Below are 144,179 nucleotides of genomic sequence, written 5' to 3'. Positions count from 1 at the left end.
ATTCTAAGTCAGAACCGTCCAGAGTAGTGATGTTGGACGGGCGGGCAGGTGCAGGCAACGATCGGTTGTAGAGCATGCATTTAGTTTTACTTGCATTTAAGAGCAATTGGAGTCCACGGAAGGAGAGTTGTATGGCATTGAAGCTCGTCTGGAGGGTTTTTAACACAGTGTCCAAAGAAGGGCCAGAAGTATACAAAATGGTGTCGTCTGCGTAGAGGTGGATCAGAGACTCACCAGCAGCAAGAGCGACATCATTGATGTATACAGAGGAGAGAGTCCGCCCAAGAATTGAACATTGTGGCACCCCCATAGAGACTGCCAGAGACCCAGACAACAGGCCCTCCGATTTGACACACTGAACTCTATCAGAGAGTTCAGAGAGTTGGTGAACCAGGCGAGGCAATCATTTGAGAAACTAAGGCTATCGAGTCTGCCGATGAGGATGTGGTGATTGACAGAGTCGAAAGACTTGGCCAGGTCAATGAATATGGCTGCACAGTGTTGTTTCTTATCGATGGTGGTTAAGATATCGTTTATGACCTTGAGCGTGGCTGAGGTGCACCCATGACCGTGGCTGAGGTGCACCCATGACCAGCTCTGAAACCAGATTGCATAGCGGAGATGGTGCGGTGGTAATCTGTTTGTTGACTTGGCTTTCGAAGACCTTAGAAAGGCAGGTTAGGATAGATATAGGTCTGTAGCAGTTTGGGTCAAGAGTGTCCCCCCCTTTGAAGAGGGGAATGACCGCAGCTGCTTTCCGATCTTTGGGAATCTCAGACGACACAAAATAGAGGTATATATATAACTATATAACTACTGCTGTACACCTTTGTCTATTCATACTGTCCATACTGTCTATACACACCATTATATACATATGTACAGTGGATTTAAATTGTTGACTCTGACGTTGCATGTTTTGATATTTCTTAATTTCTTTCTTTACATGTTTTGGATTATGTGTATATTGTGTTGTATTGCTAGGTAGCATTACACTGTTGGAGCTAGAAACACACGCATATCACTGCACCTGCAATAACATCTGCTGGTAATCTCCTGGGTATTTCATCTGAATCTCTACCCAGCATGCACCACACTGTAGCTGGTAGTCTCCTGGGTCTGAATCTCTACCCAGCATGCAACACACTGTAGCTGGTAGTCTCCTGGGTATTTCATCTGAATCTCTACCCAGCATGCACCACACTGTAGCTGGTAGTCTCCTGGGTCTGAATCTCTACCCAGCATGCAACACACTGTAGCTGGTAGTCTCCTGGGTATTTCATCTGAATCTCTACCCAGCATGCACCACACTGTAGCTGGTAGTCTCCTGGTTCTGAATCTCTACCCAGCATGCACCATACTGTAGCAGATAGTCTCCTGCGTATTTAATCTGAATCCATTCATTGTTACTGCATATTTTAAAAGACAGTACATACTGTTGAAACAACTGAGCAGGATTTCATTATGGATACATTTATTTTTATTTTTTTAATGGAAATGTTTTATATAATTTTATGCCAGAACCTATTAGCAAAGGTATTTTAGTTCTAGCCCAGTGATCTGTCCTGGACGATTTCTCCAACATCTGTTTCTAATTATTCTGGGTTCTGTTATCAGATATCCGTCTTTGGGAATTGCTTCACAGATTTGCATATAGTTGGTGATAGACTATCAATAGTTTTTTAAATTTTTCCTGAGGAAGCAAAGAGAAGTAATGACAGCTCAAGGCTAATTAAAGCTACAATCCTTAGTTCAAACAATATTTATTTTTTTACCCTACCTCTGTTTTGGTATAAAGATGAGGGATGGGCCTGAAATCTTTTTACCACTTTCAAATTCAAAACAAATCAATGTTTATTTGTCACGTGCGCCAAATACATCAGTGAAATGCTTACTTCCAGGCTCTAACCAATCGTGCAAAAAAGGTATTAGGTGAACAATAGGTAAGTAAAGAAATAAAAAACAATGGTAAAAAGACAGTGAAAAACAGTAGCGAGGCTATAAACAGTAGCGAGACTATATACAGTAGCGAGATTATATACAGTAGCGAGACTATCAACAGTAGCGAGGCTATAAACAGTAGCGAGGCTATAAACAGTAGCGAGACTATATACAGTAGCGAGACTATATACAGTAGCGAGACTATATACAGTAGCGAGACTATATACAGTAGCGAGGCTATAAACAGTAGTGAGGCTATATACAGTAGCGAGATTATATACAGTAGCGAGACTATAAACAGTAGCGAGGCTATAAACAGTAGCGAGGCTATAAACAGTAGCGAGACTATATACAGTAGCGAGACTATATACAGTAGCGAGACTATAAAAGTAGCGAGACTATATACAGTAGTGAGGCTATATACAGTAGTGAGACTGTAAAAGTAGCGAGATTATATACAGTAGCGAGACTATATACAGTAGCGAGACTACATACAATAGCGAGACTATAAAAGTAGCGAGACTATATACAGTAGCGAGACTATATACAGTAGCGAGACTATAAAAGTAGCGAGACTATATACAGTAGCGAGACTATATACAGTAGCGAGACTATAAAAGTAGGGAGACTGTAAAAGTAGCGAGACTATATACAGTAGCGAGACTGTAAAAGTAGCAAGACTATATACAGTAGCGAGACTACATACAGTAGCGAGACTATAAAAGTAGCGAGACTATATACAGTAGCGAGACTATATACAGTAGCGAGACTATAAAAGTAGCGAGACTATAAAAGTAGCGAGACTATATACAGTAGCGAGACTATAAAAGTAGCGAGACTATATACAGTAGCGAGGCTATATACAGTAGCGAGACTATATACAGTAGAGAGGCTATATACAGTAGCGAGACTATAAAAGTAGCGAGACTATATACAGTAGCGAGGCTATATACAGTAGCGAGGCTATATACAGTAGCGAGACTATAAAAGTAGCGAGACTATATACAGTAGCGAGACTATATACAGTAGCGAGGCTATATACAGTAGCGAGACTATAAAAGTAGCGAGACTATATACAGTAGCGAGGCTATATACAGTAGCGAGACTATAAAAGTAGCGAGACTATATACAGTAGCGAGGCTATATACAGTAGCGAGACTATAAAAGTAGCGAGACTATATACAGTAGCGAGACTATATACAGTAGCGAGACTATAAAAGTAGCGAGGCTACATACAGACACCGGTTAGTCGGGCTGATTGAGGTAGTATGTACATGTAGATATGGTTACAGTGACTATGCATATATGATGAACAGAGTAGCAGTAGCGTAAAGAGGGGTTGGCAGGTGGTGGGTGGCGGGACACAATGCAGATAGCCCGGTTAGCCAATGTGCGGGAGCACTGGTTGGTCGGGCCAATTGAGGTAATATGTACATATGTACATGAATGTTTTGAATGAATGCATCTGTTACCCCAGGAAATCTTAAGTCTTATTACATACAGCTGGGAGGAACTATTGGATATAGGAGTAATGTCAACTTACCAACATTATGACCAGGAATATGACTTTCCCGAAGCGGATCCTCTCTTTGGTCCACCACCCAGGACAATGGATCGGATCCCAGCAGGCGACCCAAAACAATGGCACCACAGATGGGGCAGATGGAGCAGTCTTCGGTCAGGCTCCGTAGACGGGCACATCCCTCACCGCTCCCGAGTATACTACTCACCAATGTCCAGTCTCTTGACAAGATTGTAACATTCTCTGTTTCACAGAAACATGGCTCACTCGGAATACGTTATCAGAGTTGGTACAGCCACCTGGTTTCTTCACGCATCGTGCCGACAGAAACAAACATATCTCTGGTAAGAAGAAGGGAGGGGGTGTGTATGCCTTATGATTAACAAGTCGTGGTGTGATCATAACAACATACAGGAACTCAAGTCCTTTTGTTCACCTGACCTAGAATTCCTTACAATCAAATGCCGTTCGCATTATCTACCAAGAGAATTCTCTTAGATTATAATCACAGTCGTGTATATCCGATATCCGTGTATATCTGATTTCACACTTCAAGATTGCGTCAATCATGTGGACTGGGATATGTTCCTGATAGCCTCAGACAACAACATTGATGTATACGCTGATTCGGTGAGAGAGTTTATTAGTAAGTGCATTGGTGATGTTGTACCCACGGTGACTAATTAAACCTTCCCCAACCAGAAACCGTGGATTGATGGCAGCATTCGCGCAAAACTGAAAGCGCGAACCACTGCTTTTAATCAGGGCAAGGTGACCGGAAACATGAACGAATACAAACAGTGTAGCTATTCCCTCCGCAAGGCAATCCAACAAGCTACGCGTCAGTATAGAGACAAAGTAGAGTTGCAATTCAACGGCTCAGACCCGAGAGGTAAGTGGCAGGGTCTACAGTCAATCACGGACTACAAAAAGAAAACAAGCCCCATCGCAGACCCCGGTGTCTTGCTCCCAGACAAACTAAACAACTTCTTTGCTCGCTTTGAGAACAATACAGTGCCACCTACACAGCCCGCTACCAAAACCTGTGGGCTCTCCTTCACCGCAGCCAACGTGATTAAAACATTTAAACGTGTTAACCATCGCAAGGCTGCCGGCCCAGACGGCACCCCTAGCCGCATCCTCAGAGCATGGGCAGACCATCTGGCTGGTGTGTTTACGGACATATTCAATCAATCCCTATCCCAGTCTGCTGTTCCCACATGCTTCAAGAGGGCCACCATTGTTCCTGTTCCCAAGAAGGCTAAGGTAACTGAGCTAAACGACTATCACCTCGTAGCACTCACTTCCGTCATCATGAAGTGCTTTGAGAGACTAGTCAAGGATCATACCACCTCCACCCTACCTGACACCCTAGACCCACTCCAATTTGCTTACCGCCCCAATAGGTCCACAGACGACGCAATCGCAATCACACTGCACACTGCCCTATCCCATCTGGACAAGAGGAATACCTATGTAAGAATGTTGTTCATCGACTACAGCTCAGCATTTAACACCATAGTACCCTCCAAACTCATCATTAAGCTCTAGACCCTGGGTCTCGACCCCGCCCTGTGCAACTGGGTCCTGGACTCCCCAGGTGGTAATGTTACGAAACAATATCTCCACCCCGATGATCCTCAACACTGGGGTCCCACAAGGGTGCGTGCTCAGCCCCCTCCTGTACTCCCTGTTCACCCATGACTGCGTGGCCATGCACGCCTCCAACTCAATCATCAAGTTTGCAGACGACACTACAGTGGTAGGCTTGATTACCAACAACGACGAGATGGCCTACAGAGAGGAGGTGAGGGACCTCAGAGTGTGATGTCAGGAAAATAACCTCACACTCAACGTCAACAAAACAAAGGAGATGATAGTGGACTTCAGGAAACAGCAGAGGGAGCACCCCCCTATCCACATCGACGGGACAGTAGTGGAGAAGGTGGAAAGTTTTAATTGCCTCTGCGTACACACCGCAGACAAACTGAAATGGTCCACCCACACAGACAGTGAAGAAGGTGCAACAGCTCCTCTTCAACCTCAGGAGGCTGAAGAAATTTGGCTTCTCACCAAAAACACTCACAAACTTTTACAGATGCACAATCGAGAGCATCCTGTCGGGCTGTATCACCGCCTGTTATGGCAATTGCTCCTCCCACAACCGTAAGGCTCTCCAGAGGGTAGTGAGGTCTGCACAACACATCACCGGGGACAAACTACCTGCCCTCCAGGACACCTACACTACCCGATGTCACAGCAAGGCCAAAAAGATCAACAAGGACAACAACCACCCTAGCCACTGCCTGTTCACCCCCCTATCATCCAGAAGGCGAAGTCAGTACAGGTCCATCAAAGCTGGGACCAAGAGACAGAAACTGTTTTTCAATCTCAAGGCCATCAGACTGTTAAACAGACATCACTAACATTGAGTGGCTGCTGTCAACATACTGACTCAAATCTCTAGCCACTTTAGAAATTAAAAATTGGATGTAATAAATGTATCACTAGTCACTGTAAACAATGCCACTTTATATAATGTTTGCATACCCTACATTACTCATCTCATATGTATATACTGTACTCTATACCATCTACTGCATCTTGCCTATGCCGTTCTGCCATCGCTCAGCAATATATTTATATGTACATATTCTTATTCATTCCTTTACACTTGTGTGTAAAAGGTAGTAGTTGTGAAATTGCTAGATTACTTGTTAGATATTACTGCATAGTCGGAACTAGAAGCACAAGCATTTCGCTACACTCGCTTTAACATCTGCTAACCATGTGTATGTGAACAATAACATTTGATTTGATTTGTATAGTTAACGTGACTATGCATATATGATCAACAGTCGGTTAGCCAATATGCGTGAGCACTGGTTGGTCGGGCCAATTGAGGTAGTATGTACATGAACATATAGTTAAAGTGACTATGCAAATAGTCCGGGTAGCCATTTGATTACCTGTTCAGGAGTCTTATGACTTGGGTGTATAAACTTTTGAGAAGCCTTTTTGTCCTAGACGTGGCACTCCGGTACCGCTTGCCATGCGGCAGTAGAGAGAACAGTCTATGACTGGGGTGGCTGGGGTCTTTGACAATTTTTAGGGCCTTCCTCTGACACCGCCTGGTTTAGATGTCCTGGATGGCAGGCAGCTTTGCCCCAGTGATGTACTGGGCCGTACGCACTACCCTCTGAAGTGCCTTGTGGTCTGAGGCCGAGCAATTGCCGTACCAGGCAGTGATGTAGAACATTTGGACCTGAGGACCCATGACAAATCTTTTTAGTTTCCTGAGGGGGAATAGGCTTTATCGTGCCCTCTTCACGACTGTCTTGGTGTGTTTGGACCATTCTAGTTTGTTGTTGATGTGAACACCAAGGACCTTGAAGCTCTCAACCTGCTCCACTACAGCCCCGTCAATTAGAATGGGGGCGTGCTTGGTCTTCCTTGTCCTGTAGTCCACAATCATCTCCTTAGTCTTGGTTACGTTGGTTACGCAGCTCTGCCCTTTAGCTCAGTGTGAATGTTGGCTGTAATCCATGGCTTCTGGTTGGGGTATGTACATACAGTCACTGTTGGGACAACGTCCTCGATGCACTTATTGATAAAGCCAGTGACTGATGTGGTGTGCTCCTCAATGCCATCGGAAGAATTCCGGAACATGTTCCAGTCTGTGATAGCAGAACATTCCTGTAGTTTAGCATCTGCTTCATCTGACCTATTTATTTATAGACCAAGTCACTGGTGCTTCCTGCTTTCATTTTTGCTTGTAAGCAGGAATCAGGGGGATAGACTTGTGGTCGGATTTACCAAATGGAGGGCGAGGGAGAGCTTTGTACGCATCTCTGTGTGTGGAGTACAGGTGATCTACACTTTTCTTCCCTCTGGTTGCACATTTAACATGTTGATAGAGATTTGGTAGAACTGATTTAAGTTTCCCTACATTGAAGTCTCCGGCCACTAGGAGCACCACCTCTGGGTGAATGGTTTCCTGTTTACTTATTTCCTTATACAGCTGACTGAGTGCTGTCTTTGTGCCAGCATCTGTCTGTGGTGGTAAATAGCCACGGAAAGTATAGCTGAAAACTCTCTAGGCAAGTAGTGTGGTCTGCAATTTATCACAATATACTTTACTTCAGGTGAGCAAAATTTAGAGACTTCCTTAGATTTCGTGCACCAGCTGTTGTTCATAGACAGAGCAATGGATGCAAAGACTGAACATCCATTATAGTTTTGAAGCTATGCCGTGTTTGTTTACTTTTAAGTTTTTAACAAACACGGGAGGAAAACAAGTTTGGGTTCTGATGAGGTACGACAGTTGAACTAAGCTCATGAGGCATAAGTTATATTCTTCAAAAATCAATGGGTAGTATTGATTATCATTAATTTATAAGTCCAAAATGTATGTAGCAACTGCAGATTCTAGCTTTAATTAAGGTGGAAAACAAACGGCTGAGAAGAAATTGTCACACATGGTACCGGTCTGTCACCACTGTTACTGCCAGCAGCATACCACCCAGCATACCACTGCTGGCTTACTTCTGAAGCTAAGCAGGGTTGGTCCTGGTCAGTCCCTGGATGGGAGAACAGATGCTGCTGGAAGTGGTGTTGGAGGGCCAGTAGGAAGCACTCTTGTCTAAAAAATATCCCAATGCCTGAGGGCAGTGATTGGGGACACTGCCCTGTGTAGGGTGCCGTCTTTCGGGTGGGACGTTAAACAGGTGTCCTGACCCTCTGCGGTCATTAAAGATCCCACTTATCGTAAAGGTAGGGGTGTTAACCCCGGTGTCCTGGCTAAATTCCCATTCTAGCCATCAAACCATCAAGGTCACCTAATAATCCCCAGTTTACAATTGGCTCATTCATCCCCCTCCTCTCCCCTGTAACTATTCCCCAGGTCGTTACTGTAAATGAGAATGTGTTTTCAGTCAACTTACCTGGTAAAATAACAGATAAATAAATAATAAATAAATACTGTCAAGCGCACATGCAATTGTGGGTATGCCACCTGTGTGCCAACTCATGCCCACCACTGTGATAGAGGTGCTGTTGGGAAAGACTATCTTCACTGAGCCCAAAGACCAACCATAGTGCAGAATGATCAGAGAAAAACTCACTATGGTTTTATCACAAAATGCTTCCTGATTCCTTGAAAACAAACAAATGCATGGAGGGAGAGAGAGAGTGGGGGAGTGTGAGGCATCTGAACAGATGCAGAGAGAGCCTGGAGAGGGAGCTGGAAGGCGGCGAGGGACTTTTAGAGAGGAAGCTCTGTCAGTGCAAACAGAAGGTTTGGGAGTGGGAGGGAGACAGAGAGTATAAGAGGAGGCTGAGGAGCAGAGGGAGGAGTGATGTTAATTGATTGTGCATCGGGACACGGGAACTTTCACACATTCCTTTTCATCTTCTTCCCTCTCTCTCCTCTCCTCTCTCTACTGCTCCCTAGCCATTCCCTGTGTATCCACGTGTCCTAGAGGAGACCTAACTATCACTGAAGGGTGGTGGAGGTGCCGAGGGATGCTCCATCAGTAATCTAAGATAGTTTGAGCTTTTTCTGTAATAATTTGAGAGAGAGAGAGACAGACAGAGAGATAGAGAGAGACAGAGAGAGAGACAGAGAGACAGGGGGAGAGAGAGGGAGAGACAGAGAGAGAGAGAAAGAGAGAGAGAGACATATGTTTCCCATGCCAATAAAGCCCTGGAATTGACTTGAATTGAGAAAGAAAGGTTTTGTTGGTATTTGAGACCAACAATACAGGTATTAAAGGTCTCTGAGACCAGGTAGACCAAGGCCGCCTGGTCTGTCTCAGGTAGCCTTGGTCTATCTCAGGTAGCCTTGGTCTGTCTCAGGTAGCCTTGGTCTGTCTCAGGTAGCCTTGGTCTGTCTCAGGTAGCCTTGGTCTATCTCAGGTAGCCTTGGTCTGTCTCAGGTAGCCTTGGTCTGTCTCAGGTAGCCTTGGTCTGTCTCAGGTAGCCTTGGTCTATCTCAGGTAGCCTTGGTCTATCTCAGGTAGCCTTGGTCTATCTCAGGTAGCCTTGGTCTGTCTCAGGTAGCCTTGGTCTGTCTCAGGTAGTCTTGGTCTGTCTCAGGTAGCCTGGTCTGTCTCAGGTAGCCTGATCTGTCTCAGGTAGCCTTGGTCTATCTCAGGTAGCCTTGGTCTGTCTCAGGTAGCCTTGGTCTATCTCAGGTAGCCTTGGTCTGTCTCAGGTAGCCTTGGTCTATCTCATGTTGCCTTGGTCTGTCTCATGTTGCCTTGGTCTGTCTCAGGTAGCCTTGGTCTATCTCAGGTAGCCTTGGTCTGTCTCAGGTAGCCTTGGTCTGTCTCAGGTAGCCTTGGTCTGTCTCAGGAAGCCTTGGTCTCTCTCAGGTAGCCTTGGTCTGTCTCAGGTAGCCTTGGTCATCCTCAGGAAGCCTTGGCCTCTCTCAGGTAGCCTTGGTCTGTGACAGGTAGCCTTGGTCTTCATTAGGTAGCCTTGGTCTGTGACAGGTAGCCTTGGTCTTCATTAGGTAGCCTTGGTCTGTGACAGGTAGCCTTGGTCTTCCTCAGGAAGCCTTGGTCTGTGACTGACCTGGTCTTCCTCAGGTAGCCTTTATCTGTCTCAGGTAGCCTTGTTCTTCCTCAGGTAGCCTTGGTCTTCATTAGGTAGCCTTGGTCTGTCTCAGGTAGACTTGTTCTTCCTCAGGTAGCCTTGGTCTGTGACTGACCTGGTTTTCCTCAGGTAGTCTGACCTTCTACTGACCTGGGATGGTATCCATAACGCATCAAAAAAGGTCTTAGGAATCTGGTTAAAACCTGTTTTAAGACGAAAAGAACTCCCAGTTCAGAGTAGGATTTAGGATGATGTGAAGGTACTGCCCAGACAAACTCTGAGACAGGAATAAAATCAACTCAGCTGGTGTTCTTGACAATTTGAGGTACCGCAAAGGAAAGATAGTGATGACACTTATTGACATTGTTGTAAATTGGGGAATAACCAATCCTGATGAGGCATGACCAGACTGTGAACTCTATAGCACTCTTCAGACAACCTCAGTGAATGTGACTGTACATCAAATGTGGAAATTTCCAAATGACATAATCAATTTGCCTACTCTTAATTATTGTCTAATACTGTATGTTGGCATGCATAATTTTTTTTTAACCAATTCTGATGGTTGTAAAAAGCGGAATTTTGAAAACAAATACCATTATATCAACACACTCGTCACTCCTGTTTAACAACCCTAAATCTCTTTGGCACAGTAGGCATTACAGTAGACATTACAGTAGACATTACAGTAGGCATTACAGTAGGCATTACAGTAGGCATTACAGTAGACATTACAGTAGGCATTACAGTAGACATTACAGTAGACATTACAGTAGGCATTACAGTAGGCATTACAGTAGACATTACAGTAGGCATTACAGTAGGCATTACAGTAGACATTACAGTAGGCATTACAGTAGACATTACAGTAGACATTACAGTAGACATTACAGTAGGCATTACAGTAGACATTACAGTAGACATTACAGTAGACATCACAGTAGACATTACAGTAGGCATTACAGTAGACATTACAGTAGACATTACAGTAGGCATTACAGTAGACATTACAGTAGACATTACAGTAGACATTACAGTAGACATTACAGTAGGCATTACAGTAGACATTACAGTAGACATCGAGTCACTTGCCGATAACGTTGCATACAGCGTATTAAAGGGCTCTGATTTTCATCGAACGCAACATAACATAAGCCCTGGATTCCTTCAGTTGCTCAACTTTTAAGGATGCCAAACTTAGACATTTCTTTACTAATGTGATTTTGTACTCCAAATGGATAACTTGAAATAACATGATGTAGGTAATTCAATAATACATTTTTAAAAAAGTTTATTTATTAGCCTCGTGGTTATAAGTATTTAGGAATATCATATTGAAATATGCCTCCTGTGAAATCATTGTCAAAGTGCGAGAGATACTGTTGCATGTAGATCTAGATTATTTACGGATGGATTATATTGACATATCAAAATATTATTTCAACAACTTCAACCACTGACTCCCTGCATTTTTCTAGTATCAAGATGCCTGTTGATAACTCTTAACTGGTTATGACAGCACATGAGGTCTCCTAATTATCTGTCGACTTGGTGTGTCTCTTATGACTAAAGCAAAACGTAAAACGTAAAGTAAAACGTCTCTATTGTTAATATTTACGATCCATTTTCTACTCTGAGACGATTGGTGGATACGGGCCTGGTCCGCCTCAGGTATCCTGACCTGAAAACACAACGTAGAAAAAGCAGTTGCTTTGCACCCACATTGTGTAAATACGTAACCTTAACCTTAACCGTAACTCTAACCTTAACGCTAACCCTAACGTTAATCCCAATCCTAACCTTAACCGTAACTCTAACCTTAACGCTAACCCTAACGTTAATCCCAATCCTAACCCCAACTTTAACCGTAACTCTAACCTTAACGCTAACCCTAACGTTAATCCCAATCCTAACCTTAACCGTAACTCTAACCTTAACGCTAACCTTAAACGTTAACCCCGATCCTAACCTTAACCGTAACTCTAACCTTAACGCTAACCCTAACGTTAATCCCGATCCTAACCTTAACCGTAACTCTAACCTTAACGCTAACCCTAACGTTAATCCCAATCCTAACCCTAACCTTAACCGTAACTCTAACCTTAACGCTAACCCTAACGTTAATCCCAATCCTAACCTTAACCTTAACCGTAACTCTAACCTTAACGCTAACCCTAACATTCATCCCAATCCTAACCTTAACCTTAACCGTAACTCTAACCTTAACGCTAACCCTAACGTTAATCCCAATCCTAACCCTAACCTTAACCGTAACTCTAACCTTAACGCTAACCCTAACATTAATCCCAATCCTAACCTTAACCTTAACCGTAACTCTAACCTTAACGCTAACCCTAACGTTCATCCCAATCCTAACCTTAACCTTAACCGTAACTCTAACCTTAACGCTAACCCTAACGTTAATCCCAATCCTAACCTTAACCGTAACTCTAACCTTAACGCTAACCCTAACGTTAATCCTAATCCTAACCCCAACCTTAACCGTAACTCTAACCCTAACATTAATCCCAATCCTAACCCTAACCTTAACCGTAACTCTAACCTTAACGCTAACCCTAACGTTAATCCCAATCCTAACCTTAACCGTAACTCTAACCTTAACGCTAACCCTAACGTTAATCCCAATCCTAACCCTAACCTTAATCGTAACTCTAACCTTAACGCTAACCCTAATGTTAATTCTAATCCTAACCTTAACCGTAACTCTAACCTTAACGCTAACCCTAACGTTAATCCCAATCCTAACCCTAACCTTAACCGTAACTCTAACCTTAACGCTAACCCTAACGTTAATCCCAATCCTAACCCTAACCTTAACCGTAACTCTAACCTTAACGCTAACCCTAACGTTAATCCCAATCCTAACCCTAACCTTAACCGTAACTCTAACCTTAACGCTAACCCTAACGTTAATCCCAATCCTAACCCTAACCTTAACCGTAACTCTAACCTTAACGCTAACCCTAACGTTAATCCCAATCCTAACCCTAATGTTAATTCTAACCCTAACCTTAACCATAACTCTAACCCTAACGTTAATCCCCTAAATCTGCCACAGGTTCATCAACCCTTGATTCCAGTAATTCTCATTGTTAACCTTTGGAACCCTCTACTTTACACACGCCTATGACAGATGTGTACATAATGTCAACATACTTGTTTGAATACTCCACTCATGCAGTCGCTGTGAGTTCCTCCCTTTGTGACTCTCTACCAGTTGTGTGCTGCCACAGAATCATTTGAGATAGCCCAGACACGAAGAACAAAGCACAAGCATTAACCACCATTTTGGAGAGTTAAAACCCTAAATGTGAGCCCCTTCTAATGAACTTTAAACTGATTGAGAGAAAATACCACTTTAGGTATGTGTGAGGACTTTAATCATGAGGCAAGATTGGAAAACATGCCCTTCGGTGTTTCAGTCTTTTGAAGTCTGCTAGAGAAGATGATCTGAGCAAGCCACAAAGAAGTCTGAGTCAGAAATAGCACCCTTACCTTATCTAGTGGACTACTTTTGACCAGAGCCCTATGGCATTTGGGACACACATAACTCTAGCCTGTTCTCCCAAGTCTTCTGTCTGATATTTGGCACCATGGTAGTTCTTATAAATGTTTAAAAAATGTGTAATTAAATGAGGATCTCCTCATTTAAGCTGAGTGTGAAGCCTCTAAATCCTCTACAACGTTAGCGCTTGAAATAATGAGCGCTTGAAATAATTTACGGGTACAGTAATCACAACCAGTTAACAAACTAAAACATAAAGGGGGGAGTTCGACGATTTGCAAATTAAATTGCTAGTGTGTTAGACTTGATTTTGATCTACAGCGTTTATTAACCCCAAACTTGAGATTTATTTGGTTTGTTGTACCTTTAATGTAATTGACTTTCCCCCTATGTATTCTGTCCACAATGTAGACCCTGACATCGGTGTAAGCTACAGTATCATGTGTTTGAAATTGCGAAAGGAAGGGCATTTGTGTTAATTAAGCATTAAACACTCTGTATGCTCACGTCACGGTAATTACAACTCAGCTTCGAGGCCATCACCTGCTTTTAAATGATGATGTGAAATTAAAAACGCTGTACAACCAATGACAACAAACATATTTCACGTAAACGACATTAAGCTACCCCAGCGTACCCCAGGGGAATGGATGGACGACTTTAATTTCACGATTACGGATCTAGTGAGTAGTGCAGTCATATTTCCGAGAAAAGACAATGATGTGATTAGGATTCACCGGGTGCCCGGTGTTTGACGACAATGCCTTTTAATAATTATCAGGGCCCTTCTGATTGCCATGGCTCCAGGCAGGCTGCTCTCGCTCCATACGGAAAGACGTATCTCACTGCTTTTCCTCTCATCATGCGCCACCACTAAACCACTACCTGACTTCTACCCTTCAACTCCTGTTCCCTCTCTCTTTTTTTCTATGTTTCTACTAGTCTATTTATAGTTGTTTTTCTTGGAATCGCATCAATAAGGCGAGGACTTTGTGGTACCTGCTTGTTTTTTACACTTCCGTGCTCTCCTCTGAAAATGGTTTGGTAATCAATAGGAATCTCGACATTTCTTCCCTGCCCTTGCGCAGTAGATGTTTGACATTATAAGGGATAAGAACGACCATATAAACATTTTAAAGGACTTAAAGTGTTCATGAAAGGAGATGTTTTGTTACATCGCTTTGTTACATTTTTTAATGATGTCATGTGATGAAGTAGATCAACTTTCACGAGACACTTTCAAGGACATTTCTCATATGTGGAGGAAATTATACACTATAAATGTTTCCGAAGGATTCCGCCCCATTCTTGACTGAACCTTCCTATTTAGATCACCCATTATTATATCATTAGTTTAAAATGGGTTTTGGGTTATTGCAGATAATATCATCATCAACCGTGTATTCCATTATAATAGCCTTCTCTCAAAAACAAAGAAACACTCATCAAGTGTTGGGAAAAGAGGGCACAAGAGACAGGGAGGAGATAAGAGACATTTGAAGGGGTAAAAATGCCATAAAAGCATATTTGAACAAGGAGACACATCTTACTAGCTCACATCTGTCTTGCATGTGACAACCATAAAATAGAATACAGTACAAAATAAAATAATATAATTGCTTTTATTTTTCCCAGAGGGAAACGTCAGTACATGCAGAAAGATTTTGTGCCATTGTGTTTCTGTTGAATTTTGTTGAGTACATAAATCCAAAAATTGTTCATTCTGATCCCATAAAACTCCTTGCTGGCTATGATTGACTAGTAGCCTCAACAACCACTGTGTATGCTTGTGGTCAGATGTCATCTTAACTTCCAAGCCAGTAGAACTGATGGACCCAACATCATTTTCTTGGAAGCAAATCTGTAAGACCCTGTGATATAATGGGGTGACAGGTAGCCTAGTGGTTAAGAGTGTTGGACTTGTAACCGAAAGGTAAAAATCTGTCGTTTTGTCCCTGAAATGAAAATAAGAATTTGTTCTTAACTGACTTTCCAAGTTAAATAAAGGTAAAATAGTAAATAAAAAATAAAGGGAATCCAGGAGAAGGAATACACTGCTTACCAAATGGCCCCCTATTCCCTATACAGTGCACTCAAAAGTAGTGCCCTATCAAAGGTATAGGGTACCATTTGGGATGTACCCATAGGGTAGCTGTCTGATTTCCTCGTCTCAGGGTCTACTGTTTGAGCCAAATCACCAAATAAGAGTATTTCATGTTGAGAAATGGGCAATCACGTTGAACCCCGTCGAGACACAGACTGGTGTCAGGTGCCTGAAAATCTCATTACAGTTAATGATACGTCAGAGTCCAAATACAGTTCTGTCCCAATGGGCCCTGGTCAAAAGTAGTGCACTGTATAGGGAATAGGATGCCATTTGGGACACAGGCCATTTTAACCTAGACTTCCCCCCTTGAAACAGATGAAAGGGCTGACATAGTGTGTGATGAATATTAAGCTATAACATGCACTCGCTACAGCTTCAAATTAAAATAACATATTATATTCCAATTACAGGGTAACTTAATCATGTATGTCTTCTTTTAGATTTTATTGATTGATTTGTCAGGGACCATGTACAATTAAAACAAGAAAAAAAATCCTGACCTTGACTACTGTGGAAAATGCAAACACTGACCCAAGATCAGCGTCTAGGGGCAACACTTCACCCTACTCCACAGTGCATATGACACAATTAGTCACGGTTAATGTTCATGTTCAATCATGTAACCATCTCTCTACCCGAGTGTCAACATATAGTTTGTATAGTGTTATGTGTTTCTATATCTGTTTCTAATCATAGAAATAGAATTACAAGAAAGGGCGTAGCCCATCAGAACACAGCAGTTTGACCCTCATGAATACACTCAGTAGTTTTATGTCTGTGTTTTTACTTTTCTCTCAGGTGAAGTACGGGCGTTTTGCCTTTGTGTGGGATTCGGCAGTGCTGGAGTATATGGCCATCAACGATGAGGACTGCTCCTTCTACACTGTAGGGAGCAATGCACCAGATCGGGGCTACGGCTTCGCCATGCAGCACGGCAGTCCATACAGGGACATCTTCTCCCAGAGGTACAGAATTAAGCAGGGGCCCAACTTTGGTTTTAGAAGTGGGGGGGACATCATATACAGCTCTGGAAAAAATGAAGAGACCACTGCAAAATTATCAGTTTCTCTAGATTTACTATTTATAGGTATGTGTTTGGGTAAAATGAACATTTTTGTTTTATTCTATAAACTACTGACAACATTTCTCCCAAATTCCAAATAAAAATATTGTCATTTAGAGCATTTATTTGCAGAAAAGTGGTCAAAATAATAAAAAATATCCAGTGTTGTCAGACCTCGAATAATGCAAAGAATATAAGTTCATATTCATTTTTAAACAACACAATACTAATGTTCAGTATTTGGTGGAATAACTTTCATGCGTCTTTACATGCTCCCCACCAGTCTTTCACACTGATGTTGGGTGACTTTATACCACTCCTGGTGCAAAAATTCTTATATTCTTCTTGATCACATTCCAGAGGTTTTCAATGGGGTTCAGGTCTGGAGATTGGGCTGGCCATGACAGGGTCTTGATCTGGTGGTCCTCCATCCACACCTTGATTGACCTGGCTGTGTGGCATGGAGCATTGTCCTGCTGGAAAAAAACAATCCTCAGAGTTGGGGAACATTGTCAGAGCAGAAGGATTCAAGTTTTCTTCCAGGACAACCTTGTACGTGGCTTGATTCGTGCGTCCTTCACAAAGACAAATCTGCCCGATTCCTGCCTTGCTGAAGCACCCCCAGATCATCACCGATCCTCCACCAAATTTCACAGTCAGTAGTTTCTGGAATAAAACAGAAATGTAAATTTTACCAAAACACATACCAAATAAATAGTAAAACCAGAGACACTGATAATTTTGTAGTGGTCTCCAGAGCTGTATGTAATATATATATATATATATATATATATATATATATAGTGCCTTGCGAAAGTATTCGGCCCCCTTGAACTTTGCGACCTTTTGCCACATTTCAGGCTTCAAACATAAAGATATAAAACTGTATTTTTTTGTGAAGAATCAACAACAAGTGGGACACAATCATGAAGTGGAACGACATGTATTGGATATTTCAAACTTTTTTAACAAATCAAAAACTGAAAAATTGGGCTTGCAAAATTATTCAGCCCCCTTAAGTTAATACTTTGTAGCGCCACCTTTTGCTGCGATTACAGCTGTAAGTCGCTTGGGGTATGTCTCTATCAGTTTTGCACATCGAGAGACTGACATTTTTTCCCATTCCTCCTTGCAAAACAGCTCGAGCTCAGTGAGGTTGGATGGAGAGCATTTGTGAACAGCAGTTTTCAGTTCTTTCCACAGATTGTCGATTGGGTTCAGGTCTGGACTTTGACTTGGCCATTCTAACACCTGGATATGTTTATTTTTGAACCATTCCATTGTAGATTTTGCTTTATGTTTTGGATCATTGTCTTGTTGGAAGACAAATCTCCGTCCCAGTCTCAGGTCTTTTGCAGACTACATCAGGTTTTTCTTCCAGAATGGTCCTGTATTTGGCTCCATCCATCTTCCCATCAATTTTAACCATCTTCCCTGTCCCTGCTGAAGAAAAGCAGGCCCAAACCATGATGCTGCCACCACCATGTTTGACAGTGGGGATGGTGTGTTCAGCTGTGTTGCTTTTACGCCAAACATAACGTTTTGCATTGTTGCCAAAAAGTTCAATTTTGGTTTCATCTGACCAGAGCACCTTCTTCCACATGTTTGGTGTGTCTCCCAGGTGGCTTGTGGCAAACTTTAAACAACACTTTTTATGGATATCTTTAAGAAATTGCTTTCTTCTTGCCGCTCTTCCATAAAGGCCAGATTTGTGCAATATACGACTGATTGTTGTCCTATGGACAGAGTCTCCCACCTCAGCTGTAGATCTCTGCAGTTCATCCAGAGTGATCATGGGCCTCTTGGCTGCATCTCTGATCAGTCTTCTCCTTGTATGAGCTGAAAGTTTAGAGGGACGGCCAGGTCTTGGTAGATTTGCAGTGGTCCGATACTCCTTCCATTTCAATATTATCGCTTGCACAGTGCTCCTTGGGATGTTTAAAGCTTGGGAAATCTTTTTGTATCCAAATCCGGCTTTAAACTTCTTCACAACAGTATCTCGGACCTGCCTGGTGTGTTCTTTGTTCTTCATGATGCTCTCTGCGCTTTTAACGGACCTCTGAGACTATCACAGTGCAGGTGCATTTATACGGAGACTTGATTACACACAGGTGGATTGTATTTATCATCATTAGTCATTTAGGTCAACATTGGATCATTCAGAGATCCTCACTGAACTTCTGGAGAGAGTTTGCTGCACTGAAAGTAAAGGGGCTGAATAATTTTGCACGCCCAATTTTTCAGTTTTTGATTTGTTAAAAAAGTTTGAAATATCCAATAAATGTCGTTCCACTTCATGATTGTGTCCCACTTGTTGTTGATTCTTCACAAAAAAATACAGTTTTATATCTTTATGTTTGAAGCCTGAAATGTGGCAAAAGGTCGCAAAGTTCAAGGGGGCCGAATACTTTCGCAAGGCACTGTATATATATACATACATACATACAGTGGGGCAAAAAAGTATTTAGTCAGCCACCAATTGTGCAAGTTCTCCCACTTAAAAAGATGAGAGAGGCCTGTAATTCATCATAGATACACTTCAACTATGACAGACAAAATGAGAAGAAAAAAAATCCAGAAAATCACATTGTAGGATTTTTTATGAATTTATTTGCAATACATGCATAAATACATACATACACACACACACACATTATTCTATCCTTGTGGGGACCTAAAATACATTTTTAGTCAAAATCCTATTTTCCCTAACCCCTGACCCTAAACCTTAACCCTTACCATAACCCTAACATTAACCCTAACTCTAACCTTTACCCGTAACTTTAAACCCTAAACCTAAGCACTATCCCATTTCCCTAATTCTAACCCTAACCCTAATTGTATCCCTAACCCTAAACCAATTGCCATTTTAGCATAGAAATCTTGGTGGGGCAAAAAAAAATAATAATTGTGGGATGCATGCCAGCAAAGCCATTATACAAAACAATACATTAGTTGCACTTTCATGGTGACAAATGATACCCACAACTGTTTTGGCATATATAAAGCTGTTCCTGTAAGAACTGATGCTGGAGTAGAGAGGCAGGTACAGAGATTGAACATTTAATATTGCCACAGACATGGAACAAGACAGGAACAGCGTCAGAACCGGGTAGCACAATGACATACGACAATTCATGCAAAAAGTGGGGAACAGAGCTGGGGAACAGACAGTTATAGGGGAGGTAACATCACAAGTATTTGAGTCCAGATGAGTCCAATGAATTGTGGATGCGCATGATGAGGGAAGCAGGTGTGCGTAATGATGGTGGCAGTAGTGCGTAATGCTGGGCAGCCTGGCGCCCTCGAGCGGAGAGTGGGGGCAGGCGTGACAGTCCCGACAGCAGTCCCAACACCTTACCACTGCTACACCTGGCTATCAGTGGAGCCTTGTCTGGCAGCAAAAAAAAACCGTTCATTCAGCCTCATTTTCTGCCTTTTTAAAAAACATGGTTGAAATGGCTGACTTGCTTAAACAAATGTGGTTTCTAATGACAATTGAGGTGTACAAACTATGGCATAAGGGGACGATAAGCGGATGAGAGGCAATCCGTAATTTCGATTAAGACATTAATGAGCGAGCTAGGACATTTGTTTGTTTGTTCAGCACTTTTGAAATGTACAGTGACAGAATTTAGAACATGGGCCGTTCTGGCAGTGTTCTCCTTGTACACCAAGTCAGAACCGTAGGATAAATAAAAGGGGGCATATAAGCAGACAATGACAGCTCTTACAATATTCTATTATTATATTTCTCTAAAACAGTTTATAGGCTACAGAACAGTAGGCAAAATTAAGAGGGGAAAATAGACCAAATTACTAGGGTGAAGCACATGGGCTATGAACAGCTTACCACACAACATACACTGTACTACACAACAAGTCAAATTTCGCAGTTCCAAGTTTACAGTTGTTTTGAGTGCGGTACAAATCATGCTTCACTGACAGCATGGCCAATGTTGAATGTTTATCATTTTCAATTTAGAAAAGAGACCCTTAATCCCAGACTTGGGACTACACAGCCACTCCACTGAATAGCAGGCTAGTGATTTCTTTGCAATGCTTGCGGTTAGTCACTGATTCCTTCCAAACCACTCATTGTTGAATTTGTAGTGTAATGTTTCTGTCCAATGGCCGATGAGCACCGATACGTTTTATCTATAATTTATCTTCATATGACAAGGATTAAAAAGGATTTGCCAGTAGATTGTTGACTTAATTCAGGATGATGACTGCTAGCTAAGATTTTGAAATCAATCCAATCAAAGCAACTATATATATATATAACATTATTTGACATAATTCTATCTGTGGCCAATGACCTTGAGCGTTCTTGGATGGGTACTTCTAATGTAACTCTATGGCAGCATCCAAGAGGCTTGAATTTTGAGTTCAACCCTTAGACTTGGTTGTGACGTAGTGTCCCCATGAGTGACATAAGACTGAGCCAATCACAGCGCAATTAGAGAATATTACCAACCCCTACCGCTCCGTATTTTCCTGCCCCACCTGCCCTGAATGATGGGTTGCCACTGCATTAAACCTAACCAGTATGTTTAAAATAGCCGTTCTCCTAATGTTCCTTGTTTTTACACACACACACACACAATCTGATGGAATGAGGGAGATTCCTCAGCTATCAACATGCAGGAAGACACACACACACACACACACACACACACACACACACACACACACACACACACACACACACACAGTTTTGAGAAAGATTTAGGCAGATCGGATTTTGTCAACTGCTGTATGGCGTTTTAGTGAAATGTCACCTTCTGTCATTCATTCAGCGGACTGGAGTTTGTTCCAGTCCATTTGTGAAAGGACTTTTGTGGAAGGACATAAAATGTGGTGATGGGATTATAGGTGGTTGTTAGATTGACAAAGTACACTAAGACAAAATGCCAAATCCCTTCTCTATTAGACATTTCCTTTGAGATTACTGACAAAGGCATGTAGTAAAACTCAATCATTCTGACATGCTCAAGTGTCCCACTCACCTTTAATGCTGTGCAGCTGCACTGAGAATGACATTTGGCTGCATTTGTTTTAATTTCTAGACACACCTAAGAGAGGAACTTGCATGCCATCATGTGGCGGTTGCTAGCTTCATTTGTATTTAGAATGAAAACATGTGTGTGTTGTTTATATATGCGTGTGTGTGTGCGCATCTGCCTGTTTTTGTGTATGTGTGTGTTTGTTTGTGCATGCGTGCTTCTGCATGCTCCTGTGTGTGAGTGTGTGTGTGCGTGTGGTATATTTATTTGTGTGTGTGTGTGTGTGTGTGTGTGTGTGTGTGTGTGCGTGCGTGCGTGCCCTGTTGTATTCGTGTGTGCCAGCGTGTGAGTCAGTGTTCATTCCATTTAGACCACGTTATCTATCGATGCACAAAACTGCTGAATATTTGTGGTTATGAAAGTAAACAAGTTATTAATTGACTGTCCTATTTAATTCCCTGTCATTATTTCCAGGACAGCTCCTGGGGAGCACTTCCCAAACTCATTTTCATAAAACAGTGTTCCCTATGGTTCCTGCAACAATGCAAGGGAAATGACTGAGACAAAATTGTTGAGGAAAACATGTTTTTATCCAGACTTCAAGTCAATGAAGCACAAAGCTGAAATTATGGAGAAATTGTATTTGTCTCCCGGTAGTGGGCAATGCAATGTTTCACTCTTTATGGTGTTCCCCACTATCATCACAAATAAATGTATCTCCATGCGTTGCCTCATTCGAAGCACAAGGAGATTTATTTTGCTGTTCACTCTGTGGCAGAGGAGAAGTCCATTTGAAGTTTTGCTGTGTGTGGGGATCATGTGGGGCTTGAAAATGGCATCAGTATTCATTATCAAACTGTGTCAACATTTTCTCCCAACTATTGGTATTTCAAAGCGTGGAATGGGATAGCTTGGGGTAGACATTGCTTTTGAATAAAAACAAGGGCATCTCCAAGGCTTTCGTTGGCCTTCTCAATCAGAACCTCATGTCCTGGAAAGAAAACAGAGGCTCCGTAATCAAATATCTCCAAGCAATCGGTCGAAAGACAAATAGTCAGTGATTCATGTCTAATTGGAGAGGGAACCTGTGGATTTTAGAAGTCCACTGGTTTTTGGAGAGGGAACCTGTGGATTTTGAAGTGCACTGCGTACTGCTTCTGTCTCCTGTGTACTCACAGTGTTCCGAGTTTGCAATTCCCTGAGGATTATTAAGAGAAATGTGTGCGTGTGTGTGTGTCAAGGACAGTTTGCCTTTGATAGAGTATTGCCATTCCATATCTCATTCCAAATGACTTGTTGTTTTCCTTGGTAGATTCAAACAACCAAGGAAACAGATCCAAGGCAGCCTTCCTGTTATTTTTACTGGAGAGTGTGAGTCACCAGGCCACTGCACTGTGATGTGTATATATAATCTGCTGGACTGATAAGGATGTGTGGTACCCAGACTGGTAAGGATGTGTGGTACCCAGACTGGTAAGGATGTGTGGTACCCAGACTGGTAAGGATGTGTGGTACCCAGACTGGTAAGGGTGTGTGGTACCCAGACTGGTAAGGATGCTTATATATAATCTGCTGGACTGGTAAGGATGTGTGTTACCCAGACTGGTAAGGGTGTGTGGTACCCAGACTGGTAAGGGTGTGAGTTACCCAGACTGGTAAGGATGTGTGTTACCCAGACTGGTAAGGATGTGTGGTACCCAGACTGGTAAGGATGTGTGGTACCCAGACTGGTAAGGATGTGTGGTACCCAGACTGGTAAGGATGTGTGGTACCCAGACTGGTAATGACGTAGTGTAGACAGAGTAGTAATGATGTAGTGTAGACAGAGTGGTAATGACATAGTGTAGACAGAGTGGTAATGACATAGTGTAGACAGAGTGGTAATGACAGTGTAGACAGAGTGGTAATGACAGTGTATTCTTCAACATGAAGGCGTAAAACTACGTCACAATGCTGTAGACACCTTGGGGAATACGTAGAAAAAGTAATCTGGTTGATAGCCCATTCACTGCTCAATAGGGACGCATTGGAACGCAGAGCTTTCAAAACACGAGGCACTTCCGTATTGGATTGTTCTCAGGCTTTCGCCTGTAATAGCAGTTCTGTTATACTCACAGACAATATTTTTACAGTTTTGGAAACCTTAGAGTGTTTTCTATCCTAAGCTGTCAATTATATGCATATTCTAGCTTCTTGTCCTGACAAAATATCCCATTTACTTTGGGAACGTTATTTTTCCAAAAATGAAAATACTGCCCCCTAGTCACAAGAGGTTGGGGCGGCAGGGTAGCCTAGTGGTTAGAGCGTTGGACTAGCTCCTAACCTTAATCCTAACACTAATTCTAACCTTAACCCTAATTCTAACCTTAACCCTAGCTCCTAACCCGTACTCTAATTCTAACCGTAACCCTAAACCCCTAGAAACAGTTTTTGACTTTATGGCGACTAACAAAATAACGCCAGTTGGTCAAATGTTTGTTTGTTTACTAATATTGTGAATAGTTAAACACGTTCACACACACAGACACACAAACACAGACAGACACACAAACACGCACACACACACAGACACACAAACACACAGACACACAAACACACACAAACAGACGTTCACACACAGACGTGCACACACGCACACACACACACACTCAGGGGCTGTAGGAGACACATGACAGCTGTAGATTCATATGCCTTCGTCTCTAATGTCTTTAGTGCTTACGCAGTACTGTGGAACGGTGCAGCAAGCCATGGCTCATAATGGCCTTTCATTTTTCATTGTTGTTCTTGTTGTGGCGGCGACGACGGAGTCCTCCTTGGTGCTATCGTTTGGCTTGTTTGTCACAGGATGAATAAACTGTTTACTCCAACCAGACTGTACAGTTTTAAAGCACAGTCTGGCTCTATTAGTAAAGTGCTGTGTAGCAGGATACACTGAAGTAGAATCAGTGGTTAAGGAAAGCGTAAGGCCTCCACTCTAGTGGCACCTAGTACAATGCAGGCATCAACCACATTCATTACATTGCCTAGGGAATGCTTGGCCAGGAAACTCTTACTTTAATTGTCTAAGAATTCTAGAATCGGTGTGGGTGGAACACTCCCAAAGTGGATGTGTTATTGATGCCTAGTGATGGTATTCCGCCACCAGTGGCACAGTGACAGCTTTCTTCTTAGAACTTGAGGGCCCGTGTCCTGTGTTCCAACCATGGCCTCGGGGGTTGCTTTTCTGGTTTGTGGAAATGACTCCATTTTGAAGTGAGGCTCTACCGTGGCTACGGCTAAAAAGGGGTTGACACCTAGGCATCAAGTTCATTTCCCATCATCTGGAACAGTGACAGAGCTGTCACTTAAAGTCCAATGCATCAAGATGAGAAAATATCCCGCCCTGAAACTGTCATTAAAGCTCATAAGTGGGACTTAATGACTGAGTGGTTGACGCTTCTGCTATCAGAGATTTTCCTCAGTAGTTTTATTTTTTCCAGTACATGGCTCGCGCCACTGTCAAGACACATTTGCAAGTATAATTAAGATAACTTTTATGTTATGGGCTCCCAAATGGCACAGCGGTCTAAGGCACTGCATCTCAGTGCTAGAGGCTGTATCATAAATACAGTCAATAAGAGACAAGGAAGACAGTCAGTCAGAGACAATAAATATATTTGAGAGACAATAAAGACAGTCAACAAGACACAATTAAGAGACAATAAAAGGCAGTCATTGAGAGACAGTCAACAAGACACAGTAAAGACAGTCAACAAGACACAATAAAGACAGTCAATTAGAGAGAATAAAGACAGTGAATTATAGTAGGAAAAAGTCAGTCCATGTGTGGTCCATAATGATTCTGTTCACTATTGGCTACAGTATCAACTATACTGCCTGCTGGACCAACTAGTGATTGTCATTCAGAAGCCTTATTTCCACTGGGATAAAAGAGTGTTTGGGTCTATTATTTTCATGCCCGGTAACACTCTGGTGCCCGGTAACACCCTGGTGCACGGTAACACCCTGGTGCACGGTAACACCCTGGTGCACGGTAACACCCCGGTGCCCTGTAACACTCCGGTGCCCTGTAACACTCCGGTGCCCTGTAACACTCCGGTGCACGGTAACACCCTGGTGCACGGTAACACCCCGGTGCCCTGTAACACTCCGGTGCCCTGTAACACTCCGGTGCACGGTAACACCCTGGTGCACGGTAACACTCCGGTGCACGGTAACACCCTGGTGCACGGTAACACCCCGGTGCCCTGTAACACTCCGGTGCACGGTAACACCCTGGTGCACGGTAACACCCCGGTGCCCTGTAACACTCCGGTGCCCTGTAACACTCCGGTGCCCTGTGTGTGTGTGTGTGTGTGCGTGCGTGTGTGTGTGTGTGTGTGTGTGTGTGTGTGTGTGTGTGTGTGTGTGTGTGTGTGTGTGTGTGTGTGTGTGTGTGTGTGTGTGTGTGTGTGTGTGTGTGTGTGTGTGTGTTTTATGTGCTGTTGTGTTCAACTGAAATGTAGCATCTCTAAATTAGTCGTTTTGTCTGGCACTCAGACATTATTATTTGTTTGCATCAAACAGGATTTTTTTTAAAGATTTGATTCCTTTTTTTCCCCTTATTTTTTTCTTGTCCTCCCTTTAGTCTTATGAAGTAGGGTAGTTTGTCTGCCACTGTCAGAGCCATCTAATAACGTGTGATTATTTCTGCTGCGGTCGGTTGCCACGGCAACAGCTCCAGCAGTCCTCACTAATGGCCATGCAGAGCCCTGGAGGCAGATATGCTGGCTAGTAAAGACATACAGACTGAACTGGCTGACTGGGGGAGCAACAAACACATTTACATCCCACCATCCCCAACAATAGACTGCATACAGTACATGCTGTGACATTAGATTATTTTCCTGGAACAGGTGATGTATGAGAGCTTTTTCCCTAATAACACGGAACTCCTTGGCAAGGCCTTGATGTCATGAAGTGTGTGTGTGTGTGGGTGTGTGTGTGTGTGTGTGTGTGTGTGTGTGTGTGTTTGTGTTGTCACCAGAGGGCATGAGTGAGAATGATTAGGCCATTACAATGTGTTATGGACCAGAGCTAGGTGACTGTTCAGAGTTATATACTGTATGGGTTATGGACCAAAGCTAGGTGACTATTCAGAGTTATCTGTGGGTTATGGACCAGAGCTAGTTGACTATACAGAGTTATCTGTGGGTTATGGACCAGAGCTAGGTGACTATTCAGAGTTATATACTGTATGGGTTATGGACCAGAGCTAGTTGACTATACAGAGTTATCTGTGGGTTATGGACCAGAGCTAGTTGACTATACAGAGTTATCTGTGGGTTACGGACCAGAGCTAGGTGACTATTCAGAGTTATATACTGTATGGATTATGGACCAGAGCTAGGTGACTATTCAGAGTTATATACTGTATGGGTTATGGGCCAGAGCTAGGTGACTATTCAGAGTTATATACTGTATGGGTTATGGGCCAGAGCTAGGTGACTATTCAGAGTTATCTGTGGGTTATGGACAATAGCTAGTTGACTATACATAGTTATCTGTGGGTTATGGACCAGAGCTAGTTGACTATACAGAGTGATCTGTGAGTTATGGACCAGAGCTAGGTGACTATACAGAGTTATATACTGTATGGGTTATGGACCAGAGCTAGTTGACTATTCAGAGTTATCTGTGAGTTATGGACCAGAGCTAGGTGACTATACAGAGTTATCTGTGGGTTATGGACAATAGCTAGTTGACTATACAGAGTTATCTGTGGGTTATGGACCAGGGCTAGGTGACTATTCAGAGTTATATACTGTATGGGTTATGGACCAGAGCTAGGTGACTATTCAGAGTTATATACTGTATGGGTTATGGACCAGAGCTAGTTGACTATTCAGAGTTATCTGTGGGTTATGGACCAGAGCTAGGTGACTATACAGAGTTATCTGTGGGTTATGGACCAGAGCTAGGTGACTATTCACGGTTATCTGTGGGTTATGGACCAGAGCTAGGTGACTATTCACAGTTATCTGTGCCTTTAAAAAATGTATGTCCTTGAGCTGTTTTGTGTTGGACCCCAGGAAGATTAGCTGCTGCTTTTGCAACAGCTAATGGGGATCCTAATGAAATAACAACATATATATGGCTCAGGTCATGGAGAACCTGAAAGAGGAAAACACCAACCTACTGCACTCACACATGCACACACACAGTCCCTGACCCAGTCCCTGACCTGACCCAGTTCCTGGTCCAGACCCAGTTCCTGACCCAAAGCATTGAGAGTGGCAATGCTTTAACTATTACAGTATGTACCGGCTCAGACAAGCCATCCTATCCTTGGAGGTGACATTTCTATAGCCCCAGTTGGAGCTCATCTGTTGGGTGATAACACCTGTCATCACTGCACAGGGCCCGGGGGACTGTAGGCCCTTCATCCCTTCATCCCTCCATCCTTCCATTCCTCTGTCCCTCGATCCTTCAATCTCTCCATCCCTCCATCCTTCCTTCCATCCATCCTTCCTTCCATTCCTCTGTCCCTCGATCCTTCAATCTCTCCATCTCTCCATCCCTCCACCTCTCCATCCCTAGGTCCTTCAATTCCTCTGTCCCTCCATCCTCCATCTCTCCAAACTCCATCCCTCCACCTCTCCATTCCTCTGTCCCCCCACCTCTCCATCCCTCCACCCCTCCACCTCTCCATCCCTCCACCTCTCCACCCCTCCGCCTCTCCCTCGATCCTTCAATCTCTTCATCCTCCATCTCTCAATCCCTCCATCTCTCCATCCTTCAATCTCTCCATTCTCCATCTCTCCATTCCTCTGTCCCTCGATCCTTCAATCTCTCCATCTCTCCATCCCTCCACCTCTCCATCCCTAGGTCCTTCAATTCCTCTGTCCCTCCATCCTCCATCTCTCCATCCTCCATCCCTCCACCTCTCCATTCCTCTGTCCCTCCACCTCTCCATCCCTCCACCTCTCCATCCCTCCACCTCTCCACCTCTCCATCCCTCCATTCCTCTGTCCTTCCATTCCTCTGTCCTTCCATTCCTCTGTCCCTCCACCTCTCCATCCCTCCACCTCTCCATCCCTCCACCTCTCCACCTCTCCATCCCTCCATTCCTCTGTCCTTCCATTCCTCTGTCCTTCCATTCCTCTGTCCCTCCACCTCTCCATCCCTCCACCTCTCCACCCCTCCACCTCTCCACCCCTCCACCTCTCCACCTCTCCATCCCTCAGTCCTTCCATTCCTCTGTCCCTCAATCCTTCAATCTCTTCATCCTCCATCTCTCCATCCCTCCATCCTTCAATCTCTCCATTCTCCATCTCTCCATTCCTCTGTCCCTCGATCCTTCAATCTCTCCATCTCTCCATCCCTCCACCTCTCCATCCCTAGGTCCTTCAATTCCTCTGTCCCTCGATCCTTCAATCTATCCATCCTCCATCCCTCCACCTCTCCACCCCTCCATCCCTACACCTCTCCATCCCTCCACCTCTCCATCCCTCCATCCCTCAGTCATTCCATTCCTGTCCCTCCATCTTGCCATCCTTCCATCCCTCCACCCCTCCATCCCTCCACCTCTCCATCCCTCAGTCCTTCCATTCCTCTGTCCTTCCATTCCTCTGTCCCTCCACCTCTCCATCCCTCCACCCCTCCACCTCTCCATCCCTACACCTCTCCATCCCTCCACCTCTCCATCCCTCCATCCCTCAGTCATTCCATTCCTGTCCCTCCATCTTGCCATCCTTCCATCCCTCCACCCCTCCATCCCTCCACCTCTCCATCCCTCAGTCCTTCCATTCCTCTGTCCCTCCACCTCTCCATCCCTCCACCTCTCCACCCCTCCGCCTCTCCCTCGATCCTTCAATCTCTTCATCCTCCATCTCTCAATCCCTCCATCTCTCCATCCTTCAATCTCTCCATTCTCCATCTCTCCATTCCTCTGTCCCTCGATCATTCAATCTCTCCATCTCTCCATCCCTCCACCTCTCCATCCCTAGGTCCTTCAATTCCTCTGTCCCTCCATCATCCATCTCTCCATCCTCCATCCCTCCACCTCTCCATTCCTCTGTCCCGCCACCTCTCCATCCCTCCACCTCTCCATCCCTCCACCTCTCCACCTCTCCATCCCTCCATTCCTCTGTCCTTCCATTCCTCTGTCCTTCCATTCCTCTGTCCCTCCACCTCTCCATCCCTCCACCTCTCCACCTCTCCATCCCTCCATTCCTCTGTCCTTCCATTCCTCTGTCCTTCCATTCCTCTGTCTCTCCACCTCTCCATCACTCCACCTCTCCACCCCTCCACCTCTCCACCCCTCCACCTCTCCACCCCTCCACCTCTCCACCTCTCCATCCCTCAGTCCTTCCATTCCTCTGTCCCTCAATTCTTCAATCTATTCATCCTCCATCTCTCCATCCCTCCATCCTTCAATCTCTCCATTCTCCATCTCTCCATTCCTCTGTCCCTCGATCCTTCAATCTCTCCATCTCTCCATCCCTCCACCTCTCCATCCCTAGGTCCTTCAATTCCTCTGTCCCTCGATCCTTCAATCTCTCCATCCTCCATCCCTCCACCTCTCCATCCCTCAGTCCTTCCATTCCTCTGTCCCTCCACCTCTCCATTCCTCTGTCCCTCCACCTCTCCATCCCTCCACCCCTCCACCTCTCCATCCCTACACCTCTCCATCCCTCCACCTCTCCATCCCTCCATCCCTCAGTCCTTCCATTCCTGTCCCTCCATCTTGCCATCCTTCCATCCCTCCACCCCTCCATCCCTCCACCTCTCCATCCCTCAGTCCTTCCATTCCTCTGTCCCTCCACCTCTCCATCCCTCCACCCCTCCACCTCTCCACCTCTCCATCCCTCAGTCCTTCCATTCCTCTGTCCTTCCATTCCTCTGTCCTTCCATTCATCTGTCCTTCCATTCCTCTGTCCCTCCATCCTCCATCCCTCCACCTCTCCATTCCTCTGTCCTTCCATTCCTCTGTCCTTCCATTCCTCTGTCCTTCCATTCCTCTGTCCCTCCATCCTCCATCCCTCCACCTCTCCATCCCTCAGTCCTTCCATTCCTCTGTCCCTCCACCTCTCCATCCCTCCACCCCTCCACCCCTCCACCTCTCCACCTCTCCATCCCTCAGTCCTTCCATTCCTCTGTCCTTCCATTCCTCTGTTCTTCTATTCCTCTGTCCCTCCACCTCTCCATCCCTCCACCTCTCCATCCCTCCACCTCTCCACCTCTCCATCCCTCCACCTCTCCATCCCTCAGTCCTTCCATTCCTCTGTCCCTCCATCTTGCCATCCTTCCATCCCTCCATCATGGGTGGTTGTTAATAAATTCAAGGCTCATTGGTCTCAATGAGCAGAGACCCTTCAGAGTTATAATTCATTAAGAACACATGGTGTTCATTTGTTTGAGCAGCAGCTGTTCAGATTGTCAAGGTCATAAAGGTTGTCAGGCGCCCTTATATACCGTTCACCATCAATGATCTTCTGTCCCACGGCTCCTGTTGCTAGCCTCTCGACATAGACGGTGATCAATAGACACTATTGGCTATTAAAGTGAGAATACAAAATGGTGGATTTGTAAAGTCGGGCCTGTACCCAGGCTTCGTAATCTCTCTCCTTTTCCAAATGATTAGTTATCACAGGCCCAACAGCATCAAATGGATTTTTATTTCAGAAGAAGAACTGAGGGAAGGAAAAAGGCACATGGAGACAGTATAATTGGGGTGTGGAGGGGGAGGAGGAGGGGACTCCTCTTTTGTATTGCCTGTGTTGACTCATGGTAGCTCAAATGAAACACAAATTGTGTCAGAAGAAGAAAAAAGACAGACTGTTTGGACGTCACTGTGCTGTGAGTAGACTAGACTGGCTTTGAATGCATAGAAGACTGAGCTCAGTCGTAGCTGTGATTAGATAAATGATCTGTAATGTGAAAGGGACCATGTCTTACTCCGTGTTTGCTACATGAGTAACTTGATGTGATATCTGTTCTTGATCAAAATATTGCAATACAAGGAGCAACATTTCCACAGCAATAAAACATTCTGAATTTTTTGGGGACAAAATGATCATATTACTCACGACACTTGCAGCAGGATTAGTCTCCAAATCTCTCTTTCCAATATCCATGAATAGGCAGGAATAATATAAGCTTATCCTATTGCTGTAAAGTATTACTAGCTCTGGTCCAGGGCATTAGTGCACAACATATCCATTGGAGGAACGTGCACTAACGCCCTGGACCAGAGCTAGAAAACCACAATCATCATGCCACCTAGGAGGCTCAGCAGCATTATCCCCTGGCTGGTGAAAGCAGAGGGTTTTTCTAATGGGCATGTCAATGGTAAACATTTGATCTTACACATAAAGGGGTGAGACTAGGCAGAGCACTGAGATTACAATTAGAGCATGAGGGCAGTGATAAACGACTATGCTTTCAGGGCAGCTGTGTTAGTGATAAACGACTATGCTTTCAGGGCAGCTGTGTTAGTGATAAACGACTATGCTTTCAGGGCAGCTGTGTTAGTGATAAACGACTATGCTTTCAGGGCAGCTGTGTTAGTGATAAACGACTATGCTTTCAGGGCAGCTGTGTTAGTGATAAACAACTATGCTTTCAGGGCAGCTGTGTTACAGTGATAAACGACTATGCTTTCAGGGCAGCTGTGTTACAGTGATAAACGACTATGCTTTCAGGGCAGCTGTGTTACAGTGATAAACGACTATGCTTTCAGGGCAGCTGTGTTACAGTGATAAACGACTATGCTTTCAGGGCAGCTGTGTTACAGTGATAAACGACTATGCTTTCAGGGCAGCTGTGTTACAGTGATAAACGACTATGCTTTCAGGGCAGCTGTGTTACAGTGATAAACGACTATGCTTTCAGGGCAGCTGTGTTACAGTGATAAACGACTATGCTTTCAGGGCAGCTGTGTGACATTGATAAACAACTATTATTTTGGTGATGAGTTTTGGCCACAATCTCAAGTATTTTATTTACTCCAAAGTATAGTCACTTTTTTCAGTTATTTTTTTATTAGCTATAAAAATGTATTCCGTGTGTGTGTGTGTGTGTGTGTGTGTGTGTGTGTGTGTCTTCCTGCATGTTGATAGCTGAAGAATCTCCCTCATTCCATCAGATTGAGTGCAATAACTCCTATCGTTGTATCCTTTTCGGGCTTGTCTTTGTTGGAGGCACAACAACTACAGTATCAATCATCGAGCTCAAATCTCCATCGAGACTGACTCTGATGAGTCATGATCACATTTCTTCCAACGTTGTCTCTGTTTCTGATTGGTTGTTTCACACACATGATTTCCTATTTTTGATTCCATCTGAGCCAACTTTGAGTGATCTGTTATACGTGGTTTATCTGAATTAGATACCTTAGTCTCCCAACAGTGATCCCAGATCAGACCTTAGTCTCCCAACAGTGATCCCAGATCAGACCTTAGTCTCCCAACAGTGATCCCAGATCAGACCTTAGTCTCCCAACAGTGATCCCAGATCAGACATTAGTCTCCCAACAGTGATCCCAGATCAGACCTTAGTCTCCCAACAGTGATCCCAGATCAGACCTTAGTCTCCCAACAGTGATCCCAGATCAGACCTTACATTTCTTCTATACGCAACTCTCTCTCAAAGGCTTTATTCCGTCCTTGTAGCCCATCTGGCCAGCTGTCCATGTGTGCCATCTCTTCTAGTTCTAAGAGAGGATAAAATAATGTCTATAATAGAAAATACACTACCGTTCAAAAGTTTGGGGTCACTTCGAAATGTCCTTGTTTTTGAAGGAAAAGCACAAAATAACATCAAATTGATCAGGAATACAGTGTAGACATTGTTAATGTGGTAAATAACTAATTGTAGCTGGAAACTGATTTTTTTATGGAATATCTACATAGGCGTACAGAGGCCCATTATCAGCAACCATCACTCCTGTGTTCCAATGACACGTTGTGTTAGCTAATCCAAGTTTATAATTTTAAAAGGCAACTGATCATTAGAAAATGCTTTTGCAATTATGTTAGCACGAGTTTCAGAAGAAAGGTCCTTGTTTCTGGCCATTTTGAGCCTGTAATCGAACCTACAAATGCTGATGCTCCAGATACTCAGCTATTCTAAAGAAGGCCTGTTTTATTGCTTCTTTAATCAGAACAACAGTTTTCAGCTGTGCTAACATAATTGCAAAAGGGTTTTCTAATGATCAATTAGCTTTTTAAAATTATAAACTTGGATTAGCTAACACAACGTGTCATTGGAACACAGTAGTGATGGTTGCAGATAATGGGCTTCCACTACAATAGTAATTTACAACATTAACAATGTCTACACTGTATTTCTGATCCATTTTATGTTTTTACCTTTATTTAACTAGGCAAGTCAGTTAAGAACAAATTCTTATTTTCAATGGTGGCCTAACTGCCTTGTTCAGGAGCAGAACGATAGATTTTTACCTTGTCAGCTCAGGGATTTGATCTTGCAAACCTTCGGGTTACAAGTCCAACGCTCTAACAACTAGGCTACCTGCCGCCCCTATTATTTTAATTTACAAAAAATGTGCTTTTCTTTAAAAAACAGGGACATTTCTAAATGACCCCAAACTTTTGAACGGTAGTGTATATGTTATTGAAAAAAAATGTGCTCCTCTGTGACATTATTCATTTGCCAATTATGTAAACTACCGTTTCAATACATTTGCATTTTAGATAGGGAGCATTTTTTACATGCTGTACTTAGTAGGGACACAGTCAAAGATAAGCATTGTCATTCAAATCACTTGTGTGCCTGTGTGTGTGGGTACGTGTGTGTGCATGTGTGTTTGCAGTTAATTTTGTTTCCTGCAATACCTCAAATCAAACCTCTGAAATACAACACCGTAAATCAGGGTTGTCAAACCCATTCCACAGAGAGCCGAGTGTCTGCATGTTTTTGTTTTTGTGTTTTTTCCTTTCAATTAAGACCTGGACAACCAGATGAGTTCCTTACTAATGAGTGACCTTAATTCATCAATCAGGTACAATGAGTAAATGTACGATGAGTAAAAACCCGTGATAGATGAGTTTAACATGTGATGTAAGTGACAGAGGCCACCAGTTAACCTTTACTATTTAATAGCGGATGTGATAAATCATTTCCTTTATCTGGACAGCATAATATAATTACAGCAAAGTACTTACACTCTGCTACAAAACATGTTCATATTTCTTAGAATTACTTTGACAGGCTAATACAACTGTCACTCTGTGGCACCGTTATCTGGCCAATATCGCCCTCTAGTGTTGGAGGACCATTCACACAACTGCAGAGAATCAGGGTTGAGAATCAGGGTTGGATCTCAATTGTATTTTTTTTTATTCCTCATGTCCTCTCCTCGCATTGTTTTTTTCCCCCCTCGGACCTCTTCTAATGCGTTTAGAGAAGGATGCAAGGAATCAAGGAAACGTAATTAAGATTCAACCGTCAGATCATCATGGAATGTGAAGGACACGAATCATGCTCAGTGGATTCCTTTGAATAGAAACAACCGTCTTTTAGTTTAGCCGTATATATACAGTGCCTAGTGAAATGTCCATCAATGACTCCCAACTAAATTTACTGAGCTTGAGCAAATTTGACAAAAACATTGGATATACGTTGCTCTAAGAGTTGGTAGAAGCTTCTTCAAAATGACTCACAGATGTAATGGCTGCCAAATGTGCTTCCACCAAGATTGAACTCTAGGGTTTGAAGATATATGCAATCGAGACATCATCTTTTTAAATCTTTTTTATTCATGTTTTATTAACTTGGAACATTTTCTATAATTTATCTTTCCACTTTGAAAATGTTGAGTAAGTTGTGGAGATCAGTCATTTATTTCCTTTTGAGATTTAACACAGTGAAATCTGAAGACTGTGCAAGGGGTGTGCAGACTTTCACTAGCGGCTGTATATGGCTCTGAGTCTAAGCTACTTACTCCAACCTGAAGAAAATGTGATGCGGTCCACTCTGAATGTGATTTCCTGTTCCTGTATACACCTACAGACAAAACCAAAGATCTGTCCTCAATTAGTGTGTGTGCGCGTGTGTGCGTCCGTGTGTGGGTGTATGTCAGGATCCTGGAGCTGCAGCAGAACGGGGACATGGACATCCTGAAACTGAAGTGGTGGCCCCGGGACAGCCCATGTGACCTGTACTCAGCGGTGCACACCAAACACCGCGGCAGTGCCCTGGACATCCACAGCTTCGCCGGCGTGTTCTGCGTGCTAGCGGCCGGAGTGGTGCTCTCCTGTGTCATTGCCATGGTGGAGACCTGGTGGACTAGGAGGAAGGGCTCACGAGTCCCCTCCAAGGAGGTGAGGAGCTGGGGGAGGCCGGGTGGTTGTGTTGTGTGGGCTCGGTCTGGAGGTCTGGGTAACACTTGACTTGAACCCTCTGTTTTACGGCTGTGGCTGTATGTCGTGTCTACTGTACATGGTGTCAGCGTCATGATGTCACAGATGTTTGTACATAGTCAGGAGAGCTGTCGTTTACCTTTTTTAACTGTCAGTCAAGTGGTCTGTCCCTTGCTGTGGTGTCCAAGTTATCCACGGCCGGCTGAATGGACAGCTAATAAACAAATGTCTCATTTGGTGTTTGATTAAAATGTCATACAAAGTGAAACTCTGGCACACTCCAGTGTTTTTCCCTCTTTGCCACTGGAACTACATAAGGTGTGAGAACAAACCACTTCAATTTAACTGACATCTGTTGCTGGGACTGCACATGACATAGGACACATCCCAAATGACACCCTATACTCTATATAGTGCACTACTTATGACCAGGGCACATACTGGTCAAAATTAGTGCACTATATAGGGAATAGGGTGTCATTTGGGCCGCAAACAAACTGTAGTATATGATGTGAGTGGGTTTGGGTGAAGTGTCACCGGTTTCAAGTGTATTTGTAAAATGAATATGAGGAAATGGACCTCACACAAGCTATACTGAAATAGAAGGACTAGAATAGGTCAGGGCTAACAAACAGGCACGTTTTGTTTTTCCTCAAGGCCCTCAAATAATGATAATTCTGCTCAGAAATCCCGATTTCGACAGATCCACTAGGCTAAAGACGGACCAGCCCATATGACGTTGGCCTGAACTTCCTTTTGGGCAGTCTGATTCTGGACAGAGAAATCAATGCAGACTCTCAGAAAACATCTGATGTGTAAGCTACACCATAGAGTCAGATACGAAGGCCTATCAGCTTAAAACAGTACTTTACCCAATGTTAATGGCCTCTATTCAATTCAGATGTCCTTGAACATTTGACTGCTCACACAGGGTACAGCGATGCGTAGCACGTCCATCTCTCTCTCTCTCTGTCATATATCTTATTCCACTTGTGCCCCTAATGAGCAGGTAGGCATAGCCAAGGTGTTTTAATCACTTCTAGACCCGAGCAAAGTGGTTCTGGAAATGAATGGCCCAGCGTTTGGATGGCTGTGAAATCGTACACAGCAAAGCGGATATGAAATGTACTAACGAGCTAAGTGTAATGCAATTATGGAAAATAAATATTATCAATGCCCAGTTTAGTGTTAATTAGTCATGTATTAGTTACAATCACAAATGAAATCATGCCATGGAGTGGCACTGAATTAGGATAATGTTATAGCAAATGCATTTTGTAAATATAGCTGCAAGCGGCAATGAACAGGGTTCACAGATTGACAGAAAGAACACCAGATCAGTTGGATAACGAAGCAAGCCCTCTATAATGTAGGAACTATCTTTCTTTATGTGCAATCAGTGAAAGCATTACCATGTTGATTTAAATCTCACTTGGTGTCATCCACATTAGCATAACAAAATACTTCGATACACTCTCACAGCTGTAACACGCAGACTGTGAAAGCGGCAGAAAACCACTTTTCACTACGTTCAGACCACATCATAGGGAAACGATATGTGATTATACAGATATACTAATCACAATATTTCACATTGTTCGTCTGCATAATTTAAATCTAACATTAATTTGCATGAGAAAATGTCCACTTGGTCAATAGTTATTGCTCTAGTATCCTGGTGCCAATGACATCTATAGTGCCACCAACTGGTCTGGTGAAGTCATCTAAGGTTGAAGTGACTTTATATTCAAACAGCTTCTATACTTATGTATACATACTGTATACATAAGCTTCACATACCACGTGTAGTTTCGCTATGTCCGTCGGTTCAGTTCTGGTAGCCAGTTGTTGTTTGGTCCTGGTGGAATCCTCTAACCCACAGCAGTCTAGTTTTTCGCGTTAGCTAGCGTCGTCAATTAGCATTTCGCTAGCTAAGTTGAGTTGTTTTACAAGAAAAGCAGATGATTAAACCCTGCAGCATGCTAGTGTAACGGATGTGAAACGGCTAGCTTAGTTAGCGGTGCGCGCTAAATATCATTTCAATCAGTGACGTCACTTGCTCTGAGACCTTGAAGTAGTTGTTCCCCTTGCTCTGCAAGGGCCGCGGCTTTTGTGAAGCGATGGGTAACGATGCTTCGTGGGTGTCAGTTGTTGATATGTGCAGAAGGTCCCTGGTTCGCGCCCGGGTATGGGCGAGGGGACGGTCTAAAATTATACTGTTACACTAGCAAGCCCCTTAGTTTACTACTAAGATAATAGTTTTACTCCACTGAAATATCGATTTTTAATTTCCCATGTTGAGAGTAATTTATGAAATCCATTACGTTGCAGCAGTGGGCTACTGGTCAGAATTGACCCTAATAGGTTAGTTAATGTTATCTGATTAAAGCAATTTGACAAGTATGAAAAGGTATTAGTTGTGGGTTAGTCATGCAGAGATCCCTCTCAACCCCCCTATCAAGCCACAACCAACCATACACCACCCCCTTCCACCTCCTCTCCTCTCCTCTCCTCTCCCCTCTCCTCTCCCTTCTCCTCTCCTCTCCTCCCCCCTCCACACTCCTTCCCTCCCCCTCTCAGCTGGTGTCTGTGTGTTGTGTTCTGACTGGGTCCCGACATCAGAGCCTTGCCCCAGGAAGCAGCGTGCTCAACAAAATGCCCTTTTCATCTCTTCAGCTTGACAATAAGGAAGGCTTTTGATCAGGGCAGCTCTGTTCCCCATCATAGCACCCGTCCCAGCCCTCTACCCTCTACTTACGACCCCATGCACTCACAGCAGCTTTGTGTCAGATTGACCAGTGAGCCTATCTGCCCGTGGTCCTGGACAAAGAAGCCCAGCGTGCACCCTGCCATCTTTATTAACTTTCAATACAGCGACCCTGATTGACTGGTATGTCTGTGACTGGGGTTCAAGGTCTTTGCAATGGAGAACATTGAGAATTCAATGTGATTATCCAATCACTTCATTTAGCACTCAAATAGTCCTATCAGAATTGACACTGTAAAAAAAATATTTATATATATTTGCATGCCTTTGATTTTAAAGAATCAATTGAGTTTAAAGCTGGAAGTTCGTTGTGATCTATTGCGAGCCCTCTGATTTGGCATATAATTCACATAGAACTTTATATTGAGTGCTGCATTAAACGTCTTGAAAGATACCATCAATGGAATCCAAGGGTCCTAGCAGTGGCCTACTGCTGCCCTGGTCCACGTAGTAGTGACCTCTACACTTCACCCTGCCTGTGGCCCATGTTGATGCTGGTGACCGTTGTTACGGACCGTGGTTACAGTCGGCGGGGTGTTGGTGGTGAGGTCACATCCTGCTGGGCCCAGTGCAGTGTGTCAAAGTGACCCAGTGTGTCTGTAGGGAGGAGGATATGTCTGAGGAGCCATCGGTGTCCTCAATATACTGCACTACTACCTTTTCCTTATTAGGATTGGTTGTTCCCTCCCCTCCTTAATATAGTTTGTGTCCTAAATGGCACCCTATTTCATGTATAGTGCACTACTTTTGACCAGGACTTGAACCCATAGTGCTCTGGTCAAAAGTAGTGCACTATGTAAGGAATAGGGTGCCATTTTGGACGTGGACATAGTATACATGCTCCCTTGCTCTCTCTCATACAGACAAAAAAAACATATTATGTAGTATCATGATATCAATCACGTTCGGCTTGTCGCAATTAAGCTAGTGTTCATCTTCGAGGGAAAATACTCCAACCCTCTTCTCAAGATATATCCAATGCAATTCAAATTATCTTTGTCCCCTTTGTTGCCTATTATGCATAATGCCTCAATGATTTACAATTCATATTTTCCTTTATGTTTCACAATCATAGAAATTAGTCACTTAAATATCCAATAATAATGATAATCATAATAATGTATTATTACGCTCTATGGGAACAAAACACACACACACACACACACACACACACACACACACACACACACACACACACACACACACACACACCATCCTACATGTTTCATTTACACCTGTCCTCTTTCACACACACAGTCCACACAGCTCCCACTGAGCTTCAACCCAAAGCCACGTTAGCTGCCTGGGGGCGAGTTGTGTTTGTGCCTCTGTCCTCCTCCTGGTACATACTGCACATCCTGATATTCTAGAGGTCTGTCCCTGTTGAGGCCTCTGCTTCTATGTGATCACTGTCAGTGTTTCTGTGTTGCATATCTGTGTTGTGTTGTGTGTTGTGTTGTTTGATGTGATGTGTTGTGCTTTGTAATGATTAACACTGTGATGAGCTCTCCATGTGATGAATAGAGTTCAGTAGAGTTAGTCCTCTACTACTGGTCACGGATTTCAGTCTCACTCCAATGAGGATTAACTGAACTCTACCCAAGCAAAAATAGGATTTGGGTATTGGGGCGGGGTCTCTTAAATGAAAGCCTTTCAATGCTTCAATGTTGCATGATTAATTTCCAACCCAATCAGATTTACAGATGCATTTGGACATATCCAGCAGATATGTCCAAATGTTCGTGCGTTAGGAAAGTATTCAGACCCCTTGACTTTTTCCACATTTTGTAACATTACAGCCTTATTCTGAAACTGGTTCCATTTAAATTGAATACAAAATTATCCTCATCAATATGCACACAATACCCCATAATGACAAAATGAAAACAGGTTTTTAGACATTTTGAAAATAAAAACAGAAATATTTATTTACATAAGTATTCAGACCCTTTGCTATGACACTAGAATTTGAGCTCAGGTATATCCTGTTTCCATTGATCATCCTAGAGATGTTTCTACAACTGGATTGGAGTCCACCTGTGGTATATTCAATTGATTGGACATGATTTGGAAAGGCCCACACCTGTCTATATGAGGTCCCACAGTTGACAGTGCATGTCAGAGCAAAAATCAAGCCATGAGGTCAAAGGAATTGTCCATAGAGCTCCGAGACAGGATTGTGTCGAGGCACAGATCTGGGGAAGGGTACCCAAATATTTCTGCAGCATTGAAGGTCCCCAAGAACACAGTGGCCTGCGTCATTCTTAAATGGAAGAAGTTTGGAATCACCTAGACTCTTCCTAGAACTGGCCGCCCGGCCAAACTGAGAAGGGAGAAGGGCCTTGGTCAGGGAGGTGACCAAGAACCCGATGGTGACTCTGAAAGAGCTCCAGAGTTCCTCTGTGGAGATGGGAGAATCAGAAGGACAACCGTCTCTGCAGCACTCCACCAATCAGGCCTTTATGGTAGAGCGGCCAGATGGAAGCCACTCCTCAGTAAAAGGCACATGACAACCTGCTTAGAATTTGTCAAAAGGTACCTAAAGCCTCTCAGACCATGATAAACAATATTCTCTGGTCTAATGAAACCAAGATCGAATTATTTGGCCTGAATGCCAAGCTTCATGTCTGGAGGAAACCTGGCACCATCTCTACAGTGAAGCAAGGTGGTGGCAGCATCATGCTGTGGGGGTGTTTTTCAGCTGCAGGGACTGGGAGACTAGTCAGGTTTGAGGGAAAGATGAATGGAGCAAAGTACAGAGCGATCCTTAATGAAAACCTGCTCCTGAGCACTCAGGACCTCAGACTGGGGCAAAGGTTCACCTTCCAACAGGACAACAACCCTAATCACACAGCCAAGACAACGCAGGAGTGGTTTCGGGACAAGTCTTTGAATGTCCTTGAGTGGCCCAGCCAGAGCCCAGACTTGAACCCAATCAAACATCTCTGGAGAGACCTGAAAATAGCTGTGCTGCGATGCTCCCCATCCAACCTGACAGAGCTTGAGAGGATCTGCAGAGAAGAATGGGAGAAACTCCCCAAATACAAGCTTGTCGCGTCATACCAAAGAAGACTAGGGGCTGTAATGGCTGCTAAAGGTGCTTCAACAAAGTACTGAGTAAAGGGTCTGAATACTTATGTAAATGTGATATTATTATTTTTTTTTTTTTATTGTATAAATTTGCAATTTGTTTTTGCTTTGCCATTATTGGGTATTGTGTGTAGATTGATGAACAAAAATTCATACATTTTAGAATAACGTAAAAAATGTGGCAAAAATCAAGGGGTCTGAATACTTTACGAATGCACTGTACGATTGTTCACATCAATGTTGGGATAGGTTCCTTGCTCATAGACACAACAGTATTAATGTACCACAGATGTTGATGTCACTTGGGGACATTTGGGTGGTGGCTATGTCTGGCTTTTACGGGAGTGTGGGGCTATAGGGGGACACTACACATTATGGACACTACACACATTGGACGGCCACTTTGTTGACGATGCTGAGCACAAGATGTTTGATCATGTTTGATTTACTGTCCCTGATGGCTGAAAGCTTTCATTCCCTTGTTGTTTTGTTTTGTAGATAAGTACACTGTGTTGAGGGTAAAGCGGGCGAGGGAGAGCAATACAAAATGCCATTTTTACATCTCACCCTTCCAGGTATATCTTCGAAGGCTCCTCCTCGAACATACAATACCCCACTGAGTGTGTGTGTGTGCTGACTGTGCTGTTTTTTCTACTCATCCTGGCCTCCAAAAAAATCCCTCCTTCACCCTCCCATCTGCATCATCTTCTGTATGTCTGTCCGTCTGTCTGTCTGTCTTGTCTGTCCCTCTCTCTCTGACCTACGCACAAACACACACACACACATACACACACACACACACAGACACAGGCCGATGGCACTTCCGCCAGGCAACCTGAACCATGCCCCCACCAACATGACACCCCCAACGACATCCCCCTCACCACTCTCAGGACCGCCCCCTCTACCCATTACGCCCAGTCACCCGCATGCTGTGACATTCCACGTGCCTTGATCGTCCAACACACATTCGAACCCAATAATGACCCCTCCCAACTCACCCCCAAAATGAGAATGACCACGTTCACTGCCCCTCCTGCCACCTCCAGGTTATACCCATGACGGGGCCCTTAAGTACAATATGGAGAGTCTTGTTAGGGAAATCCCGAAACATTCAGTTGTCGAAAACAACTCAGATTGTCATATTTAATGCTTTATGATAACAACAACACTTTGGCATTGATGACATTTTCTAGTCACGGGCACCGCCTGTCGATAAATGAATTACGATGCCTTCCTTTCACTAGAGGGCTTTTACCATGCTCTTTCTTACCAGGGCAGAATCTGGTTTAGTGTGCAGTCATGTAAAGAGCTATGATGCCTTCCCTCCACTAGAGGGCGTGTAACAGGTTAACAGGTGTATGCCATGCGTGTTTGGCTAAAGAACACAGTATGGGATCTGTACAGTCCAATTCAAATGACTGAAGGTGTAGCCACTCAAACATGAACAAATTCTCCCCTAAATGAGACCTTCACATCGGTCTGATTGAAACAGAGGTTCATCTCTTAGACTACTTACATGTATTAACTCTGTTTTATATTTAGCTTTGTGTTGCTACACAGAACCCTCTTCAGTTGATCCAAAAGCAGGCTGTTTCTCTCGCCGTACGGAAGTTACCTGTAAGGTAACCTGACTCTCACAGTCAACAATGACTGTTCTCTCTCACCATCCCCTCCTCGTTCCTATACGTTCAAACCCTCCCTCCTTCCTCCACCCCCCCCCCCTCCCGGGTTTGTGGTGTGACTAGGTCCCCGCAAACAGCACTTCTTTCTGCCCCCTCCCTCTCTAAGACGAGGAGGGTAACTGTGGTCCCTTCTGCCCCCCGAATCGCAGCCGGGGCAAGACCCCCCTCCACGCCACATGGTCAGTAGTTGTCTTTGACTCTGTCTGTACCCCTCACCAAGGATGCCCTCTATCAAAATAGAGGAAGGATGTGTGTTCCCCACCTCCACCCCACAGTACCCCAATCCCTGTACCCCCACAATGGACACAATCATCTCACAAGCTGAGCCACTTTCCTCTCAGCACAAGCTGAGCCACCCATCTCTAAGTGTGACCACCCCAAAGATGTTGACCAATCATTTTATTTGGATGTAGTAGTGCTATTTATATGTCTGTATCAACAATCTTTTGACAAATACATTTTTTGTTCAATATAAATATCTGGGGAAAATGGGTAAACCCCTTTCCCCTCTAAAAAATGTCACTCGATTCACAAAACAGATCATTGAATAAATGTAGCTACCTTGCACTTGAACTATTAATCAGATACAACCATACCATCCTCATTATACAACCATACCATCCTCATTATACAACCTACCATCCTCATTATACAACCATACCATCCTCATTATACAACCTACCATCCTCATTAAACAACCATACCATCCTCATTATACAACCATACTGTTCTGATTATACAACCTACCATCCTCATTATACAACCATACCATCCTCATTATACAACCTACCATCCTCATTATACAACCTACCATCCTCATTATACAACCTACCATCCTCATTATACAACCTACCATCCTCATTATACAACCATACCATCCTCATTATACAACCATACCATCCTCATTATACAACCTACCATCCTCATTATACAACCTACCATCCTCATTATACAACCATACCATCCTCATTATACAACCATACCATCCTCATTATACAACCATACTGTTCTGATTATACAACCTACCATCCTCATTATACAACCATACCATCCTCATTACACAACCATACTGTTCTGATTATACAACCACACCATCCTCATTATACAACCATACCGTTCTGATTATACAACCATACCATCCTCATTACACAACCATACCGTTCTGATTCTACAACCATACCATCCTCATTACACAACCATACCGTTCTGATTATACAACCATACCGTTCTGATTATACAACCATACCATCCACCTTATAAAACTATACCATCCTCATTACACAACCATACTATCCTCATTATAAAACCATACCATCCTCATTACACAACCTTACTATCCTGATTATACAACCATACTATCCTCATTACACAACCATACTATCCTCATTATAAAACCATACCATCCTGATTATACAACCATACTATCCTCATTAAACAACCATACCGTTCTGATTATAAAACCATACCATCCTCATTACACAACCATACTATCCTCATTATAAAACCATACCATCCTCCTTATAAAACCATACCATCCTCATTACACAACCATACTATCCTCATTAAACAACCATACCATCCTCCTTATAAAACCATACCATCCTCATTACACAACCATACCATCCTCATTACACAACCATACCATCCTCATTACACAACCATACCATCCTCATTACACAACCATACTATCCTCATTACACAACCATACTATCCTCATTAAACAACCATACCATCCTCATTATTCAACCATACCATCCTCATTACACAACCATACTATCCTCGTTAAACATCCATACCATCGTCATTATTCAACCATACCATCCTCATTATACAACCATACCATCCTCATTATACAACCTACCATCCTCATTATACAACCATACCGTTCTGATTATACAACCATACCATCCTCATTACACAACCATACCGTTCTGATTATACAACCATACCGTTCTGATTATACAACCATACCATCCACCTTATAAAACTATACCATCCTCATTACACAACCATACTATCCTCATTATAAAACCATACCATCCTCATTACACAACCATACTATCCTGATTATACAACCACACCATCCTCATTATACAACCTACCATCCTCATTATACAACCATACCATCCTCATTACACAACCATACTGTTCTGATAATACAACCACACCATCCTCATTATACAACCATACCGTTCTGATTATACAACCATACCATCCTCATTACACAACCATACCGTTCTGATTCTACAACCATACCATCCTCATTACACAACCATACCGTTCTGATTATACAACCATACCGTTCTGATTATACAACCATACCATCCACCTTATAAAACTATACCATCCTCATTACACAACCATACTATCCTCATTATAAAACCATACCATCCTCATTACACAACCATACTATCCTGATTATACAACCATACCATCCTCATGACACAACCATACTATCCTCATTATAAAACCATACCATCCTGATTATACAACCATACTATCCTCATTAAACAACCATACCGTTCTGATTATAAAACCATACCATCCTCATTACACAACCATACTATCCTCATTATAAAACCATACCATCCTCCTTATAAAACCATACCATCCTCATTACACAACCATACTATCCTCATTAAACAACCATACCATCCTCCTTATAAAACCCTACCATCCTCATTACACAACCATACCATCCTCATTACACAACCATACCATCCTCATTACACAACCATACCATCCTCATTACACAACAATACTATCCTCATTACACAATCATACTATCCTCATTAAACAACCATACCATCCTCATTATTCAACCATACCATCCTCATTACACAACCATACTATCCTCGTTAAACAACCATACCATCGTCATTATTCAACCATACCATCCTCATTACACAACCATACTATCCTCATTACTCAACCATGCCATCCTCATTACACATCAATACTATCCTCATTAAACAACCATACCATCCTCATTATTCAACCATACCATCCTCATTACACAACCAAACCATCCTCATTACACAACCATACCATCCTCATTACACAACGATACCATCCTCATTACACAACCATACTATCCTCATTAAACAACCATACTATCCTCATTAAACAACCATACCATCCTCATTACACAACCATACCATCCTCATTATTCAACCATACCATCCTCATTATTCAACCATACCATCCTCATTACACAACCATACCATCGTCATTAAACAACCATACCATCCTCCTTATTCAACCATACCATCCTCATTATTCAACCATGCCATCCTCATTACACAACCATACCATCCTCATTATTCAACCATACCATCCTCATTACACAACCATACCATCCTCATTATTCAACCATACCATCCTCATTATTCAACCATACCATCCTCATTATTCAACCATACCATCCTCATTACACAACCATACCATCTTCATTATTCAACCATACCATCCTCATTACACAACCATACCATCCTCATTATTCAACCATACCATCCTCATTACACAACCATACCATCCTCATTATTCAACCACACCATCCTCATTATTCAACCATACCATCCTCATTATTCAACTATACCATCCTCATTACACAACCATACCATCCTCATTACACAACCATACCATCCTCATTAAACAACCATACCATCCTCATTACACAACCATACCATCCTCTTTGACACTCCTTTTTTCTTTGGCCATGCACTCTCCCCTCTTCTCTCACCTCACCGTTCGTTCACTCCACTGTGTCTTCCCCATCCTCCTCCTCTTCCCCCATCCTCCTACTCTTCCCCCTCCTCCACATTTATCCTCACTCTCCTTTGACCCTGTCCTCCGCCTCCTCTCTCTCTTTTTCTCTGACCCCCCACCCCCTTCCCCCTCGCCCCCACGCAGGACGATAAGGAGATTGACCTGGAGCACCTTCACCGCCGGGTTAACAGCCTGTGCGCGGAGGACGACAGCCCCCACAAGCAGTTCTCCACCTCCTCTATTGACCTGACGCCCCTGGACATGGACTCTATGCCGGCTGCCCGGCAGGCCCTGGAACAGATCAGCGACTTCCGCAACACGCACATCACCACCACCACCTTCATCCCCGAGCAGATCCAGACCCTCAGCCGCAGCCTGTCCACCAAGGCCCAACAGGGCTTCGCCTTCGGTCCCGTGCAGGACCACCGGACTGGGGGAACCTTCAGGCAGAGAGCCCCCAACGGTGGCTTCTTCCGCAGTCCCATCAAGACAATGTCCTCCATACCCTACCAGCCCACTCCCCAGCCCAACTTCAGCTACGGCAACGACCCCGATCGGGGTACATCCATATGAGGAGGAGGAGGAGGCCACATAGTGAGAGAGATGTAAACAAATACACTCACAAAGCTCTATGTACATAGGAATTTTTCAGTTCAGTTTTTTTTTTTTTTGGGGGGGGGGTGGCTTTGCTTTTGTTCAGTGGGGTGGGTGGGTGGGTGGGTGGGTGGGGTTGGTCTTCCTTCTGAAACCTGTTGGTGAGAGGAGGTGGGGACTTGAATGTTTTCTTTATAGTCATCGTTCTCGTGGTTTTCAGAAGATTTTTGGGTGTGTGACAGGGATCTGTTATCTCTTTTTCGTTCCATGTCATTTATGGACTGCTTTTCTGAAGAAGCATATGACTCCTATGGACACAACAAGGAGAGTATGTTTTTTTTAATAACAGAAAACACTTGTCTGTCTGTTCTTAAGATCCACAAATCGGCAATTACCCAATGCTCATTTGGTGGACATTCTTGTCTTTGCCTTTCACCTTATGGGATTTCATCCCATTCAGTTCTTTGGTGTTGCTCATCAATGCCTGTGCTCCAAATCTGAAATCTGCCCAAAAATGGGTGTCCATTGGCTCAGCTACCCTGCATACTGAGACCTCACCATCTGAGCTCTGGAAACACTCTGCCATTTTGGTGCATGTACAACTCTTATCAATTCCACTGCACTCACTGCACCAGTGCCCACAGACCTGTGTTTGATTGTATGTAGTTTGGAAATTCTTTCTCACCTGTACTGTGCTGTCTATTTCAAGGTGAGAGCCTCAACCTCTAAACGGACATTTCTTGAGAGACGCATAGAGGCACAAAAAGGACTGAAAATTACCGAGATAAAAGACAACAGAAAAATGACTTTAAAAGCAGCTAAAGCTATTATATGTATTTTATTGAATTTGTTTTGAAAATACATTTTAATGCGTGGAATGTGTTTGGTCAGAAAGTAAAACAACAAAAAAAACATTGTTCTCAGCGGTCTACTTGTTTTCTCAGCCAATTTTGAAAACCGCTAAATGAGTGCTATAGTCTTACTCTGGTTTGCGTCATAAATCATATTCAAGTTGTTTTTCACCTTACTTGTAGTTCTGCCAGGGCTCAGTCAGGAAAACAAAGTCACATTTCTGTGCGATCGTGTCATTCTCCAGTCCTCTAATTGACTGTTGTAAGGGCAAACAGTTGGGCTCAGATTGAGGAGAAGCCCTTTCCAATAACATCCTCAGCACAAGCCTTATCAGTACAGGCTGGCTTCTCCTCGCCAGTCTCCTGTTTCAATAGGATTTTTTTTTGCCATTGGAACTGTAGAGCTGATGGCAGCCATTTTGAAAGATCTTTCTATTTTATTTCTTAAATGTTAAGGGTACTGTTTATCTAACGTTTTTAAAGTGCCAATTGTTTAGACGAGACCATTAATTAAGGTGAGGTTTTTGGAGGGAGGGGGTCAAAAAAATAATAATGTGAAGGGAAAAGAGGAACCAAACCTTTTCACTAACACTGTATTAATATTTAATAATGTTAGTTGTTTAGAATGAGCTTTCAGTTTGTTATCTTAAGACTAAACCGCAAATGTTGTGCGTAGAGACCAGAAGCAGTGTTTGATGCAAGCCTTCTAGATGTTATTTTCTTAAGCTGCAGTACGGCTATCGAATGACAATAGGACACAGACAAGGTTTAAAGAAGTTTTATTTAGTATAAATGACAGAGACATTATGAAATGTGTATATTTTACATGTTGACGCTATTTTTGTTTAATAAAAAATAATATATCATATGAGCCTTGAGTTAGCAGTCACCCTACACATTTGGTTTCCTCCCAGTTCCAGAACACACACGAGCTTTCTCTTGTCATGTTGAGTTCATTTTGATTTGCTGGCTAATAACAGAGGAGGCAAGATCTTAAAAAGAAGCATGCACAACTTGCTATGCGCGTAACATTTTTTATTTCATACATAGGAGGTACAGGATTACTTGATCATGTTCAACTGATTATAGTGTACAGTATTTAATATAGGCCTATGTTGTTGTATGTGTTGCATATTATTCAAACGGAACAAACTGAGGCCTCTGTTACAAGTGGCAAAGCTTTCTGTGTATAATTTGTCTAATAAACTTGTTTTCTACAGTGGTATGGGTTTTGTAGTCTTTGCTGTGAATGTGTAAGCTTGCCAGGAAATAAGGTTTCACTTTTCCATTTAAAGACTTTATTTCCAGAGCGCTACATCCACCAATTTTTCACATTTGTGTTTTTTCATCAGAAATGATTGCTTATGGCTAACTTCATGTGTGTGTAAAATGTTACTGTTCTTACACTTTTAATTCATGTATTTTAGATGTTAATAATAAATGAAGTGTATATATATATATATATATAGCTATCTGGATAAAAGCATCTCCTAAATGGCTAAAATGTCAAATGTAAACCATTTACATACATATCTCATATTACTGTATTGAATGATTTATTTGTTTACCTTATTTTAAATATTGATGTCACAATTGTATCATTAGTACAGTTATTGATCACAAATGTAGTTATGCGTTACCTTTGACTGTGTTAAACCTACGAGTTCTCTGAGAGTGAGACTGATATATTGCATTTTGCAACAACAAAAAAAATGGATTATTTGGCTCTCTGAAATGAAACCATGAAGTGATAGATTTTAAACAAATACAGTGAGCTCTAAAAGTATTGGGACAGTGACACATTTTGTTGTTGTTGTGGCTCAGTACTCCAGCAGACTGTCAGCTTTAATTTGAGGGTATTTTCAAGCCATATCAGGTGAACCATTTAGACATTACAGCACTTGTTGTACATAGTCCCTCCCCATTTTAGGGGACCAAAGTATTGGGAATAATTCACTAATATGTGTATTAAAGTAGTCAATAGTTTAGTATTTGGTCTCATATTCCTAGTACTAATGATTACATCAAGTTTGTAACTCTACAAACTTGTTGGGTGCATTTGCTGTTTGTTTTGGCTGTACTTCAGAATAATGAAATAGTAAGTGAGAAAGTTACAGACGCACAAATATCAATCCCCCCTAACCTCTCACTATTACAATAACATTTTTATTCACGATGATTCAGGATTATCCGTAATCATGGTAGCATCCACATTAATGTAGAAGTGTTCTAGGTTATGTTCATCTTCATCCCAGTGAGTTATTTTTCAATGTCATATCAATAGAAGAATCCTGCCTATTGGAACAGCTGGAGCCGTTGCTGGGTTAGGAGAGCCCATCGGTACCACGCAAGTCAACGTCCTCTTTCTGGAGTTCAATAAGGGAACAGGACGTGGTCCTGTTATGGCTGGTTTATAGTGAATAATGAATTCATTATATTTCTATGTTGGTACCAGTCTGTTTGTGCCATCATGCCACTCCTTGTCACTCCATGTCATGTTTGGTAATGAGTATTAAGGACAGTAGACTCAAAGACTCAATCATAGACACGCTTACTGACAGTTGTGGCTGCTTCAATGTTGTGTTGCTACCATGTTGTTGTCATGTTGTGTTGCTGTCATACTGTGTTGCCATGTGCTGCTACCATGTTGTGTTGCTACCATGTTGTTGTCATGTTGTGTTGCTGTCATACTGTGTTGTCATGTGCTGCTACCATGTTGTGTTGCTACCATGTTGTTGTCATGTTGTGTTGCTGTCATACTGTATTGTCATGTGTTGCTACCATGTTGTTGTCATGTTGTGTTGCTGTCATACTGTGTTGTCATGTGTTGCTGCCATGCTGTGTTGTTTTCTTAGGTCTCTCTTTATGTAGTGTCCCTCATGTCGTGATGTGTGTTTTGTCCTATTTTTTTTTTAAATGATCCCAGCCTCCGTCCCCGCAGGAGGCCTTTTGATAGCCCATCATTGTAAATAAGAATGTGTTCTTAACTGACTTGCCTAGTTAAATAAAGGTTAAATAACTTTTTTTTAAACAGGCTAGCTGGTTTATGTGTAAAGGAAGTATTTTTCTTTACTCAGAATAAATTATTCTACACCTTTTATGAAACTCTGGGACAATTGACATAGTGTGAACCTATTCAAGGGGATGTCAGCGTTAGAAGCAAGCAGTGATATCTCAAACTAGTGGGTTGTTTAATTTTTCTCCACCAAGTGGCGCTGTTTCCCTGTCAAACATTTGTTAGATAACGTTGTGCTATTTGATCGAGAGAGAGACTGCAAAAATATCCTCAGTGTTCGACGTAGAACACAACATCCACCTAAAAGGAAGTGATTCCCAAACCTTCCATAACAAAGCCATCACCTTCAGAGAGATGAAACAGGAGAAGAGTCCCCGAATCAAGTTGGTCCTGCGGCCTGGTTCACAAACAGAGCCCCAGGACAGCAACAAAATTAGACACAACCAAATCATGAGAAAACAAAAAGATAATTACTTGACACATTGGAAAGAATTAACAAAAAAACAGTACGAACTAGAATGCTATTTAGCCCGAAACAGAGAATACACAGTGGCAGAATACCTGACCACTGTGACTGACCTAAACTTAAGGAAAGCTTTGACTATGTACAGACTCAGTGAGCATAGCCTTGCTAATGAGAGAGGCCCCGTTGGCAGACTTGGTTCTCATGAGAAGACAGGCTATGTGAAAACTGCCCACCAAATGAGGTGGAAACTGAGCTGCACTTCCTAACCTGTTAAATGTATGACCATATTAGAGAAGCATATTTCCCTTAGATTACACAGACCCAAATCCAATTTTGATAAACTCCCATATATATTGGGTGAAATACCACAGTGTGCCATCACAGCAACAAGATTTGTGACCTGTTGCCACAAGAAAAGGGCAACCAGTGAAGACCCATATTTACGTTTATTTATTTTCCCTTTTGTACATTAACTATTTGCACATTGTTACAACACAGTATATAACCATAATATTGACATTTTAAATGTCTCTATTTCTTTTGAACTTTAGTGGGTGTAATGTTTACTGTTTATGTTGTATTATCTATTTCACTTGATTTGGCAACATATGTTTCCCGTGCCAATAAAGCCCTTTGAATTTATTTGAATTGAGAGAGAGAGAGAGAGAGCGAGAGAGAGAGAGACAGAGAGAGAGAGAGAGAGAGAGAGAGACAGAGAGAGAGAGACAGAGAGAGAGAGAGAGACAGAGAGAGAGAGAGAGAGAGAGACAGAGAGCGAGAGAGAGCGAGAGAGAGAGAGAGAGAGACAGAGAGCGAGAGAGCGAGAGAGAGAGCGAGAGAGAGAGAGAGAGAGAGAGAGACAGAGAGGGAGAGAGAGAGAGACAGAGAGCGAGAGAGAGCGAGAGAGAGAGAGAGAGACAGAGAGCGAGAGAGAGCGAGAGAGAGAGAGAGAGAGAGAGAGAGACAGAGAGAGAGCGAGAGAGAGAGAGAGAGAGCGAGAGAGAGAGAGAGAGAGAGAGAGAGGGAGAGAGAGATGCCTGCACAGACTATGTATGATAAAGCCTTTATCAAACGTTGCCTGAAGTTGTAGACACGAATTCATTAGTGCCGAATCTGGCCTTTTCCACGAAGGCTTTAAAAATACCAAAGTAAATACCAATGGTCCACAGATACATTATTATTATTTATTAATATTACGTCAGCCTATTACTGCATCCGTCCAGTGCACCTCGTTTCCCCGGAGACAGAAATGGGGTGAGCAGCACGCAGACTCGATCACGCTGGAAGCCCCCACGGGGACACATTTTGTGCCCATTTTCCAAAGAGTCCCCCAAGCGTATCGAATGGAACATAGAGTCACCATTGTGCCTGCGACACTTTAATAATCGACAGCTACAATATCCAACCTGTTGTTTGCTTTGGGAGCCATTCCAGCCTCACTGGACGGCGGCTTGTAGGTGGGGAGACGGACCTAGGCGCCAGTCTCCTAGCCCCGACGCCTTAAGAATACATGAATAAAAAGTGAAAAGATGAATGTCATTTTATCTCAGAAATTGTGGGATTTGGTCGGCTTTCGTGCATGTGCGGGTTGATCTCGCATGTTTAAGATTGCTAAACTTTCAGTAGGCTATAGTCTTTCAATTTAATATGTTTAAATAGACCTGTATACAATTTTTTCAGCTTCAGAATACATATAGCATTTCGAATAATAATAATAATAACTAAAATCATATCTGAAGACATTACATGAATCTAATCCTGCTATTTATTTATTTGTTTGACTTCCTCTCCTCTATACTTTATTATTATTATTAGACTATTATTATTATTGTTATTGTTATTGTTATTATTCAGTAGCCTTATATATTTTCATTTTAACTGAGAGTTCAGAAAGTGACATTGTGAATGGTTTGCATATAGGCTAGCTGGTTGTCTATTATGATTCGTTTATTTAACAGTAGTTTGTAACCCATTTTTTCATATTCTTTATTTCGTTCAGATGTATGTCTTTTTCTCATCCTTCTAGGATTTTGACTGTCCAGAGGCAGTAAAGGGAGTGGGCCCGTCTAAAATGATATGCTGCGAGCACACTGTTCCACACACACATTCCCTCACACCCTCACTCGTTCACTCGCTCACACACACTCCATCACGCTCGCTTTCTCTCTCTCTCTCTCTCTCACACACACACACACACACACACACACACACACACACACACACACACACACACACACACACACACACACACACACACACACACCAACACAACCTCTCTGAGCTTGCCACTGCTCTTCTGACAGTAAAAGCGCTGTCGAGCCCCCTGCTCATGTTTCCGGTCCCTGTGAAGCTCTTTTACCAACAGGGCGTTCCGTAAATCGGATCAAAAGGTTTTGAACCTGTACAAAAGAAAATGAAATTCGAGATGGCCTTAACATTCATGGAATAGAGGAGCGGTGAATTGACAATGATCACGGACCCCAGGAGCCAAGTTCTTTGGTCAAACTTTTTTCAGTCCCTAGAACCAGTCCACACTCTTAAGAAAAAGGTTCCATATAGAGCCAAAAATTGTTCACTTAGTTCATATGTGGAACCATTTTATAGGGTTAGTTCTTCAGAACTCTACTTAACTGAATCAAAATGTGTTCTACAAAAAGAACCCCAAATAACCTTTTTTTTCTAAGATTGCAGGATGTTATATTCTTTGCCTAGTTGGCGCCCTTTTCGTAACCTCGTAGGACCAATCCTGATCTTGGGAGCATACACCCTGTTTCGCGACCGAAAGCTACCGAAACAGAACGTGAACTCACAAGAGCAGAATGGTTCGAACGAGGCTACCCTTTACTTTCTGAATTTAAATCTGGAAATGTTATAGCGTACCTTAACGCATAGCCATATTTGTTGTACATTGGATGGAGGTACAGTATATGTATGTAACATAAGAACTGTTTTTATTTTAATGTTGAGTAACTTATAAACTGGCCAAAATGTATAGGCCCTATAGAGCCACATGGTACATGATGATAATGATGATGATGGTGGTTATCTCTTTATGAATCTCCATTTTAATTTGACAAATGAAGTGCGTGATTCCTTTCGTGGCAGTATTCTGAACATTAGTTCCGAGCCTATGATGCATACATTGCCAATTTCGAAACGACTCTCTATCTGTAGAATTGAGGATATCTGGCATGAGCCAAAGAAACACACATGCCTGTTGGATTGGGCAGGTGCACGGACATCCTCAATCAGTCCACGAGTTGAAGCTCGTGCTGTCCACACTATTAACCATATTGCTCTATCCATGTGTGTGTTCTGAAGGACTTCCCTTTGTGCTAGCCACCCAGTTAAACAGTCTTTAAACCGATACGTTATTATAAACAGTCCAGACATAATAACCTCTCTCGGGTTTACGGAGACTTCTCATTGGTCGCCAACACGCGCCTGCCCCAACCGCTCTTATTGGTCAAAGCGCCACGCGACCAGCATGAGAAGGGGGGCTCCCAGGCGCGTGCCGCTTTTTAAAGCGACTCCGCGCCTTGAGACGCTAGAGGAGTCCTGCACGCGACACTGTGAAAGCACACGTTTCTAAAGAAACATTTTTGATAGCGTTTTATATTTGGTTAAGTTCTTTAGTCCTGCAAGCCACCTGATTTATACATTTTTAAATGGATGTTATCAGTGTTGAGGAATGGAGTAAAGACGCGAAGGAGAGTAGCAAGGTGCAGCAGTCGAGAATGGAGAGGGGGGAGCAGAGCGAGTACCCATCAAGTCTGGCACTCATGGACAGCAGTGACCCACGCGCCTGGCTGGCTCCCGTGCAGCCTGCTGGCACCTGCGCGGCACACGCCGAATACCTGCTGCACTCGCCCAGCTCTAGCATGTCCCCCGCATCCGGTCACAGCCCAAACTTTAGAAAAAGTTCCAAGAGCCCGCTCAAAGTGCGGGAGTTGTGTCGGCTCAAGGGTTCGGTGAGCACCGAGGATGGCAGACAGAGAGCCCCATCCAAACCTGGCAACGGAGTCCAGAAGCAGAGGCGCCAGGCTGCCAATGCGCGGGAGAGAAGACGGATGCATGGACTGAACCATGCCTTCGACGAGCTGCGCAGTGTCATCCCTGCTTTCGACGACGACAAGAAGCTTTCCAAATACGATACCCTGCAGATGGCCCAAATCTACATCAACGCGCTGGCGGATCTGCTGCAGGGTCCCGGTGTTGACTCGCCAAAGTGTGACCTGTTGTCCGCCAAGGAGAGTCCCCGGGGATCCTCCTCATCCACCTGCCGAAGGGGCTCAGGCACGGGGCTGCCAGTCCAGTTTAACGGAATCCCATTCCCCTTCGAAGACGGCTCGTTCTCTGCTTTGGTGGAGCAGGAGATACGCTCTCCCTCAGGGACACCTACTTCCGACTTGGAGAGCAGAAAAGACTCCCCCCGGTCCAACCGCAGCGACGGAGAGTTCTCCCCGCACTCTCATTTCAGCGACTCAGATGAGATGCAGATGGAGCTCCAGAGCGAAGACGAACTATCTGAACTCAAACTTCCCAGCCATCACTCATTTTGAAACTTCACCAGAGACTTTCTAATCGTGTCAATAATATCTGATGCTAGCATAGCCTACATTTTATAATATGATAGATTGGGCTTTCCAAAATCGGTTTGTTTCGTTTGAGAGTTCTATTTTATTAACTGTTAGATAAAGATGATTTTATGTCAGATAATTCGGTTCTGCCAATAGAATTGATCGTCTCATTGAGACATATAAGGAAAGACCCCTCTGCCATGTCGTCTGTCGCGCGCAGCATTGCCACGGGCTTTCCCAATATCACAGCATGGACAAAACGCTGTCTTCCAAGAAATTGCCTGATATTTTTAAATGTAAAGGTTGTTTGTAATTATATTTCCTTATACTGCTCATGATCATGATTTCATTGTTTGTAAATGAATCGTATGAATTTGTTTGCGACTTCAAAAGTTAACAATTCGCACTTTAAAACAAGAGCCAGAGGCTTGGAATAACATGACTTTGTTATTGAACCATTGTGTTTTTTTTAGTAGGCCTGCCAATTTGATATTTAATATATCAATGTTGTGTTCTTTTTTGTATTTTGGGCTATTCACTTCAAATTAACATGTGTGTCTGTGCTTTCATTGGATGATTGAAGTTTAATTATTCCTAATTGTTTTCATTTATTTTTTTCATTTAAATGTGTCATTTCAAATGTTTAAAAAAAAACTGGTTTGCCATTAACTGGTTTATGTTCTTTTCATTTTGAGAATAAAATAAGCAAGTTGAAAACCATCATTTTCTGTTGTTTCAGTGCTTCAAGATGTTGATAAGCAAAGAAAATACGAACACTAACGTTACAACCATCACACAACTATTCCATGAAAGACCATGATAACAATTACTTTTTCATTGCACGACATGCAGGAACACTTGCGGGACAGAGGAGAAATATGACGACGATGATGATGATGATGATTATTATTATTATTATTATTATTATTAGTAGTAGTAGTAGTAGTAGTAGTAAAAGTAGTAATAGTAGTAGTAGTAGTAGCAGCAGTAGCATTAGTAGTAGTAGTAGTAGTAGTAGTAGTAAAAGTAGTAATAGTAGTAGTAGTAATAGCAGCAGTAGCATTAGTAGTAGTAGTAGCAGTAGTAGTAGTAGTAGTAGTAGCAGTAGTGGTGGTGGTAGTAGTGGTGGTAGTAGTAGTAGTAGTAGTAGTAGTAGTAGTAATAGTAGTAGCAGTAGTAGCAGCAGTGGCATTAGTAGTAGTAGTAGCAGTAGTAGTAGTAGTAGTAGCAGTAGCAGTAGTGGTGGTGGTAATAGTGGTGGTAGTGGTAGTAGTAGTAGTAGTAGTAGCGGTAGTAGTAGCAGTAGCAGTAGCAGCAGTAGCAGTAGTAGTAGTAGTGGTGGTAGTAGTGGTAGTAGTAGTAGTAGTAGTAGTAGTGGTGGTAGTAGCAATAGTAGTAGTAGCAGTGGTAGTAGTAGCAGCAGTAGTAGTAGTAGTAATGGTGGTAGTAGCAGTAGTAGTAGTAGTAGCAGTAGTAGTAGTGGTGGTGGTAGTAGTAGTAGTAGTAGTAGTAGTAGTGGTGGTAGTAGTAGTAGTAGTAGTAGTATAATTATATGCCTACCTGTTAGACTTATAATAGGTGTTATTATTATTTATTTTATCAAATGCATTTATAAATAAACCCTAGTAGGGGTTTAGCTGTCACCAGAGAAGTCCTTTCATTTGGCTCGTCTTCAGCTTGACTTCATTATTGAAATGTGTAAAACAAAATCATCTTCTGTGACCTCGTGGATATTCGAGATAATTCGGTGTATCTCTTACGTGTAGACTATATAAAGCTAATAATGATAGACAACTTTTATTTTATTGTTGTTTCGATTAACTTTTTCCTGCATATATGCCTATCCATAGGCCCTAAAGTTATCCGTTCATCTTGGTTACCTGAAGTCTGTGCATCTTTAGTATGGATTGTTGGCTTGAAATAGTAATAATAATAATTTAACGTAGGCTGTGTCAAATAATTGCATCAATCACAATTCAAAATAGTTTGCAAATGCGTTATATAATTTAAGAGCTCAGAAAACAAACCACTAAATAGCCAATGCCTATAAGACGCTCACGTAAAAGTTAAACCATCACTAAAATATATTTACAGCGCACAAATTATATCTTGAATAAAAGTATTATCTTTATGTAAATATCTCAAATCAAATTTAAAAAATGACACTCAATTTTCTCTGTAACTTATTGTATAAGTGAATCATAGTTTTAAAAAATATATATAAAAAAACGTGTCAACAAATCGGTCTTTAGATGTTGGACCTTCTAGTCCAAAAATGATGCATTCTAACTTGAGTATTTAGAGCATATAATTAGGAATTACAATATAATTATTACTACTGTTCTGTGGTTTACTTTAGAGCAACAGTACATGGCACCTTCCACAAAAATAAGTAGGCTAACTTTAACTAGTTATACTTTGAGTAAAATCCTTTTCACTCTAGGCCTACCCATAACATTAGTTACATGTTGAGTTTTGGTGACATTTACTAAATTAATTGTAATCGGAGTGTGCATTAATTTCAGGCTATTGTTGGCAGGCCCGTGGTCTAAGGTGTTGGATAGCCTCATTGAAGCACGCGCTGTCAGCTGGTGAGCGCTCGGGTCCCCTCCACACACTGTGATCAGTGTCCCTCAGGACTCAGGATAGAACACACTTTCTTAGTAAACCCGCCACGCACACGTCTGCTTGCTCGCAAAGTACACGAGCGAGCATGCTCTCTCTCGCTCTCTCTCTCTCACACACACACTTACCAAAATGAGTTATACTTACACTCTTTTACCCTCATTTTATGCAGTCACCTTCGGTTTAGACTAAACTAGAGTGCAGACTGTCAATGAATTTTGAACATTTTCATTTGAGCCATGCCTAATAGGATCATCTGTACATTTTCAGATTAGCCCACTCCTCCGTAGAAAAGGCGTGTTAAAAATGTTTCGAAATTATTTATGAAAGTGTCTGTTTGTACCTGCCGCTTCTGTTCCCTCCCCCTGGTTTTAACCAGTCACACCGCGTGCCCCTTAATCTCGATCAATGTGGAGAATAATAGGCAATATAATGCGGTGTTAAATTATTTACCGTATTTATTCACACACCGTTATCTGATTATTAACAAAGCAGCCATCTGTACTTGCCTGACTCATGTGACCCGCTATAACTGGTAAACAGGTAAATTATCGGATTTGGCGTGGTGCTCAGGTCTATCATATAGCTAGCTAGCCAGTAGCCTACTGGGCTGCGTTCCGAACCTATATTGAGTTTTATCCTATTTGTCGCCGATGTGACCAAATGTGTTCTATTTCGTTGTTTTTATTTGTAAACACCACTCTTTAATGACATACCAATAAGTTGTCCAACTCTTATGTCTGGTTTTCACGAAATCACAGGAATAGCCGTGCTTATTTAATGGGGATGAACAACATTGATAACGTTGTTGGAAGTTAGTGTTTCCAACTCCAACATGGTCGATAAAGTTGCCTTTACCGTTACTCATTTTACAACATAATTGGGGCTATTTTAACTTACTTGGCACGATTATTTTTGTTAATGCTATACAAACTTTAATTGATTCGTAGTCCAGACTGGCAATACAATTTCTTGGAAATCCTCATGAAAACACTGAAATTCAACGTTTTGATAATAATTATTATTGGAAGGGATATCCGCTCCAAACATTTCTGTGATGGGCGAAACTCTGATGATATCGCTACTATCTCCACTATGTGCTGTCATATCTATAACCTATCTCCACTCATTAGAACGCTACTGGTGCTATCATGTCGATTCTAAATAAACAATGGTCTCAAAAACAGCTGAGCGACAATACGGGTTGAGGTTTCACTCTTATTAAAAATGTAGATGTGGGCGTTATGAAAAATAAAAACAACCCCGCCATCCTTCTGCCGCAATGGTGGGGGCTATGAGAGAACCCGAGACCCAACACGCGTGCAAGTATCCTATGGCTTCATGTGCACCATCATGTTTCTAAAACATCTTTTCACTTTTTGTATGCAGTCACACTCTGTCTGGAGGTACATTAATGGTAATCAAATTGGTGGATTAATAGTGGTAGGCAAGTCAGTTAAGAACAAATTCTTATTTTCAATGACGGCCTAGGAACAGTGGGCCGTCAACAGTGTTCAGGGGCAGAACGTCTAACCTTGTCAGTTCGGGGATTCAATCTTGCAACCTTTCGGTTACTAGTCCAACGCCCTAACCAATATAATTGTATCTGTCCATTATGAAAGAAAAAAAAGTTATACAAAGTGAATATGTTTATAGCGATGAAAGGGAAGGCAAACTATAGCCTATAGTCTAGTTCTAGGGAGTTTTTCTTAGCCACCGTGCTTCTACATCTGCATTTACTTGCTGTTTGTGGTTTTTGGCTGGGTTTCTGTACAGCACCTTGTGACATCGGCTAATGTAAAAAGGGCTTAAAAATAACATTTGATTGACTGATTGTTGCCACTGACACAGATTGGTCTGTGCAATGTCATAATTAAAAAGGTCCTCAATTTTTCTTATCCAAATTTTAACATAGTTTCTCTCTCTCCAGCTTAATATAGGCCTAATGTTCTTTGTGTTATTTTGTTGTTGTTGTAAGTTTCCAAAGAATACATATTGTATTTAGAATAAAAAGCACTTATATTGAATAATATTCTCTCTTGGACCATCAGCCGTGAGGGGTGATATCATGTACAACCATGCAAGCAATTATACTGTCCCATACCTTGTTGTATAATAAAACAAGAGGCCAAGCTAATGGCCAAAATATCATTCAAATGGATTCAGAAGCAAGTGCATTCCATGGTTTTCTAAAATGAAATGAGAGGTTGTTGAATTTTGTATGAGATATGGGGAGTTCAGCAGTCCAACAAGCCAGTACTCTCTGGGGACTCCAGAACAAAGGGTAGAACTGGGCCATACTCCCCATCTGCTGAGGGAGAGAGGAGAGCAAGGGGCATCAAAAAAAGAAGAGAAAGAGCGACAGAACACAGGATGAGTAGAAAGAGAGAGAGATGGAGGGAGGGAGGGGGAGAGAGCAAAAGAGAGAGAGAGAGAAAGAGAGCGAGAGAGAGCGAGAGAGAGGGAGAGAGAGAGAGGGAGAGAGGGGGAAAGAGAGGGCAATAGAGGGAGAGAGAGAGAGAGAGGGTGAGAGAGGGAGAGAGAGAGAGAGGGGGGAGAAAGAGCGAGGGAGAGCGAGAGAGAGAGGAGGAGGGAAAGGAAAAAGCTACAATAACAATATGTAGAGGGACAAGGTCCATGTCATTAAAGGAGCTATTTAAATAATAAGTCATGATATTATTATTTCAGTCACTTTGCAATGTTCATTAGAACTGATGCAAGGCTGCTTCATTGCAGCCTCAGGTGTCTATGGTCCTTGAATTATCCCTCACTCATGCCCTTGTAATGCAGCTGGAGCGCAGAGAGCACCTGTCACACTGCCAGCCCGATCCAGCTCATCTGTAAGTGCTGCTATTGAAACATGAATGTCTGCAATGCTAAGCGTGGACTAGTGTGAAGTGCTTGTGTGGAGACATGCACACACCTGCAAGCGTAGCGAGATATGGGGAATGCTTTGTGTCCTTTTTAAAAAGATTGTTATCCAAGCAGGGAGGACAATATAATAGAAACGGTCACATGAGCCAATGAAGGCGTGAATAATGCATTGACTTCTGAAGAACACCAGGTCTTTTGTCTGTTGTTATCAATGCAAACTCCATGTTTCCCAAATATCTCAGGGCTGCACTTTGCAGGTGATTATTATTAGATAATGGAAATGTCTCTATGATTGTCTAAGATCTGCAACATATCAGGAGAGAGGTGGTCAGAGGGTCTTAACGCCAAGGCATTGTAGATTAAAAAATGGATGTAGCTATCACAGATTACCTCTTTAAATATATATATATATATATATATATTTTTAAATGGGTGAGCTATTTTAATATATATTTGTGAATGATGTCCTGTGGTTGCATTATAAAGTAGCCCAGGCCAAAGTCCCAAACACACTTCCTGTTGTTTCTGGATGCGGATGTCACTGGTGTCCGTCTCCGTCCGTCTCTGTGCATGAGCATAAAATACAGTTGTGGGTGAACCAGGGTCTCTCAGGTTCTGTTCTTACTGGGGTTGTGTTTTCTGTCCGCCACCTTCAAAGCAAATGTACACGGACTAACATGAGGCTTCTTGGGTAACCGTCCAATTCAGAAGCACACAATGGTGAGCCCAATTATCTCCATGCTCAATGCTCGGTGAGCACGAGTTACATGTTTTGTGTGTGTGGATGTGTCTGTATGTTTGTATGTATGTGTGTGTGTGTGTGTGTGTGTGTGTGTGTGTGTGTGTGTGTGTGTGTGTGTGTGTGTGTGTGTGTGTGTGTGTGTGTGTGTGTGTGTGTGTGTGTGTATCCGATCCGTATTGGAAACAGCTCCACTGTATGGCTATTTAATGTTTTGACACATTATGACCTCCACAGGGGTTGGGTTACGTCCAGCGTGCAGCTCCCCTTCAGCAATGTATGGAGTGCAGTTTGACTGCAGAGACGTGAAAGGGGAGCGCATTTGGAAGTTACTGTGCTAAAGGCCCTTTTCCAATCCCACAATTCTGAACATGACCGAGCACCTTCTCAGCAGGAAATTAATGGTCTGACCTGGGTGAGGACTTCACCCACCCACCTACACTTCTGAACATGACGAGCACCTTCTCAGCAGGAAATGAATGGTCTGACCTGGGTGAGGAATTCACCCACCCACCCACCCACACTCCTGAACATGACCGAGCACCATCTCAGCAGGAAATTAATGGTCTGACCTGGGTGAGGACTTCACCCACCCACACTTCTGAACATGATCGAGCACCTTCTTAGCAGGAAATGAATGGTCTGACCTGGGTGAGGACTTCACCCACCCACCCACACTTCTGAACATGACGAGCACCTTCTCAGCAGGAAATTAATGGTCTGACCTGAGTGAGGACTTCACCCACCCACCCACACTTCTGAACATGACGAGCACCTTCTCAGCAGGAAATTAATGGTCTGACCTGGGTGAGGACTTCGAGGTTGTGTTTTAAACAGGACAGACTATGCACCCACCCATCCACCCACACACTTGGCACCGAAGCCCAGCAATGTTCACCATGCCTAACATTTACTGGATAGCTGCCAAGTAGACCCATGTACAGTACATACATGCAAATCTGGGGAGTAACCACCTCACTGATAAAGACTATGTTGTTGACACATAGCTAGCTACTCTTCAGGAATCTCCCCATTGCCATATCCATCCCAAAAGTCAGATTATCTGTCTAATAATGTTGAATGATGAGATAACATTCTTGTCCTTGAATCACATCAATGATGTAGTATAATCAGTCAAACATGAACTGAAAGTAGATTGGGATCGTATCGTTTTGAATGCGTCCTAACTGTGTGAAGCTCCCACCTTACAAAATTGCAATCGGAGCACAGAGATTGTTCACCGTACAAAAGTGTACAGCAGACGATGCAAAGAGAGAACGCAGTTGAATGACCCAGTAGTCAATATGTTGGAGAGTTCCTCTTTAAAGTCCCAAGAAGGACCTCCTGATTCCCTGGATACAATACCTACATTACCAATGATGAGGTTGAGAGCAGAGCAATGCCTGTCCCTCCCACTCACTGTAAAGACCCGCTCTGTATATTGAGGGCTCTGTCCTTCCCCATTGTACAGTGGCTGTACAGATAATATTTCATCAGGCCGCCCTGCTCTGGGGAGGGGTACTGTATATTGTAGGAGTTTTCTTGTGTTTGATTCCTCTCCCTTTCATGGCCGTTGAAAGTCCTTAGTCGATTTCCCAGGAGACCCCCACTCTCAGGTATCCTCAGGATGGAGCAGGCCGGAGTGGAGCAGGCTGGAGTGGGGAAGGCTAGAACAGACAAGGGTATCACTTTCAGCTCTGTGCACAGAGCACCATGCCCCCCCCCCCGACCCTCCTCTTTTCGTCCTATTTCCAATTAGAGATACATGTCCTAGCCCTTTCACTTCTCTCTTCAAGATCTCCCATTCACCTCTAAAAAAAGGCCATCTCACAATAGGGGGGAGTTGGGGAAAGCGAGGCTAGACGTAGACGGAGGGTTTAGTCTCGACTCCCGAGTCACACGGGCACAGAGACACAGGCCACTGGCCAGTTGCATAAATGCCCTGAAGTGTTGAATAACTGCCTCAACCAGAGTGTCACTGGCAGGGTGTTCGACTGCATTGTGTATGATATTGGAACTGAAGAGAGGTGGAACTTATCTGCGCCAACTAAGACAGAGCTGTCTACAAGGTCAAGGCTCAGGCAGGCCGTCCTGACCAGGGAAGCTAAGAGGTACCTTGAGGTCTTAAACAAGTGCAATACTGGTATGCTTACTAGAACAGTATAGAGTTGCATATAAATACAGAAGTTACTTTTACAGAACGACTCTTATACTACATGCCTCACTAGTCAGACATAAGATGTCAATAAGATAACAGCAGCTACACCAATCCACTTCTTCAAGGTATTAGATGAAGCATGGCCCGCAGGGATACAAAGAATGGACAACTAATCTAATTAGCTTTACTTAGTAAGAGTATTCTCAGGTTCCAGCTGTTTGCTCAACGGAGTTGACTTTGTCAACACCTCTTATCTATCTATTTCTCGCAGCCTGCAAGGTTTGTTGCTCTTTATCTTAGGTAATAATAAATAAATAAATAATAACAATAGATAGTTAGATAGTATGAAGAAACAATGTTGTAACTATATTTATATTTCATCAACGCTTAAATATTTCTGTGAGAGAATTTCATGTAGTTTATGGATGTGTATTTTTAATTTGGATTGAAAAGGTTGAATCTGATCATAAACCAAGGATCATTTTCTATCCCTCCTTATATAAAAGGTTGAATCTGATCATAAATCAAGGATCATTTTCTATCCCTCCTTATATAAAAGGTTGAATCTGATCATAAATCAAGGATCATTTTCTATCCCTCCTTATATAAAAGGTTGAATCTGATCATAAACCAAGGATCATTTTCTATCCCTCCTTATATAAAAGGTTGAATCTGATCAATAACCAAGGATCATTTTCTATCCCTCCTTATATAAAAGGTTGAATCTGATCAATAATCAAGGATCATTTTCTATCCCTCCTTATATAAAAGGTTGAATCTGATCAATAACCAAGGATCATTTTCTATCCCTCCTTATATAAAAGGTTGAATCTGATCATAAACCAAGGATCATTTTCTATCCCTCCTTATATAAAAGGTTGAATCTGATCATAAACCAAGGATCATTTTCTATCCCTCCTTATATAAAAGGTTGAATCTGATCATAAACCAAGGATCATTTTCTATCCCTCCTTATATAAAAGGTTGAATCTGATCATAAATCAAGGATCATTTTCTATCCCTCCTTATATAAAAGGTTGAATCTGATCAATAACCAAGGATCATTTTCTATCCCTCCTTATATAAAAGGTTGAATCTGATCAATAACCAAGGATCATTTTCTATCCCTCCTTATATAAAAGGTTGAATCTGATCAATAACCAAGGATCATTTTCTATCCCTCCTTATATAAAAGGTTGAATCTGATCAATAACCAAGGATCATTTTCTATCCCTCCTTATATAAAAGGTTGAATCTGATCAATAACCAAGGATCATTTTCTATCCCTCCTTATATAAAAGGTTGAATCTGATCAATAACCAAGGATCATTTTCTATCCCTCCTTAAATAAAAGGTTGAATCTGATCAATAACCAAGGATCATTTTCTATCCCTCCTTATATAAAAGGTTGAATCTGATCATAAACCAATGATCATTTTCTATCCCTCCTTATATAAAAGGTTGAATCTGATCATAAATCAATGATCATTTTCTATCCCTCCTTATATACATGTCACGCCCTGACCTTAGAGCGTTTTATGTCTCTGTTTTGGTTTGGTCCGGGTGTGATTTGGGTGGGCATTCTATGTTCCTTTTTCTATGTTTTTGTATTTCTTTGTTTTGGCCAGGTTGGGTTCTCAATCAGGGACAGCTGTCTATCGTTGTCTCTGATTGGGAACCATACTTAGGTAGCTTTTTCCCACAGGGTTTTTGGTGGGTAGTTATTTTCTGTTTAGTGTTTCTGCACCTGACAGGACTGTTCCGGTTTTCGTTCATTCTCTTTGTGATTTTTGTTATTTAGTGTTCAGTTGAAATGAAAGTATGAACACTTACCACACTGTGCTCTGGTCCTCACCTTCCTCAACAGACGGTTGTTACAGAATGAACACTTACCACACTGTGCTCTGGTCCTCACCTTCCTCAACAGACGGTTGTTACAGAATGAACACTTACCACACTGTGCTCTGGTCCTCACCTTCCTCAACAGACGGTTGTTACAGAATGAACACTTACCACACTGTGCTCTGGTCCTCACCTTCCTCAACAGACGGTTGTTACAGAATGAACACTTACCACACTGTGCTCTGGTCCTCACCTTCCTCAACAGACGGTTGTTACAGAATGAACACTTACCACACTGTGCTCTGGTCCTCACCTTCCTCAACAGACGGTTGTTACAGAATGAACACTTACCACACTGTGCTCTGGTCCTCACCTTCCTCAACAGACGGTTGTTACAGAATGAACACTTACCACACTGTGCTCTGGTCCTCACCTTCCTCAACAGACGGTTGTTACAGAATGAACACTTACCACGCTGTGCTCTGGTCCTCACCTTCCTCAACAGACGGTTGTTACAGAATGAACACTTACCACGCTGTGCTCTGGTCCTCACCTTCCTCAACAGACGGTTGTTACAGAATGAACACTTACCACGCTGTGCTCTGGTCCTCACCTTCCTCAACAGACGGTTGTTACAGAATGAACACTTACCACGCTGTGCTCTGGTCCTCACCTTCCTCAACAGACGGTTGTTACAGAATGAACACTTACCACACTGTGCTCTGGTCCTCACCTTCTTCAACAGACGGTTGGATCTGATCAATAACCAATGGTCATTTTCCATCCCTCTTTATATGAACATATAAAACGAAACGTTGAGAGTGAGACAAATTTCAAAATGGTTCTTCAGGCATTCTTTGCTGGTTTGATGGAGATTCCTTGATAAAGAATCTACCTTTTTAACATGAGAAATGTAAAAGCTCAATGACTCTCCTGCTTGAAGTTCATTACGCTTCTTTATCTCCCCCATTCTCCCAGATTAGTGCCATGGTCCTCCTGTTTTCACATCATCGGGCTATTTCACCTCTTGCTCCCGTAGAGATCAGTACCGCCTCACCGCTCATGTCAATCAGTCATTCTCATTTTACGTTTAAATTTGAGTCATTTAGCAGACTCTTATCCAGAACGACTTACAAGTAGTGCATTCATCTTAAGATAGTTTGGTGAGACAACCACATATCACAGGCATAGTAAGTGCATTTTCCCTCAATAAAGTAGTTTTCAGCAAAGTCACTGCTAGTAGGAAAATGTACATTTATTTATTATTATTATTTATTTTTTTTTTAGTAGGTGGGGGGCAGTGGGGAGGGGCGCTGTGAGATTCATTTAAGATACTCTTTGAAGAGGTAAGGTTTCAGCCATTTTTGGAAGATGGGCAGGGACTATACTGTCCTAACTTCAAGGGGAAGTTGGTTCCACCATTGGGGTGCCAGGACAGAGAAGAGTTTTGACTGGGCTGAGAGGAAGCTGACCCTTTGTAGGGGTGGGAGGGCCAAGAGACCAGAGGTGGCCAAATGGAGTGCTTGGGTTGGGGTTTAGGTTTTGAGCATAGCCAGAAGGTAGGGAGGGGTAGTTCCCTTTGCTGTTCCGTAGGCAAGTAACATGGTCTTATAGTGGGTGTGAGCGTGTAAGGGAGCATGCTGACATGGGAGAACTTGGGAAGGTTGAACACCAGTTGGGCTGCGGCGTTCTGGATAAGCTGCAGGGGTTTGATGGCACAAGCAGGGATTACCGCCAACAGAGAGTTGCAGTAGTCTAGACAGAAGATGACAAGAGCCTGCATTAGGACCTGCACCACTTCCTGTGTGAGGTACGGTCGTACTCTGCAGATGTTGTAAATCATGAACCTGCAGGACCGAGTCACTGCTTTGATGTTTGCAGAGAATGACAGGATGTTCTCCAAGGTCACGTCAAGGTTCTTTGCACTCTGGAAGGGGGACACTGTGGAATTGTCAACCGTGATGGAGAGGTCTTGGAGTAGGCAGCCCTTCCCTGGGAGGAAGATCAGCTCCGTCTTGTCGAGGTTGAGCTTGAGGTGATGGGCCGACATCCAAACTGAGATATCTGTCAGGCAAGCAGAGATGTGTGTTGCCACCTGGGTGTCAAAAGGGGGAAGGAGAAAAGTAGTTGAGTGTCATCCACATAGCAATGATAGAAGAGACCATGTGAGCATAAGACGGAGGTGAGTGACTTGGTGTATAGAGAGAAGAGGAGAGGGATTAGAATCGAGCCCTGTGGAACACCAGTAGTGAGAGTATGTGGTGCAGACACAGATCCTCTCCACGTCACCTGGTAGGAGCAGTCTGCCAGGTAGGATGCAATCCAAGAGTGTGCAGAGCCTGAGATGCCCAGCCCTGAGTGGGTGGAGAGGAGGATCTGATAGAGCCTGAGATGCCCAGCCCTAAGTGGGTGGAGAGGAGGATCTGATAGAGCCTGAGATGCCCAGCCCAGAGTGGGTGGAGAGGAGGATCTGATAGAGCCTGAGATGCCCAGGCCTGAGTGGGTGGAGAGGAGGATCTGATAGAGCCTGAGATGCCCAGGCCTGACTGGGTGGAGAGGAGGATCGGATAGAGCCTTGAGACGGGTGGAGAGGAGGATCTGATGGTTCAGGGTGTTGAAGGCAACGGATAGATCTCGGAGGAGGAAAACAGAGGAGATAAAGTCAGCTTTGGCTGAGCGGAGAGCCTCCATGACGCAGAGGAGAGCGGTCTCAGTTGTGTCTTGAAGCCTGACTGCTTAGGGTCAAGGAGATCTTTCTGAGAGAGATCATGAGAGTTGGTCATAGACAGCACGCTAAAGTGTTAAGGACATTAAATAAAAAAGCTGATAGTAGTGATGTGCGGTCTGACTCATAACCTGTGGGGGTGTTAGGATCAATCTTGTGGATGAAGGGCGGGTGGGTGGCGGGTTGAATAAAGAGAAAACAATACCTTAATAAATCCATGAATGTATTATTCTTGTGCAATTTATAAGCTACATTGAGTTTTTTTTTATTACTTGAGGCTGTTGCATTAGTATGTAAGCCTAAGCTTTAGGGCCTAATTGTACGCACGCCAAATAGCCTACACACCAATCGTCAAATGATTTTGGGAACAGGCCGAAAAAGTAAAAAGTAAAAAGGACTACGTCTGAGTTTAATTCAATAAGAGAAAAGCTGTGAAATGGAGAGTTGAAAATAAAGAGAAGGGAAGGCCAGAAAAGTCATGTTTGGGAACGATTTGATTCATTGGTAAAAGAGGATAGCAGTGCCGGCTATGTTATGTGTGATGATTGTGAGGCGTTATACAAATTCGACAGTCACGAGCCGGGGATTTCAAGTAGGCCTATAATAGCAGGTCAAGGAAACTGTAGTTCAGATGGGTTAATGGTCACTGACTGTAGGTCTATAACCTCTCACATAGCTTTAATAGCCTCAATATTAACTCCTGTAGAATTAAGCATTTCTTGCAGTAAAATCATACAGCAAATGAAGGCAAAATTTTGACTCTGGAAGAGGAGTGGAGAAATATGATTTATTTATTTCAGTGTCTTGAGAGAATGCGAATGTGAAGTTAGATACCGTCTGTAGAGGTGTTATCTTTATCAGCATCATAAAAGCTGATAGTATTTCAACCACATAAAATATGCATTCAAGTTGAACTGAAATCTTATCAGAAACATGTGGGTCGTTTTCACAGCTTTCTATTTCCTTACAACCGGTCAAACTGATGTCATTTGGACATTTTGCACAGAAAATCTTTCCCTTTTATATTTTTATACAATGCCTTTTCTCCCCAGTCCCTAAACATCTTTGCTCCGCTTAAGAAGCAGAGATTACGGTGAAAACCTTACCGATGTCAACAAGATTGAAGCATTCATCCTATTGATTTATGACATTATTCTGGTGAGCAAGGGTTAATTGTCACGCCCTGACCTTAGAGAGCCTTTTTATTTCTCTATTTGGTTAGGTCGGGGTGTGATTTGGGTGGGCATTCTAGTTTATCTATTTCTTTGTTGGCCGGGTATGGTTCCCAATTTGAGGCAGCTGTTTATCATTGTCTCTGATTGGGGATCATACTTAGGCAGCCTTTTTCCACCTTTAGTTTGTGGGATCTTGTTTTTGGTTAGTTGCTGTGTTAGCGCTACAAAACTTTATGTGTTGTTTATTCTTTCTTGTTTTTGGTGTTCATTTAATACATTTATGGTGTACGCCTACCAAGCTGCACCTTGGTCCAATCCATCTTTAAACCCTAAGCAGTCAGGCCAGTGATGATCCATGGCCCGAAGCCTCCAGTGATGATCCATGGCCCGAAGCCTCCAGTGATGATCCATGGCCCGAAGCCTCCAGTGACGATCCATGGCCCGGAGCCTCCAGTGATGAGCCATGACCCGGAGCCTCCAGTGATGATCCATGACCCGGAGCCTCCAGTGATGATCCATAGCCCAGAACCTCCAGTGATGCTCCATGGCCCGAAGCCTCCAGTGATGCTCCATGGCCCGAAGCCTCCAGTGATGATCCATGGCCCGAAGCCTCAAGTGATGATCCATGACCCCGAGCCTCCAGTGATGATCCATAGCCCAGAACCTTCAGTGATGCTCCATGGCCCGAAGCCTCCAGTGATGATCCATGGCCCAGAACCTCCAGTGATGCTCCATGGCCCGAAGCCTCCAGTGATGATCCATGGCCCGAAGCCTCCAGTGATGATCCATGGCACGAAGCCTCCAGTGATGATCCATGGCCCGAAGCCTCCAGTGATGATCTGCAGTCCGGAGTCTCCAGCGACGGTCGGCAGTCCAGAGCCTCCAGCGATGGTCGGCAGTCCAGAGCCTCCAGCGACGGTCGGCAGTCCAGAGCCTCCAGCGACGGTTCCCAGTACGGAGCCTTCTGCGATGATCTACGGTCCGGAGTCCCCGGCGACGATCTACGGTCCGGAGTTCCCGGAGACCATCCACGGTCCGGAGTCCCCGGAGGCCATCCACGGTCCGGAGTCCCCAGAGGCCATCCACGGTCCGGAGTCCCCGGAGACCATCCACGGTCCGGAGTCCCCGGAGACCATCCACGGTCCGGAGTCCCCGGAGACCTTCCACGGTCCGGAGTCCCCGGAGACGATCCACGGTCCGGAGCCCCCGGCGACGATCCATGGTCTGGAGCCTCTGGCGACGATCCACGGTCTGGAGCATCCTGCGACGATCTACGGTCCGGTTCCTCCGGCAACGATCCATGGTCCGGAGCCTCCGGTGACAATCCACGGTCCGGTTCCACGGAAGCGGAGGGATCAGCGAGCAGAGCGGGGTCTATCAATATCAATATCAACACTATTACTTATCAATATCAACACTATCAGTTATCAATATCAACACTATTAGTTATCAATATCAACACTATTAGTTATCAATATCAACACTATTAGTTATCAATATCAACACTATCAGTTATCAATATCAACACTATTAGTTATCAATATCAACACTATTAGTTATCAATATCAACACTATCAGTTATCAATATCAACACTATTAGTTATCAATATCAACACTATTAGTTATCAATATCAACACTATCAGTTATCAATATAATCACTATTAGTTATCAATATCAACACTATTAGTTATCAATATCAACACTATTAGTTATCAATATCAACACTATCAGTTATCAATATCAACACTATTAGTTATCAATATCAACACTATTACTTATCAATATCAACACTATCAGTTATCAATATCAACACTATTAGTTATCAATATCAACACTATTAGTTATCAATATCAACACTATTAGTTATCAATATCAACATTATTAGTTATCAATATCAACACTATTAGTTATCAATATCAACACTATTAGTTATCAATATCAACACTATTAGTTATCAATATCAACACTATTAGTTATCAATATCAACACTATTAGTTATCAATATCAACACTATTAGTTATCAATATCAACACTATTAGTTATCAATATCAACACTATTAGTTATCAATATCAACACTATCAGTTATCAATATAATCACTATTAGTTATCAATATCAACACTATTAGTTATCAATATCAACACTATTAGTTATCAATATCAACACTATTAGTTATCAATATCAACACTATCAGTTATCAATATAATCACTATTAGTTATCAATATCAACACTATTACTTATCAATATCAACACTATTAGTTATCAATATCAACACTATTAGTTATCAATATCAGCACTATTAGTTATCAATATCAACACTATTACTTATCAATATCAACACTATTAGTTATCAATATCAACACTATTAGTTATCAATATCAACACTATTAGTTATCAATATCAACACTATTAGTTATCAATATCAACACTATTAGTTATCAATATCAACATTATTAGTTATCAATATCAACACTATCAGTTAACCCTACATTTCTTTTGGTTTTGCTTTTAAAGCGTTTTGGGAATCTCTGTTTAATGAAAGAGCTTTATAAAATAAATCAAATCAAATCAAAGTTTATTTGTCACGTGTGCCGAATAGAACAGCTGTAAACCTTACAGTGAAATGCTTACTTACAGCGACCAAATATATTATTTTAATAAACGAAATATAATAAAAGGACGGTTTTGGAGTGGCTTCTTCCTTGCTGAGCGGGCTTTCAGGTTATGTCGATAGAGGACTCGTTTTACTGTGGATATAGATACTTTTGTACCCGTTTCCTCCAGCATCTTCACTAGGTCCTTCGCTGTTGTTCTGGGATTGATTTGCACTTTTCACACCAAAGTACGTTAATCTCTAGGAGACAGAACGCATCTCCTTCCTGAGTGGTATGACGGCTGCGTGGCCCCATAGTGTTTATATTTGCGTACTATTGTTTGTACAGATGAACATTTTACCTTCAGGCGTTTGTAAATTGCTCCCAAGTATGAACCAGACTTGTAGAGGTCTACAATTTTTGTCTGAGGTCTTGGCTGATTTCTTTTGATTTTCCCATGATGTCAAGCAAAGAAATCACATTTTATTTGTCACATACACATGGTTAGTAGATGTTAATGCGAGTGTAGCGAAATACTCAGAGACACTGAGTTTGAAGGTAGTTCTTGAAATACATCCACAGGTACACCTCCAATTGACTCAAATGATGTCAATTAACCTATCAGAAGCTTCTAAAGCCATGACATCCTTTTCTGGAATTTTCCAAGCTGTTTAAAGGCACAGTCAACTTAGTGTATGTAAACTTCTGACCTCCTGGAATTGTGATACAGTGAATTATAAGTGAAATAATATGTCTGTAAACAATTGTTGGAAAAATTACTTGTGTTAGTCACAAAGCGACTTGCCAAAACTAACGACTTGCCAAAACTATAGTTTGTTAACAAGACATTTTTGGAGTGGTTGAAAAACAAGTTTTAATGACTCCAACCTAAGTGTATGTAAACTTCCGAATTCAACTGTATGTACACATTACAGTCAATTTGCAGTTGCTCTTATACAGAGCAATTAGGGTTAAGTGCTTTGATCAAAGGCGCATCGACAGATTTTTCACCTCGTCAGGTCAGGGATTCAAACCAGCAACCTTTCAGTTATTTGCCCAACGCTCTAAGCGCTAGGCTACCTGCTGCCTCTTAATAATGATCACTGCACTGTTGGATAAAGCTTGCAAGTTAAGCATGTCAATGTCTTGCGCATGTGACAGTAAAACATGAACTTGATGCCTGATGGGCCCCCTATGAACGAAATACAATGGTGGAGAATTAGCCTACAACAGGGAAGAGGAATAGAGATTACTAAAACCAACCACTCCAAAGAAAACCACTATTGAAAATGTCTAAAAGTACCCAGACTCTTCATGCTGGTCTGTCCGGACAGACAGACAGACAGACAGACAGACAGACAGACACATGGACGAACAGACAGACGGACGGGCGGACAGACAGACAGACAGACAGATAGACAGACACATGGACGAACGGACAGACAGACGGACGGGCGGACAGACGGACAGACAGACAGACAGACAGACACATGGACGAACGGACAGACGGACGGGCGGACAGACGGACAGACAGACAGACAGATTGATTGACAGACAGGAGAGGAGAGGGGGGAACTGAACAGACAGACAGACACATGGACGGACGGACAGACAGACGGACGGGCAGACAGACAGACAGACGGACACACAGACAGACAGATTGATTGACAGACAGGAGAGGAGAGGGGGGAACTGGACAGACAGACGGACAGACAGACACACAGACACACGGACGGACGGACGGGCGGGCGGACGGACGGACAGACACACAGACACACGGACAGACGGACGGACGGACGGGCGGGCGGACGGACGGACAGACAGTCGGACAGACAGACACACGGACACACGGACACATGGACGGACACACGGACGGACAGACGGATGGATGGACGGACGGGCGGACGGACAGACAGTCGGACAGACAGACACATGGACGGACGGACACACGGATGGATGGACGGACGGACGGGCGGACGGACAGACGGACAGACAGATTGATTGACAGACAGAAGAGGAGAGGGGGGAAGTGGACAGACAGACAGACAGACAAACAGTCTGTGTCCCTTCCCTGCCGTCCCCTGCTCATCATCCCCCTGCCCCTCCAGTGAACGGGCCAAGTACTTTAGGGAAGACCATGTGATGTGAGGGTCTTTAGCTACCAGGGAGACAGGGCAACACAAATGGCCCCATTAACAAAGGCCCTGTATCCAGGCCGAGGCCAGCCATTGTCCTGCCCAGGGCCTACCACTGAATGTGAGACGGCCAGGTCCCCCCTCCACACAAGGAACCTAATAGGAAATCAAAGTTCTCTGGGAGAATGGACCAGGCTCAGAGTTACCCTCCCTTGGGTCCTGCTGAAAGAGGAGTGCAGAAAGGCTCTGGCAGTGGTGGGGAAGGTTAATGTAGCGGATAGTTTTTCCCTGCCTATACCCCTGGCCCCCTTTCGTCTCTGTAGCTCCAGCACACACCCCTGCTCCCCGATGCACAGGTTATGTGTCCACGCTTGACATCCTGGCTTTTTTAGTGCTTGTGTGCTGCTGTGTTGTCAAACAGACAGCCCATGATTATTCAACTTCGCTATTTACACATTGAATGTGTGGGTGTGTACAGTACAGTCCAGTACATGTATTTTGGGATGTCAGAGGTCAAGGGACCTGCGGAGTGGAACATATGAAAACCCAGGGTTTAGCCCACTATTAGGTAGTGCTAAGGCAGCGTTAAGCTGCTTAAGCTCCAGGCACCTTGGAGGGAGAAGGATCGTCACCAAAAAGAAGTTAGCTGGGACTGACTGATCCTGCTGCTGATGCACTGTCTCAGGCATTGAAGATTGAGCTCCCTCCACAGCTCCTTTCTGGGTTACCTGCAGGAGAGAATAAGAGCTTTTTACAGTTCAGATACTTGGAAGGTGTTGGATGTCTGCAGTGTAACAACTAACAAAACCATTTGAAAACAAAGTGGTTCGGTGAATGTCCCAGTGCAATCCGATCCGTCGATCTTTGTGCCGCTAGAGAAAACGTCCCTCTGAATCAAGGAGCGACACCATTTAAATCCACAGATTTCCTCCCTTTTAAGTGCATTCTTCAAAGGTGAACATGCTATCTGAAACAGAGCTGTGTTACCGCCAAGGATCAGATCCTCTCTCCAATTCTCATTGAAATCAGTGTAGATTGCAAAATAAATAGAGACAAATGCTGAAAAAGAGTTGCACCAAGAAGAGCAACGATTCAGGTAGACTTGTAATGGGAAATAGACATTTCTGTGAAATAGTGTTCAACAAAAGCAGTGAGTGGAAGGAACAGTGACAATCAGCAACAACAGTTTATATTTGTCTACTGGAAATCTACCTCATTAGTCCAGTTAGGAAATTTAGTACACAAAGGTATGGCGAGGCTTCTGTCTCTACAACGATATAACAGCTCTTTAGTGGAGTTGAAGACTACAAAGCCAGTGTTGATATTTTGTGCTGATTCTATCGTGGCTTTGCAAACAGTAATGTCCATTCAAGTAATTTACAAATCAAACATTTAAAAATGAAATGAAATTATGTGATCAAAGTTTAAAGTCATTCCATGCCTATAAGTTAAACTACTGTACATCCCAGATAGGCCTTTTCTCAATTAGATTTCCTCAACTCCTTTGTCCTCTCTCCTCCGGTCAAAGTACATCGAAGAGAGGAGGGAAAGTGTGCTTGTAATGGGCTTGTATGAAGTGACTCTCCTTCTCCAATCGCACATCATCAGTCAAGTGACGTTTACAAGAGTGGAATCCCCAAATAAATGTATAAAGTGGTATAAAACGAATTTAGCTAGTTGTGCTAGACATTTTATAGACAAAAGTAGCACATCATTTCATAATATAGCATTTCCTATCATAAGCAGCATGTCATTTTTACATGTTTGCTTGCTTTCTCCTTTGAGAAAACAATAGCTGATTTAAAGGGGGTGTGGCAAATTTCAAAACTCTTCCGTGAAGGACTCAGGTAGGACACATTTGTGTTTCCTTGCCAAAAGGAGGCTATCGAGAAAGGGAGGACTGTCTTCCGTTTGCCTACTAACAAATTGACACACTCCTCGACCACTCAACCACTTTTGCCCAAATGAACTTTTGCCCAAATGAGAGAATCCCACAACTGATTGACTCCAGACTTGAATCCCAGAAGAATCCATGGTCTTACGATACTGCGAATGCCGTTGTTACATTACTCCATGTGATACATTGGTACGACATTGAAGACTTGTGATGGGAAAGACAAGCCCTCTCTCCAAGTCCCAACGTGGCTGGGGGTGTGACTGCGTGACAAACAGACAGCTCCTTCACCTCTCCTCTGAGAGATGAACTGGCTGTCAATCAGGCCCCCAGTTAATTACCACTGAGTGTGAGACTGTGTCAGGAACTCTGACCCAGTGGGCGTGCCCCTCATTCCTCTCCCAGGAGCCCACTGGGGTCCACCCTGCCTGCCTTCCTGCCCCATCAGAGCATGCGGACCAGGCCCGCTTCTCTTTGTGCACTGGGATGATGAGTGAGAGGACGATGACACCTACGTGAGTATGAGAGAACACACTACACAGTATGTGGGTTGGTTTGGGAGAGTTAACACACACCGTGTGGACATAGACCTGTATTGGGCTTCAGTGTTTTGGCGTGTGAGCAGTGTGTGAGCAGTGTGTGTGTGTGTGTGTGTGTGTGTGTGTGTGTGTGTGTGTGTGTGTGTGTGTGTGTGTGTGTGTGTGTGTGTGTGTGTGTGTGTGTGTGTGTGTGTGTGTGTGTGTGTGTGTGTGTGTGTGTGTGTGTGTGTGTGTGTGTGTGTGAGGAGTGTGAGGACCCTGTCTGAGGGAGACAGTGATGGATGGAGACGGACCCCCTGGGACTTCAACTAATCCAGTGGGCCAACAATGGGCCCCGGGCGGCAGGGGGCCTTTCACTGGGTCTGGCTGAGGCAAGGGGGGGGGGGGGGGGCAGGAAAATAACACAGTGACATGTTTCATTAGCTTGTTAAGGCTGTGTCTGCCCCTGTCTCTGTGCCTGCCACCAGTGCAGCTCTGGTCCCACCATCTCTCCTGGCTCCACTCACCACACACCGCTGGGAACCAGAGTGTATCCTCTGTTGTTCTAGTGTCCCCTCTTAACAATATCAAATCTACCTTGAAGCATACTACAGTTACTTGGTAATGGTTTGTTGAGTACTTCTGACACTTGATTTGTTAGACGTGTCATAAAACACATATATAGACCTGACACATAGGAACATCACATGGCTTTTGCTTCATTTGCTTCATTTGACCTCATTCATCTTTCTATTTCTGGAGCCTCCCAGTACTATACTTGTGATGCTGTTGTTTCCTCTAAGTGTGATCTAGGGTTGAGATGTTGCAGCCTACAGCCAACCCAAGAATACTGTACCATTGACCATTAATAAAAAAAATCAATGACCGCACTGACATCCATAAATGTCGTTTTTTTTCGATCAGGGACCACCACATCATGACAAAATAGACCACACATATTACTCAATCAGCACGGAAACCACAAGAAAACTATATTGATTAGTCCCCTTATCAAATCTGAACCCCAACAGCAGCCCTTAGAATTCCTAGGACAGAAATAAACCCAATTTCAATGACCAATACCTACATGTGTCTCAGTTCATAAACACAACAAAAAAGGTTGGTAAATAGATCAAGAGAAATACAAGAATGAAAATGAAAATGCCATCACCTTGTTGTAAGATGAAACATTGAGAATAAAAGTAAGGCTTTCGTAAACCTATTGGGTTAGGGCCACTGAAATCACATTGCTAAAGATTTACCTCTCCACTGCAAATCTGATCTTGAGCAATAACCCGTTGATTAGGAGCCGAGACGGGCAGGTCTGAATAGAGTCTCTGGTCCTGGGTGACACTATGCTGGGACTACTGGGATTTGATTAGGGCTGATGTGAGTAGCCCAGAGGTGGGGGAGAATACTGATTAGGATAGGTGTGGGGACTGGAGGAAACATGTCCATGGAAGTGAGTTTCTGTTTCCTCCTCTGTCAACAGACCCAGAACCATGTACAACGAAATCTTCAAATGTAGCAATTTGTCAACTTTTAGTGATGTAGAAAAAAATCCTTGGATTCATAAAATAAAGGCCAACAGAAAACACATAGCTCTGTCTCATATGGGTGAATTCTTCTTCTTCTTCTTCTTCTCCTTCTTCTTCTTCAGTACACATAAACACATCATAGCTCCCCCATGGAGTCAAAGCTAGAGAGCGGCAGCCTCACATGATCTCAACTCACCCTGTAACCTCAGTCCCCTCAGGTTACCTGCGGATTTCTCCTGACAAATTGTCTTATCAGACTGCAGCCGATTGGGCGAATAAAAACATGACCTTTGCCTGGGCTCCCTGACATTCCCCCAGCAGCCATCTTTGAGTACACTGATGGGGAGATAAGGAGGATGGGTGCAGCCGCTGAAGTGGCTAACAAGGACCATTATAGTCTCTTTCATGCATGCTGCTGGGGGCTTTTGGGTGGCGCTGGACGGACTGGGGGCGTGGAATTGGGGTGGAGGGTTGGGGGGGTGTAGCATAGGTAGCCACAATGGTGATGGTGGTGGTAGTGTGTGTGTGGGGGGGGGGGGGGGGGTGTTAGAGCAAATGGCAGGCTAACTTTCAGATCGGCGGTGTCTTTGTCTGGCATTAAAAGCAGGAGGCCATTGTGCAGGAAAGGTTCTCTGAGTGGAGGGTTAGGTAGGGGGAGGAGGAGGAGGAGGAGGTGGAAGGACGAGGAGGAGGACGATGAGGAGGAGCAGGAGGAGGAGGACAAGGGGGAGGAGGAGCAGGAGGAGGAGGAGCAGATGGAGAAGGACGAGGAGGAAGACGAGGAGGATGAGGAGGATGAGGTGGGGGAGGTGCGTAGAGATAAGTGAGTCCTCTTTTTGGCCTCACGCTCGGCTGCCCCATGAGGAGCAGGGAACAGGCCAGTGACACAGTGGGGGCTTTGTGGCGACTTATCAGGAGTGAGACCAGTGAATAGGGAAGGAGAGAGGGATGGATGGAGGGTGGAAGGCAGGGAGGGAGGGTGGCAGGGAACTACATACAGAATGAGAAAGGAGAGGGGTGCAGAGGGGAGAGTCTGCTGGACAAGCAGGAGAAGAAGAAGAAATGCTCCCCAAGATCACATTCCCATCCTGAGACAGAGAGGAGAAGGGAGAGAGAAGCAGAAGCAGACGTGGTGGAAATAGAGAACGAGAAGAGGAGATACACAATTTGGATTGGGTGACTGTGTGAGTTTTGATTACACAAAAGCTGTCATGTCTGTCAAGCATTTTTTTTTGGGGGGGGGGGGGGGAGAGTGGAACAGAGGGGGAATATGTCTGTGCTACTTCTTCAGTGTGATCTACTGGCATGACACAATCACACCCAGAAACAAGAACAATATCAAGGAGCAGTCACATCCACATACTCCAAAGAGCAGTGCAGTCCTTCAATCCTTAAGAAGAGGAACTTCACATGACTCAGGTATTTTTTTTCTGTAGACAATGTGGCCACTCAAAAATAAATACAAATAAGGACGTTTTATTGTCACATACAGTGGCTTGCAAAAGTATTCACCCCCCTTGGCATTTTTCCTATTTTGTTGCCTTACAACCTGAAATAACAATTTTGGGGGGGGTGTATCATTTTTCTACTTTAAAACTCAGACAAAACAGAGATGCTAGTTCTAGGTCCCAAGAAACAAAGAGATCTTCTGTTGGATCTGTCAATTAATCTTGATGGTTGTACAGTCGTCTCAAATAAAACTGTGAAGGACCTCGGTGGTACTCTGGACGCTGGATCTCTCTTTTGACGAACATATCAAGACTGTTTCAAGGACAGCTTTTTTCCATCTACGCAACATTGCAAAAATCTAATTCTGTCCAAAAATGATGCAGAAAAAGTTATCCATGCTTTTGTCACTTCTAAGTTAGACTACTGCAATGCTCTACTTTCCGGCTACCCGGTAAAAACAAGAAATAAACTTCAGTTAGTGCTAAACACGGCTGCTAGAATCTTGACTAGAACCAAACAATTGGATCAAATTCCTCCAGTGCTAGCCTCTCTACACTGGCTTCCTGTTAAGGCTAGGGCTGATTTCAAGGTTTATCTGCTAACCTACAAAGCAGTACATGGGCTTGCTCCTACCTATCTCTCTGATTTGGTCCTGCCGTACATACCTACACAATACAGTCACAAGAAGCAGGCCTCCTTGTTGTCGCTAGAATTTCAAACCAAACAGATGAAGGCAGGGCTTTCTCCTATAGAGCTCAATTTTTATGGAATGGTCTGCCTATCCATGTGAGAGACGCACACTCGGTCTCAATCTTTAAGTCTTTATTGAAGACTCATCTCTTCAGTAGGTCCTATGATTGAGTTTAGTCTGGCCCAGGAGTGTGAAGGTGAACGGAAAGGCACTGGAGCAACGAACCGCCCTTGCTGTCTCTGCCTGGCCGGTTCCCCTCTCTCCACTGGGATTCTCTGCCTCAAACCCTATTACAGGGGCTGAGTCACTGGCTTACTGGTGCTCTTCCATGCCGTCCCTAGGAGGGGTGCATCACTTGAGTGGGTTGAGTCACTGACAGGGTCTTCCTGTCTGGGTTGGCTCCCCCTCTTGGGTTGTGCCGTGGCGGAGATCTTCGTGGGCTATACTCGGCCTTGTCTCAGGATGGTAGGTTGGTGGTTGAAGATATCCCTCTAGTGGTGTGGGGGATGTGCTTTGGCAAAGTGGGTGGGGTTATATCCTGCCTGTTTGGCCTGTCCGGGGGTATCGTCGGACGGGGCCACAGTGTCTCCCGACCCCTCCTGTCTCAGCCTCCAGTATTTATGCTGCAATAGTTTATGTGTCGGGGGGCTAGGGTCAGTCTGTTATATCTGGAGTATTTCTCCTGTCTTATCTGGTGTCATGTGTGAATTTAAGTATGCTCTCTCTAATTCTCTCTCTCTTATTCTCTCTTTCTTTCTCTTCTTTCTTTCTCTCTCTCTCTCTCTGAGGACCTGAGCCATAGGACCATGCCTCAGGACTACCTGGCCTGATGACTTCTTGCTGTCCCCAGTCCACCTGGTTGTGCTGCTGCTCCAGTTTCAACTGTTCTGCCTGCGGCTATGGAACCCTGACCTGTTCACCGGACGTACTACCTGTCCCAGACCTGCTGTTTTCAACTCTCCAGAGACAGCAGGAGTGGTAGAGATACTCTGAATGATCGAAAAGCCAACTGACATTTACTCCTGAGGTGCTGACCTGTTGCACCCTCTACAACCACTGTGATTATTATTATTATTGGACCATGCTGGTCATTTATGAACATTTGAACATCTTGGCCATGTTCTGTTATAATCTCCACCCGGCACAGCCAGAAGAGGACTGGCCAACCCTCATAGCCTGGTTCCTCTCTAGGTTTCTTACCTAGGTTCCTGCCTTTCTAGGGAGTTGTTCCTAGCCACTGTGCCTCTACACCTACATTGCTTGCTGTTTGGGGTTTTAGGCTGGGTTTCTGTATAACACTTTGTGACATCAGCTGATGTAAGAAGGGCTTTTTAAATACATTTTATTGAAATTTGATTGATTTACACAACATGCCTACCACTTTGAATATGGAAAATATGTTTTATTGTGAAACAAACAAGAAATAAGACGAAAAAACAGGTGAACCTCCGTCCCAGTCTCAAATCTCTGGAAGACAGGTTTCCCTCAAGAATTTACCTGTATTTAGCGCCATCCATCATTCCTTCAATTCTGACCAGTTTCCCCGTCCCTGCCGATGAAAAACATCCCCACAGCATGATGCTGCCATGGATGGCGTTCTTGGGGTGATGAGAGGTGTTAGGTTTGCACCAGACATAGCATTTTCCTTGATGGCCAAAAATCAAAATGTTTGTCTCATCTGACCAGAGTACCTTCTTCCATCTGTTTAGGGAGTCTCTGCTAAACACCAAACACGTTTGCTTATTTTATTCTTTAAGCAATGTCTTTTATCTGGCCACCCTTCCGTAAAGCCCAGCTCTTTGGAGTGTACGGCTTAAAGTGGTCCTATGGACAGATACTCCAATCTCCGCAGTGGAGCTTTGCAGCTCCTTCAGGGTTTTCTTTGGTCTCTTTGTTGCCTCTCTGATTAATGCCCTCCTTGCCTGGTCTGTGAGTCTTGGTGGGCGGCCCTCTCTTGGTAGGTTTGTTGTGGTGCCATATTCTTTCCATTTTTTTAATAATGGATTTATTTAATGGTGCTCCGTGGGATGTTCAAAGTTTTGGATACTTTTTAGAACCCAACCCTGATCTGTACTTCTCCACAATGTTTTCCCTGACCTGTTTGGAGAGCTTGGTGGTACCCCTTGCTTAATGGTGTTGCAGACTCTGGGGCCTTTCAGAACAGGTGTATATATACTGAGATCATGTGACAGATCATGTGACACTTATATTGTCCACAGTTGGACTTTATTTAACTAATTATATGACTTCTGAAGGTAATTGCTTGCACCAGATCTTATTTAAGGGCTTCATAGCAAAGGGGTGAATACATATGCACACACCACTTTTCCGTTTTAAATTGTTTTATAATTTTTTGAAACAAGTCATTTTTTTCATTTCACTTCACCAATTTGGACTATTTGTGTATGTTTTACAGGGTCAGCCATAGTAGTGCATAGAGCAAATGAGGGTTAAGTACCTTGCTCAAGGGCACAGCAACAGATTTTCACATAGGCGGGCCAGATATTTGAACCAGAAACCTTTCAGTTATTGGCCTAACGCTTTAACCGCTAGGCTGCCTGTTCAACTTCGAAATTCCTTAGCTAGATGTAGAATTGGGTTGTTAATAGTTTTATAGAATGTTATGACAGCAAAATAATGTGTTGCCAAACTACTTTGATCTGTACCATTAATGTTTAGGAGTTATCAAGCAGATCAGAACAGATGGAATCTGATCTAAGACAATGGTTTACACAGGCAGCCCAACTCTTTTGACCAATCAGATCAGCTCTTTTGCCAATAATTGGACAAAAAGATCAGAATTGAGCTGCCTGTGTAAACGCAGCCTAACGGGCATCATGAACGATCAATCGGTTGCATCTAGTCATGGAAAATAATACAATGTTGTGACAGACTGTGGTGTATTTAGTATTTGGTTTATGTACGAGAAACATGAAGCAAACCTTTGTGATGTGTGCACATGCACAGTGGGACCCCTTAGTATTCAATCATATTCATATTCAAGCAGTTTGGTGAGACAGACAGACACAGACATACACTGGGACAGGGGGGAGAGTGCTCCATGGCAACTGGCTTGGGCTATAGCCTCCCAGTGGCCTGCTGGGGCCATGCTGAGGGGGTCATGTCAGACATCGACCCCCGTGGCGTCAGCCCCCCTCTCTCACATCTCTTCTGCTGCTGTCACCAGGCCTCCCTGCTGGCTTGTCCTAAAGCAGACACAAGCCCACCAGCCCTTGCCGGTAGGGGGTTGCTCCCATCTTCATTTTCCCATTTCAGCCATCTCACAATCTCTGCAATCCATAAAGCAAAGAAGGCTGTCTGTCTGTCTGTCTGTCTGTCTGTCTGTCTGTCTGTCTGTCTGTCTGTCTGTCCACTTCCCCCTCTCCTCTCCTGTCTATCAATCAAATGTATTTTTTAATCCCTTTTTACATCAGCTGATGTCACAAAGTGTTATACAGAAACCCAGCCTAAAACCCCAAGCAGCAAGCAATGCAGATGTAGAAGCACGGTGGCTAGGAACAACTCCCTAGAAAGGCAGGAACCTAGGTAAGAAACCTAGAGAGGAACCAGGCTATGAGGGGTTGCCAGTCCTCTTCTGGCTGTGCCGGGTGGAGATTATAACAGAACATGGTCTAGATGTTCAAATGTTCATAGATGACCAGCGGGGTCAAATAATAATAATCACAGTGTTTATAGAGGGTGCAACAGGTCAGCACCTCAGGAGTAAATGTCAGTTGGCTTTTCATAGCCGATCATTAAGAGTTAGAGACAGCATTTGCAGTAGAGAGGAGAGTCTAAAGCAGCAGGTCCGGGACAAGGTAGCACGTCCGGTGAACAGGTCAGGGTTCCATAGCCGCAGGCAGTTGAAACTGGAGCAGCAACACGACCAGGTGGACTGGGGTCAGCAAGGAGTCATCAGGCCAGGTAGTCCTGAGGTATGGTCCTAGGGCTCATGTCCTCCGAGAGAAAGAGAGTGAGAGAGTGGGAGTTAGAGGGAGCATACTTAAATTCACAAAGGACACCGGATAAGAAAGGAGAAATACTCCAGATATAACAGACTGGCCCTAGCCCCCCAACACATAAACTACTGCAGCATAAATACTGGAGGCTGAGGCAGGAGGGGTCAGGAGACACTGTGACTCTGTCCAACGATACCCACATACAGGGACAAACAGGCAGGATATAACCCCACCCACTTTGCCAAAGCACAGCCCCCACACCACTAGAGGGATATCTTCAAACCAGACTCAGGACAACTGATCTTTGGAGAAATACCCAGAATTAAAGAGGAGTCCGTAATTTGCTTTCTAATGATCATGATCTTTTTGTTAAAGAAGTTCATGAATTTATCACTGCTGGTGAAAGCCATCGTCTCTTGGAGAATGCTGTTTTTTAGTTAGCTTTGCGACAATATCAAAAATAAATTTGAGATTTTTCTTATTCTCCTCAATTAAGTTGGAAAAATAGGATGATTCTGCACGGTACTGTCTTTCCAAGCTAATCAGAAGACTTCCAGTTTGGTGTAGCGCCATTTCCGTTCCAATTTTCTCAAAGCTTGCTTCAGGGCTGGGGTATTTTCTGTATACCAGGGAGCTAGTTTCTTACGACAAATTTTGTGCGACTGCATCTAGGGTATTACTCAAGGTTAAATTTAGTTCCTCAGTTAGGTGGTTAACCGATTTTTGTACTCTGTCATCCTTGGGTAGGTGGAGGGAGTCTGGAAGGGCATCTAGGAATCTTGGGTTGTCCGAGAAGTTATAGCATGGCTTTTGATGATCATTAGTTAGGGTCTGAGCAGATTATTTGTTGTGATTGCAAACGTAATAAAATGGTGGTCCGATAGTCCAGGATTATGAGGAAAAACATTAAACACAATATTTATTCCACAAGACAAAACTAGGTCCAGGGTATGACTGTGGCAGTGAGTAGGTCCAGAGACATGTTGGACAAATCCCATTGAGTTGATGATGGCTCAGAAAGCCTTTTGGAGTGGGTCTGTGGACTTTTCCATGTGGATATTAAAGTAATCAAAAATGTGAATATTATCTGCTCTGACTACAAGGCCTGATAGGAGTTCAGGGAACTCAGTGAGGAACGCTGTATATGGCCCAGGAGGCCTGTAAACAGTAGCTATAAAAAGTGATTGAGTATGCTGCATAGATTTTACGATGAGAAGTTCAAAAGACAAAATTGTTTTTTTTCGGTAAATTGAAATTTGCTATCGTAAATGTTAGCAACACCTCCGCCTTTGCAGGATGCACAAGGGATATGGTCACTAGTGTAACCAGGAGGAGAGGCCTCATTTAACACAGTAAATTCATCAGGCTTAAGCCATGTTTCAGTCAGGCAAATCACATCAAGATTATGACCAGTGAATATGACCAGTGACAAGCAAATATGAAAGCAGGAAGCACCAGTGACTCGGTCTATAAAAAAATGGTCAGATGAAGCAGATGCTAAACTACAGGACTGCTTTGCTGTCACAGACTGGAACATGTTCCGGGATTCTTCCGATGACATTGAGGAATACACCACATCACTCACTGGCTTTGTAAATAAGTGCATTGAGGACGTCATCCCTACAGTGACTGTACGTACATACCCCAACCAGAAGCCATGGATTACAGGCAACATTCGCACTGAGCTAGAGGGTAGAGCTGCCGCTTTCAAGGTGCGGAACTCTAACTCGGAAGCTTACAAGAAATTACGCTATGCCCTGCCACGAACCATCAAACAGGCGAAGCGTCAATACAGGGCTAAGATTGAATCATACAACACCGGCTTCGACGCTCGTCGGATGTGGCAAGGCTTGCAAACTATTACAGACTACAAAGGGAAGCACAGCCGCGAGCTGCCCAGTGACACGAGACTACCAGACGAGCTAAATCACTTCTATGCTCGCTTTGAGGCAAGCAACACTAAGGAATGCATGAGATTATCAGCTGTTCCGGACGACTGTGTGATCCCGCTCTCTGTAGCCAACGTGAGTAAGACCTTTAAACAGGTCAACATACACAAGGCTGCGGGGCCAGATGGATTACCAGGATGTGTGCTCCTTGGCATGTGCTGACCAACTGGCAGGTGTCTTCACTGACATTTTCAACATGTCCCTGATTGAGTCTATAATACCAACATGCTTCAAGCAGACTATCATAGTCCCCATAGTTCTGTGCCCAAGAACACAAAGGCAACCTGCCTAAATGACTACAGACCCGTAGCACTCACATCCGTAGCCATGCAGTGCTTTGAAAGGCTGGTAATGGCTCACATCAACACCATTATCCCAGAAACCCTAGACCCACTCCAATTTGCATACCGCCCAAACAGATCCACAGATGATGCAATCTCTATTGCACTCCACACAGCCCTTTCCCATCTGGACAATAGGAACACCTATGTGAGAATGCTGTTCATTAACTACAGCTCAGCGTTCAACACCATAGTACCCTCAAAGCTCATCACCAAGCTAAGGATCCTGGGACTAAACACCTCCCTCTGCAACTGGATCCTGGACTTCCTGACAGGCCGCCCCCAGGTGGTGAGGGTAGGTAGGAACACATCTGCCACGCTGATCCTCAACACTGGAGCTCCCCAGGGGTGCGTGCTCAGTCTCCTCCTATACTCCCTGTTCACCCAGGACTGCATGGCCAGGCACGACTCCAACACCATCATTAAGTTTGCTGACGACACAACAGTGGTAGGCCTGATCACCGACAACAACGAGACAGCCTATAGGGAGGAGGTCAGAGACCTGGCCGGGTGGTGCCAGAATAACAACCTATCCCTCAACTTAACCAAGACTAAGGAGATAATTGTGGACTACAGGAAAAGGAGCACCGAGCACGTCCCCATTCTCATCGACGGGGCTATAGTGGAGCAAGTTGAGAGCTTCAAATTCCTTGGTGTCCACATCAACAACAAACTAGATTGGTCCAAACACACCAAGACAGTCATGAACAGGGCACGACAAAGCTTATTCCCCCTCAGGAAACTAAAAAGATTTGGCATGGGTCCTGAGATTCTCAAAAGGTTCTACAGCTGCAACATCGAGAGCATCCTGACCGGTTGCATCACTGCCTGGTACGGCAATTGCTCGGCCTCCGACCGCAAGTCACTTCAGAGGGTAGTGTGTTACGGTGCGTGAATGAGGACCCAAAAGCGAATTAACGTAAACAGAGCTTCTTTAATAACAAAACATAGGTAGGCTCAGATGGACCGGCAGATTCCGACAGGACAGGACAAGGTTGCAGCAAACATGACGATAGTCTGGTTCAGGCATGAATAACACAAACAAGAATCCGACAAAGACAGAAACAAAAACAGAGAGAGATATAGAGGACTAATCAGAAGGAAAAAGGGAACAGGTGGGAAAAGGGGTGACGAGGTAGTTAGGAGGAGACAAGGAACAGCTGGGGGAAAGAGGGGGAGAAAAGGTAACCTAAAACGACCAGCAGAGGGAGACAGGGTGAAGAGAAAGGACAGAAACAAGACACAACATGACAATACATGACATAGTGTGTACGGCCCAGTACATCACTGGGGCAAAGCTGCCTGCCATCCAGGACCTCTGCACCAGGCGGTGTCAGAGGAAGGCCCTAAAAATTGTCAAAGACCCCAGCCACCCCAGTCATAGACTGTTCTTTCTACTACCGCATGGCAAACGGTACCAGAGTGCCAAGTCTAGGACAAAAAGGCTTCTCAACAGTTTTTACCCCAAGCCATAAGACTCCTGAACAGGTAACCAAATGGTTACCCGGACTATATGTCTTGTGTGCCCCCCCTAACCCATCTTTTACACTGCTGCTACTCTCTGTTCATCTTATATTCATAGTCACTTTAACTTTACATTCATGTACATACTACCTCAATTGGCCCGACCAACCAGTGCTCCCGCACATTGGCTAACCGGGCTATCTGCATTGTTTCCCATCACCCGCCAAACCCTCTTTTTACGCTACTCCTACTCTCTGTTCATCATATATGCATAGTCACTTTAACCATACCTACATGTACATACTACCTCAATCAGCCTGACTAACAGGTGTCTGTATATAGTCTTGCTACTCTTATTTTCAAATGTCTTTTTCCTGTTTCATTTCTTTACTTACCTACACACAACTTTTTTTCTTCTTCTTCTTTTTCTCACCATTGGTTAGAGCCTGTAAGTAAGCATTTCACTGTAAGGTCTACACCTGTTGTATTCGGCGCACGTGACAAATAAACTTTGATTTGATTTGATTAGTTCATTGACTATAACTGCCTTGGAAGTGAGGGTTCTAACATTAAGTAGCCCTATTTTGAGATGTGAGATATCACAATCTCTTTCAATAATGGCAGGAATGAAGGTGGTCTTTATTCCAGTGAGGTTGCTAGAGCGAACACCGTCATGTTTAGTTTTGACCAACCGAGATCGAGGCACAGACACGGTCTCAATGGGGATAGCTGAGCTGACTACACTGACTGTGCTAGTGGCAGACTCCACTAAGCTGGCAGGCTGGCTAACAGCCTGCTGCCTGGCCTGCACCTTATCCCATTGTGGAGTTAGAGCCCTGTCTGTGTTCATAGATAAGATGAGAGCACCCCTCCAGCTAGGATGCAGTCCGTCACTCCTCAGCAGGCCAGGCTTGGTCCTTTGTGGGTGAGTCCCAGAAAGAGGGCCAATTATCTACAAATTATATATTTTGGGAGGGGCAGAAAGCAGTTTTCAATCAACGATTGAGTTGTGAGACACTGCTGTAGAGCTCATCACTCCCCCTTACTGGGAGGGGGGCAGAGACAATTACTCGATGCCGACACATCTTTCTTGCTGATTTACACGCTGAAGCTATGTTGCGCTTGGTGACCTTTGACTGTATGATCACTGATTCTAATACTGCGGGTAATGGAGTCGCCAATGATTTGGGTTTCAATTTGAGCTAATTGTGGGAGGCTTTCGGGTCTCAGACCCCGTTATGGGTGGAGGAGAGACAGGGGAAGGCTTGGCGTCTGACTCCGACTCATTGCTTAATGGAGAAAACCGGTTGAAAGTTTCTGTCAGCTGAATGAGCGACACCGGTTGAGCATTCCTACAGCATTTCCTTCCAGAAGCCATGAGAAAATTGTCTGGCTGCGGGGAATGTGAGAGGGGATTTGTACTACTTTCTGTACTTACTGATGGCACAGCTGCTGTTTCATCCTTTCCTACACTTAAATTAACCTTGCCTAACGATTGTGTCTGAAGTTGGGCTTGCAGCACGGCTATCCTCACCATAAGGCGATCGTTCTCCTGTATATTATGAGTACAGCGGCTGCAATTAGAAGACATCATGTTAATGTTACTATTTAGCTTCAGCTGGTGGAGGTTGTGTAGAATCATGTCCAGATAAAGCGTCAGGGGTGAAAAAATTGAATGAAAAAAGTAGAGTGGAAAAAAAAGAATATACTATAAAACAGTAATTAAAAAGTAAAAACCGTAAAGTTGGCAGGTAGCAAAGTAACGTTAGCAACAAACCACACAGCATCACGTAAACAAGTCCAGAAGTTGTGACCGGAAATGACAGAGACTGTCTGCCCCCTTCCCCGCTCTCTCCTCTGTCTGTCTGTCTCTGTCCGTCTGTCTGTCTGTCTGTCTGTCTGTCTGTCTGTCTGTCTGCCCCCTTCCCCACTCTCTCCTCTGTCTGTCTGTCTCTGTCCGTCTGTCTGTCTGTCTGTCTGTCTGTCTGTCTGTCTGTCTGGCTGTCTGGCTGTCTGTCTGTCTGCCTGCCTGCCTGTCTGTCTGTCTGTCTGTCTGTCTGTCTGTCTGTCTGTCTGTCTGTCTGTCTGTCTGTCTGCCTGCCTGCCTGTCTGTCTGTCTGTCTGTCTGGGGCTGTAGTGAAACAGATTGAGAGCTTCAAGATTCTTGGTGTCCACATCACCAACAAACTATCATGGTCCAAACACTCTAAGGGAGTCGTGAAGAGGGCACGACAAAGCCTATTCCCCCCACAGGAGTAAAAAGATTTGACATGGGTCCTCAGGTCCTCAAAAGGTTCTACAGCTGCACCATCGAGAGCACTCTGACTGGTTGCATCACTGCCTGGTATGGCAACTGCTCGGCCTCCATCCGCAAGGCTCAACAGAGGGTAGTGTGTATGGCCCAGTACATCACTGGGGCCAAGCTTCCTGCCGTCCAGGACCTCTATACCAGGCGGTGTCAGACGAAGGACCAAAAATGGTCAAATACTCCTGCCACCCTAGTCATAGACTGTTCTCTCTGCTACCGCACTGCAAACGGTACCGGAGCACCAAGTCTAGGTCCAAAAGGCTTCTACCCCCAAGCAATAAGACTCTTGAACAGCTAATCAAATGGCTACCCAGACCCCTCATTAACATGTTATTATCTATGCAGAGTCACTTTAACTCTACCTACATATACATATTACCTCAATTACCTCCACACAGGTGCCCCCGCACATTGACTCTGTACCGGTACCCCCCTGTATATATTCTCCACATTGACTCTGTACCGGTACCCCCTGTATATAGCCTCCACATTGACTCTGTACCGGTTCCCCCTGTATATAGCCTCCACATTGACTCTGTACCAGTACCCCCTGTATATAGCCTCCACATTGACTCTGTACCGGTACGTCCTGTATATAGCCTCCACATCGACTCTGTACCGGTACCCCCTGTATATAGCCTTGCTTGTTATTTTACTGCTGCTGTTTAATTATTTGTTATTCTGTTCTATTTTTTACTTATCCATTTTTTACTAAAAACTTATTTTATTTTTATTTTTATTAAAACTTCTTAAGCATTGTTGGTTAAGGGCTTGTAAGTAAGCATTTCACTGTGAGGTCTACACCTGTTGTATTCGGCGCATGTGACAAATACAATTGGATTTGAAGTTAGTTCTGAGATATGTGTGGTGGTTATAATAGTGACAGGTTAGTTGTGAGATATGTGTGGTGGTTATAATAGTGACAGGTTAGTTGTGAGATATGTGTGGTGGTTATAATAGTGACAGGTTAGTTGTGAGATATGTGTGGTGGTTATAATAGTGACAGGTTAGTTCTGAGATATGTGTGGTAGTTATAATAGTGACAGGATAGTTCTGAGATATGTGTGATAGTTATAATAGTGACAGGATGGGGAAAAGAGCATGATATCTCCTGGCAGTACATTCAAGTCCATTCCCAATCACAGACCAGTCCATTCAAGACCGTACCTAATCACAGACCATACCCTATCACAGACCATTCCCAATCACAGACCAGTCCATTCAAGACCGTACCTAATCACAGACCATACCCTATCACAGACCATTCCCAATCACAGACCAGTCCATTCAAGACCGTACCTAATCACAGACCATACCCTATCACAGACCATTCCCAATCACAGACCAGTCCATTCAAGACCGTACCTAATCACAGACCATACCCTATCACAGACCATTCCCAATCACAGACCAGTCCATTCAAGACCGTACCTAATCACAGACCATACCCTATCACAGACCATTCCCAATCACAGACTAGTCCATTCAAGACCGTACCTAATCACAGACCATACCCTATCACAGACCATTCCCAATCACAGACCAGTCCATTCAAGACCGTACCCAATCACAGACAATTGAACAATCATAGACCATACCCTATCACAGACCATACCCAATCACAGACAATTGAACAATGACAGACCATACCCTATCACAGACCATACCCAATCACAGACAATTGAACAATCATAGACCATACCCAATCACAGACCATACCCAATCACAGACCATACCCAATCACAGACAATTGAACAATCATAGACCATACCCAATCACAGACCATACCCAATCACAGACCATACCCAATCACAGACAATTGAACAATCATAGACCATACCCAATCACAGACCATACCCAATCACAGACCATACCCAATCACAGACAATTGAACAATCATAGACCATACCCAATCACAGACCATACCCAATCACAGACCATACCCTATCACAGACAATACCCAATCACAGACGATTGAACAATCACAGACACTAAAGCAAAATTACACTAAAGCACTAATAAACAATCGCAGAGGTTTTCACTGTGCACTTTGCAGTATTTGTCACATGCGCCGAATACAACAGGTGTAGTAGACCTTACAGTGAAATGCTGAATACAACAGGTGTAGTAGACCTTACAGTGAAATGCTGAATACAACAGGTGTAGGTAGACCTTACAGTGAAATGCTGAATACAACAGGTGTAGTAGACCTTACAGTGAAATGCTGAATACAACAGGTGTAGTAGACCTTACAGTGAAATGCTGAATACAACAGGTGTAGTAGACCTTACAGTGAAATGCTGAATACAACAGGTGTAGTAGACCTTACAGTGAAATGCTGAATACAACAGGTGTAGTAGACCTTACAGTGAAATGCTGAATACAACAGGTGTAGTAGACCTTACTGTGAAATGCTGAATACAACAGGTGTAGTAGACCTTACAGTGCTGACTTACAAGCTCTTAACCAACAATGCAGTTTTAAGAAAAAATTGTTAAGAAAGTATTTACTCAAATTAAACTGAAGTAAAAAATAAAAAATAAATAAAAAGAAGAAAAGTAACAAATAATTAAGGAGCAACAAAAAAACAACAGTAGCGAGGCTATATACAGTATAGGGTGTACCAGCACACACATTGAATATCTACTAGATAAGTGTGTGCATATCTATGTTTGTTATGATTACTATAGTTAGTATGGTAATAAGCCTAACACATTGGTCACAACGACAGCGTCATTGCATACAATTTTGCATAACTACGCAACTATGATCAACGCATGCATCTACCATCTACTGTACAATTTCATGCAAACATTACATTCAATGCACATCAACTGCTGCAATTTAAACGCAGCGTTCCAATGGAAATGAATGTACTTCTGGTGTACCAAAACGCAACGACGCTGTCAGTGTGATCGAGGCCCCCCCTCCCCATTAGACACACCCACCCACCTCCACTCCACCCCCCTCTCCCCCCTGGGTATTCCCATTGTGTATTAGTAACAGTGGTGACAACCAACAGGAGACACGGTGAGGAGCGTCACATTCTCTTCCCACACTGCCTTTACCCTGGAGATGGGTTGGTTTCATCTCCTCTCGCTGGCTGCACTAGAGGCCCAGTAGTACCCCAGTGGCCCAGTAGTACCCCAGTAGTACCCCAGTGCCCCAGTAGTACCCCAGTGCCCCAGTAGTACCCCAGTAGTACCCCAGTGCCCCAGTAGTACCCACTGCCCCAGTAGTGCCCCAGTAGCACCCCAGTGGCCCAGTAGTACCCAGTGCCCAAGTAGTACCCCAGTAGTACCCCAGTGGCCCAGTAGTACCCCAGTAGTACCCCAGTGGCCCAGTAGTACCCCAGTAGTACCCCAGTGGCCCAGTAGTACCCCAGTGGCCCAGTAGTATCCCAGTACCCCAGTAGTGCCCCAATAGTTCCCCAGTGGCCCAGTAGTGCCCCAGTACCCCAGTGGCCTAGTAGTACCCCAGAGGCCCAGTAGGTCCCCAGTAGTGCCCTAGTAGTACCCCAGTAGTGCCCCAGTAGTACCCCAGTGCCCCCTCCACTCCATGCTCTCCAACCCAACTGTTCGGACCAGTAGTGCCCCAATAGTGCCCCAGTGGCCCAGCTGTACCCCAGTACTGCCCCAGTAGTACCCCAGGAGTACGCCAGTGGCCCAGTAGTGCCCCAGTAGTACCCCAGTGGCCCAGTAGTACCCCAGTGCCCCCTCCACTCCATGCTCTCCAACCCAACTGTTTGGCCCAGTAGTGCCCCAATAGTGCCCCAGTGGCCCAGCTGTACCCCAGTACTGCCCCAGTAGTACCCCAGGAGTACGCCAGTGGCCCAGTAGTGCCCCAGTAGTGCCCCAGTAGTACCCCAGTAGTACCCCAGTGGCCCAGTAGTACCCCAGTGCCCCCTCCACTCCATGCTCTCCTACCCCACTGTTTGGCCCAGTAGTACCCCAGTAGTGCCCCAGTGGCCCAGTTGTACCCCAGTACTGCCCCAGTAGTACACCAGTAGCCCAGTAGTGCCCCAGTAGTACCCCAGTAGTACCCCAGTAGTACCCCAGTAGTGCCCCAGTAGTACCCCAGTAGTGTCCCAGTAATACTCCAGTAGTACCCCAGTAGTGTCCCAGTAGTACCCCAGTAGTACCCCAGTAGTGCCCCAGTAGTACCCCAGTAGTGTCCCAGTAGTACCCCAGTAGTGCCCCAGTAGTACCCCAGTAGTGTCCCAGTAGTACCCCAGTACCCGATCCACTCCATGCACTTCCACCCTACCATTTTAATTCAAGTCTCCAGGCAGCGCCACCCCGGACCTGGACTCGCCACGGTTCAACCCTAGCATGCCACTGAGGGAGACGGAAAGCCCACCTCCCTTTCCCACATCTACTGGCTATGGAGAGATGGAGTGAAATTCACAAGATAGTCACAGTCCTTGGTGATAGGTGGGGTTTCCCTCCTCTAATACTACTCATTCATATCCTACTGACTTTGTTTTGATAAAACACTTGTTTAGAGGCACTTTCAAGTAAATTATTAATTGCACCACAGGAGGTTGGTGGCACCTTAATTGAGGAGAATGGGCTCCTGGTAGTGACTGGAGTGGAATAGGTGGAATGATATCAAATACAACAGAGACATGATTTCCATGTGTTTGATACAATCCCATTTGCTCCATTCCGCACATTATTATGAGCCGTTCTCCCCTCAGCAGCCTCCTGTGAATTGCACATAGCATACAAGCATTCAAATGTTGACATGATGACTCTAAATAGAAAATACAGTATTTTATCAAAATTATAACAGGGATTGTTTCTCAGCCAGTACAGAGGTATGTTTACTTCACATTTATGTGCATTATCCATCACATGATGAACATCTAAAACGGTTGATGCAAATTAAATGCTGACACATCTCATTACCATAATCAGTATTATGATCATTCCAATCATGAATATCATCATCACTGTGTCAACTCTCGAGCCACCCCCCCCTCCCCCATATCAAGTAAGGAGGTTGAAGGAGATGATATGTATTTTCAGAAGGGGGGGTCAAATACCAGACGTGTTGCCATAGAGATAAGGTGCTCCCTGACGCCGTCGGGTCTCGGCCAAGTTGGATGTCATGGCAACCGGATAGAGACAGACACAGTGACAAGTCCACTGGGATATCGGGACAAGCTTGAAAAGTGCTCTCTCAACGGGATACCCCATCTCCATGTGTACATCATCTATAGATGGGGTCTTATCATGTACCCAGTCACTAATCCAAACATTCATATTAATTTTCATCAACCACCCATATTCTGACTCCCCTGATTAGTCTTAATGTCTGGCCCACACCTCTGTTCGTCTCTACTGAAAAGCGTTGGCAACTAGGAGGTCAAAGGTAAATCCAAGGGCATACATAAAGTATTCATACCTGTTAGCACACAGCGGCTGCCAGCTCACGTAAGTAAACTGGTTGTTGTGCTTCCCATGTATAGTTTGAGGTGACAGGTAGCAATGAGGCATTCATCTCTTTTTAAGAGCCAGGCAAGAGTCCTGTTACTGAGTAAAAATTGTAAACACACAGAGAGAGAGAGAGAGAGAGAGAGAGAGAGAGAGTGAAAGACTGGGTGTGCGAAAAGTTCATGGGCGAGCCGAGACTGCAGGAAAACTTGACCAGGAGCCATGGTTTGGCTTCCCGCTGTGTGGGGTCAAGGCCCTGATCAGACTCCATGTCAGTGTGCCCATTGTCTTCGTGGCAGTAGTGTAAGTTATTGGGTCTCCATAGTGATGGGGAGAGGAGACAGGGTGGCGGACGGCAGATGGGAGCTGCAGTGCTGACACAAGCCAGGACTGTACACTATAACGCATCCAGTCAACGTTATGCTGTAGGGGTAAATGCATTTTAAACAGCATTGCATACCCATCATAGCAGGTTAGTATTCATTTGCATCTGTACAGTATAACATATAACCTATAACCTGGTTTAAATAGTGTGATGAATATATGTGGCAAAGCAATGCATAAATAGTTTTTTTCTCTCCTATTGTTGGTGGATTGGTAGCATTTCAACCCATTAAGGTCTAAGAGTTTGAAGAGCAAATGAGTTGAATACAGGTGAGCAGGGGCACATAATGCAAGTATTATACACTGAAAGGTATACAAGAAAGTTAACGTAAATAAATGTGTGTTTTAAGATCATGTTTGTTCCATAGTGACATCACTCATTCCAAAAAAAGTGACGCTGGAATATGTTCTAAATTTAGCATGAATTAATTCCCTTTTTTTCCCTTCCATATAGCAAGGAGTCGCGTACTGTAAGATGAGTACGTGTTTAGGTCCAGCCAGCTCAAACCACCTCATTTCAACTCAATGCCAATGTTGTTTTCCCAATAAGTTACTAGAAGGAAGTTGATGAATGGTTATCAGTTTGGTCCTTAGAGCTATAGTCTAGATGTGCTGTGCTGTAATGCATCTAGTCGGCTACTTTCACACAAACTGGGCAGTTTTTTTGTGAGTAGCGTTGATGATATTAAAAAGAGTGGTTCACACTTGTAGTTGTCAAATGGATATCATGAGAACCCCAGCCCCAGCTCCATCCCCTACTCACTATCCAGCTCCAGCCCCTACTCACTATCCAGCTCCAGCCCCTACTCACTATCCAGCTCCATCCCCAGCCCCTACTCACTATCCAGCTCCAGCCCCTACTCACTATCCAGCTCCAGCCCCTACTCACTATCCAGCTCCAGCCCCTACTCACTATCCAGCTCCAGCCCCTACTCACTATCCAGCTCCATCCCCAGCCCCTACTCACTATCCAGCTCCATCCCCAGCCCCTACTCACTATCCAGCTCCATCCCCAGCCCCTACTCACTATCCACCTCCATCCCCAGCCCCTACTCACTATCCACCTCCATCCCCAGCCCCAGCTCCAGCCCCTACTCACTATCCAGCTCCAGCCCCTACTCACTATCCAGCTCCATCCTCAGCCCCTACTCACTATCCACCTCCATCCCCAGCCCCAGCCCCAGCCCCTACTCACTATCCAGCTCCAGCCCCTACTCACTATCCAGCTCCATCCCCAGCCCCTACTCACTATCCACCTCCATCCCCAGCCCCAGCTCCAGCCCCTACTCACTATCCAGCTCCAGCCCCTACTCACTATCCAGCTCCATCCCCAGCCCCTACTCACTATCCACCTCCATCCCCAGCCCCAGCTCCAGCCCCTACTCACTATCCAGCTCCAGCCCCTACTCACTATCCAGCTCCATCCCCAGCCCCTACTCACTATCCAGCTCCATCCCCAGCCCCTACTCACTATCCACCTCCATCCCCAGCCCCAGCTCCAGCCCCTACTCACTATCCAGCTCCAGCCCCTACTCACTCTCCAGCTCCATCCCCAGCCCCTACTCACTATTCAGCTCCATCCCCAGCCCCTACTCACTATCCAGCTCCATCCCCAGCCCCTACTCACTATCCAGCTCCATCCCCAGCCCCTACTCACTATCCACCTCCATCCCCAGCCCCAGCTCCAGCCCCTACTCACTATCCAGCTCCAGCCCCTACTCACTATCCAGCTCCATCCCCAGCCCCTACTCACTATCCAGCTCCATCCCCAGCCCCTACTCACTATCCAGCTCCATCCCATACTCACTATCCAGCTCCAGACCCTACTCACTATCCAGCTCCATTCCCAGCCCCTACTCACTATCTAGCTCCATCCCCAGCCCCTACTCACTATCCATCCCCTACTCACTATCCAGCTCCAGCCCCTACTCACTATCCAGCTCCATCCCCAGCCCCTACTCACTATCCAGCTCCATCCCCAGCCCCTACTCACTATCCAGCTCCAGCCCCTACTCACTATCCAGCTCCATCCCCAGCCCCTACTCACTATCTAGCTCCATCCCCATCCCCTACTCACTATCCAGCTCCATCCCCTACTCACTATCCAGCTCCAGCCCCTACTCACTATCCAGCTCCATCCCCAGCCCCTACTCACTACCTAGCTCCATCCCCTACTCACTATCCAGCTCCAGCCCCTACTCACTATCCAGCTCCAGCCCCTACTCACTATCCAGCTCCATCCCGAGCCCCTACTCACTATCTAGCTCCATCTCCAGCCCCTACTCACTATCCAGCTCCATCCCCTACTCACTATCCAGCTCCAGCCCCTACTCACTATCCAGCTCCAGCCCCTACTCACTATCCAGCTCCATCCCCAGCCCCTACTCACTATCTAGCTCCATCTCCAGCCCCTACTCACTATCCAGCTCCATCCCCTACTCACTATCCAGCTCCAGCCCCTACTCACTATCCAGCTCCAGCCCCTACTCACTATCCAGCTCCATCCCCAGCCCCTACTCACTACCCAGCTCCATCCACAGCCCCTACTCACTACCCAGCTCCATCCACAGCCCCTACTCACTACCCAGCTCCATCCACAGCCCCTACTCACTACCCAGCTCCAACCTCTACTCACTACCCAGCTCCATCCCCAGCCGCTACTCACTACCCAGTTCCAGCCTCTACTCACTACCCAGTTCCAGCCCATACTCACTACCCAGCTTCAGCCCCTACTCACTACCCAGCTCCAACCTCTACTCACTACCCAGCCCCTACTCACTACCCAGCTCCAACCCCAGCCATTACTCACCACCCGGCCCCTACACACCACCCAGCTCCATCCTCAGCTCCAGCCCCAGGCAAGAGTATTTGTATGTGTTTCCCCCCTGTGGACACGACATATATGAGGGTGGATGAAATAGCAGCTCTGTTATAGTGTCACCTAGTGGACATTCGTATCGCATACACCTCTAACCACAGCTTCAAACCTTACCGGCTGGCCTGCAAAGATCATTGTTTATTTAATCGATAATCTTATTTTATAATTTTATCCTGTTACAACAATATAATGAATTTCTTATTATGTAATTACCATTATGGATCAGATTGAAACCTTAATGAAATTAGCTAATATTGAAATAACCAAGGCAGAATACCATAATCATGAAAAACGTTTGACTATAAACTGCAATTCATTTCTGTTGTGCTGGAATACATAAAATATATACAAAGTTTCTGGCTACACAAATGTATTCGTTAAAATGTAACAAGCTGCATGTTAGCTTACGTTACATGTATATGGTTACATACTGGTGCCGGATGTGAAAAGCCGGTCGGTTCTCTGCTTTAGTGTGTGGTTTTGCTATTGGTCCATTGCTCTTACCGTGGAGAAATCTTGTCCAATCGAAAGCGTCCTTATAGTCATTCGAGGCAGAATGAGTTCGCGGGAAAGTAAATGGATTCTCACAGTATAAGATTTTTTTATAGTTAGTGTTAACGTTTAGCTAGCCATATATCTAAAAATAAGGAACGTATGTTGGATTGTATGATTGATGAGTTTATCGTTGGATAGTTTGAGTTCTGACAACTTGAAAGTCCCGCATTCAAAGGTGGAACGTTTCGTGGCTAGCTTGCTAGCTACTGTAGCGTTATTGGCACATATTCATTGGTTAATCGTAGCCAGAATAAGCAATCTTTTGTACGGAGACAAAGAGCTCACTTCTTGCTTGCTAGCTAGTTGTGTAACGTTTTAATACTTGTCGTTTTGAAAATGAGTTTATTTAATTTGGACCGGTTTCGTTTTGACAATAATAAAACGTCAAACCAGGACAAATACACCGGTTCCGTAAGTCCAGAGTCAGAAAAGGAGAATAAACCAGGTATGATTTGCTTGCTAAGCTAACAGTAGTCAGCCATTATGTAGCTAGCTAGACCGCTAGCTGGCACATCGCTTAATGGCTTATAACCTGATATATGTAACTCTCGTTCACCGGCAAGAGCAGGACCTACAGTATACCTATTTGGCTTAGCTAGCTAGCTAACCCTAATCATAATATTTGCTGACACTATACTGTTGACATTTAGCTATACCTTAGTCGCTAGCTAACGTTAGCTAGCTTTATCAGTCGTTTTCTCTGGGCGACAGCTAACATTAACGTTAGCTAGCTAAATAGAAAAATAGTTGGTTGGTCAACCAAATTGTGTTTTGGGTGTTGAACTGGTAGCTAGCAACAATCGCATAACTACAATATGTGCCCTCGCTTTAATTGCATGTGATTGCTAAACTGTCTTTGTCCATATTTCTATGGCCCATACAGCACGAGTAACAACACCTATAGCCAACCTTGGAAAATATGGGCGAGGAGTAGTGTTTGAAGATGTCATCAGTGACCCTGATGACGATTTGGCAAGTGATTCGAGGAGGGATAAATTAACGAAAGTGGTGAAGTAAGTACAGCCGCGTTGAGATGAAATATCTAGGCCTAGCCTATATTGCCCCCATGACTTGGGTCAAGGTAACGTTATAACTAATTCCATGAAGTGTTGCTTAACATGCCAGTTTAATCTTGTAGTTCTTTCAGGGAACCAGTGAAGCTAGAGGTAAGAGAGATGACTGAGCCATATGATAAGGAAGACCAAGTTGACAAGGCGCTGGAAGAGAGACTGGACAAACTGCAGGAAATCTTCCCTAAAAGAAACAGGAAGGAGTTGTTGGAGGTACTTTCATATGAATCACTTTTGTGTCACAAACTATTGTATAGTCTCTTAAAGACAGCTGCTGCTCAGTGTCGATTCACATCGCTTATATATTGAACTTTGCTTTGTTTTCAGGTGATTGAAAGCACAAGCACTTTAGATGGTGCCGTAGCCTCATGCCTGATGATGTTTGGTGACAAAGGTATCTATTTGATTTACTACTACCATAGACGGCAGGTTGCGGCCTGTCCCCTACTATACCACCAAACATGGCCAGCTTGACCAGTGTTTTCTATGTTTATGACATCTCTTCTTACGCTCATGACAACATAGCCTGGGCCTCATTGTAATGATGGTTATAGGGCTTTGTCTGCCATTGCTGAAACATTAAAAATATAGGCATGTTTCTCCTCACACATTGACTCAATCGGTTGTCCAGACTCAAAGAGGAATAGGAAACCGGACGGATCCAGCAGTTGTCGAGACAAAGATGTGGTCCAGCAGCCCAGCAAGAGGAGGAGAACGTCTCTGGTAAGACGGGGGGTGGGGTAGAACGTCTCTGGTGGGGCTGCCGGGGGTGGGGTAGACCGTCTCGGGGGTAGACCGACTCTGGAGGGGGGGGGGGGGGGGGGCTTTAGACTGTCTCTGGGGGGGTAGGGTAGAACATCTCTGGCAAGATGAAGAGGGTAGACCGTCCCGGGTGAGGCCGCCAGGGGTGGGCTAGACCGTCTCTGGTGAGGGGGTGGTCTCTGATGAGGAGGGGACGTCTCTGCCGAATGGGGGGGGGCTAGACCGTCTCTGGTAGAGGTCGGCCGTTTAATTGGAATGGCTGATTTCGAGTTTTCATAACAATAGGAAATCTGTGTTTTTGGACACCAATTTGGTTGGACATTTTACTAGACCTTTATTTCATCTTTATTTAACTAGGCAAGTCAGTTAACACATTCTTATTTTCAATGACGGCCTAGGAATGGTGGGTTAACTGCCTCGTTCAGGGTCAGAACAACAGATTTTTACCTTGTCAGCTCGGGGGATTCAATCTTGCAACCTTAGTTAACTAGTCCAACGCTCGAACCACCTGTTTACATAGCACTCCACGAGGAGATTGCCTGTTACGCGAATGCAGTAAGCCAAGTTAAGTTGCTAGCTAACATTAAGCTTATCTTATAAAAAACAATCAATCATAATCACTAGTTAACTACACATGGTTGATGATATTACTAGTTTATCTAGCGTGTCCTGCATTGCATATAATTGATGCGGTGCGTATTGTTGCTCCAATGTGTACCTAACCATAAACATCAATGCCTTTCTTAAAATCAATACACAGAAGTATACATTTTTAAACCTGCATATTTAGCTAAAAGAAATCCAGGTTAGCAGGTAATATTAACCAGGGGAAATTGTGTCACTTCTCTTGCGTTCATTACACGCATAGTCAGTGTATATGCAACAGTTTGGGCTGCTTAATTTGCCAGAATCTTACGTAATTATGACATAACATTTAAGGTTGTGCAATGTAACAGGAATATTTATACTTATGGATGCCACCCGTTAGATAAAATACCGAACGGTTCCATATTTCACTGAAAGAATAAACGTTTTGTTTTCGAGATGATAGTTTCCGGATTAGGCCATATTACTGACCTAAGGCTCGTATTTCTTTGTGTTATCATGTTATAACTAAGTCTATGATTTGATAGAGCAGTCTGACTGAGCGATGGTAGGCACCAGCAGGCTCGTAAGCATTAATTCAAACAGTACTTTCGTGTGTTTGCCAGCAACTGTTTATGACTTCAAGCCTATCCACTCCCGAGATTAGACTGGTGTAACCGATGTGAAATGGCTAGCTAGTTAGCGGGGTGCGCGCTAACATGTTTCAAACGTCACTCGCTCTGAGACTTGGAGTGGTTGTTTCCCTTCCTCTGCATGGGTAACGCTGCTTTGAGGGTGGCTGTTGTTGATGTGTACCTGGTTCGAGCCCAGGTAAGAGCGAGGAGAGGGACGGAAGCTATACTGTTACACTGGCAATACTAAAGTGCCTATAAGAACATCCAATAGTCAAAGGTTAATGAAATACAAATGGTATAGAGAGAAATATTCCTATAATAACTACAACCTAAAACTTCTTACCTGGGAATATTGAAGACTCATGTTAAAAGGAACTACCAGCTTTCATATGTTCTCATGTTCTGAGCAAGGAACTTATACGTTAGCTTTCTCACATGGCACATATTGCACTTTTACTTTCTTCTCCAACACTTTGTTTTTGCATTATTTAAACCAAATTGAACATGTTTCATTATTTATTTGAGGCTAAATAGATTTTATTGATGTATTATATTAAGTTAAAATAATTCATTCAGTATTGTTGTAATTGTCATTATTACAAATACATATATTTTTTTAAATCGGCCGATTAATCGGTATCGGCTTTTTTTGGTCCTCCAATAATTGGTATCGGTATCGGCGCTGAAAAATCATAATCGGTCGACCTCTAGTCTCTGGTGAGGCGGAGGGGCTTCAGACCGTCTCTGGTGAGGCCGGGGGTTGACCTTCACACCAGGCATCCATTGTGCTGTTGCTGCTTCTCCTCAGCAGTACTAACCTTCACTGTGCGTGTGTTCACTATTATTATTTTTTTGTGCAAAATGTTTTGCTACGGTGTACACTAATGAATACACGCTGTCTGATTCACCAGGCTGAAGACTCTGAAGAGAAGGGCGCAGAGCCCAACTGGGAAAGACAGGAGACCATGGTTAGGAAACTGCAGAGGAAATTCCCTGACCAGGATAAGGAAGTGAGTGAGAGTGTCAGCCACACAGAAATCCTACAAATCACCTTCTGTACGTATCAGTTCTAGATGTATCACAAGAGGCTTCTGAGGGGAGGACAGCTCATAATAATGGCCTGAACGGAGCGACTGGAGTGGCATCAAACGCATGGAAACCATGGGTGGTTCTCAAAATGCATACTACTGTGCTCCGAGCACGGGAGGGTCGGCGTGTGAGTCCAAATCAAAGTATGCGAAACGGGGCACGGAGGGCACTACTCAATTGTGTACTCAGTTTGTACATATTTTGAAGCATGTGTCAATGCAAACTTCAATGGAAAGTATGCCAAGAAATGACTCAAACATGTAACATTTAAAAAAATATATAATAATAATCTCAATGAATGGCAGCCATTGTTTGAGCTGAATCGAGAGAGAATTCACTCCGACTTCAGAATGAAATGTTGCCTCATGTTTCCTGACTGCAATATTTTATCTTGATGTGTTAATTAATTTGTGCTATGTTCATTTTGGCATGGTTAACTGCCTACGAAGTATGTAGCAAGCCCATAGTAAGTTAATAGAGCTAGCTAGTACTGTTAGCTAGTCGTATAGCCACAAAGAACTGTTATCTAGCTATCCATGAAGAATTGACATCTACCTTGGATAACATTGGTTTTAGATCATTTTTTGCCTGTTATCCTATCTGGTTAGGTACATTATTAAGATTCACATATAGCCAGCTGATAGTTATGAGGTAAAACGGTTTGCTTTCTGTGTATCTTGTTTCGTCTCTATTGCCATTGTCCTGGCAGGAAGAAGGGTCAGGGAATGGGGAGGTGCAGTGTGAGGTATTACAGTTGGGGGAGAGCCAGTGTCTCCACACTCGTCCTCGCAAGAACGTACTCAATAGAACGTCCTCTGAGAGTGTACTTGGAGCATGAGTGTTGATCACGGTAGTATTCATATTGAGAATCGCCCCAATGTGTCCGGTGTATTTCATACCATTCCACTTATTCTGCTTCAGCCATTACAATTAGCTCGTCCTCTCCAATTAAGGTGCCACCAACCTCCTGTGATGTAATTGTATGGTCAGCCGTTGCCACGGCAACCACGCACACCTCGCAGAGTCATGATCACAACACACCAGGTGGTGTGAGAATCTTTCTTAGACTCGCTGCCAACTTCGAGGAATATATATTTTTTTAAAGAGTTGGTCTGCTGGTGGCAGCATCCTCTTCTCTCGCTTGCAGAAACAAATAGAGAAGCAATAAAGAGGAAAGAGTCAATTTTCCGATTTACTTTAAAAAAATGGGCAATTAAAAAATAAATAAAACATTTAAGAGGTGAAAAGGTGACTGGAGTGTGACAATTGATCTCTTCTACCCCTGTCTGTCACATACTACAGGAACTCAGGGCTGTGCTCCAGGAACACGAGTGGAACATAGCCGACGCCTTGGAGGTGCTTCGCATGTTCTCTGACCCAGGTGATCATGACACTGTCCTCGTCCAGATGAAACGTCACTGATAGTGTTGCTACAGTCATGTGACTGGTTCACCTATTCTTACCATCTAGTGTGTTTATTACTACTGTACTCATATTTATCAATGTGCCCTTTTTTACTGATTTCTTCTACTGAAGAGGAATACACCAGCTCCCCTGAAGTCAAGCAAAAGGAACCCAAAGCCAAGAGCGACACCAAACCAAGCAACAGCAAGAGTGACGCCAAGCCAAGCAGAGAGTCCAAGGACAGCATGGAGGAAGCCAAGCCAAGCAGAGAGTCCAAGGACAGCATGGAGGAAGCCAAGCCAAGCAGAGAGTCCAAGGACGGCATGGAGGAAGCCAAGCCAAGCAAAGCTTCCCCTCTGAAATGGATGTTCAAGAAATTTGCCCCTGAATCCAAACCTACCTCCTCTTCAAATTTGCAGAGCCTGAAGATGTCCAACGGGACCAGCATGGCTAGAAAGGAGGCAGTGGAAAGGAAGAGGAAGGCTCACACCTCTGACGAGAGGGCCAGCAGCTCGGAGGACGAGGAGGCGACCAGCAGCGAGTTTGAGGGCGAGGATGAGGAGCTGGACTCTGGGGCGGAAGACGAGGGCACATCCACGCTACAAGGCCAGATTCTGCTCTTCTTCCAGGAGGCCTCGCTGGACGAGCTGTCCCTCATCACCGGCTGTTCGTTGAAGAAGGCCAAGAAGATTGTGGAGCTGCGGCCTTTTGCTTTTTGGCACAAGCTGGTAAGAGATTGCCCACCACCCCTCCTATCTGCATGCTCTTGTGTCACTGAGCCTCAATGCTCCCTCCAACTAAGGCCCTGCAGTTCTGTCCCATTTTCTTCCATTTGTGTCTCTTGTTCTTTTTGCAATGTACACTGATTTTGGTTTTAGGTGAAGGTGTGTTCTACTCAGTCTACGACTCGTGGCCTGGCCTCGTTAGCCATGTTAGGCTTCTAGGCTTCTACTCTCTCTCTCTTAGCCAATGGCCTACTATGACAAACCATGTGAGTAGTTGTGGAATGATGGAAACCCCAGCTCATTGGCTGCTGCCAATGTCACTCATGTTGGCAGCAGAGAAATATAAGCTAGCAGTGTTTTCCACTAGCATCCGCTATACAGCCGGTTACACACACTTTCAGCTGGGTACTTTTTCCACTTTTTTACAATTTGAAAAAGTCACCTGAGCCCTCTCCCCCTAGAATGAACGATATGCATCTTGCGATTTATTCATAGGACAGGTGCCTGTTAGTCACAAAGTGAGCGACAACAGGGAAACACTGCACAAGCCCAAGCCCCTGCCACTCGCGCACGGAGCCCAAGCCCCTGCCACTCGCACACGGAGCCCAAGCCCCTGCCACTCGCACACGGAGCCCAAGCCCCTGCCACTCGCACACGGAGCCCAAGCCCCTGCCACTCGCACACGGAGCCCAAGCTGTTTTTGTTTTCAATGCGTGCATCAAATGCATTGAGTTTGTCTGGTAGAGAGGCATCGTTGGACAGATCAAGGTTAGTTCTTCTGTTGTAATCTTTAATGGACTGTAGCCCCTACCACATGCCGTGGGCGTCGGACCCTGTGTAGTATGACTCCACCTTATTCCTATATTGTCCCTTTTCTCCTTTGATGACTGGAGGTCATTGTGGGACTTCTTGTACTTGTTCCTGTCCTCAGCCATAGCCTCAGGGTTGTGTGTGGTAGCCCTGTGTGTGGTAGCCCTGTGTGTGGTAGTTTAGCGCCAACCTCTGTGTTAATCCAAGGCTTTTGATTGGGGAAGATTCGAACCCTCGCCATGGGCACAACGCCGCTGTATGTTCTAATGAAGCCAGTGGTGGTTTGCTCATCGACGTTATCGGCGGAGCCTCAAAACAGCCCAATCAGCGCTAGCAAAGCAGTCCAGAAGCATACCAACTGATTTTGGTGGCCATTTCTCAACGGAGCAAATCACGGGTACTTCCTGTTTCGGCTTGCGCTTCTAAACAGGAAGGGTCATTAGATATGCAGGGTTGTCACTCCCACACAGCGCTGAACAGGAAGGGTCATTGGATATGCAGGGTTGTCACTCCCACACAGCTCCAAGCAGGACCATTGGATATGCAGGGTTGTCACTCCCACACAGCGCTAAACAGGAAGGGTCATTGGATATGCAGGGTTGTCACTCCCACACAGCGCTAAGCAGGACCATTGGATATGCAGGGTTGTCACTCCCACACAGCCCTAAGCAGGACCATTGGATATGCAGGGTTGTCCCTCCCACACATCCCTAAGCAGGACCATTGGATATGCAGGGTTGTCACTCCCACACAGCCCTAAGCAGGACCATTGGATATGCAGGTGTGAATTGAAGAGCCACAAGGTACTTTAAACCTGAACTGGCTCCCCCACCACCATGAACCACCAGCTGAAAGATATTATGTGAATGTGGTGTGAATTCAGCTGGCCCACTGTATGGTAGTCCTCAACGACCATGACATAGCCTCATCTTTAATTCACGTCTTGGGCTTCGTTGTGCAACTGTACAATTGCATAACTGATATCATGTCAGATGAAAAAGATGAGGCATTATGACCGGTTGGTGACACATGTTTTTAATGTGTGTGTCCGTTTCTCAGAAGGAGCTGTTCCACAAGGAGAAAGGCCTGTCTGTGGAGCTGCTGCTGGGCTGCAGGGTGGTGCTGAGGGAGAGAGCCGTGGTCCAAGGTCTCATGTCCAAGTGCCAGAACATCTCGGGCAAGATGGTGAAGGGAGTCAGCCAGGTCATCGACAACGGCATGGGCTCCATGACCCAGCCCTCCATCCTCAACAGAAAGTAAGTGAAATGTCCAGAGGCGCCATTCGTTTTGGAGCCGTTCACATAGAAATATGTTGTGTAGAACAAATATGCGTCTCTGACAAGGAGTAATGGCATTTCTATCTGAAACGTTCAACGTTTGCCTACTGAACATAGATTACATCTAATCTGCTGTAGTCATTTTATATTCCAGCTGGGGAATTAAAAGGTATTGGAAGGACCGACCAATAGACCCTTTATTAAGAGAACAAATCCTCACTGGTAACAAACATAAAAATCCCAAATGCTAAGTGAATGCCATGGTAATTCATTCATCCATTTACCATGGCATAATGGATGTATTCTGAAAACAGTTGTCCCCACATCGGCTATGACTTATTGTCTGGAAATAATAAATGAATAAACCCTTTTGACCCCATTAAACAAATATGTATCACATCATAAATGTTATGCTACATGTCTGTCAGATACTGGAATGTCTTATTTTTGCATCTAAATATATTGTATTGTGATTGGTTTGTCTCTAAATGTCTTACATCGTGATTGGTTGCCATGCAGGTTAAAATTGAAACCCTACCAGTTGATTGGGCTGAAGTGGCTTCTCCTGCTGCACCAACACAAGCTGAGTGGAATCCTGGCTGATGAGATGGTGAGCTGACTACCCAATACAGATACATGCTGTTTCCCAAATGCCACCCTATTATCTCTCTAGTGTACTATTGGCCAGGGCCCATAGGGAATAGGGTGCCATTTGGGACCTTGCCACATACTATGGTGTTCCTTAATTATGTGGATTACCCCTCCCTGTGTTGTAGAACTGTTACCAACCAAAAACAGATAATGGCAAGTATAAAATGCCCTGTAAAGGCCGTCTTCCTCCTTTCCTGTCGACCTAACTTCCACTCGCAGTCCCGTCAGTTTGGCTGATCAGCCTACCTTCGTTATCCCTCTCTCATCATAGCACTTTCATTCCTAACCAATCAGAGCGCTTGAAAATGCGCATCTGGACAGAGCGTTATGATCATCCGACGGGAGAAGACGCATGTTTTTACTGTCAACATTAACAGGAATGTCAATGTTGTGCCGAGCATCAGAATGGAAGTTGCAAGAGGTGTTTATCTGGGTTTTCACATGCTGGGTAATAATAGATCATTACCACTAATTACTTCATGTTACGTTAATACGTTTCAGCCATATGTGTTCTACTGTATGGCTGTTACTATTCATTAATTACCACTAATTACTTCATGTTACGTTGATACGTTTCAGCCATATGTGTTCTACTGTATGGCTGTTACTATTCATTAATTACCACTAATTACTTCATGTTACGTTGATACGTTTCAGCCATATGTGTTCTACTGTATGGCTGTTACTATTCATTAATTACCACTAATTACTTCATGTTACGTTGATACGTTTCAGCCATATGTGTTCTACTGTATGGCTGTTACTATTCATTAATTACCACTAATTACTTCATGTTACGTTAATACGTTTCAGCCATATGTGTTCTACTGTATGGCTGTTACTATTCATTAATTACCACTAATTACTTCATGTTACGTTGATACGTTTCAGCCATATGTGTTCTACTGTATGGCTGTTACTATTCATTAATTACCACTAATTACTTCATGTTACGTTGATACGTTTCAGCCATATGTGTTCTACTGTATGGCTGTTACTATTCATTAATTACCACTAATTACTTCATGTTACGTTGATACGTTTCAGCCATATGTGTTCTACTGTATGGCTGTTACTATTCATTAATTACCACTAATTACTTCATGTTACGTTGATACGTTTCAGCCATATGTGTTCTACTGTATGGCTGTTACTATTCATTAATTACCACTAATTACTTCATGTTACGTTGATACGTTTCAGCCATATGTGTTCTACTGTATGGCTGTTACTATTCATTAATTACCACTAATTACTTCATGTTACGTTGATACGTTTCAGCCATATGTGTTCTACTGTATGGCTGTTACTATTCATTAATTACCACTAATTACTTCATGTTACGTTGATACGTTTCAGCCATATGTGTTCTACTGTATGGCTGTTACTATTCATTAATTACCACTAATTACTTCATGTTACGTTAATACGTTTCAGCCATATGTGTTCTACTGTATGGCTGTTACTATTCATTAATTACCACTAATTACTTCATGTTACGTTGATACGTTTCAGCCATATGTGTTCTACTGTATGGCTGTTACTATTCATTAATTACCACTAATTACTTCATGTTACGTTGATACGTTTCAGCCATATGTGTTCTACTGTATGGCTGTTACTATTCATTAATTACCACTAATTACTTCATGTTACGTTGATACGTTTCAGCCATATGTGTTCTACTGTATGGCTGTTACTATTCATTAATGTTAGAGTTGCCAATACTACTTGATGGATTGTTTTTCCTATGTAGTATTATTGCGTACTGCCGGAAGTGTTATTGCATTGGTTGTGCTTGTGCAGAAGTGGTTTAATTGTCGTATTGATAAACGTAGTGTTATGTCTGCTCACGCTTCCACATCGTTTTCCAAACTGGCCTTTTATTAGGGGGTTTTATTGTGCTGCCATGAGCGAGCTTCTAGCGTCATCCCAGACAGTTCTTGGAGATTGCTCATGCCCAGAGTAATTTACGACTCTGTGGCACCAGGACACATCTGGTCTCAAAGGTCTCAAGGCTGGAGCGAGATGGGGCCGTAAATCTTGACCCCTTTTTCAATCCAAGTCATTTGTTTCTCTCTTTCTCTCCAAGAGGTGAATGTTTGTCTATATTGATGCCATTTGTGCCCTTAATGTACATATATTGCATAGATACAACCCTTAACCAGTACTGTTTACATGTGTTCGTATCTTTGTCTTCTACAACCACAACGATAACATTCCAAGTCATTTGGATTACCAGAACCATATAAACATCCTCAAATGGAAACGTGTGTGTGTGTGTGTAATGGTGACTGTCAAGAGTATAGTGACGTTTTACCCAGACAGTACTATAGAGGGCAGAACCAAACCAATCAGTTAGAAGTATACAGCGGGTGAGGGCATTCACAGCCGACCGCTCAGACGGATGAGGGCATACCAGCCAATCGTTTTTACGTGGCCCTTCTCGATGGATTTAGCTACCAACAGTTTTTTACAAAGGCTCTAGGTAAGTGAGTGTTTGACTAATGGTGTGGGTGGAGCAACGGCAGGTGAATACACAGAGAGAACTAAAGGAATGTGTGGGACAGATCTGTTATTTTTAACATTCTGAAGGAAAGGCTGTCTCGTCTGGTTGAAATACTGTTAGGTTTCCAGGAGGTGATTCAAGTCCTGACAAGAGACATGGGACTCCGTGATGCTGTTATTTAACTCATACTTGTTTTGAAGAGCAGATATTGATCTCTATTTTCTCTCTTGCTTGCTCTCTTTCTCACTCTCTCTCCATCTCTCTTTTTACTCTCTTGGTCATCTACTCGACAGGGTTTGGGGAAGACCATCCAGGCCATAGCCTTCCTGGCCAGGCTGTACCAGGATGGCATCAAAGGCCCCCACCTCATCACTGTGCCCTCCTCCACCCTGGGTAAGGGCTCTGCTCATGTCAATCCACTCACTTTATAACCAATTAAGTGTGTTTATAACCACTTACAGAAAACATGACACAAACAAGGGAGTATTGTTTGATCATTTTACTTAAAAATGACTGGCCTTTTTAATAATATCTGTGTAGCATAAATATCAGGTTTTGTCTGAGTCAATTGTATTAAAGTGGTTTGAAATGTGTTCCCTTGGCTCCAGATAACTGGGTTCGGGAGCTAAAGCTGTGGTGCCCCAGTCTCAAGGTGCTAGTCTATTACGGTGAGGCATTTTGATTGGTTGATTTTAATTGTCAATTAAAAAATATATATATATTTTTTTTTAACATGACTGGCACAATAACATCTAACTTATTTTGGTTGCGGTCCCATCTCTTCCTTAGCTTTTATCTGTTCAGGTCCAGGATAAAGTGATCGGTTGTTAGCTTTGAGTTGTTAGCTTTGAGTCTAAGCTGATGTGTAAACCATTGGAATATTATTACTAGAGAGGGCATCCCCGTTGTAATCAATGAGGCCATATTGGATGGTAATTATATTTCTATGGCATAAACCCTGATGTGTTTTCAGGCTCTATGGAGGACCGGCAGTATCTGCGACATGACATTCTGAATAATCGGGTGGACTTCCATATCATCGTGTCTACGTGAGTCGTTCAACACACATGCTTGTTAGATATCACTGCACTGTTGGAGCTAGAAACACAAGCATTTCGCTACACCCGCAATAACATCTGCTAAACGCATGTATGTGACATGTAAAATTTGATTTGACACATGCGTACATACAGTTGAAGTCGGAGGTTTACATACACCTCAGCCAAATACATTTAAACTCAGTTTTTCACAATTCCTGACATTTAATCCTAGTAATAAATTCCCTGTCTTAGGTCAGTTAGGATCACCACTTTTATTTTAAGAATGTGAAATGTCAGAATAATAGCAGAGGGATTTATTTAAGCTTTTATTTCTTTCATCACATTCCCAGTGGGTCAGAAGTCTACATACACTCAATTTGTATTTGGTAGCATTGCCTTTAAATTGTTTTACTTGGGTCAAACATTTCAGGTAGCCTTCCACAAGCTTCCCACAATAAGTTGGGTGAATTTTGGCCCATTCCTCCTGACAGAGCTGGTGTAACCGAGTCAGGTTTGTGGGCCTTCTTGCTCGCACACGCTTTTTCAGTTCTGCCCACAAATGTTCTATATGATTGAGGTCAGGACTTTGTGATGGCCACTCCAATACCTTTACTTTGTTGCCCTTAAGCCATTTTCCACAACTTTGGAAGTATGCTTGGGGTCATTGTCCATTTGAAAGACCCATTTTTGACCAAGCTTTAACTTCCTGACTGATGATGTCTTGCGATGTTGCTCCAATATATCCACGTAATTTTCCTACCTCACGATGCTATCTATTTTGTGAAGTGCACCAGTCCCTCCTGCAGTAAAGCACCTCCACAACGTGATGCTGCCACCCCGTGCTTCACGGTTGGGATGATGTTCTTTGGCTTGCAAGCCTCCCCCTTTTTCCTCCAAACATAACAATGGTAATTTTATTATTATACCTTTATTTCAACAAGGAACACCGACTGAGACCAAGGTCTCTTTTACAGTGGGGCCCTGCGTATAAATGTTTACACATACAGACATTATGGCCAAACAGTTCTATTTTTAGTGCCTCCCGGGTGGCGCAGTGGTCTAAGGCACTGCATCACAGTGGTCTAAGGCACTGCATCACAGTGGTCTAAGGCACTGCATCACAGTGGTCTAAGGCACTGCATCACAGTGGTCTAGCACTGCATCACAGTGATAGAGGTGTCACTACAGACCCTGGTTTGATTCCAGGCTGTATCACAAGTGGTCTAAGGCACTGCATCACCAGAGATTCTGGGTTCGAGCAGCGCACAACAGTTCTATTTTGTCTCATCAGACCAGAGGACATTTCTTCAAAAAGTACAATCTTTGTCCCCATGTGCAAACCGTAGTCTGGCTTTTTTATGCCAGTTTTGGAGCAGTGGCTTCTTCCTTGCTGAGCGGCCTTTCAGATTATGTCGATTCAGGACTCGTTTTACTGTGGATATAGATACTTTTGTACCTGTTTCCTCCAGCATCTTCAAGGTCCTTTGCTGTTGTTCTGGGATTTATTTGCACTTTTCGCACCAGAGTACGTTCATCTCTAGGACACAGAACGCGTCTCCTTCCTGAGCGCAATGACGGCTGCGTGGTCCCATGGTGTTTATACTTGCGGACTAATGTTTGTACAGATGAACATGGTACCTTCAGGCATTTGGAAATTGCTCCCAAGGATGAACCAGACTTGTGGAGGTCTAAAATTATGTTTTGTTGGTTGATGTCTTCTGATTTTCCCATGATGTCAAGCAAAGAGGCAGTGAGTTTGAAGGTATGCCTTGAAATACATCTACAGGTACACCTCCAATTGACTCAAATGATGTCAAATAGCCTATCAGAAGCTTCTAAAGCCATGACACAATTTTCTGGAATTTTCCAAGCTGTTTAAAGGCACAGTCAACTTAGTGTATGTAAACTTCTGACCCACTGGAATTGTGATACAGTGAATTATAAGTGAAATCTGTCTGTAATCAATTGTTGGAAAAATTACTTGTCATGCACAAAGTAGATGTCCTAACCGACTTGCCAAAACTATAGTTTGTTAACAGGAAATGTGTGGAGTGGTTGAAAAACAAGTTTTAATGACTCCAACCTAAGTGTATGTAAACTTCCGAATTCAAATGTACACACCCATAGACTTAGATAGACGACTCATCTTTGTCTGTCCGATTATGGCGTCTGAATGTTCGGATAGTGCCAATGAGGCCATCTCCATTTTGAAGTCGTCCACCTGGAGTGTGTTGTTTGAACAGGTATAAAGACAAGGTTGGCGATTTATGCCACCTGCCGTTATGGAATGTTTGCGAACAAGTATAAATCATTGACTTATCCCTCCTGAGGACCTGGATGGAATTATGTGATCCTTCCTTAACCCATTTGAAGTCCCACCCAGTTGACTACTTCAAAATGGTCAAAGTACTTAATGGCGCCGCCCATGCTTTTGGGAACTAGAGTTGTATATAACAGACACATGCACACCATGTTGTCAGATAGGTTTCAGTCTGTCAGTGGAACCACAATAACCCCTAGTGCAGGGTTCCCCATCTGGCGGACTGCGGGCAGAATTTTCCCTGCGGGTGGATTTGTTTGCCCCCCCCCCCCCCCCCCAAGTTTACTGAGCAATTTTTTTTAATATGTTTTATTTATCTATTTTCAAACTGACCCAATATCAGCATCTAGGGCCTATTTCACTCTACAGCTGTGCAAGGGGTGTACTGAGCCAAGATCAACGTCTAGGGCAGGGGTGGGCTAACTTTTTTTGGCTCAAGGGCCACATTCAGCTTTTGAAACAAAGTGAAGGGACACATACTATATGTAACGCATATGAAGCCTTTTGTTCACGTTGACACACCAGTAGTAGTGTACTATATATAGGTGTACGTATGCTGCTAAGATTGCAGAACAACTATTTCACTGTATTATCTCTACCCACAATCAGACTCAGACACAAAAAGTGCAAACTTTTGAAATATGAAAAAACATGTTTGTATGACTGGAAACGGCAAACATCTGATAAAGATCGTCTCTGATCCTGATGTACAATCTGAGTGACGCAAATAAGAGCAAACAATGTAAAGTATTTCAGTTCATATTGAATGGCCTGTTTCTGACAGTATATTATGGAATTCCACCCTAAATAAAGAACATTGTAAACCACATACACAAAACATTTGGCTTCATGTTGATATGTAGATGGTCTATAACTCTTTATGGTCACCATAGCTTCTCCCACCTGTAGCACACGCTCCAGCAGATATATCTCTCTAGTCACCCCCAAAACCAATTATTTCTTTGGCCGCCTCTCCTTCCAGTTCTCTGCTGCCAATGACTGGAACGAACTACGAAAATCTCTGAAACTGAAAACGCTTATCTCCCTCACTAGCTTTAAGCACCAACTGTCAGAGCAGCTCACAGATTACTGCACCTGTACGTAGCCCACCTATAATTTAGCCCAAACAACTACCTCTTTCCCTACTGTATTTATTTTATTTATTTATTTTGCTCCTTTGCACCCCATTATTTCTCTCTACTTTGCACATTCTTCCACTGCAAATCTACCATTCCAGTGTTTTACTTGCTATATTGTATTTACTTTGCCACCATGGCCTTTTTTTGCCTTTGCCTCCCTTATCTCACCTCATTTGCTCACATCGTATATAGACTTGTTTATACTGTATTATTGACTGTATGTTTGTTTTACTCCATGTGTAACTCTGTGTCGTTGTATGTGTCGAACTGCTTTGCTTTATCTTGGCCAGGTCGCAATTGTAAATGAGAACTTGTTCTCAACTTGCCTACCTGGTTAAATAAAGGTGAAATAAATAATAAATATTAAAGCAGATTACTGAACAGTTGTCAAATCTTCTCAGCCCAAATAAAGTACAATCTGAACCATTTAAAACGTAAAACGAATGGGGATAATGAACGCTGGATAATTCTCACTGCAATAACCATCACATAATAATTTTTAAAAGACTGTTTTGGAAAGAATACCCTGGCCTGGCCTATCCCACTCTTGGTGATTTCAGTCTTAATGTGAGCAATGGGTCTGGTCAGCCTCTTGGAAAGGGTGTTAAAGTCTGGTGTCATTTCTGAAGTAGAGATCCTCAGAACAGCTGACAAGTGATTTGTTAAATTTGTTGTAGTGGCCCTGCCCATGCTTTAAATTACTGAGAAAGTTTATTCACACACACAACCTGAATAAAACCAGCATACTCTGGGCGTGCTTTTTCATGTTTGGAAACTTTTTGTGGTTGTACTTCTCCTTCAAAGCACTGTCACACTGGATGTCGATAAGCTCCAGTTGTGTGTCTGGTGGAAAGTCTGCTGCCTCAGTTTGTATGAGATGGCAATTTGAATATACTCCAGAATGTTGTGAAGCGTGATCAGATGAATTGCGATTTAATTGTAAAGTCCCTCTTTGACCATGCAAATGAACTGAATCACACAAAAAAAAACAGCGCAACAGCGCAGGCCCCCAACAACAGACATTAGACAGCTTCACACGAAAGCCGACAGTATCTGATGTAAAATAGGTAGAACTTCATTGTCCCCCCCCTAGTGGTCATAGTGTGCGCCTGAAGCCCTTCCACTTTGATGTAGGCCCGACATAGGGAATGAACGTTCAACTGTGGATGCTGATGTCTGTCATTCCTCTCTGCAGATACAACCTGGCCATCGGCAACGACAGCGACCGCAGTCTCTTCCGCAAGCTCAAACTGAAGTACGCCGTGTTTGACGAGGGCCACATGCTGAAGAACATGAAGTCCCTCCGTTACCGCCACCTCATGGCCATCAATGTTAGTGTACCCAACACTGCCTGGCTCTGTCTGACTCTCTCACTGACTGTCTGACTCTGTTTGTACCCAGGCTGAGCACCGGTTGCTCCTGACTCTCTGTTTACCTCTCCCTCCCTGTGTTTCTCTCTCTCCCTGCCTGTGTTTCTCTCTCCCTGCCTGTGTTTCTCTCTCCCTGCCTGTGTTTCTCTCTCCCTCCCTGTGTTTCTCTCTCCCTCCCTGTGTTTCTCTCTCCCTCCCTGTGTTTCTCTCTCCCTCCCTGTGTTTCTCTCTCCCTCCCTGTGTTTCTCTCTCCCTCCCTGTGTTTCTCTCTCCCTCCCTGTGTTTCTCTCTCCCTCCCTGTGTTTCTCTGCCTGTGTTTACCTCTCTCTCCCTGACTACCTGTCTCTGTGTCCCCAGGCTGAGCACCGGTTGCTCCTGACCGGCACCCCTGTGCAGAACAACCTGCTGGAGCTGATGTCGCTGCTCAACTTCATCATGCCCTCCATGTTCTCCAGCAGCACCACGCAGATAGCCAAGATGTTCTCCATGGTAAGGTCAGGTTTAGGGTTGACATTTTTGGTCACTTTACCCAAATTCCCAGGGTTGGAAGATTTGAAGACAGTTGGAACATTCTCGTAATCTGGAGGGAATAAGCAGGAAATCTAGTATCTTCCAACCACGATTTATAGACAAACTGGGAGTTACTGGAATTTTACAACACTAGTCAGGCTGGCAGAAGCTTGGATCGAGCGGATGGGGATTGGAGATCAAAACTGGGTTTCAAACCAAGCTTGTACCCAACTCAGACCAGGGCCTGTCTTCACAAAGCGTCTCAGAGTAGGAGTGCTGATCTAAGATCCGTTTGTCCTTTTAAATCGTAACAACTAACTCTTGCTCAGTGCTCCTACTCGGAGACATTATCATGCCAAGACAAAAACCCGCCAACTTCAGCTTTTTACCACCTCATCTTTATCTGAAAAGGTACTTTTTATTTCTGCCAACTGAGGTAATCATGATTGCAGTATTATGTTTAAAAAGTCCCACCAACGCCTCAGTATAAAATGTCTCCTTTCATCTTACTGGCTTTGGCCCTCGTTAAAGCATGAACATTCTTATCTGACATCAAACTTCTCAGTCACAATTCATTTGAATGCAATTTACTCTCCATTAAAATGTAGGTATTTTGGTCTTGGAGCTGTTCATGCTTGTCACAGTAATGCTTTGCCTTTTGACCATTTTTTAATGTTTTCTCGACTTTGACAGATAAATATTTAAAGGCCCTTATAATTAGCTTTAAAATGTCTGGGTAATGTGCATGCGATTTTGTAGTGTATCGGTCTTCGGCCAAAATAGCTGGTGGGGACTTTGAAAAGAGAGAGAGAGCGATGGTGTGATCACATTGGCTGGTGATGATACATTTACTTCAGTATTACAGCTAATATTTATCCAAGGAATAATGCGCAATTATGCAAGCTGCTGCACTAGTCCTCTCCTCCCTGAGCCAGAAGCTATAGGTTACAGCATCTTGGACATTTATGTTGAGCATGTTTTGCTACGATTATTACTATAAAAACAGTTAGCTGGAATGTTTTGCAGCAAGCTATCAATGTGCATGACACTGTATCTAACAAAGCAGAGTGATGGTAGGAAACAAAGATGAAACATTGATGAAAAAAAAAACCTTTTTCAAATGCTCCTACAGAGGTCATCCAGGTCAGATTTACATTTTTTACATGATTAGAAACCTTAGTTTGTTGTTTCCAACGCACATACAAACCCTCAGGAAGAGGGCATGCGCTCTGTTTCAAATTGGAGCGGCAGGTGGCCTAGTGGTTAGAGCGTTGAGCCAGTAACCGAAAGGTTGCTAGATCGAGTCCCCGAGCTGACAAGGTCAAACTCTGTCGTTCTGACCCTGAACGAGGCAATTAACCCACTGTTTTCCCCGGTAGGCCGTCATTGTAAATAAGAATTTGTTCTTAACTGCTTAAAGTTTAAATACATATATATTTTTTTAAGGCACTTTTTTGTTTATGACAGGTTCCCATGACACTCAAGTTGATGGGAAAAATATGATATCCCATTCTTACTATAAAATGTGTGTTGACTGTGATCAGCAAGTGTGTCGTAAATTTTGTTTGAACAAACAATTGACTTAATTTGGTGCTGTTGTGTTTCCTGTCGACCAGGGTGTCCATGACTCGGTCCTGTTGTCTTATTGTTCTGAAGACCTGCCTAAACTAATTCAATGTGTATACAATGTATTTATTCAAATAGACGCACGCCCCTATTCCCACTCAGCATGCGGGGAGATATAAAAGACTTAGAATGTGGGGGGGGGGGAAAATCATCCCCTTTCACAGGTCACATACCAACAATGCTGTCTAAATTAGGTATTTGTGAATACGGACCTTGGTCCCACTCCCCTCATGTTTAGTCAGACTCGTACTGTAGGATGTGTTTTGATGGTGTTTATATTTTGTTTTGTCGTAGAAATCCCATGAGGAGCAGAGTCGTTTCGAGAGGGACCGCATCGCCCAGGCTAAACTCATCATGAAACCTTTCATCCTCAGACGAGTCAAGAGTGAGGTAAGGACTCAGTGACTGGGTAAACTTAGAAATGTTGGATGGTTCACAATGTTACATTTGAAAGATATCTGTGTGGGGCGGCAGGTAGCCTAGTGGTTAGAGCGAAAGGTTGCTGGTTCGAATCCCCGAGCTGACAAGGTAAAAATCTGCTGTTCTGCCCCTGAACGAGGCAGTTAACCGGTAGGCCGTCATTGTAAATCAGAATTTGTTCTTAACTGACTTGCCTAGTAAAATAAACGTTCAACTTTAAATGTGTCTGTGTGTCTCAGGTTCTTAAGCTGCTGCCAGCGAAGGAGGAGAAGTTGGTATTCTGCCCAATGAGTGAGAAGCAGCAGCAGCTTTACCAGACCATGGTGGGCATGTTCAAGAAGTCTGCCATCGGAGAGAGTACGTACTGCACTGAACTGTAGGGAACTCTGGGATGAACTTTCTCCTAGGTACAGATCGGTTTCCCCTCCCTGTTCCTAACTCCAACCATTAGTGGGGAAAATGTCATATAGACCCAAAGTCAGGATCTAGTGGCAGTTTCACCCTACTGTGTGTTACAGCAGTGTCGTGACACATTGGTGCCTCGTAACTAGCGCAATGTGATGGCAGATGAGATAACAGGGATAACGCTTTGTGTGGTCGGTGTCTTACATCCTGTGTCCTCAATTTAACTAAACTGTTTCTCTCACTCACACACACCCCAATGGCTACCGTGTGTTGCCAAAGCAATGCAATTATAGTACAGTAAAGCAATTGAATAGATCAGTTAAATTAATTTATACATTTAATTCCGTTCAATTCAATAAAATCTTTCACCCACCCACTCGCTCTCATTCTTTTCACGTGTGTAGAGAGAGAGCTGTGCAACGTGATGATGCAGCTGAGGAAGATGGCCAACCACCCTCTGCTCCACCGACAGTACTACACCACAGAGAGACTGGAGGCCATGAGTAGCCTCATGCTCAAGGTTGTTGCTTCATTTCATTTTGTGTTTGTCTGTTCTGGTTTATTCAGTAAATAATAGAGATAAAAGTCCCTCTCCTACGTAACCCTGTTGTTTACCACCCGTACCTGTTAAATCTGCTCTCTCTGTTTATATTCATCTCCTGTCTCTTCTCTCTATAATTGTTCTTTATGCCCCCCCCTAGGAGCCGACCCATTTTGATGCAGACCCAGTGCTGATCCAAGAGGACATGGCTGTGATGTCTGACTTTGAGCTCCACAGGCTGTGCCAGCAGTACTCGTCCTTGGACAAATACCAGCTGGGCAAAGACCTTCTACTGGACTCTGGGAAGTTTCACCTGCTCCAGACACTACTTGCCACGCTCAAGACCAAGGTAATGAGAGGAAGAGGGTGAGACGAGGAAGAGGGGCCATGTTTTAGCGCCGGGCTAAATGTCATGGTGTCTCCATATCACTGAATACAGTCCTGATCTGTGCCTTGCTGTGCTCTAATAACACATGATAGCGCTTTTCAAAGACTTAAACTCTCTGCAGGGAGACCGAGTAGTGCTCTTCAGTCAGTTCACCATGATGCTGGACATCCTAGAGATTCTGCTCAAACACCTGGGCCACCGCTACATCAGACTGGACGGCTCCACGCCCTTAGCAGACAGGTGGGTTCCGTCCAACATTGTATGCAAGTCTTTTGGCAGAGAGTGCAACTGGAGCCAAGGTAATTCATCACAAAAAGCTCTTAACTGGTAGTGGCCAATATTCAGAGACCGATGTTAGTGTATGTGGTAGTGTGTGTAGTAGTGGTAGTGTGTGTAGTAGTGGTAGTGTGTGTAGTAGTGTGTGTAGTAGTGTGTGTAGTAGTGTGTGTAGTAGTGGTAGTGTATGTAGTAGTGGTAGTGTGTGTAGTAGTGGTAGTGTATGTAGTAGTGGTAGTGTGTGTAGTAGTGGTAGTGTGTGTAGTAGTGGTAGTGTGTGTAGTAGTGGTAGTGTGTAGTAGTGGTAGTGTATGTAGTAGTGGTAGTGTGTAGTAGTGGTAGTGTATGTATGTAGTAGTGGTTATGTATGTATGTAGTGGTAGTGTATGTATGTATGTATGTATGTATGTATGTATGTATGTATGTAGTGGTAGTGTGTGTATGTATGTATGTAGTGGTAGTGTATGTATGTATGTATGTATGTAGTGGTAGTGTATGTATGTATGTAGTGGTAGTGTATGTATGTATGTATGTATGTAGTGGTAGTGTATGTATGTATGTAGTGGTAGTGTATGTATGTATGTATGTATGTAGTGGTAGTGTATGTATGTATGTAGTGGTAGTGTATGTATGTATGTATGTATGTAGTGGTAGTGTATGTATGTATGTAGTGGTAGTGTGTGTATGTATGTATGTAGTGGTAGTGTATGTATGTAGTGGTAGTGTATGTATGTATGTATGTATGTATGTATGTATGTAGTGGTAGTGTGTGTATGTATGTATGTAGTGGTAGTGTATGTATGTATGTATGTATGTAGTGGTAGTGTATGTATGTATGTATGTATGTAGTGGTAGTGTATGTATGTATGTATGTAGTGGTAGTGTATGTATGTATGTATGTATGTATGTATGTAGTGGTAGTGTGTGTATGTATGTATGTAGTGGTAGTGTATGTATGTAGTGGTAGTGTATGTATGTATGTATGTATGTATGTATGTATGTAGTGGTAGTGTATGTATGTATGTATGTATGTATGTATGTATGTATGTATGTAGTGGTAGTGTATGTATGTATGTATGTATGTATGTATGTATGTAGTGGTAGTGTATGTGTGTATGTAGTGGTAGTGTATGTATGTATGTAGTGGTAGTGTATGTATGTATGTATGTATGTATGTATGTATGTATGTATGTATGTATGTATGTATGTATGTATGTATGTATGTATGTATGTATGTATGTATGTATGTATGTATGTATGTATGTATGTATGTATGTATGTAGTGGTAGTGTGTGTATGTATGTATGTATGTATGTATGTAGTGGTAGTGTGTGTATGTATGTGTGTATGTATGTATGTATATATGTATGTAGTGGTAGTGTGTGTATGTATGTATGTATGTATGTATGTAGTGGTAGTGTATGTATGTATGTGTGTATGTATGTGTGTATGTATGTATGTATGTATGTATGTATGTATGTATGTATGTATGTATGTATGTATGTATGTATGTATGTATGTATGTAGTGGTAGTGTGTGTATGTATGTATGTATGTATGTATGTAGTGGTAGTGTGTGTATGTATGTATGTAGTGGTAGTGTGTGTATGTATGTATGTAGTGGTAGTGTGTGTATGTATGTATGTAGTGGTAGTGTATGTATGTATGTATGTATGTAGTGGTAGTGTATGTATGTATGTATGTATGTAGTGGTAGTGTATGTATGTATGTATGTAGTGGTAGTGTATGTATGTATGTATGTATGTATGTATGTATGTAGTGGTAGTGTATGTATGTATGTATGTATGTATGTATGTAGTGGTAGTGTATGTATGTATGTATGTATGTATGTATGTATGTAGTGGTTATGTATGTATGTATGTATGTATGTATGTAGTGTATGTATGTATGTAGTGTATGTAGTGGTGTATGTATGTAGTAGTGGTGTATGTATGTAGTAGTGGTGTGTATGTAGTAGTGGTGTATGTAGTAGTAGTAGTGTGTATGTAGTGCCGGTACAGAAACAGCAGAAAGCCATTCTTTTCCCCGGACCCACCTGTGTTTGGTGCAGGATCGTGCTGATTGATGACTACAACACAGACCCGGAAATCTTTGTGTTCCTGCTGTCGACGCGGGCCGGAGGCCTGGGTATCAACCTGACCTCGGCCAACGTGGTCATCATGCATGACATCGACTGCAACCCTTACAACGACAAACAGGCTGAGGACCGTTGCCACAGACTAGGGCAGACCAGGTGAGAGACACGAGAGCCGGGGGCGACAGACAGAAATGGGGGGCAGACCAGGTGAGACACAGACAGGAAAGGGGGGGCCCAGGTGAGACGCGCCCCCCCCCTCCCCCCTACTGACCCTAACCACATAATGCGGACGGCCGGAGAGGGCTGGGCTGCATTATGGGGTTAGGGTCAGTAGTGAGAGATGGCTTGCTTAGAGACAAGTCTCTAGAAGTAGTGACGATAAGAGTTACCATGTGGTCCCACAAAAAAACCTGGCAAGTTATGAGACAATACTACAATACTCTTGTGATGAATGACTGGTGGTCCATGTCCTCCTACAGGACAGTCCAGGTGATTAAGCTGATCCAGAAGGACACCATAGAGGGCTGCATGCTGCAGCTGGGTCAGAAGAAACTCAAACTGGAGCAGGCCATGACTGCTGCCGAGGAGGGTAAGGACCTAGCACACATACAGACGCGCGCTTGACACACTCACTCCCACACACTCAACCCGGAAGTCCAGTGTCCATGGTCTCTCTTCTTTATGTAATAAATCAGTATAACGTTGTGAGAAATGGAATCATCACTTAATCGTTTTGTGTTCGTGCCCAGGTGACGAGGGCACCATACCCGAGGACATGGCCTCTCTGCTCAAAGCATCACTGGGCCTGTGAGGATCTGGGATCCAGCCTGGAGCGTCACCCCCCAGGCACCACCGATTGACTGAAACTTGCCACGGATACTTGAATCCTCCTCCTGGAACTTTGTGGGTCTCCCTGCTCACACCACCCATGAGGCATGAGACACAGCTGTCCACTTCCAACAGTCTGGAATAGAGATGATAGGAGTGGATTGTTTGCCCCTGTTGACCGTGTCGTTGAGGCCACTCTGCTCTGTGCAGAACTAGGGATGTATTCATTAGGAACCAAACGAAAGCAAAAGGGCCAGAACGGGGAAGGACTAACCTGAACTTGTCCATTTAATAAATGCTCGTTTTTGTTGCGGTTGTACTGTAAAACCCATGTCGAAGCTGTTACTTGGCCGTTTGTATTTTTTGTGTATGTCCTTGTTGCGACATCAACAGGGTTTGTCGAAACATTAAATAAAGATTTTAATATTTAATGGTTTATTTTTAAAGTACATTTGCAATCTTCATTTGGTCATGTCTGGCTATACTTCTACAGTAATGTGCCTCACATCAGTACTTCCTGCATATACACATTCCTCATTGCAGGGTAAGTTGTGGTTTGTGTTCAGTAAGCACGGAAATGCAAACACATTTGAAACTGAAACATTAAAATGAGAATTATTGGACCAATTCTAAGCTTCAGAACATTTATCCTGTTTTGTCCCTACTGAACTGGGCTCAGGTTTTACAACTCTGTTGTAGGTCTGCTCTGGGTCCCTACTGAACTGGGCTCAGGTTTTACAACTCTGTTGTAGGTCTGCTCTGGGTCCCTACTGAACTGGGATCAGGTTTTACAACTCTGTTGTAGGTCTGCTCTGGGTCCCTACTGAACTGGGCTCAGGTTTTAGAACTCTGTTGTAGGTCTGCACTGGATCCACTTAGCGATGTTCGGGATGGCCTCCACCCGGTCAGTCAGGCCACACAGGGCAGGATGGTGATCAGCAAAGCCCGGTCTCAGCACACTGAAGGTAGTGAAGCACACATGGCAGTACAGATCAGCCCAGGTCTCCTGCACCAAACAGAATAAGGTAAGGTATGTCAGACTATGGTGGCCACATTGAGCGAGGCAGTTGGAGAAACCGACATGGCTTGGTCCCAGATCTGTGTATGCTATCCTGTCAATTTAAACAGGACCATTGACCCACCCAGGTTAATTCTACAAAAGCAATGTCTCAACAACAACAAAAATGACTGCAGATATGAGACATTTTCTAAAGATCTACATTTCTGTTCGACAGGTGGATTATTTTATTTAGTCAAATTATTGCTGAATAGTTTAAGGTATGCGAGGTAAATCCCGTAACTAAACACACCAATAAATGTAACCTGTAGTGTTGGTCCCATGTTTCATGAGCTGAAATACATCCTAAAAATGTTCCATGCGCACAAAATGCTTATTCTCAAATTTTGTGAGTATTTCTCCTTTGCCAAGATAATCCATCCACCTGACAGGTGTGGCATATCAAGAAGCTGAGTTAACATAATCAATACACAGGTGCACCTTGTGCTGGGGGCAATAAAGGCACAGTTTTGTCAATACAATGCCACAGATGGTCAAGTTTTGCAGGAGCATGCAATTGACATGCTGACTGCAGGAATGTCCACCAGAACTATTGCCAGAGAATGTTCATTTCTCTACCATACAGTAAGTTGCGCACCCCCGCACCTTCCAGTACACTATACTACAGCATTTCTCAACTTTTACTTTACCAGTAACTAATGAAACGTAGTCCTCTCTTTTTAACCAGCTGATTAAGACATACAACTCACCACTAACTGAGCCTCTACCTCCCTGTTGTGCAGTCGGTCTCTGCTGTCACGCTTTGTCTGTCTGTTTCTCCTTCCTTCTCCAAAAAAATTGTTAAACAAATCTAAATATATTTTAGATTCTTCAAAGTAGCCACACTTTTGTCTTGACAGCTTTGCACACTTGGCATTCTCAACCAGCTTCACCTGGAATGCTTTTCCAACAGTCTTGAAGCAGTTCCCACAAATGCTGAGCACTTGTTGGCTGCTTTTCCTTAACTTTGCGGTCCAACTCATCCCAAAGCATCTCAATTGGGTTGAGGCCAGGTCATTTGATGCAGCACTCCATCACTCTCCTTCTTGGTCAAATAGCCCTGACACAGCCTGGAGGTGCGTTGGGTCATTGTCCTGTTGAAAAACAAATGATAGTCCCACTAAGCGCAAACCAGATAGGATGGCGTATCACTGCAGAATACTGTGGTAGAAATTCTGGTTAAGTGTGCCCTGAATTCTAAATAAATCACTGAGTGTCACCAGTAAAGCATCCCCACACCATCACACCACCTCCATGCTTCACGGTGGGAACCACACATGCGGAGATCATCCGTTCACCTTCACGTGCTTCACGGTTGGGTTGATGTTCTTCGGCTTGCAAGCCTCCCCCTTTTTCCTCCAAACATAACAATGGTCATTATTATTATACCTTTATTTCAACAAGGAACACCGACTGAGACCAAGGTCTCTTTTACAGCTGGGCCCTGCGTATAAATGTTTACACATACATTATGGCCAAACAGTTCTATTTTTAGCGCCTCCTGGGTGGCGCAGTGGTCTAAGGCAGTGCTAGCTGTGCCACCAGAGATCCTGGGAGGTCCATGGGGCGGCGCACATTTGGCCCAGCGTCGTTCCGGGTTAGGGAGGTTTTGGCCGGCTGGGATATCCTTGTCTCATCTCACACTATTGTTAACTTCTTGGTGACGGGGCAGTATTTTAACGTCCAGATGAAATGCATGCCCAAATTCAACTGCCTGGTATTCATCCCCAGAAGATAAGATATGCATATTATTAGATATATTATTAGATTTGGATAGAAAACACGCTGAAGTTTCTAAAACTGTTTGAATCATGTCTGAGAGTAACAGAACGTATGTAGCAGGCGAAACCCCAAGGAAAAAAACATTCAGATTTTTTTTGGTTTGGAGGTCACTCTCTTTTCAATGGGTTTTCATTGGGAATCCAGATTTCTAAGGGTCCTTCTTGCAGTTCCTATCGCTTCCAATGGTTCTCAGTCTTTAGAAATTGGTTGAGGTTTTTTCTTTGTGTAATGAAGAAGTAGCCCTGTTCAAAATGAGGGTCACTTCAAGTGTACTGTTAGAGGCGCGTGACCAGAAAGCTAGCGTCAGTTTGTTTTCTTCCTGTATTGAACACAGATCATGCCATCTTCCCTTTTATTGATTTATTTACGTAAAAAAATACCTAAGGAATGTATTACAAAAGTAGTTTGAAATGTTTTGGCAAAGTTTCCAGGTAACTTTTGAGATATTTTGTAGTCAAGTTATGCAAGTTGGAACCGGTGTTTTTCTGGATCAAACGCGCCAAATAAATGGAAATTTTGGATATATATCGACGGAATTAATCAAACAAAAGGACCATTTGTGATGTTTATGGGACATATTGGAGTGCCAACAAAAGAAGCTCGTCAAAGATAAGGCATGATTTATATTTTTATTTCTGCGTTTTGTGTCGCGCCTGCAGGGTTGAAATATGTTTTCTCTTTGTTTACGGAGGTGCTACCCTCATAATAGCATTGTTTGCTTTCGCCGAAAAGCCTTTCTGAAATCTGACATGTTGGCTGGATTCACAACACGTGTAGCTTTAATTTGGTATCTTACATGTGTTATTTCATGAAAGTTCGATTTTTATAGTAATTTATTTGAAATTGGTGCTAGCGCCCCACATCCCAGAGAGTTTAAACTATTTTAAATGTTGGAAGATAATGATGAAATAATTCCACTCTGAAACCTTATGACTGTATGAAATTGATTAGAATCATACAATTGTTTTGTGTAGTTTTACTCAGTAAAATTATAATAAATGATGTGTGTAATTTTAGTCAGAATTCTCGTAAAACAATATTTGTACAATATGTCTATGGTTGAAAAAATAGTTTTAATGACTCCAACCTAAGTGTATGTAAACTTCCGACTTCAACTCTCTCCCTCGATATGATATCCTCTTGGTGCACCCATCCTTTTAGCGGGATAATTGTCATCAACTTCCGCTGAATTGCAGAGCGCCAAATTCAAATTAAATTACAAAAAATATAACATTTTCATGAAATCACAAGTGCAATATAGCAAAACAAAGCTTAGCTTGTTGTTAATCCACCTGGCGTGTCAGATTTCAATAAAGCTTTTCGGCGAAAGCATAACAAGCGTTTGTGTAAGGACATCTCTCTCAGTAGACAAAATATTACAAACAGCTAGCAGCCAAGTAGATTGGTCACGAAAGTCAGAAAAGCAACAAATCAAATCGCTTACCTTTGATGATCTTCAGATGTTTGCACTCACGAGACTCCCAGTTACACAATAAATGCTCCTTTTGCGCCATAAAGATTATTTTTATATTCAAAATACCTCCATTTGTTTGGCGCGTTATGTTCAGAAATCCACAGGCTCGAGCAGTCACGACATCGCAGACAAATTCCAAATAGTATCCGTAAAGTGCATAGAAAGATGTCAAATGTTTTTTTATAATCAATCCTCAGGTTGTTTTTACAATATATAATCGATAATGTCAACTGGAATGTAGCTTCTTCCATAGGCGAGAGAAAGAAAATGGCTGTTGCGCATGAAAAACTCTGCTGGCACCCAGCCATCCACTGACGCGATGGGTTCTTTCTTGCTAATTTTTCAAAATAAAAGCCTGAAACTATGTTCAAAGACTGATCACAGCATGAGCAAGCCATAGGAAAAGAAATCTGGTTGATATCCCTTTAAATGGAGCGAATGCAGGCTGGTTTGATTTTCTTCAGGTTTTTGCCTGCAATATCAGTTCTGTTATACTCACAGACAATATTTTAACAGTTTTGGAAACTTTAGAGTGTTTTCTATCCTAATCTGACAATTATATGCATATTCTGGGCATGAGAAATAGGTAGTTTCATTTTGGGTACGTTTTTCATCCAAAAATCTAAATACTGCTCCCCTAGTCTCAAGAGGATATAGATAGATAGATATAGATCTAACAGACACATCTTAATATCCACTGTTGAGTATAAAGTACCAGTCAAAAGTTTGGACACTTACTCATTCCAGGTTATTTGTTTTATTTTTTTTTTACATTTCAAAGTCCTTGACATTTTTTGGATTGACTGACCTTCATGTCTTAAAGTAATGATGGGCTGTTGTTTCTCTTTGCTTAGTTTAGCTGTTCTTGCCAAGAGTGTGCAAAGCTGTCATCAAGGCAAAGGGTGGCTACTTTGAAGAATCTCAAATATATTTAGATTTATTTAACGCTTTTTGTGGTTACTACCATGATTGATGTCTTCACTATTATTCTACAATGTAGACAATAGTCAAATAAAGAAAAACCCTTGAATGAGTAGGTGTGTCCAAACTTTAGGAGGACAGGTTCATTGTAATGGCTGGAATGGAATCTATGGAATGGTACCAAACATCCAACACATGGGAATAACTCTTCCGTTGATGCTGTTACAATGAGCCCATAGTCCTATAGCTCCTCACACCATTTAGATGACTCATGAGACATGTTAACAAACCGATGTCATTGGCCAAAATTATGGGACTGAATTACAGTGGAGAGCCCCCCTCCTTTCAACTTACCGAATCACCCACTAACCACTTCCTGTCTCCCAAATGACACTGGAGATGGTCCAGTAACTTGGGGGCGTGGCTTTGGAAAAGCATGTCAATCTTCTGTGTCTGTAGAACAAAACAGGGTTCTCACTCAGGTGAGCACTGTGAATCATTCAGCATGCAGAGGTTGAGCCCCACTGTGGTTTAAACTAAAGTCACTATTAATGACTTGATTTCTTGGGATGGGTTTCCCTGACAAAAAAAACATCTGTCCTGGAAAAAAGGAAATGGAGATTCTCCATTGAGAATGCTATTTATTCGAGAAGTGGTCATAAGTGTACAGTGTCCTAGACACAGATTATGTTATGAATGATTGTCAAGGAATTGTCAAACACTTCATGAACATCTCTCTGATCCAATCCTAAATGGACCACTAGACCCTATGCACTTGTTGAGATCTGGGAGAATTAGCTAATAGCTCTACCTTGCCTTCTGATAGGCTAGCACTAGATGGAGGTTTTCGCATATCAAATCCTCTCAGATCTTCATACCTGCGTAGGGCATACTGTGCACTTGGAAGGTATTCAAACCCCTGGACTTTTTCCACATTTTGTTACGTTAGACTTTTAAATTGATTAAATAGAACATTTTCCTCAACAATCTACACACAATACCCCATATTGACAAAGCAAAAAACTTTTATACATTTTTGCACATTTATATAAAAAGAAATACCTTATTTATTCAGACCCTTTGCTATGAGACTCAACATGGAGCTCAGGTGCATCCTGTTAACACTGATCATCCTTGATGTTTCTACAACTTTATTGGAGTCCACCTGTGGTAAATTAAATTGATTGGACATGATTTGGAAAGGCACACATGTCTATCTATATAAGCTCCCACAGTTGTGCATGTCTGAGCAAAAACCCAAGCTATGAGGTTGTCCGTAGAGCTCAAAGACAGGATTGTGTTGAGACACAGATCTGGGGAAGGGTACCAAGACATTTCTGCAGCATTGAAGGTCCCAAAGAACACAATGGCCTCCATCATTCTTAAATTAAAGGAGTTTGGAACCACCAAGACTCTTCCTCGAGCTGGCCGCCCAGTCAGGGAGGTGACCAAGAACTTGATGGTCATTCTAACAGAGCTCCAGAGTTCCTCTGTGGAGATGAAGAACCTTCCAGAAGGACAAACATCTCTGCAGCACTCCACCAAATCAGGCCTTTATGGTAGAATGGCCAGATGGAAGCCACTCCTCAGTAAAAGGCACATGACAGACCGCTTGGAGTTTGCCAAAAGGCACCTAAAGGACTCTGAACATGAGAAACAAGATTCTCTGGTCTGATGAAAACAAGATTGAGCTCTTTGGCCTGAATGCCAAGAGTCACATCTGTAGGAAACCTGGCACCATCCCTATGGTGAAGCATGGTGGTGGCAGCATCATGCTGTGGGGATGTTTTTTAGTGGCAGGGACTGGGAGACTAGTCAGGATCAAGGGAAAGATGAAGGGAGCGAAGTGCAGAGAGATCCTTGATGAAAACCTGCTCCAGGGTGCTCAGGACCTCAGACTGCGGCAAAGGTTCACCTTCCAACAGGACAACAACCCTAAGCACACAGCCAAGACAATGCAGGAGTGGCTTCGGGACAAGTCTCAATGTCCTTGAATGGCCCAGTCAGAGCCTGGACTTGAACCTGATCTAACATCTCTGGAGAGACCTGAAAATAGCTGTGTACCGATGCTCCCCATCCAACCTGACAGAGCTTGAGAGGATCTGCAGAGAAGAATGGGAGAAACTCCCCAAATACAGGTGTGCCAAGCTTGTAGCGTCATACCCAAGAAGACTCGAGGCTGTAACAGCTGCCAAAGGTGCTTCAACAAAGTACTGAGTCAAGGGTCTGAATACTTATGTAAGTGTGATATGTCTAGGTTTGTAAATTAGAAAAAATTTATACAAACCATTTTTTTCTTTGTCATTACGGGGTATTGTGTATAAGGAAAAAAAACGATATAATCATATTTTAGAATAAGGCTGCAACGTAACAAAATGTGGAAAAGGTCACAGGGTCTGAATACTTTCTGAATGGACTGTAAGTGTCGATTTGGGATTGGGTGTCTGTGCCTTTCCTACTTTGATCTGTGGGTTGTCCTCTCTCCATGGGATTAAGAGGGTGAAGTCGTTGAGAGTGTCGACCAGAGCGTCTGCCTGGGCCTCGGCTAGTCTGCTGTTACCCACAAGTCCTGGGGGAAAAAACAGTTGCGCCACCGGGGAATGAACACAGTTGTTACTAAAGCACAGTGGCTACCGAGTTCCCAAGCGTTTTATGTTCCTCTCTTGCCTTTTAAATTTCATTAAATGCAAGAGGAGAACAGAACGTTCTGGAATATCCTCTTCTTCTTGCTACTTGACCTGTTTCACAATAACAAGATTATTAAATATATTGTTAAAAGATCCAGTGCAGTTTCCTGTGTTGTGTATATATATATATATATTTCCACACTATGAGGCTGCAATAAAACTGTGAAAATTAATGATAATGCCCTTTTAGTGTAAGAGCTGTTTGAAAAGACTGCCTGAAATTTCAGGCAGTTTTGGGGGGGATGGAGTTTTGGCCTGCCTGGTGACATCACCAGGTGGTAAATAATTTTAATAGACCAATAAGAAAGAGATCCAAACCTCTATGCCAATAACAGTTAGTTTTCCCCTCCCCACTCAGACCAGTCCAAGCTAAATTATTGCTTGAGAAATTGCTCTTGCTAAGAAGCAATTTTTCTTTCTTTTTTACAATTTTGATTGAAAACAATCGCAGAAATTATTTGATATCGAGATAAAAATGTGCAGTAGGGGCCTTTAAGATCTGAGCTGTGCATGTTGGGGAATACTAGTCATTACTAGCATACAGTAGTTGGCTACCGTTCAAATATAGGATTATAATATAAGACACATCTCCGTCACAACGGAGGACCGAGCCTTCTGCTCCCTTGCCCCTAGTCTATGGAATGCTCTCCCTGGCCATCTGAGAGTCACTGCATCAATCTGAACTTTTAAAAACAGGCCATGAAACACACTTCTACAGACTTTCTTATAGTCTTCATCTTTTTAGCACCTAGCCTATTATTGCTATTTCCTGCCTTGATTCAAAATGTTTTTATTGTATTTTTGCCTATGTAGAGCTTTGAGAACACTAATGAAAAGCACTTTACAATTTAAATGTATTAGTCTATATTATTATTACCTGCTTCCTTTGCCAGGAACCGTGCAATGGCCAGACTCTGGGTCAGAGGGAGTCCATTCACCTCTAGCACTGGGAGCTTTCCTAATGGAAAGGCTGAGAGAGCGATAATAAGTATGTTGTTGTTCGTCATCAACACTTCTAACCAGAAGATGGAAAATATCAGTGTTGTGTTTGAGACCACCTAAAGTGAGACCGATTCGAGACAGGAGCAAATCGAATCGGAGTCAAAACCAAAGACCGTGAGGGGGGGCAAGGGGACCGAGACCGAGTCAAGACCAGAAGAATGTGAGTCCAATTCAAGACCAGAAGAATGTGAGTCCAATTCAAGACCAGAAGAATGTGAGTCCAATTCAAGACCATGATTGTAATTTTGTCAAATCGCCACCATAAGAGGTAAAAATGTCCAGTATTTCTGTGTTCATATTTCAAAAGAACATATGGATTCTTTATGCATTCAGAATGGTGAAAGAAATGCATGCTGGGGACAAATAGAGAGTCACTTTACAAACGCTCACTGACCCAAACAGGTCTATAATAGATAAAAAGACCAAACATGTTACAACTTCCCCCGGTCTCCCCTTACTAATAGTGAGTGTGCCACTTTCAAACAATTTCCCAAGTGCAGTAATGCTATGAGTAAAGTAAGTCCAGGTCCAGGTTTCAATAGGTGATAAGATATTGTGTGATAAAACCCTTACAAAAAAAGATTACCGTTTTGAAACTGCAGTTCCTGCAGTTGACTTTGGTAATTTGAATGCAGTAAATGCAGAATTACTGCAGTTGAATTGAAGCTTTACTGCATTTTACTGCACTTTACTGCAATCTTTTTTCGTAATTTAAGGGGTGAGGATATTTTGACTGACTAACGGTTTTATGCACTGACTGAATGGGAGCTGATAATGAGTATTTTTTACTGGGCTGGTCTCTGGAAGAAATTAGTATCTAGGTTTCCATCCAATTGACGACAGATTTTCATGCGAATATTCTAAAATCAGCATAACGAAAATATGCACATTTCCCTCTGTAACGGATGTGAAACGGCTAGCTTAGTTAGCGTGGGCGCTAAATAGCGTTTCAATCAGTGACGTCACTTGCTCTGAGACCTTGAAGTAGTAGTTCCCCTTGCTCTGCAAGGGCCGCGGCTTTTGTGGAGCGATGGGTAACGACGCTTCGTAGGCGTCAGTTGTTGATGTGTGCAGAAGGTCCCTGGTTCGCGCCCGGGTATGGGCGAGGGGACGGTCTAAAGTTACACCTCCAGTGGTGTGTTTCCACCAAATTGATTTGTACCGAATACAAATCTAAAGTTCAATGTGTTTCCATCGCATTTTCAACTCTAAACTATACCAAATATGCCGACTCTGGTCTGTCTATGCACATGCGCTCTAGTCAACAGCTCGCAGACACAGTGCAGGAAGGGTAGTCTACATGATGAGATTATGGATAAGAGCGAGAACGGCAGTCAAGCATCGACCACCATGTCACCAGAATAAGACCCTCGATATTTATTGGAAAGCAGCATCAAAGTCATAGCGTGCACGTTCAACACCCTGTCAAATTCATAATGTACTGTGTATCTATAGCCTAATAAACTGCCTCGTTTCCCGAGTCGTAGTGTACGACCACACACCATGTATGCTTTCCTTCGATATGATAGTTATTATAACATTTTTTTGCGCAAATAAGCTTTTCCAACGCTATTTCTCGCTTGTTACATTTACTAACACAAAAAATATCCCATCATGTCTAATGAACAAATTATCTGTAGGAAAATTATAAAATTGTAACGAAACTTCATGTTTCCATCACTGCTGTCTTGATTTTTTTAATATATACGATATGACTTCACTTTCATACTGACCGAGTAAAATGTATCCGACAACGAGATTGAGACCGAGTCTCACTGGTCACAGACGTCAGTCAGTTCAACGTTAAGTTTTGATGTACATTTGGTTGAGTTGTAAACTAACGTGAATTCAACAAATATTTCACCATGTTATTGCATTTAAGTTAAAAGTTGGGTGAAAATACTAACTTCCCTTACGTTGGTGACTTTTCCACGTTGATTCAAACATTCCCCCGAGTTGGTACCTACAACACTGGAAATCGGGGCCATACCAGGGTAAATAGGGGTCGGGATCATAAAGTCCATACAGTCACATACCGATTTTTTCTCATAGCTCCTCTATTAGCTCATAACTCCTCAGTAGCTAATTGTCTTGTCAATGTGATTGAAGTGATCTGCTTACTAAAACATTACTCACTCTTCTTGATCGATGGCCAGTCTCTCCACTCTACCCGTCGATCCTCGAAGGCTATTCCAGCATAGGCAAAGATATACCGAGGCAGCTCTGCTCTACCTCGCATGTTGAAATAGGTGAGCTTGTAGGATGTCATTGCTCCTGCGGAGTTGGAATGCAGTTTGAAAGGTTATGCAGTGCAATTGTGAGTGAGGATAAGTGATCCACCCCCGAACTGAGACCTGGTGACCCATATGTGTATGAATAAGGCGACTTCGAAAAAAACCAACTCGTTTTCGTTTTCTGCATTTTAAAAACAAAACCCTTAAATCGACCTGTTTTCTCATTTATTGTGTCAAAATTGGACATGGAATAAAAGAAAACAAATAACACAATTTATGAAATGTTTTATTTTCTTTTTTTGCTTTGTTCATATCCTGAAGTACACACCCCCTCATAGAATATTCATGAGTTTAGGAGGTGTATTGAAAGCCTAGGTTGGCAGCAAAAACAATGGACTAGACTATGTGAGTGTGACAGGAAGATACAAATACTCATGCTAGCTAAGATGCAGAACTTATCATGAAGGTAGCATGCCAATAGAACAAACTCAACTACAACTGAACAAAGTTGGCTTGCACATGAATGAAGATGGTGCCAACAGACATGGCAGCTCTGCTTCTAGCTCCTAAGCAACTTTGCAGTATTTAGGTTTTTGTGTGTGCTATATTTTACATTATTAGCCCAGAATGTTTTTTGTTTAATTAAATACCATAAATAACTTTTGGATATCGAAGCGGCGGTAACTCACAAGCATTACAACCAGAAATACAACTTTCCCTAATTGCATCCTGAGGACAATTGAACTTATGCCAGAGGCTGCCCCAAGACGTATCCGGTGGAGAAGAGGTATTCAGAGTGGACCTCTAGTATGACTCAGGAGGCGTGCACACCAGCCACCACTTCCGAGTATATTACTCGCTAATGTTCAGTCCCTGGCCAATAAAGTAGACGAGCACAGGGCGAGGAGCTCCTTCCAGAGAGACATCAGGGACTGTAACATACTCTGTTTCACTGAATCAAGGCTCTCTCCAGCTGTACTGTCCATACAGCCAGCTGGGTTCTCGGTACATCATGCAGACAGGAATAAAGAACTCTCCGGGAAGAAGAAAGGTGGGTGTGTATGTTGGTGTGATTGTGATAACGTACAAGTCATTTTCTTCACCCGACCTAGAATATCTCACAATCAATTGCCGAGCATATTACCTCCCAAGAGAATTATCTTTGGTTATCGTCACAGCCGTGAATATTCCCCCTCGAGCTGATACCACGACGGCCCTCGAGGAACTACATTGAACTTTGCACAAACTTCTAACCACATATCCTGAGGCTGCATTTATTGTAGCTGGGGATTTTAACAAAACAAATAGGGATAAAGCTACCAAAGTTCTATCAACACATTGCCTAGAGTACTTGCACATTAAACTCGACCATTGTTACTTCCCCTTCCGGGATGGCTCCAAGGCCCTCCCTTCGGCAAATCAGATCACGACTCCATCCTGCTCCTCCCTTCCTATTGTCAAACTCAAACAGGAAGTACCCGTGCTAAGGTATATTCAACGCTGGTCTGACAATCGGAATCCATGCTTCAAGTTTGTTTTGATCACAAGGAATGGGATAGATGTTCCAGGTTGCCTCTGAAAATAACATTGACGTATATACGGACACAGTGACGGAGTTCATCTGGAAGGGGAGGTTGTTCCCACTGTGACTATTAAAACCTAGACAAAATCAAAAACGTGGATAGATGGCAGAATTTGAGCAAAACTGAAAGCGCAAACAACCGCATTTAACCACGGAAAGGTGACTGGGAATATGGTTGAATACAAACAGTGTAGTTATTCCCTCCATAAGGCAATCAAACAGGCAAAACGTCAGTACAGAGACAAAGTGGAGTCGCAATTCAACGGCTCAGACACGAGACGTATGTGGCAGGATCTACAATCACGGATTATGAAGGGGAAACCAGCCATCTTTCTCCCGGACAAGCTAAATACCTTCTTCGCCCGCTTTGAGGATAACACAGTGCTACCGACGCGGCCCGCGGCCCACTCCCTAGGACTTTGGGCTCTTGTTCTCCGTGGCCAATGTGAGTAAGGCATTTAAGCGTGTTAACCATCGCAAGGCTGCCGGCCCAGATGGCATCCCTAGCCGTGTCCTCAGAGCATGTGTAGACCAGCTGGCTGGAGTGTTTACGGGCATATTCAATCTATCCCTATCCTAGTCTGCTGTCCCCACTTACTTCAAGATGTCCACCATTGACCCTGTAACCAAGAAAGCAAAGGTAACTGAACTAAAGGACTATATCCCCATAGCACTCACTTCTGTCATCATGAAGTGCTTTGGGAGGCTAGTTAAGGATCATGTCACCTCCACTTTACGTGACACTCTAGATCCACTTCTATTTGCATACCGCCCCCAATAGATCCACAGACGATGCAATCACCATCACACTGCACACTGCTCTATTCCATCTGGACAAGAGGAATACCTATGTAAGAATACTATTCATTGACTGTAGCTCAGCCTTCAACACCATAGTACCCTCCAAGCACATCATTAAGTATAAGGCCCTGGGTCTGAACCCCCCCTTTGCAACGGTTTCCTGGGCTTCCTGATTGGCTGCCCCCAGGTGGTGAAGGTAGGAAACAACACCTCCACTACACTGATCCTCAATACAGGGGACCCAGAAGGGTGCATGCTCAGCCCCCTCCTGTACTCCCTCATTTAGTTTTATTGTGGCCATAGAACCTTTGGGCCACCACAGCACCCACCAAATATATGTCAAACACCCTACGAGAGCTTTTTAACCCAGTCTCTACTATTAGCACACTTTTATCGTTAGGATATCCTGTTGGAGCAGCAAGAACATTTTGGTACTGTTATTTCACTGCTGCTCTTTAATTACTTGTTACTTTTATCTCTTATTCTTATCTGTATTTTTTGAAACTGCATTGTTGGTTAGGGGCTCGTAAGTCAGCATTTCACTGTAAGGTCTACTACACCTGTTGTATTCGGCGCATGTGACTAATAAAATTTGATTTGAAGTTGCAAATTGGTCAACCTATATGGCTTATTTTCATGACCGGGGGCAAATGAGCGAGATTTACTACATTTAAATTAGGAATGGGATTGGTGTGTTTTACTTTGTTTTTTTGTTGTTGCCTAGAGTGAAACAATGGGAAAATGGGCTTTATGCTCACCGTTACCCTTTGAAACTGCTAAATCCATCTGTCAACTTTCAGTAGCGGTGGTAGCACATGACTGCCATCTAGTGGATTAAAAAGGTGGACAACGAGTATTCTGTGCATGGGTCTTTCTATATACTGGGATTCAAGTTCTTGTAATAGAGCTGCTACAAAGTCATAAAAAATAATTAGCCTATTTATTTTCATGTGAATTCATTAAGATAAAGAATACAAATATAAACTCAACATGTAAAGTGTTGGTCCCATGTTTTATGAGCTGAAATAAAAGATCCCAGAAATGTTCCATTACGCACAAAAAGCGTATTTCTCTTCAATTTTGTGCACAAACTGGTTAATCCATCCATCTGACTTTCAAAGTAGACCACCCTTCTAACTCCATTTTATGAATCTATTATCCATTAATTCATTGATTTAAAGCTGCCCATACCATGCCACAGTACCAAGAAAGGGTCAGATTTCTCAATTCTATGATTTAGTGTGCGTTGACTTATTAATGAACTGCTGTGACCGTACATGGTTATCTGACTGATATATCCTAGCTAACCGTTGGTAATCTTATTAAATGATGCTATACAGCCAAAACAACAGTATCTATTGCTAGACGAGAGATACAGTGCATTTGGAAAGTATTCAGACCCCTTGACTTTTTCCACATTTTGTTACGTTACAGCCTTATTCTAAGATTGATGAGTTATGGAAAAAACATCATCAATGTACACACCCCATAATGACAAAGCAAAAACAGGTTTTTAGACATTTTAGCAAATGTATTAAAATTAACTTAAATCACATTTACATAAGCATTCAGACCCTTTACTCAGTACTTTGTTGAAGCACCTTTGGCAGTGATTACAGCCTCAAATCTTCTTGGGTATGACGTCACAAGCTTGGCACACCTGTATGTGGAGAGTTTTTCCCATTCTTCTCTGCAGATCCTCTCAAGCTCTGTCAGGTTGGATGGGGAGCATCGCTGCACAGCTATTTTCAGGTCTCCCCAGAGATGTTAGATCGGGTTCAAGTCCAGGCTCTGACTGGGCCACTCAAGGACATTCAGAGACTTGTCACAAAGCCACTACTGCGTTGTCATGGCTGTATGCTTAGGGTTGTTGTCCTGTTGGAAAGTGAACCTTTGCCCCAATCTGAGGTTCTGAGCACTCTGGAGTAGGTTTACGTCAAGGATCTCTGTACTTTGCTCTGTTCATCTTTCTCTCGATCCTGACTAGTCTCCCAGTCCCTGCCACTGAAAATCAACCCCACAGCATAATGTTGCCACCACCATGCTTCACCATAGGGATGGTGCCAGGTTTCCTCCAGACGTGACGCTTGGCATTCAGGCCAAAGAGTTCAATCTTGGTTTCATCAGACCAGAGAATCTTGTTTCTCATGGTCTGAGAGTCCTTTAGGTGCCTTTTGGCAAACTCCAAGCGGGCTGTCATGTGCCTTTTACTGAGGAGTGGCTTCCGTCTGGCCACTTTACCATAAAGGCCTGATTGGTGGAGTGCTGCAGAGATGTTTGTCCTTCTGGAAGGTTCTTCCAACTCCACAGAGGAACTCTGGAGCTCTGTTAGAATGACCATTGTGTTCTTGGTCACCTCCCTGACCAAGGCCCTGCTCCCTCGATTGCTCAGTTTGGCCAGGCGGCCAGCTCTAGAAAGAGTCTTGGTGGTTCCAAACTTCCTCCATTTAAGAATGATGGAGGCCACTGTGTTCTTGGGTCCTCACATCTCCAGACATTTTTTGGAACCCTTCCCCAGATCTGAGCCTCGACACAATCCTGTCTCGGAGTTCCAGGGAAAATTCCTTTGACCTCATGGCTTGGTTTTTAGTTTTAGTTTGTCCAATTTATCATCCATCGATTGTATGTTGGCCAATGGTAGGGATGGCAAAGACAGATTAGCCACTCGTCGTCTGATCCTCACAAGGCACCCAGATCTCCTTCAACGACATCTCCATCTCTTTCTCCTGCGAATGATGGGGATGAGGGCCTGTTCGGGTGTCTGGATTAAATCCCTCTCGTCCGACTCATTTAAGAAAAAATTATTAGTCCAATTGAAGGCGAGTAATTGCTGTCCTGATGTCCAGAAGCTCTTTTACGAGACAGTAGCAGCAACATTATGTACAAAATAAGTTACAAACAATATGAAAAAACAAACAAAATAGCACGGTTGGTTAAGGGCCAACAAAACAGCAGCCATCCTCTCTGGCGCCATTACTTCACCTTTGGTAGTGATTACAGTTATGGCCTCATTGTACCTACCTGGCCTCTTATTCCTGTAACTATACATGTGAAGCCAGCTAAGGTCCGCACATTAGGCAGGATTAGGCAGCCGCCTAGAACGACAGATTGGCGAGGACAGCATTTTCTGAGCTAAGCTGAACAAGACACATCTCCAACACATAACATTTCATAATTCTGTCCCAAAGCAATATAAACTTGTCTCACTCAGTGGCATATGGGCTATTAAGGTGAACAAATAAGAAGAAGTTATTCTACTGATTTGCGTGCCAGTTATGATTTTCATATTTGTATTTTTGTGCAACAGTTTAATTTCAATAATAATGTTTCTCAAAATCCTTGTCGCTTTGTTCCGAAAATGATTTTTAAGCTCAGTTTATTATTAGTGGTGGTCAGAAATCAGACATCCCCAAATGGGCGCTTTCCTACATTTGGCGCAGCAGGCCAGGTGCTCAGATGCGTGCACTCCATCAATATTAACAAGACATAGAAACATATCTGACACATGCCCATTTCTCACAGGGAGCGCTCCAAACAAAAGACAATGGAAACATTTACAAAACTCTTAAATGATGGTACGCAATGAACAAAAACTTGTTTTTCACAAGTGTAGCAAGTTGTGAACTCTGCAAACAATGTTTCCACTCCGACAATGAGTACGGTAAATTACTGTAATTAATTAATGCATTAACAGGAATGTATGTAACCAAATGAGGGTACATTTACTACTGGTGACATATGTAATGGGGAATTGATAAAAACAAAAGGAAAAACAATTCACACCATTCAACAATTAATTCACAAGAACTGAGGGAGACCGCTGAGTGATTTCTGGCGAGCAGAGTGCATTCTGGGGAGCAAAGTGCATTCTGGAGAAAGATGTGCCTATTTCTTCGCCACCCATCCTCCCCTTCTTCTTGTCTCAACTTTCCAAATTATACTCAAGACACATTACTTTCACACATATTTTAGATCCTTTTCACCGAAAAACAACTCAACAATCAGCTAGGTCTACTGCCACGTGTGCTGCTCAAGTTGCGGACTTCCCCAATAGGCATAGGCCGACTCGCTTGTGATTGGACACAATCCGCAACAAAAAAATGAAGAAGCTAATGATCCTCTGTGGCTCAGCTCTCTGCTCAAGTATTTTGAATGATTTAGATGTATTTCTGTAAAGACAGGAGTTACACAACGCCTATTGGTAGCTGATATTCAGAGTTCGAATAGCCAAAATGATTAGTCTTTAGTCTTTGTTAGGTATCAGGACTATAAAGCCAATACAACTTCCTGTTTAACAAATGGTACGCTGCCACATGGATCGGCATTAAAGAGCATTGTGGACACTGTATAGCCTATTAAACATGTTTTTGTTTCGCCTAGGGTGGCACATTGGCCAGGATTGGCCAGGATTGGCCAGGATTGAGCCTATGTGAAGCTGCAAGAAAATCATATGTAAATGTATATCAAACCGTGATGTCACACATTAGCCCCTTTATTTACATATTGAAGAAAAGACCCACAGACACTACAATTCAACCATATTTGACTGCCTTTACACAGGCAGCCCAATTCTGATCTTTGATGTGATTGGTCGAAAGACCAATTAGGGGGCAAAAAAAATCTGAATTGGGTTGCCTGTGGAAATGTAACATTTGAGACTTGACCCATGATTTGGGCCATGCTTTTTGGTTGTTGGTTTTGCTTTTATCGGTATTTCCAGCATGATCCACTAGGTTTACTGCAGGTAGAAAATCATAGGAAAATGTTACGTAATAAACAATCTGTCTCCAATCAATCAATCAATGTCTGGTTGTGCCTGTATGTTTGGTGGGGTTTTGCCTAAGCCAGAGGAGGCGTAGCTCTGTGAATCTTCATTTGGCAGGGACTACTATTTGTAGATCAGTGAATCTACACCTCACTTTGCTCAAGCTGATCCTCTCCAACGAACACATAAGTTGTAGCTAAAAATGGGTCAGTTAG

At 43.5% G+C, this 144,179-nt stretch overlaps 5 protein-coding genes across 9 annotated transcripts in view; 4 read left to right on the top strand and 1 right to left on the bottom strand.

Annotated features, from left to right (window-relative positions):
- Nucleotides 1-48,116, top strand: part of LOC110525094 (glutamate receptor ionotropic, delta-2-like) — a 653,889-nt gene extending 605,773 nt beyond the window's left edge. The window contains exons 14-17 of one of the 2 annotated variants that reach the window (XR_005052012.1): nt 16,492-16,658; nt 35,852-36,092; nt 42,487-42,563; nt 47,586-47,703. Coding sequence is in view for 1 of the 2 variants with exons in the window: in XM_036979367.1 (XP_036835262.1) it covers nt 16,492-16,658; nt 35,852-36,092; nt 47,586-48,014 (837 nt within the window). In the remaining variant the exon portion in view is untranslated. Of the gene's footprint in view, nt 1-16,491; nt 16,659-35,851; nt 36,093-42,486; nt 42,564-47,585 lie in introns of both variants that reach the window. The other variant, XM_036979367.1, reaches the window with a different exon arrangement.
- Nucleotides 48,117-55,755: 7,639 nt separating this feature from the next.
- LOC110525006 (protein atonal homolog 1) lies at nt 55,756-57,891 on the top strand. The gene has a single exon (XM_021604972.2). It carries the CDS (start codon nt 56,037-56,039, stop codon nt 56,928-56,930), a length of 894 nt encoding a protein of 297 aa, XP_021460647.1. The 5' UTR covers nt 55,756-56,036; the 3' UTR covers nt 56,931-57,891.
- Nucleotides 57,892-72,055: 14,164 nt separating this feature from the next.
- On the top strand, nt 72,056-100,665 carry LOC118964796 (uncharacterized threonine-rich GPI-anchored glycoprotein PJ4664.02-like). The gene is made up of 4 exons (XM_036979161.1): nt 72,056-72,173; nt 78,075-78,225; nt 98,204-98,219; nt 98,461-100,665. Exons 1-4 carry the CDS (start codon nt 72,056-72,058, stop codon nt 100,663-100,665), a joined length of 2,490 nt encoding a protein of 829 aa, XP_036835056.1.
- A 451-nt stretch (nt 100,666-101,116) lies between these two features.
- Nucleotides 101,117-126,090, top strand: LOC110525249 (SWI/SNF-related matrix-associated actin-dependent regulator of chromatin subfamily A containing DEAD/H box 1A). 2 transcript variants are annotated; one of them, XM_036979365.1, is made up of 23 exons: nt 101,117-101,627; nt 102,066-102,195; nt 102,330-102,465; nt 102,580-102,646; nt 102,884-102,975; nt 105,146-105,244; nt 106,626-106,704; nt 106,860-107,455; nt 109,322-109,518; nt 110,059-110,149; nt 112,993-113,092; nt 113,308-113,367; nt 113,673-113,748; nt 118,394-118,529; nt 118,926-119,057; nt 120,999-121,094; nt 121,364-121,481; nt 121,934-122,049; nt 122,231-122,419; nt 122,580-122,698; nt 124,805-124,987; nt 125,311-125,420; nt 125,581-126,090. In XM_036979365.1, the coding sequence occupies exons 1-23, from the start codon at nt 101,519-101,521 to the stop codon at nt 125,640-125,642; spliced, it is 3,093 nt and encodes a 1,030-aa protein (XP_036835260.1). In that variant the 5' UTR covers nt 101,117-101,518; the 3' UTR covers nt 125,643-126,090. The 2 variants fall into 2 exon arrangements, with proteins under 2 accessions (XP_036835260.1, XP_036835259.1); XM_036979364.1 differs by having other exon boundaries at nt 102,321-102,465.
- Nucleotides 126,091-126,290: 200 nt separating this feature from the next.
- On the bottom strand, nt 126,291-137,662 carry LOC110525250 (hematopoietic prostaglandin D synthase). 3 transcript variants are annotated; one of them, XM_036979388.1, is made up of 5 exons: nt 136,490-136,702; nt 134,458-134,550; nt 133,353-133,462; nt 131,248-131,346; nt 126,291-126,665 (listed from the first exon to the last, which is right to left on the bottom strand). In XM_036979388.1, exons 1-5 carry the CDS (start codon nt 136,527-136,529, stop codon nt 126,501-126,503), a joined length of 507 nt encoding a protein of 168 aa, XP_036835283.1. In that variant the 5' UTR covers nt 136,530-136,702; the 3' UTR covers nt 126,291-126,500. The 3 variants fall into 3 exon arrangements, with proteins under 3 accessions (XP_036835283.1, XP_021460898.1, XP_021460900.1); XM_021605223.2 differs by lacking the exon at nt 136,490-136,702 and adding an exon at nt 136,719-137,651 and having other exon boundaries at nt 126,371-126,665; XM_021605225.2 differs by lacking the exons at nt 134,458-134,550; nt 136,490-136,702 and adding an exon at nt 136,719-137,662 and having other exon boundaries at nt 126,371-126,665.
- Nucleotides 137,663-144,179: the final 6,517 nt, after the last annotated feature.

The sequence above is a fragment of the Oncorhynchus mykiss genome, chromosome 6 (assembly GCF_013265735.2).
Source record: "Oncorhynchus mykiss isolate Arlee chromosome 6, USDA_OmykA_1.1, whole genome shotgun sequence".
Lineage (NCBI taxonomy): Eukaryota > Metazoa > Chordata > Actinopteri > Salmoniformes > Salmonidae > Oncorhynchus > Oncorhynchus mykiss.
The sequence above is the reverse complement of the archived record's forward strand: the minus strand, read 5'-3'. Positions and strand labels throughout refer to the sequence as shown.

Coding starts and splice junctions, on each gene's coding strand:
- LOC110525250 (XM_021605223.2), bottom strand. CDS start 136,851: ATGACATCCTACAAGCTCACCTATTTCAACATGCGAGGTAGAGCAGAG. Junction 133,463..134,457: donor GTTCCTGGCAAAGGAAGCAG/GTAATAATAATA, acceptor TTTTTCCCCCAG/GACTTGTGGGTAACAGCAGA. Junction 131,347..133,352: donor AGGACAACCCACAGATCAAA/GTAGGAAAGGCA, acceptor TTTGTTCTACAG/ACACAGAAGATTGACATGCT.
- LOC110525006 (XM_021604972.2), top strand. CDS start 56,037: ATGGATGTTATCAGTGTTGAGGAATGGAGTAAAGACGCGAAGGAGAGT.
- LOC110525249 (XM_036979364.1), top strand. CDS start 101,519: ATGAGTTTATTTAATTTGGACCGGTTTCGTTTTGACAATAATAAAACG. Junction 102,196..102,320: donor AAATTAACGAAAGTGGTGAA/GTAAGTACAGCC, acceptor TTAATCTTGTAG/TTCTTTCAGGGAACCAGTGA. Junction 122,050..122,230: donor TGAGTAGCCTCATGCTCAAG/GTTGTTGCTTCA, acceptor GCCCCCCCCTAG/GAGCCGACCCATTTTGATGC.
- LOC118964796 (XM_036979161.1), top strand. CDS start 72,056: ATGATCTACGGTCCGGAGTCCCCGGCGACGATCTACGGTCCGGAGTTC. Junction 72,174..78,074: donor GTCCCCAGAGGCCATCCACG/GTCCGGAGTCCC, acceptor AGACTGTGTCAG/GAACTCTGACCCAGTGGGCG.